The sequence below is a fragment of the Emydura macquarii genome, unplaced genomic scaffold (genome assembly GCF_026122565.2).
Source record: "Emydura macquarii macquarii isolate MOO-44397 ecotype Brisbane River unplaced genomic scaffold, CSIRO-AGI_Emac_v2 contig_3240, whole genome shotgun sequence".
In the NCBI taxonomy this organism is placed as follows: domain Eukaryota; kingdom Metazoa; phylum Chordata; order Testudines; family Chelidae; genus Emydura; species Emydura macquarii.
The window spans coordinates 772,687-874,691 of NW_027133377.1; the positions used below are offsets into that span (position 1 = coordinate 772,687).

At 41.1% G+C, this 102,005-nt stretch overlaps 1 protein-coding gene and 1 long non-coding RNA gene across 3 annotated transcripts; one reads left to right on the forward strand and one right to left on the reverse strand.

Annotated features, from left to right (window-relative positions):
* Positions 1-299: 299 nt before the first annotated feature.
* LOC137142703 (uncharacterized) lies at positions 300-2,368 on the reverse strand. Its single transcript, XR_010917004.1, has 3 exons — positions 2,261-2,368; positions 1,627-1,757; positions 300-675 (listed from the first exon to the last, which is right to left on the reverse strand). It is a non-coding gene; the product is annotated as an uncharacterized lncRNA (long non-coding RNA).
* Positions 2,369-6,104: 3,736 nt separating this feature from the next.
* Positions 6,105-65,799, forward strand: FAR1 (fatty acyl-CoA reductase 1). 2 transcript variants are annotated; one of them, XM_067532150.1, is made up of 12 exons: positions 6,105-6,306; positions 18,622-18,816; positions 24,913-25,088; positions 27,967-28,146; positions 37,070-37,247; positions 38,660-38,704; positions 38,795-38,922; positions 39,423-39,490; positions 41,675-41,846; positions 50,914-51,043; positions 59,724-59,851; positions 62,581-65,799. In XM_067532150.1, the coding sequence occupies exons 2-12, from the start codon at positions 18,628-18,630 to the stop codon at positions 62,741-62,743; spliced, it is 1,557 nt and encodes a 518-aa protein (XP_067388251.1). In that variant the 5' UTR covers positions 6,105-6,306; positions 18,622-18,627; the 3' UTR covers positions 62,744-65,799. The 2 variants fall into 2 exon arrangements, with proteins under 2 accessions (XP_067388251.1, XP_067388250.1); XM_067532149.1 differs by lacking the exon at positions 6,105-6,306 and having other exon boundaries at positions 38,795-38,913.
* The last annotated feature ends 36,206 nt before the right edge of the window (positions 65,800-102,005 follow it).

A 102,005-nucleotide genomic window follows, 5' to 3' on the forward strand; every position in this document is an offset into this window, starting at 1 on the left:
TGGGACTGTGCTGGTGCTGCACTATGTAGCTTGTGTATCTCCTGTCGATGGCTACCAGCAGTGTAGCTAAGGCCAAGTAATTGCTGGGAAGGAGCTGGAGAGTAAACCTGGAAGGTTGTTGGGTGTGGACGGGAGAAATATGGAACAGGTTTTTTGATGTGTGTGTGGGGGGGGGGGGGGGGGGGGGGGGGAGGAGACACGACATGACGACAACTGTTAGGGAGCCTCCCCTATGGAGACCCTGACTGACCCCTTGGCTCACCCATTTAGTCAGACACATCTGCCTCTGTCCCCTGTGGCCCTGCACCCTCCGCCCCCATTCTCATGTGGCCCTGCACCCTGCCTCCCTCATGTGTCCCTTCAACCCCACTCAGCCACCCTCTCCCCATGTGGCCCTGCACCCCACTCCCCTAAAGCCCCTGCCCCAGTCTGTCCCTCTCCCACTAGCCCTTCTGAACCCCAGTCTATATGCCTTATTCTGTCAGTCCTCCCATATCCTATGCCTCTTCACCTGGCCTGGCAGACAGGGCACTGTGAGGAAGGCAGCTTCTCATCCTCCTCATCCATAACAGGCTGTTCTGGCCTGTGAGCCATCTACCCTGTGTTCTGGCACTACAGCAGGCCCTGATGGGCAAAAGACATAACTGTAGCACCTCTCCAGCAAAATTGTATTTTCTGTGGGGGAAAAAAAAAAAAAAAAAAAAAAAAAAAAAGAGAAATCTGTGGGGGACATGAATTCTGTGCATGCACAGTGTGCAGAATCCCCTCAGAAGTAGCTATAGAAAATGCAGTTTGGTTGCTTGGCCCAGTTTACAAAGAGATCCAGATGGCTCTAAATCAGTGACCTGTCCTCTTCATTATTTAACATTCCCCCCAAATTTGTCATCTACAAACTTTATCAGGAATGATTTTATGTTTTTTTCCACATTATTAATAAAAATATGAAATAGCATAAGGGCCAGAATCAATCCTTGTGGGATCCCACTGGAAACACACCCACTTTCTGTCAATTCCCCATTTATGTTTTGAGACCTATCAGTTAGCCAATTTTTAATCCATTTAATGTGTGCCATGTTAGCTTTATAGTGTTCTAGTGTCATAATCAAAATGTCATGTGACACCAAGTCAAACACCTTACAGAAGTCTATTACTTCAATACAGTTACCTTTATCAACCAAATTTATAATCTCATTAAAAAGATATCAAGTAGTACGACAGGATTTATTTTCCAAAAACCCATGCCAATTTTCATTAATCACATTACTCATTAAATTCTTCATTAATTGAGTCTGTTAGCAGCAGCTGCAGTATCTTGTCCAGGATCAATGTCAAGCTGAGAGGCCTATAATTACCTGGGTCATCCTACTGACCATTTTTTATAAAGGGAACAACATTCACTTTCTTCCAGTCTTCTGGAACTTCCCCAGTGCTTCAAGAAGTATTGAAATTCAACATTAATAGTCCAGCAAGCTTCTCAGACAGCTCTTTTAAAACTCTTGAATGCAAGTTTTCTGAACCAGCTGATGTAAAAATGTCTTAGTAGCTTCTGCTTAACATCCTCCAGAGATACTAGTGGAATGGAAAGAGGTGATCACTACTTAGGGTGTTTTTAATTTTTTTGAGTACCTGTAAAGGTGTGGTCACTCATCTCAAACAAGTGCCTTCCACTGGGTGCATGCCTGCACTGTCTGCTTTTGCAGTGCTCTCTGCTGGAGGTTTCTCTTTTCAGATGGATTTTCAGTGATTCAGCCCTCTGTCTGAGGGATACACAAATGTATGTGAAACAAACCCCTTCTGGGGTTACACAGTCCAATTAATGGTTTTTCTACTCCCCCAGGTCCTGTCTCTGGGCCTGTTTGTTTAAGCACGTGCCCCATTCCTGAGCTCTAAACAAAACTTGCTGCTTCATTGGCCCTTGGCCACAGGGGAGGCCCAGGCCCACCCACTACTCCAGGTCCCAACTCAGGAACCCTACAACTAGCAGCCACCTGCTGCTTCCTTCACTAGTGTCTATTGCTGCATTCCCTGAGCTGCTTCTCACTCTATCCCATCAGTTTCTTAGGTCCTCAACCTGTTCCCTGTTTAAGCAAGGTAGACTGGGAGAGACCCTACTTAGAGAGTCTGTAATCTCTACCCTGTTCTCTCAGGGTTCTTTCTCACAAGCCCCTTCTTGTCAAGGCCTTCTCTCCCAGGTCTCTGTGCCTGGATAGCATCACAGTCCTATTCCTGCTTAGGCAGAGTTTCTCCCCACTTTCCATACCTGTGGAGTCTTACTGCCTTCCATTCCTTCTAATCCCAGCTAGCAACTGCTCTGCCAAGCTGCTGCAACTTCCTCAGCCAGCCAGGAACAGAGTTCTTCCTTCTGTGGCTCCAGCCAGTGACTGAGCAGTCCATATCCTGCAATTCCTTTTATATGAGCCTGCTAGGCTCTGATTGGCTGTCTCCCCTGCACCTCTCTAGGCCACATGAAGGACCCTGCTCTACTGCCTTTTTTCTGGGACAGGATGTGGTAGGATGACAGGGTCTTCTGGAGGGCCTCAAAGGGCCTGGTACACCCTGTCACAGTACCCAATTTCACAGTCCATGTTCTCCTACTTTAAAAATATTTATGGATGATCATTAATACCTTGAACAGCACCACGAAGCAACTAGGTAGTCAGTATGGAGCACAGAGCACTGGTGTTATGTGCTCACAATGGCTTCCATCACTCAAGAAGTGCTGCATTCTTTGCTAGTTAAAGTTTCCAGGTGTTTTTCAAAGGTGTTCCCAAAGAGTGCATGGCAGTACTCTAGTCTTGAAACTAGATCCATATAGTTATAACTACGTGCTGAGATTTAACCAGGAAAAAATATCCCCTAGGCAAACTGATAATGCAATTGGCACCACTTGCCACAGCTCTTACCTTGTAATTCAGGAGCAGTAATAGGTTGACCCAAGACTGCATACTCAACTGGGAAAGGCTAGACACAGAAAGGGCACTCACACCCTTTCTCATTCCACTCTAATTTCTTTCCTGGCCTGTCAACATCATTTCATCTTATTCAGCTTGAGACTACATTGGTTTATTTCCATCCATAGCCCTACCCTTGTCAGACACTGGGAAAGCAGAGACATAGAAGTATCTAGGTTTGGTTTAAAGAATATGTGAAGAGGAGGTGTGACGGGGTATACTGGCTGTTCAGGGTTTGGGAGACAATCCATTTGGGGCTGTAGGCACCCTGCCCCAAGTTGGTGCTTAGAAAGAAAACACATGATTTCTGTATGCACTGCAGCACATTCTCTAGGACTAACCAAGGTAAATGGGCAGGTGTGCTTGGTAGGTGTACTGAACACAATACCAAGCTGCCTTGCAGACTCTGGGACTGTGGACCTGGTTGGTGAGCAGCACTGAGAAGATCATACTAGAGACAAGAGTGCCAGCAGCAAAAAGTAGAGATGTAAACATGTTGTTTGAAGATGGCTGTCCAAAGAAGAGGGGAGGCCTAGGGATAGAATGTAGGACAAGAACCAGGTTGTTCAGACTGAATAGGGCTTGGAGGGAGGAAAGTCAAAAGTCTGTCTAGCCTGCATGTGTGTAAGTCTATGACCTTGCATTCATGGAGAGATTAACAGGGTTATTTATATCAAAATACTTCAGGAGGGGCAGTGGTGGCAACCAAAGTTTTAATTCCTGGAAACTTTGGACTTGCACTAAACCCAACACCAATTGACTGTCAGGAAGCAGTAGGAGTGAAGCATTTGTCTTCGACAAGTTTGGGTGAATTTACACATATATGTGATCATCCCAATGGATTGCTCAAGTGTTATTTTGTATTATGGGGTTTCCATATGAAAAATGACTTCTGCCTTTTTGGGATAGCCCGAAGACTGTGTTCACTGAGTATTTGCCCGAAACAGGTGATTTCTTCCAGCCCAGTTTGTTAGTTTGCTTTAATTTACTTCCTTTTCTTTGTATTAATTGTAACACTTTGCATACCCTTTCACTATGCTGTGCAATGTTATTTTCCCATATTAATAGATTGTCCATAATGGCTTTCACAACTTCCAAGATATCAAATAACTGTGCCACAACACTTGGATAGACTTGTAGTACTGAAGCAATGCAAAATGGCAGATTTAAAAAAAACTCTTGTCTTTCAAGTGAATAGAATATCTAATGTACAGAATTTAGAACTTCTGGGATCTGGCTGTATCAACTTGTAGAAAAACTTGATTTGTATGTAGGAGACAGAACTTTTTAGTATAGGCTTTTGTGGAAACAGCACCAATCACCTCAATATTTCTCATGGGTAAGCATTCATGTTGAATTTTCATTTGGGTCTTAAAGATCAAAATAGAGCAATCCAACATGAACGCTGCCTCATATTGAAGAGGATACTGTTGCTAGAATGCCCTCCCACCTGCCCCCCAAAAATTATCTTGTCTAGATACAAGCCAAATGTTTTGACAAGTGCCACAGAATCTCAGAAGTCTGTAGCTGCTAATCTCTGCAACGAGACAATTGAGACTTTAGTTCGTGACCAACAGTAAGTGAACCCTACACTGTTTGCCTATCTTTAGAGGGAGAAAAATAAGGCATTAAAAGGAAACCAACATAAAAACTGCAAAATAATTTGACACTCTCATACACAATGGGCCAAATTAAGCTCTCTATTTCATCAGTATAAACACTGAATTACTCTGGTGTAATGGAGCAGAATTTGCCTCATTGGGCACCCAAATTTAGTGATTTTTTTTTATTTTAATGTTTTTGTGCCTCAGTTCCCTGTGGGTAGAATGAATTGTGAAGTACTCAGATACTGTAGTGAGGAGTACAGCTGGTTAGAAAAGAATTCCATTTAACAAAATATTTAGAGATTACAAAATTCTGATTCTGCATCAGAACAAAACTGAGGAGAGAAACCACTCCAGAATAGCCAACAGTCAAGCCAATTAACTTAGCTGTTCAGGTAGATCAAAGACTTGAACCTGTTTTGGTTTCAACAAATTGGCAGTTTCAGATGGAAAAAATGTTTCACTGAAAAATTCCCTTCCAGCTCTGGTGATGAGCATCATAGAAAGGCCCATGAGGAAATTTAATAATTCTGTCTTTAGAGCAGAGTTTGTCCAGTGTATTGCAAATAAGGTCTGGGGCCACTCACTGAACATGAGAAAACAAAATTTTGAACAGATAATCATTAGGTAAACCCAGAATGAAGCAGGGTCCTATTAGAAAAATAATAATCTGATCATGTAATTACAGACTGTTAAATTGCATATGTGCTAGGGGACCAAATTCAGGCTGCATAGAATGGATGGTCTGGTGGTGGTTGGATGTGGGTCTATGTGAGCCATAGGGCCAGGATGCAGTAGTGAGAAGTGTTTTTATGGTGGACATGATGGCAAGACCATGGTGCTGTGCTGTGGATGGAATGGTAGTGCAAGAGGAGGTGGTGGGACCTTGGAGTGTTACATGACAGTGGCTCCATTGTACAGGGCTATGACATAATGGCACAGCTATGGAAGGGTGGCATATGGGCTGGAAAAACAATGGTGTGAATGGCCGGGCCATGAAGTAGTGGTAGAAATTTATATTGTGGCAGTTGGCAGGGTAGGGTGGTGGGATTGACTGTGGTGGATGGGGTGGTTTTTGAGGACACCATGGAGATGGGAGAAGCGGGTGCAATGGCCAGATGCAGGGTTGGATCTGGGTTGTACGGTGGGGGGGAGGGAGGCGTTTGGTGCTGTGGTAAAGATGGCAGGGCCATGGTGTGAGGGGGTCTGCAGTGAGGATGGGGTGGGAGTTTGGTCAGCAAGGCGGCTGGCTGGGCCACGAGAAGAGGCTTGGTGGCAGGTGGCACTTGGCAGGGTAGTGGTAGCTGGTAGGGCAGGGAAGGTGGCACAGGCTGAGGGCGAGGGCAGGCCCAGCCGACTGCAGCTGCCCCTCCGGGAAGGGGGGGGGGGGCGCCCCGGCGCGTCATCACGCGGACGCTCGCGGACAATCAACCACCCCTCGGCCCGCCCGCGGGCTGGCGTCGCGCTCGCGGGTGGGGCCGGCTGGCTGGCTCTGAGATTCGACCCCCGCCCCGCCCGTTCGCTCGCAGAGTGACGTCCGCAGGAGCCACTAGGAAGGTGGATACCACGTGCCGCGCGGCGGCCAATGGCGGTGGCGCTCTCTCAGCTCTTCGGGAGGCTGGCAGGCGGCCCGGCCGGCCCGGAGAGCGGCAGGGTGAGCAGGGGAGGGCGGGGCTGGCCGTAGCCGAATCTCGCCTGGCTGCTAGCGGGAGCATCCGCCGCGGGAGGACGGGGACCGCGACGACATAACGGTACGGGGCGCTGCCGCGAGCGGGCCGGGGCGGGCAGCGCCCGGCGGGGGAGGGAGCCCCTGGCCGCCGGCGGAGCATGGGCTGAGCCCCCCCTTTCCCCACCCCCGCTGCGGGGGGAGGGGACAGTTTCCGGGCAGGGCAGTTGGGTGCGGTGCCCCGGCGGACAGGAGGGGCCGGGTGCCGAGCCGAGCCGAGCCGTGCCGGCCGGAGGGTGCGGGGAGGGACGCTGCTCTCGCTGCGGGAGCCGGCTGTGAAGGAGTCTGTGGGGCTGAGGGTTGTGGGGCGGCTGGGGGCCGTGCCGGGGTTTTCTGGCTGACGGGAGGCGTCCGGGGAGCCCCCACAGATTCCTCCCCAAATGGTGCCGCTGCACTCCTGCCCGGTGCCGTGGGCCTTCTGGTCCCAGGCTAGGTGCTAATCGCCTCCCCCGAGGTGTAGGCTCTGGCGTGTGGGCTGTGCGGCGATGGGTCTCTTACTTGTGCGGCGACACGCCAGCCTTGCTGCTTTGGCGTATGTAGGGCTACATGCCCTGAGAGCGGCGGAACTCTTGCCTGCTTGTCACCTGATTTCTCCCAGCTGGTGCATTTCTTGGACTTCAGTCTCTTTTTGAAGGGGGGATTTTTCTCCCCTACCTCCCCCCAGTATTCTTGTATGTGATTGCGAAGAGCAGTACCCACTCCACCCTTAGTTCATCATCATTTACTTCCTACTTTTTCCCCCCCACTGGTGTTTTCTTATTGGTTGGGCCTCCTTGCATGGAGTAAAATATCCTCTTTCCCTATAGAGCAGCTCTCTGCTCCCTGCCTGGCAACCACTTCTCAGAGGCATTCCCTCCCCCCTTCTAGTGTGGCTTGCGCTTATCACAGCATCATTAAAACAGCTCTGAGGGAGGGGAAGCTGCTAGAAGTAGCAGCTACTGGATTGGAAGCAGAGTAGCATTACAGGAAGGGGGCACAATCTCACTTCCTGCAAGAGGAGTCTGTGGAGATTAAAACTGACCACTTCCTTATTTGGAGACTTCTCTGCCCCGTGGTTCTGTATAAGTGGGGAAAGCAGTAGACAGGGTTCTAATCCTTCTCGTGCCCCTGGGGTTTCGGTTGCCAGAGGCCAGGGATTGATTGAGGTGGAACTCTGAAGTGCCACATTGACCGTACTTGCTGAGTGGGAGCAAAGGGGGACTTTCTTGCCTGAGGTTTGGTCATAGAGTTTAAGGCCAGAAGGGACCACCAGATCATCTGGTCTGACCTGGATATCATAGACACCAGCACCCACATGCTAATTCTAGCATCTGAAATTAAATCTATGTATTATGCCCCACAAGAGACTCAATTATTATATGCCCCAGGAATAGAATAAGAGGGACTAAGATGCCCCAGTGCCTGAGGCCCCATAATGATACGATATAATTAAGTGAGATGTACCTAGATAATGCTGGCAAGTGACCAGAACTCACACCTGCAGAGGAAGGCCAAAGAAATATATAGAGTCGCTGCCAATCTGACCTGAGGAAAAATTCCTTTCAGACCATGCATATTGTGATGTTTGACCATGAGCATGTGAGTAAGAGCTAGCCAGCCAAACACCTGAAACAGAGAATGGTTGGTGCTATGTCAGAGCCCTAGCCCCCCCTGTTCAATGTCCCATCTTCAGATGTGGCCATCTCTGAGGCATCAGAGGAAGAAGATCAAGCCTCCCCTGCAGAATATTTTGGGGGGCATGAGCTTTTAAAAACACAAGACATAAACCAGATGTGACCCTCAGAGCAACTGAGCACTGCCCCCTTCCATCACAAGCAATACTGTCATACAGTTGCACTCATTAATTTGTCCACTTGTGTTTGGACAAATTAAAACTTGGGTCGACATAGCTGTTGCGCTCAGGGGTGTGAAAAATTCACACCCCCTGAGTGCTGTAGTTGTGCCAACTTAACCCTCCGCATAAGCGCAGCTAGGTTGACAGAAGAATGTTTCCATCGACCTAGCTATTGTCACTGAAGGAGGTGGAGTTCCTGCAATGACAGAAAATCCCTTTCTGCAGTTAGTGTGAATCCCTTAGTACATTAGAAGGTAATGGCGAACTCATAATCAGAAGTAAGGTAGCATGAAACTGGTGAAACAGAATCTTTCTGAAACCTGAGCAGCATGAAATACTTAGGTGAAAGGTACATGTGTATGCTTAAGCATGATGCATGTCTTATAAACTTGGGGTACCTCCATTTGGTTCTGTCTCCTGAAAGGGCAAAGGAGCTGGATTTCACTCTCCCACTACAGAGCTTCCTGACTGCCAAGAGGGCATGTCTCTCCAGTCTCTTGGCTGCTGTAAGCAGGGGGAGCTCTCTTATTTGCCCCTTTTCAGCCTCTATGTTTTAGGCTCCTCTCTGTGAATAATTCTAGTTCTTAACTCTACAGTCTTTCTGAGCCTCTGAAGTGTGAAACTGACATAAGTTTCAAAGTTTTTCCCTGGCTCTGGATAACAGCTATAAGGTTTACTAGCATTGTTTGATTCTGCAGCTGCTTGGAAAAGCTACCTGAGCAGCAGGAGAAGTACAGGACTTCTCTATGGGCACAGGAAAGCAGTACTGTATAACTTAGCCCAGTGGTTCTCAACCTTTCCAGACTACTGTACCTCTTTCAGGAGTCTATTTGTCTTGTGTACCCTAAGTTTCATCTCACTTAAAAACTACTTGCTTACAAAATCAGGCAAAAAACCCCCCAAAAGTGTCACAGTATACTATTACTGAAAAATTGCTTACTTTCTCATTTTTACCATATAATTATAAATCATCTGTGATATAAATATTATACTTACATTCCAGTATATAGTATATGGAGCAATATATTGTATGACATTTTAGTTTGTCCTGATTTTGCTAGTGCTCTTTATGTAGCCTCTTGTAAAACTAGGCAAATATCTAGCTGAGTTGATGACTTACACTGCATTCACATTTGGAAGGCTGGAAGACTTGGTTTTTAACAAAGCTGCAGAAAGATGTAGGGGGCCCACACCCAGTGAATGGTTGAGAACCACTGACTTACACTGCAATTTTTTCTCTAGAGTTGTCTCTAACACTTTAGAAGCAAGTTTTGAGGAAGTATTATCTCAAGCAAACAATATCTGAGGGTAAGGTTCCAAAAAATGAAGTGCCACTGTGTAAGTTGTAGCTCTTCAATTCTGATGTGATACCACTCTTATTAATGTGGTATTTGCATATTAGTTCTTGGGGGTGGGGCGATAATTTTCCAAATAATGGATTGAATTGTTGGAGGGGGGACTTTTGGTTGGAACTCTAACAATGTGATTGCTCTGGATTTGCATGACTGTGTGGAGTGGGAAAGCAATCTAGTATTTTTGGTAGAGTGGTGGAGCAGAGAAGGGGCTCATATATTTTATATAATTTGTTCACTTGCAACCTGAATATTTTTATGCTGTACCTTTTGTCGGAGAATTAAATGAATCATCACATTCTTACTGAAAAGGTGAATACATGCTTTAAAAGGATGTGTGGTCTTATCAGCTTCAAAACTGAAGTAAGTAAACTGAATGGAAACTGCGGAGTTGGTCTTATTTACCCATTTATGGGTAAGCAAAGATTATGTTAAATGTGATAACTGCATTGTCATAAATCTGGCTTTGGCAGAGCTCCGCTTTGGGGCTACGTAAGGAGTGCACATGCACCTTCAGGTGATGCAGAACGTGTCAGTCTAGCGGGACCATCATACTACCCTCAGTTCAAGGCTTTCTGAGTGTTTCTTCTCCCCTCAGGGTCCCAGGTGAATCAAACAAACCAGTCCAGAGTCAGCAAATGAGGCTTAATAAAAGCGTAAAGAAAAAGTGAGAGAACCTGTAGACAGCTTCAGTCAGGGTGTTGGTCTCTTTGACTTCAGAGAGCCTTGGAAGTATCATAGTCCATTCCAAAGTTCACTGGGTCTGCAGTATGTTTTTCTTTTTAGTCCAGGGGATGTGTGTTCTTTTCTTCAAGGACAGAGGCTGTGTTGGCTGACAGACCTCTCTCTGGGAGTTGGGGAGCTCAACAGCTTATTCCCTTCCCACGGTTGCCCCCTTCTCTGTGGAGTTCGCTTCTTTTAACTCCTCCAGATGTGGCATGATTTGCAGATGTGGTAACTGTAGCCCAAAGCACCTCCTTACACCCCACTCCTTCATGGTGTGGGGTTTGTATACCCCCTTACATGGATTTCATATACAAATTAATAGACCAGTAGTGGCTATTTGGAATGAATAATGAAGTTATCTGAGTGTAATGGCACAACTTTTTAAACTGTCTGTATTCCCAACAGGACTGGGGGGAGGGAACATGCTCTGTAGCTTGCTTTGAAAAATTATCTAATCGCACCCTGCTAAACATGGCTTGCTGCTTAATTGGGATGACTGCATGGTGAACTTCAACATAATTTATTTTGTTGCCTCTCTAGATGTAATCAGCAATCTAACTTTTTGGAGGGAGGCTTCTCCTCCAGAATTTTGTATAGTGGGGATTCTAAAACCTTACCCTCTCCTTCTTCCCCTTTCCCACTCTTTTCTTCCTGTAGTTCTTTTGGTTGCAATTCTTCCCCCACCAATTCATCACCAACATTTCCCTCACTCCATTTCCTTTTGTTGGTGGATGAAGACCTGTACTTGCAAGGAGCAAGTTCTCCGCTATTGCAACTGCTGCTTAAATAGTCACCCTTTCCTTCCTGGAACTGCTGTACTTGTCTCTGTCTGCAACAGAAGCAGGAGGTAGGAGCTGATGAGTGTCAGCTGCTGACCTAGGAGGTAGCGATTGGTGCTAAACTGCCTACCACCAGTTCCCCTTTGTGATGAAGTACTGGCCTTTGTAGACCAATCTGTCCCCACCCACCTAATGCTGCTGGGGATACTGGGTATCATGTTGCTCCTCCAGCTCTTCATTAATTTGGTCTGAGTTAGATCTCAGATGTGCCACTGTAGTGCTTTGTGTTGACAAGCTATTAGGCTTAACTCAACAAGCTACATTTGGATCAAGATTCATGTCTTACCAATCTTTCTTTCCCGCCATGGCTGACTTTCTCTCAGTCAGGTGCTGTTTTCCCTTGTCTTCGTAGGTGAAAGATCTGTGCCTATGCAGGTTTCTCACCTATATGCAGTTCCCAGAGACTTCCGTGCTGTTGGTTGAAGGACCCATTTTTTGCAGCTTGCAAGAACTCTGGCCTCGTGTATCTGTGATGGATGCTATGATGGCTTCTTCTCTCTTCTTATATCTTTCCTGTTTTGTACTCAAATTTAGGATGACCTCATGTTGTTCCCTTCCTGGGGACTTCTCATCCCATCATATGTAAATAGGACTTCCATTGTTTTGATTCCACCATGCTTAATTTGCATAGGAGACAGGTAGATAACTGCCTTTCCTCCTGTCTGTGAGAGAACCTTTTTCTTTCCCTTTGTTTGGTCACAGACTTTAAAGTGTAATATTGGTGAGTATCCATAATTCCTTACATAATGTTAATACATACTTTTTACTATGATATTAATCACTAATGTCACCCATTCGAATATGATACCTTTCATGACCCATTTTAGGTACAGATCAGGATAGCAGTGAGTTGGGACATATTGAACTGGTCAGGCCGGTCAAAACTCACTGCTACATACTAGGGAGTCCCTTGCCATTTGGCACTGGGGTGCTCTTAAGATCCCACCTGGCTGAAAACTATCTAGAATTAAATTCAGACAAGATAGAGACGCTGATGGACTGACTAGAGGGTTTGAGGAACAGCAGCAAGGAACATGTGAAGGCATGAACAAAATATGACTGCTCTTTTTGTTGTGAGGTATGTTTGCTGGCTGTCTCAGTAGCTTGAAATGTCAGGGCTAGTCTATACAGTCCTTGTGCCATTTTAACTAAAATCACTTAAAATATGAATTTAGTTGAACAAAGGCAAACCCCTTTGAGGACACACTTAGATCAATTTACAACTGGCCTATATTGAATTAGCAAAATTTGGTTGTAAACTGACTTTAAATGGGTCCACAAAGAGGGTTTCCCCAGTTTAACTAAATGGATTTAAAAAACCAAACTTAACGTCTTTTACCATATCCAGATGGTCCAGTGGCTGCATCATTTTCAGAGGAAGACATTGTCCTAATTATTCATATACTTTCACCTTCCGACTAGGTTCCTGGAGTTTATTTTACATAGTATTACCCTTCAAAGGCCCTTGGAAGCTTCAGTTAGTACAACATGTGGCCATGTATTTATCAAAAGGATAAGACGAGTATGAGTTTGTAGCACAGCTGGTTCAAGCTCTGCATTGGCTACCAGACTGCACTTTAACGCACATAGAAGTACCACCAGTAGGGCCACGCCTATCCAAAAGTTCTGGTGACAAAAGCAGTCACATCCAGACCAACTCAACAGTAGCCCAAGCTTATGAGGTCAGTGCTTTTTCAAGATGCAAATTTTATTATAGTATAAGTATGGGGGGAAATATATGGATAGATAAGAAGGTATGAAAGGTGAGGACAAAGTGACCTTCATGGCACAGCCATAACTTTCAATTTGACTTCATTTGCAGCAAGGGCACTTCCAGCTTTCACATGAAATTTAACATGATTGATAAAATTGAATATTGAGCAAGGAGTTAGAAATCTGAGTTCTGACCCCATCTCAGGTAATGAATTATTGTGTGGTTTTGGGCAAGTCAGTATGGGTGCCACTCTATAAAATAGGGATGATATTCATCTGCCAATCTCATAGGGATACTGGAATCATGGTGCTGTACAGCACCCTACATCTGTCATGATGAATCTTTAAGGAAGCTAAAGGATTATTTCCATGGTCTTCAGATCCAGGTCTGTGATGCTCTGATGCCAAAAGCATTACAAGTAGATATGTAGCAAGCTGTGCTGCTTCAAAATGGTAAACCTGTTGTACGCAGTTTCATTCTCACTAACACCAGCTTAATGCAACTACATTCAGATAAGCTGTGTCTAGAAAATTCATGACCTATATGTCATGGGCAAACCAGGAAGAGAATTTTCAGTATCTGATACGCTCTTAAAGTCAAGTCAAAGTAGGAGTGGGGCAGAAGAGCAAGGATTTAGGAGGAATTGAAAAAGGTCTGAGGGAAGTGACTTTGCTTATTGCCTTTTATGCTTCTTGATCATCAGAACTTCTAGCTGAGCATATCTTCTTTTTTTTTTTTTTTTAATTTGGCTTAGTCCATATCTGTAAATCAGTTAATATACAAAATGGACAGGATTTCTTTCCATTAGTAGTTGTATACTAGTTGATCATATCAGAATGTGGGAATACTTTCCTCTAGCTGGCTTGTTGTAATTCAAAGAAATGCTTGGAATATGGATAGAAGGTCTATTAGATATACTTGCCCCACCTTGCATACATTTTCACATAGTCTATTGGAAGGTATTCACCTTGCTGGTGTAACCATGTGGATGTATCCCATTCCAAACTGACTTAATGGGATTGGTTCTGACATGCATTCTTCAGGATTAGATTAATTTAGGGATTCTGGTGGAGTACAGACCAACTCATTATTGCTCTTGACAAAACTGACTGAGTTGTCTTGGGATGTCATGGACTCTTTGACAACTGTGGGACTCTCCGATGGCTTCTGACTACTTTTAGGTGGGCATATACTGAGCTTTAGGATCTCAGTGGGTAGGAGTATAGTGATAACATGGTCATGGTCTGGCAAACACCTTTATCAGCTTCACATCAAGACCTTCCTAGATCTGCTGGAGTGGTGGGTCAGTTTTGATGGATCTCCAGAGTCTAACAGATCCATTTTGGATTCCAAGGCTGGAGATATAAATACTGTCCAGCTACTGGATCCAAGCATTGATGGTTTAGGCCATCTTTCCTACAGATTACTGTGGTTTACACTTTGTCTATGAGATGACCTTGCAGGAAAGAAAGCTAGAATGCAATGGAACAGGATGCATTCCAAATGTAAAAAACTACAGGACAGATATTTTTACTTTCTATTCTATAGTTGTGGGTAGCCTAAGAAGATATGGCTAGATGCAGTTAGTGCAATCAATTGTGTGCCACTCAAATGATCCTGATGGCTTCAGCTTTGTGACAGAGTATTATTGTGAAGAGTCTCTCTTCTGCTCTCCTACCAGAAATATTTATTTCACAGATAAGGGTACATCCATTGAGTAACATTGGAGCAGAAAGGCAACATGCCACCCCTACTCCGAGGCATTCTGCTGATGGGAGTTTAGGATTTGCTGGATGGGTTTTGTCCAAATAAAGTCAATCCTTGACCCTCAGGCTTAGTGAAAGCATGTGGACCAATTACAGAGATTCATTGACTTCCCTTTCTGAGAACAAAATGTCAGCCACATCAAAACGTGTTGTGACCCAATCCATGCTCAGACTCATCTGACAATAACCTTGTCTGGCCACGTTGGACAGTTAATGAAAAAGCATTGGTTGGCCAATTTATCCCCTGAATCCCTCCAGTTTATTCTGTACTCATTAGTCTAGCAGCAAACCTCAGTCTGGCATGGATTACATGTTTCAGTGTTCTTGCAAGGTAACTTGGTTTATGGCTCAAGGGTGGTAATTTTTTGTTTTTTGTTTTGTTCCTTTTCTTCTCTGCTATGACAATTTGTCTTTACCCAGTCTGGGGTTATCTACATCTATTTTCAGGATGGATTATTCCATACTTTTCAATTTTTGATTTTATCTAAGTGCAGCAGTTAGTGTGTATTACTGGCTCTGCATTCAGATTTGTTTCACATGTTCATGGGTAGCTTTGGCCTCTGACTAGATCTACAAAGAGTTCCCTTGCCTCTTGTTTTGTCAGACCTTCCTATGTTCAGTCCCCTGTTATCACTATATTAATAAAATTTAATAGTTCCATAGGGGTAGCCGTGTTAGTCTGTTTTTAGCAAAACAGCGAGAGTCCTGTGGCACCTTAAAGACTAACAAATTTATATGGGCACAAGCTTTTGTGGGCAGAAACCTACTTCGTTGGATGCAAGTTTAATAGTTTGCTTGCATGAAGCCCAAATATCACCGACACTTCAGAGTTATTCTAATGTTATCTATATCCTGCTACTTTTGCTTTCACAGCTCAGATTTTAGATAGGCTTCTAGTATTAAATGGTCTACTTCTTAGCAGTATGTACCTTTATTTCCCGTCTTATCTTTTATACACACTCTTATCTTTTTTTTTAATTGAACTTAAACTAAAACTTAAACATCTGTTGGAACTGAATTCTTAATACATATTTTCAAGAAAGCCTCTGAGGCAATAGAGGCTTGATTCTACCAAGGCAGTCAAATCTTCTGATGTGTCTAGACAAATCTGGAAAATATCCTTCAGATTCAGCAAAACACTTGCTGTGAAATAACAATGTGGATTTCTGTAGCATCTCTTATCTATAGATTCATAGAACTTAATGTGTGTTACAATGAGTTAAATATTTGCTACACTGACTGAAGAAAAACAGATCATTCATTGTAGGCTCCACAATAGTACTTGCTCAGCCTTAGACACTAGAACTGAAGCCCAAGATGTTGGATCTCTTGTTCCCTGTTTGTCGTCTTAAAATGCCTGTGGAGCTTTAACTTCCATCAGAGATGAGATGAAGGAACCTTGATTGAACATTTTATTCAAAGCACCTCTGAATTTTCTGCATGGAATGCAGGCCCTAAATTCTTGGTTAAAACTGCACTGATATCAGTTCTTCTCCAACAGTGTTCAGTAGAAGCGTCTCATGGAGGATACAGAACTACATGGTTAAGAAAAAATTGTCTTGGTCCTTTCGATGTGAACAAAAGCAATTCTGCAAACAGTACAGAAATAAACTAGTCATCCAGCCATTTAAATTATTCTGGCTTTAGATCAAAAACCTTTAAAGAACGTTTGTATTAAATCCTCTAAATTGTCATTATCTTTTGTATTTGCCTTCCCACTCTTGCTTGTTACTAGATCTGTGAATAATGGCAACTGTCAGTCTTCCAGATTCTAAGTGACTGTTGCTACTCTATAGGAATTTTGGTGTTGCAAATGCTAGCTTTGACTGAAAGCTGAACCCATCAGGAATATTTGGATGTTTGTAAAAGAAATAGACATTTATATAAATCATTTGGGGAATCCCGAAAAAAGCACTTCTTTCTGGCTTAAACAGGCAGCTCAGCTCTATTCTATTCTTCTACATCAGATTTTTATACCCCAGACATCACTGTAGTATCTGAACACCTTTGGTTAGTGTATTAAGCAACGTGACTGCACATCTATCACACACTGGCTGTTTCGTTATCCTCTCCCCAAAGGGATAAGATGTTCACTGGAGTGTCTTGTTTTGGTAGAGTGTATTTTTTTGCTTTTCGGGTTTTGTTTTTTGGAGTGGGGGGGGGGTGTCTGCGTTAATATAAATATACCTGTTGCTATGTATTTAAGAGAAGGAAAGGTCAAAGAAATGTGCTTTGCACTTAGAGCTGAAAGTGGTGAGATTTATGATGGTCCTTATCTTCTGGGTCAGTTCATTCACAATCTTGGACCACCCCTGGAAAACGTTCTGTCTTCGACACAGATGAGCTGTCCTCTTCTTGTGGAGAGTTCCATTGTGCCAGAGGAGCTTAGTTGTCAATCATGGTCTTAGTCCCGGGGATTTAGATGGTCTTTTAAATATGCTAGGTCCAGGCCAGGGAGTGATTTGAAGATATGGACTGCGGGAAGCTGGTGAGAAGAGCGGAGGATGTTGCTGAGAAGACATGCTGCAGCATTCTGAATTAGTTGGAGTTTCTAAATGCTGAAGGCTTCGTGCCTGGGTATACTACATTGCTGTAATCCTGCTGATAAGGGCAAGTATATCTTAGGCCAGGTCTTCATCCATTAGGGTGGAGCAGAGTCTTCTAGTCAAGTGGAGATGGTAGAAAGCATGACTTGGGGATGCTGCTATGTGAGAGCTCAGTATCATCGATGGATCCAACAGTACTCCTAGACTATAGACTCAACTGACTAATTGTGGATGTGTATCTTCAATCAAAGGAGACTGCACCATGGCTGCATGCTCTTCATAGTACTTTCCTTTGCCGACTAACATCACTTCTGATTTGCTCAGTTCAGCTTCAGCCAGGTGTTCTTCATCCAAGAGCTGACCAGTCCACCTGGTGATGATGAAAAGGACCATAGATAATTGAACTTTGTGGAACTCCACCAGTAAGGGGTCAAGTGGTACCACCAGTGGTCCACCAGTGAGGGGTCTAGTAATATAGGTGCAGTTTCTGATCACTACTCATGGGGTGTATCCCTCCAGGGAGGACTCAAACCATTTTAGTGCATTACTCCTAACCCTGTCACACCTCTCAGGCAAGAATTATGATCAACCGGATCACAAACATTCAACGTATTGCACCCAAAATCGACATAAATGAATGTTGGCACTCAAAAGCTAGGAAATGACAAATTTATTTCTGCCTCCTTCTGCATCCACCTGGCGAATTGAGTGCGGCAATAATCCTGTGGGAAAAAATGTGATCAATAACTAAAGATTATCATTGCATATTCACAAGTGAGCTGAATTAAAGTTACATAGTCAACTAAATTTGACATTTCCTGACTTTCAAGTGTCTGACTTGCAACCTAAATAATCTTTAATATAACTTGTTTGTAATATACTAGCTTTTCTAAAACAAAGGGTAAAAACATTTATATTATGTGCAACTGTAACCAGCTCCCCTCTTGCACCCCAAATCTGGAATCAGCAGTGTTTGAACCCTGAATCTGCAGCTCAGACTGCTACTTGGTTTACAGGACTAACAACATTAGCTGGCAGCAGGAGAATGAGTTTCTCAGATGGGGAGAGATGGGTTTGCTAAGTTTAGGGAGTGGCTGGAGGGAAGCCCAGCCAGGCCTCACTTTCTTCCCTGCTCCTGGAGTTCATATCCCGTCTATAGCCATGGGAGAAAATATTGCTGGCTAAATACTTAGAGCCCATTCTAAATAACCACAAGCTAAGGGAGAAATTGGGATGGGGCCAGTTATCCCATGGAACTACTTGCAATGAGTATGGCAAAGGGAGAAATCTTGAGTTGTGCCAGTAGGTCGGATCCAGATCATGTAAAAGATTTAAAAGGTGTTCTGGGAATTGCTTCTAAAACCTATGGCATTTTCTTAAACTGTTAAGACCTACTTATGTAAGAAGGAAGGGGTTATTGATAAACGAAGAATGTGGTCAGTGAGCTTCGACTCTCAACCACAGGACTGAATGTTCATATCTTTGCAATATAGTAAAGGAAGTACAGTGCCATAGGCCTGCATAAAGTGATATTTTTCTAATGTATGCTTATTAAACTTTAAGGTCATAATGGTATCCATCCCAGAATACTATGAAGGAAAGAATGTCCTTCTCACGGGAGCTACTGGCTTCATGGGAAAGGTACTTCTGGAAAAGCTACTGAGGTCCTGCCCTAAAGTGAAAGCAGTTTACATATTGGTGAGACATAAGGCAGGACAGACGCCTCAAGAACGAATGGAAGAAATGATCAGCTGTAAGGTATGTCTTTGAAAGATCTTTGTGATAAATGACTAAGGAAGTGATTCAAACCTTCTTTCCCCTCTGTAAAGAAACTTCTGAAACTGAGCAAGCATGAACATCTTGGAACAGGTTTTTAACTATACAAACTTCCAAATAAGTGATTGCTGTGGTACTGATAACTAAACTGACTTGTAACAGATTAAAGAAAAGTAGACTTCTCCCTCCTGCAGACGGAGAACACATATAGCAGATGAGTATAATGAAGCTTGTTTTCTGCCATTTACATGCTTGATTTTTTTAAATTCTGCTAATGACTTTTTTTGTGCTCTGTGTCTAAATGAAAAGCCCAGTGGCAGGTATTACAGTGAGGGTAAGAGGATATGCATTTCAAGTTGACACTGTCTTACCCATTTTCAGCTTTATTAAAAAAGGTCCTGTTTTTAATTCAGCTATCTGGTGGGTTAAAGTGCAAAACAGTGTTGAAATGTCAAATGCGTGAGTTGTATCTGACTTGTAGTTTATAGTCTGCTAATAAAATACGTAGTCACCTAAAGGGAGGTGGTGTGGCCTCATACATAGAACACTGAATTTGGACTCAGGAGACCTATGTTCTAGTCCCAGCTCAGCTTTGGCCTGCTGGATGCCTTTGGGCAAGTCACTTAGGGTAACTGAGGCACAGGGAGCCAATCTGTAAAATAAGGATAGTACTTCCCTCCTTTGTAAAGTGCTTTGAGATCTACTGATGGGAAAGCATTCTAAGAGCTAGGTAGTATTTATTGTTGTTAGAGCTGCCCAAGGTGAATTATCTGGAAAACAGCGTGAAAACGCTGCAGGAGATATAAAATTAAATTCTTGTGGTTTACAGTGAATTTAAATTAACCTTGTCTACTGTTTCTGTACCACTTAACTACTTTAGTTTAGAAATAAAGTCAAGTTTGTGCAACCACTCTGTGTATAAGTAGTTATACTGTATAAAGGTGCTTATCGATGTAGCTTATTTGGGTAAGTTTTAAAGAAATAAGCTGTACCAATATTTTGAAATGTTCTCAGATTTTTTTTTTTAATAAAGAGTTGTGGAGATCGAGCACCCTCCATTTCCCATGAATTTTGGTTAGTAGTAATCCACATTATAGTGTAAGCCTACTGTGAAATCTCTTCAGTTTGGAATTTCAGTGATTTCTCTTTGACAAAGTAACTGTTTAAAATATTTTGCTACCTTGGGTACTTGTTGATCTGGGCTAATGAGAGTAAATAGTGCTGGAAAGGCACTCCTCCCTTCAGAAGGTATATACTCCCCCCTTGAGAAGGGAGTGCACTATTTTTCAGTTCTTCCAACAGATTACAACAAAGTTGATGGACTGTGAAGAATCCAGGACTTTGGTGGCTGACTATCAGAGATAGGGACTTTGATAGCGATACAAAGAATTACATTCACAATGGGGAGAAAGAGGCAGAATTTAAATCTTAATTCATTAACAAACTATTGTTAAAGGGGAATTAAGTCTGCTTGTGCTTAGCTGTGTCTAGTTATCTTACAGAGTGTGGAAGCTGGCATAGAAACTTGAGATGGAGGAAATGTGCTCAAAAACAACACTAACTCTGCATTTTCTAGTTTTCTGACTTTCCAAAATTTAATTAATGGCCAGCAGAGACCCATGTGCTCTTCTCTACCCCCTGTAGGACAGGATAAAGGCAAAATTTGAACTGCTGAAGAATAAAATTGAGATTTAAGGGTGTCTTCTGTGACAAGCTACCTTAACCTTGAGCCCATGGAGAACACAATAGGCGCTGTAAGTCTGAAACAACCTTCCATATCTGTAGCCACCACAACTCCAATTTGTCACTCATTCAGGTACTGCAACCATCTCTCACGATGCCGTCTATCAGTACAGAGCTGAGGACAGTTTGCAGCTGTCTGCCAGAGTTCTCGCTTGCACCTCATTAGGCTTGCATTCCCTTGGACATAACAATAATGGGGAATATAGCAGTATCTGACCCATCCTAAAACCACCTAGCGTCTTCTCTGTACCCAGCACAGCTCCACATCTGTACTCCTGTTCATACACTCCCATGGAGCCTTCCTATCTTCTGTTACACCATTGTTCTAGGCAGTTTTAGCAGTAAGTGATACACATCGCTCTGAACAAGAAGTTACATAGTGAGAGCTAGGATAATTTACTCTGCAGAACTCATCAGAGCAAAGATCAGTGGATTTTAAGAACTTAAGTTTCTCCAGTGTTGCTTTTCTTCATCTTCCCTGCTGATATCCATATCTTGGGAATGGATGTAGTACTTCAATTAATCAGGCAATTTTTTTTGTCCGAAACCTTTTCACCAAAAAAATATGCAAATTCGGGTTAACTAAAACATTTCATGAATGTGTATCTAGTTCGCATTGTTTTGGTCAAAACAAAACTTCAGAAGTGTTGAAACACAACACAATTAAACATTAATTGAAGCAGGGACCAGAATTCAGGTGTGTCCTTCTCTCCCATCCCCCCAGGAGATTGCACCAAGCTATAGACATGCTCATCAAATAAATATCTATGTATTAATACAAAGGGAAATAGCTTCAGCGGGAGAGACTGAGACATCCATCTCAGAATACCACGTAACCTGGTGGTTAGGATGCTTACTTAGGATCAGGGAGTCTTGGGTTCAAGTCACTGGTCCAGAGTGGGGATTTGAACCTGGGTCTTCCACATTCCAGGTGAGTGCCCTAACCCCTGGGCTAGCGGTTATATCAAGATGCAATCAACCACAAGTTTGAAATGAAATGAAATGTTTCTAATCTTTTCAATTCATTGAAAAACTTTGACTTCAGTTCAGGTTGAATTGAACAACTCTTTCAGTTTTCCAGAACTACCAGCAAGCTGAAAAATCAGTTATTCACACAGTTCTAACTGTAAATCTCCCTGAGAGACTTCTTAGGAAAGCAATTGGAAGGGCCTAAGGCTCTGGTTAAGGATCTGTGGGGTATGTGGTGTATCAGGTGTTACCTTAACATGTGTTTGAGTTTCCTGTATCTCACAAGTTTGTGTTTTGTTGGTCAACTTCTGCATTCTGGAAGGCTACTAAGTACTTGCTGCTAAACAGGCTTGGCTCCTTTGTTAATTAACAAAATAGTTCAAGAATTTCCTGTCTGGAAAAATTGGTAGAAGAAGGGAGGAATGGTTGAAGGACCTTGTTAAGAGGGCTTCCTAGGCACAGCTTGCTGACTATTGACTTTCAGTCCCTCCCTGCTGCAGTACAGTTTCAGTGAGAAGGGAAGATAGATATACTCCTTACAGCGGAAGGCAGAAGCAGAGTGCCGGAAGGAGAGAAGCCTCTGAGTTTCTACCTTACATTGGGGCTCAGTTGTGGAGAGAAGGGATTATGCTCACCCTTTTTCCCCTGAAGAGTGGGTGATGGGGAAATCAGAAGGTACCTTCCCCAATGGCCCTCCTGCCTCGCAGTCCAGTACCCTATTTACTGCACCAATGACTGGGGAGTAATAAATAATGAAGAGGACGGGTCACTGATACAGAGGAATCTGGATTGCTTAGTAAATTGAGCACAAGCAAACATGCATTTTAATATGCCTAAGTGTAAAGTAGTATATTTAGGGGAAAAAAAGATTATATCCTGGTAAGCAGTATGTCTGAAAAAGAGTTGAGGGATGTAGTGGATGATCCCCTGAACATGAGCTCTCAATGTGACTCTGTGGCCAAAAAGGCCTACGTGATCCTTGGGTGCATAAACAGGGGAATCTCAAGTGGGAGTAAGAACATTATTGGTCGCTTAGTGTGACCACTGCTGGAATGCTGTCCAGTTCTGGTGTCCAAAGTGCAGGAAGGATATTGATGAATTGTAGACAATTCAAGAGCCATGAGAATGATTAAAGATTTGGAAAACATTCCTTTTAGGAAAGACTTGAGAAACTCCATCTGTTTAGCTTAAAGAGAAAGTTAAGGAGTGACTTGATCACAGTTTATAAGTACCTATATAGGGAACAAATATTTGATCATGGTCTTTTCAGTCTAGCCAACAAAAGGTATAACAAAATCGAATGGGCTGGAAGTTGAACCTAGACAAATTCAGATTGGAAACAACGTGCAGATTTATAATTGTGAGGGTAATTAACCATCAGAACAATTTACTAAGCGTTGTAGTAGGTTCTCTATCACTAGCAATTTTTAAATTAAGATAGGCTCTAGTTCAAACAGGAATTGTTTCAGGGAAGCTCTATGGGTTATATTACCCAGGAGGTAACACACTAGGTTATCACAGCGGTCCATACCTTGGAATCTGTGAAACCACACTGCCTTTACAAATACCCATTATATCAGCCATTTTAACTGGTTAAAAAAATTGATTTACTATCCGTTCATGCTATCAGTGTAACAATATTGGCATTCAGCCAACTTCTCCCTTACTCCTCTTGCAGTAACTTTGAGGAACAAAGAATTGCTCTTAAATCCAACAGTATAACTGTTGTTCTCAAATCCTTCTGGAGATACAGGAATCAAGAGTTCAGGAAGGTTTAAGTTCTAGCCTGACTCTCAGCCACTTCATTGGATTTCATTTACTGTTTCAAATGTATTGCCATTTGGTTATAGACTCCTTAGTTTCTATTTTTACTTTTACCATTCTTTTCAGATTTATGCAACTCCCCTGCACTGACTTATATAATGGTATACACAAGAATAGCAATTGTGTTGTAAGTCAGAGGGGTCTCAGCGTGACCAAATATCTTCTGATGTGTCTGTAAATGTGAAGATCTCAGCTCACAGCCATGTCTAGAGAAGTTCTCTGCTACACAGTAGCTGGCATCCCTATAATTCCTGTAGCACTTTATATGCTCAGAAGGTTGTATTTGAACAGCATAGACTTCACCACTATTTGTTTTGCAAAATTAAGTATTTTAACGAAGTTATGCCCCCTGTTCATTGACAGCACAACCTCGAAAGCTCAGTCTTTAAACAACACTTTCAGTAGTAGTAACTGGTACCTAACGAGACTTCTTGCATTTTTGTTAACGTGATGTTGGACTAAAACATTTCAATATGGTGTTATATTGAAACTGCTGATTAATCTAAAGTAAATTTCCTGTCTGACTGGGCTATTGACATGTTTAAGGGGCTGTTGTACTGATACATTTAAACATAACATATGGAACTTCCATTACTGTTAGTTCATTACCTCTGTAAATTTTTTGGGCACCTAATGGAGGAAAAAAGAGACAAGAATTTTGTATTTGCATGTAAGACACCAAATATATGGTGGTAATCCATGCGATAAAATAGAGATGTGATGAACACATTTATTGTGCCTCTCTAACAGTCTCATTTTTCGTCTACCCACTAAATTGTTTTTTCTGGGACTTACTCTGACATTCCAATCCATTGAGCAAACTTAAATCCTCCTGTCTCTTTTGAAACTAACTGCAAGAGAAGTGGGGTTTTATTTATTCTTTCCCAATTGTGAGACTTTCCCCAGAATTACACCTGGCTTATGCCCTTGGCACTGTGTTCATTCTTGGGTCAGTGACATATCTTTTAGACCTAAATGTTATGGGGTTAAAGACAGATATCCAGAGTCCTACGGGTCTAGAAATGGGAGCATTATGGGGTGAAAGATAGGGTGAAATGTTTTGCTTTTTAGCCCCGAAAAGGCCAGAGATAGACTGGAAGTTGATTACAGCTACTTGAGTTCACTTTTAAAGGCTTTCTGTGGCTCTGTTGGAGCCATGAACATCTGGACTTGTGGGAATTTAAGGAACCTATATTTAAGGAAAAATAGTTCCAATAAATTAATTAAAAAAAAACAAAACTTAATCATGCATGTTCAGCTTTGTCATTAACTTGGAGTTACCTGCATAATTCACTGGTTGTTTTGCCAGTTGAATAACTTGCCCATCCCAACTCATGCTAATAGGTGATATGAAAAATATGGTGATAAAATTTCAGATCCTTATATTCCTCAAACATAATGGAAGTACAACTCCATATTATAGGCAGAAAATATTTTTAGTTGTTAATTACCCTGTCTTCTGCTACATAAAAGAAATTAATTAGCTTACTTCTTAAATCATGGTTTGAATTTTAATTGTTAGCCCTGATTTTCTTTTGACAGCTCTTTGACAGGTTAAGAGATGAACAGCCTGAATTTAAAGAGAAAATAATAGCAGTTACTAGTGAACTTACGCAATCTCAGCTGGACCTTAGTGAGCAGGACAAAGAAAAACTCATAGACTGCATTAATATTGTATTCCATTGTGCTGCTACAGTCAGATTCAATGAAACACTGAGGTGAGTATGAAGTTTGATATGAAGAAAATTAATGTAATTGAATTATATCTCAAAGGGAAACCAGCTTGAAAATAACTTATCTGCAAAGTTTTGTAAACCAAAAAACCCTTGATTTTTTTTTCCTGAGTTCTACTTTTTGTGTTTGACATCACTGCGCATGTGGTCAATTTAATTTTTTCCTCTTTTGAAGGAAACTCCCCCAAAAAGGTTTTAACTCTTAGAATTTTGAGGATGAGTATAAAGGGCCATTGTTGGGGAAAGACCAGTATGGAGATTTTGCCTGACTCCTGGTGTGGTACAGGCACAAGATCTACAGAAAGTTATGTAATGTTGCTGCTTATACTGATCTTGGCATCTTCATTTGTCTTGTGTGTTCCTGCTGTTATGGCCCAAGTCTAGCTGTTGGGTAGTAAATGCATGGGCTACAGCAGGATGCACAGGGCTCAGCAATTGATCTGAACCACCATCCAATTTATGAAGCAGGTCATGAAGAGAGTGCATGTTCATACGGCATTTCATGGTCAGCCTTTTTGGAAGATAAGGGTGTAGTGAGAACAAAAATGCTCACCTCCTGAGAGTGTGGGGATAAAATGCTAGATCTTGCTTCTTCACATGACGGTGGGGCCAAAGAATCAAATGTATGCTGTGGGTGGGTGCAGGGGAAGAGAAGATGTGTGGTTAGGTGGAAGGAGAAAGTAATGAGAGAGGGATAGCAGTACAGATTGGAAGGAGCGTGGGGAGAAATAAGAGAAGAATAAAAAGGGGAAGAGTGAGGAGAAAACTACTAGAAAGCTTTCTAAAGAAAATAGTCCTTTTCTTCTATAGAAGTCTCTTTTTTCCTTAGCTTTCATTAGTTTTCCCTCAGTCTAACAAAAGTAAAAGAGACATAGTAAGCTTTGGTATATTCATTTTTAGCTGAAAGTTTTGAAAGTGTTGAAATGTTACAGTAAATTTTTTACTTTGGTAGGAAAAAATTGCTATATGAGAAGTTTCTTTTCAGTTGGGGAAGGAGGCAGGACGGAAACTTGGCTATAAGAGCAAAAGGCAGGGTTAGGAAACCCTAATTTCTGAGTCCCTGCAAATACTGATCATAGACCTTAGGAAATGCTACATGATAAAAATGAGCAACCCCTCATTTAATACTTCCTGCCCACAAATTTTTGTAATTAAGCAGTTCCATTATGTCGCCAACCTAGGAATTGGCTAAAGAGCTAGATTTACATAGGCCTTCAGTTGTGGAAAAAAATCCATCTGGAGTGGGGACATAATGCTTCAAGCTTCCTGTAATTTCCACTCTGCTGGCAGGTCTGGAACCTCCTGGAGCAGAACGCAGAGTGGATGGAGCTGGCTGGGAAGGGTAACTGGGAGTGTGCTGAATTGGCAATTCTCTTGGGCAGTCTTTGCTGAGAAGTCCCCTAGGAAACCCTTGATCAGAACTTAGTTACCTGCTGTTGAGTCTCTGCCTCATCTTTCTCCTGCACCTAGGGGGTTTACGCAAGTTTAAAATATTCAACTTCTGAAATAAAAAGCAGACACTGAACATATTTGGGCTCTGTTTCAGAACCTTCCCCATTTCCCCAGTTAGAAATGCAGGGAACTTTTTATGGGCCAGTTTTTCTGGTCTTTTGAAAAAGATGAAGATTGAAATCAAAGTAGTTAGGTTTAGAAAAATTTAAAACTTGTTCTTTAGATTAAAATTTTATAAAAAGATGCTAATTGTGCTTTCACTGAAATGGGGCAAGGGATTGTTTGAAAAATTGATAATGGAAATCTGTGGAAATGAGATGACTGAAAATGTCATTTATGTACTATACTTACGTTAAAGCAAAAAACAAAACAAAACAAAACACCCCTTGTCTTCGATTTTAATATAGCACTTTATCCCAAGAAAATTTTAACAAACTTATAAACCATCCACCAGTATTACTGAAATGCCACTAGCTCAGGGGAGAAAGGGAAAAATCCATAGTAAAATCATAGAACTGGAAAGAATACCTTACTTACGGAAACATTTATAGGTGGAATTTGTGTCCAGAAAGTCACAGCCCAGATACTAGCTAAATTCAAGTTGGACTCATCCCTAGCTTTTCAGAAAATCTCAGACATTTTAATTACAAGAAACAATTAAGATCTTGGTGTCTTTGGTTGCCTTCCTTCTATAAAAGACCCCCATGATTAGCATAATGCCTTCCCTCATCTCCAAAAAAACCCTCAAAACCTCACCATATCATGTTACTAGCTAAGCACTCAGAGGGAAGAGTTGTGCCTATTGAATTGCCAACATAAAGTCTTTGGAGGCCTCCCATTGAAGTATTGACCAGGGCTGACCATGCTCACCTTGATGTGGGTGGCCAATGGGGATGGCTGTGCAGGTTTATATAGGAATATCCATTCATGCTGGGTTTAGACACCTTGTGTGAGGGTCAGATGTGAGGAAAACAAGAGAGCCTGGTAAATACAGATTATCATGTAAACATTTTCACTCCCTTGTTTTTAGTGGAGAAGGATTTTAATTTTAGGAAAATAAAGAAATTTTGTAACTTGACTAGGCATATGCCATGTAAGCAGAGGAATTATTTTAGATGGCACAGAAAGATAGAACTAGAAACAGTGGGATGAAATTAGTGAAAACTAGGCTGAGTATTAGGAAACGTCCATAATCTGGGTTCTAAGGGTGTGAAACAGTCTTACAATGAAAGTGGTGCAAACCATTACTTTGGATATCTAAAATTCAAGAGGACAAGATGTTGGACTATGTTGTTAAGTCAGCATTGGTAGGAGGGTATGAATAGATGACCAAATGGGATTTTTCACGTCAATTTATGATTCTATAACACGCTTACTCTTACTCATCTCATTTATCTGTTTCCTTTAACAGAGATGCTGTTCAGTTAAATGTGATTGCCACACAACAGCTTGTCGTCTTGGCCCAACGAATGAAGAATTTGGAAGTGTTCATGCATGTTTCAACAGCATATGCATATTGCAATCGAAAGCACATTGAAGAAATCATATATCCACCCCCAGTTGACCCCAAGAAACTGATAGATTCTTTAGAGTATGTTTTGAATCTTTTTATTGTTTTTCTTCACTAATCCATACCCACTTTCTGTACTCTTCTCCAGTGCTATTAAACATTGATAAAAAGCTTTGAAAAGCATAATATAAAAATATTATACACATCCGTTTTACAGATGAGGAAACTAAGGTATAGGAAGGATGTGACTTATCTTTGGTCGCTTACTCAAGAATTGAGATAAATGGCCACTCTTTTATTTTTCCATACACAGTACTACCACCTCAGAGCCAAATGACAAATATTCAATACATCAGAATAAACATATAATTGGATTCCAAAAGCTAAAACCTCCCTCAACTACTGGCAACCCAAAAAACAAACAACAAAAAAACCAAAACAAAACCTCAAGCCTATAAAGTTAAATATCTATATTGTAGCATAAACATAAAATATAACAAACCTTAAATATCAAACCAAACAAATCTTTGTTTTCCTAAAGTATTCTAAAGTTCCTTGGCTTTAAACTTCAGTTTCCAATTCACTAAAGCATCATCTCTTTAAAAGAAATTGAAGATAAATAGGGGGTTTTTTGTATTTGAAATAAGACTATTTAAAAAAAAATCATCTTTTGACTCAACAATTGAACTTGGATTCAAAACATTGCATTACAATAAAAATAGTCTGTAGAGGCAAACCTTGTTTGCAGGCTGCTTGGCTATGAATGGTGGTGGTAATAACCAGAGGTGGCTGCAGCAAGGACTGAGATGGAGACTGGAAATGAAGGGTAACCTCTTGCTCCTTGATGTCAGAAATACCCAGAACTAAACTTATTGTTCATGGGTCCCTTGCTGTTTTTCTGACTCCTCTGAGGAGATATATCCAGAGCAGACAGACATCAGAGCCCCCTTCCAACTGTGAAAATACTAACCTGCCTAACAAACTGCAATGACTGAAACAAAACTATATGAAGGGTAAATTCCATCTGTTACTAAGATGTGTGATATAGTTGTGGCAAATTCAGTAAAATTTGAGACAGACTGAGTCTTAGCATCAAGTAGATAAAAGCAATAAACAAGCCAAAACTAGCTGACCGTCTGTAAGATGCACAAGATATCTCATTTGGCCCACTGTAACTAGTCCTAGGTTCTGGTGGGTTATACTTCTGAAGTTGCTACAGAGGATAAGTAAACATCTTCATTGAATTGGAATGCAGGTTAAAAGGTAGAGTTTAGTACACTAGATTTCAGTAGGGAAGAAAAGAGAATATGATTCTAGTAAATAGGATCATAAAAAGATACTTGTGCATAGTAATTAAAGGGACATCGGTGTGATACATTTCACAGACGTGTAATCTTTGCTGTTAACAATAATCTGAAGAGTTACTTACAAATATTGAAATTTGAGATTTTCTTGACCATTTTCACTGTTTCTTTGTACAATAAATTTAAGTTGAAAAAGTTGATATCTTTCAAGTTGATATCTTTCCACAAGTAATTTTAAGGACTGTAACTGCTTTTGAATCCCCTACCAAATTGAGACAATTTTTCTCCTCAAGGTGATTGTCCCTGAATTTATTTTTTGATTAGATTCTAATTAATTTGGTTCTCAACTTGACCTTTTAAATGTGAGGTGGTAGATGATTAGGTGTATAGAATGGGAGGATTATACAAGTAACCTGGATAGAACTACTTTTTTAAAAAGTTGTCTTTGTTATAACAAAGGTAATAGAAATAAATATTGTAGTGTAGGAAGAAACTTTTTGGCAGGAAGGCATTTGCCATTTTTCTTTATTTTGAAGGATCAAGACACACTTGTAGAAACTCTGTTTAATTTTTAAAAAAATCTGAAGGCATGGATTAACTGTGCTGTGAATACTTCATAGACAAAACAAGCTAGGGATTGGATAGTCTAACACTTGATTGATCCAATGGCCTTTCAGAGTTCAGACAGGCATGCATTTAAGTAAAGAAATAAGACCCTGCTTTCTACTGTAACTTTGCTGGACTTTGTCCAAGTAACCAAAAGCCTGGGTAATGAAAGATTGTGAATCCTTTTTGAAGAAAGTCGATTGCATGCATTGTAGGACTAATCTGAAGCTATAGATAAAAGTACTATGTATTAGCCCAATAACAGAAGGACAGAAAGGATATGGATAATTGAGTTATGAAGCTAAAACTTAGCTTTACCAACTAGAAAAAACTAAATGTATCTAAATGATCACTATGCTGTTTGTGCTAACTTACCCTGTAAAATAAGAATCTTAAAATGAGCTTAATCCTCACATCAGTTTAGACAAGTTGACTATTTGGGAGTTTTCATGAATAAGTGTAGAATTATTTTTTTAATTTTATAACTCCCTATACTGGGAAGAAGGGGTTGGGCTGATGGGAATCTAGCATATAACTAATTTAATGTGTGAAAAACTTGGCAAAACTAAAAGCTGGTTGAGATGGGGAAGACTTTTTTTGATGATTGATAAGGATCTTGTGTAAAGCAACAAACATTGTGGCATCATAATTGGCTGCATAATTTGTATTGGCAACAGTTGTCAAGATGTTGTATAGATTTTTTCCCCATTAAGCCACAACCCTATAAATGCCATTCCATTAATTGATTATGCTGCCATTTTGATTTCATGCTTCAAGTGTGCCTTAAAAAAAAAAAAAAGACTATAATTCAAGATGTAATCTGACCCTGCGTAAACTCTAGCAAACAATCCAACCACTCTTTATAACCTGTGTGTATTATGTATTGAAGTATTACATAGTCAACTCTGAATGGAAACTGGTAGTCAGTTGGCACCTGATGCTATAATGGCAAAAGAAGGGAAACTTTGGGCTACCCCCCCTTACGGGCAGAAACCTGGGCAGACTCCTACTATAAAAATCTCAGGTGTCTTTAATACCCATGTATAATAGGTAAGATCTCAGTGTTAAGTTATCATTCAAAAGCCCACTATAGAACACATTTTAATGATACTCCATTTATCTATCTCAATGAATTAAGACTTGAGTTCAATTTTACAGAATTTGAATTTGTTTCAAAAAGCCTAGATATTTCAAAGCTGGTGCTTAAATTCATGAATGAATATATACATCTAAAGTGAAAAGAAGACAGCATCAGAGCATGGGACTGAATTGAGAGATGAATTATATTTCTGGTTCTGCTGCTGACTTGTTTGACCATGACCATGTATCTTAGCCTTTCAGGGCCTCAGTTTCCCCAGCTATAGACTAGTCATGATACTGCTTCAGTGAGGTAGGTATTATGATGCTTAGCCTTTTGTAGAATGTTTTGAAATGCTCAGATGAGAGATGCTGTACAGGCAGGGTGGAAAAAAACTGGTATTAAAAATGATTTATTTACTTTTTAAAAATAAACAATTTTTATTTGAAATTATTACCACCAATTTTAAAGCCAAATTTGTTGTAATCTACTTAAAATCACAAATCAAAAAAAAAAAAAAAAAAGAAAAGAAAAATTAAGCAATGCAGTGTTTGCTGTTGAACTTGTAAAGAAAGTCATACTACTGAACTAGTGATAGTTACTCAGCACCTGAAATGACAATGTGTTGAAATGCTAACCCTGCTTTTCACAATAATATTCTCTTCTGCAGGGGCAGAGAGAATGTCTTCATTTCAGTTTATGCAACTAGTTCAATTCCATGGCCAGTTCATTCAAAATTAAGAAACTGATTGATTGATTGGGAATCGAAAAAGTAGGAAAGCTTTTTTTCCTCTCTTCCTGTCTGTGCATAAAATGGAGGTATGAAAGGATAAGATCTCCTAGTTCTGAAGTCTTTCTAGTCACCTCGAGTCAGTTCAGTTTACTAACTACACCTCATCTTTGCTCTGTTTAATAATAAATCAGTTTTAAATGCAAAATATGTTTTAATAAACTTTTTTCTTAGGTACCCAGTGCATTTGAGGTAGTTTATTTAATAAATAATTTAAAATGTTATTTGTGCATTTTAATTCATTTTCACTTTATATCCAAATAAAGCTTTACACAAGTCAAGTTTTTTAAAAAAATCGAGTAACTAGAAAATGGTGAATGATGCATTTCTTAACATAATAAAAAAATGAAAGACTGACTAAATGTATGTTAAGCTATGTAATTACTTAAAATGTATAGTTAAATATAGAGTATCCTTCTGGTCATCAAAAAGTAACATTTTGCATAAAGGCTATAGTTAATTGCAAATCTCATGTTTTAATGGTTACCAAGCATGAGAATAAATGTTTTTAGGGTAAATAACTAAAAATACAAATACAAAAAAAGATTAAAATCAATTTAAATCAAGGGTTCCTACTTCTTGATTTAAATCTTGATAAAAATTGGTGAATTAAATCACTAATTTTAAATCCTTTCACCCTGTGTATAAGTGCATATCAAAATGAATACTATGTACAGTTGAGACTTGTTCTAATAAGTAACTTCAATTTCATTTTAATGTTAGTGACCGGTAATCCTGCTACCATGTGTCATTCTGTATAAAAGGGAGTTAATCCCATGTTCCTCAGACTGGTACTCGGAAGTTTGAGATAAGTACCTCTCAGCATGATATCAGAGAGAAATATATGATTTAAATGTGGAAGTAACTCAGCATCCTGTTAGATGTTGAAAATATGTAAATAAAAATATTTTCTGTGTGAAATACAATAGAAATTACTTAGTCAAAGCATGAGATGTCTCAGCATTGTATGGCATGCAGAGCAAAGAAGGAAGGAGAATGCATGTTGTTTTTCAGATGAGGTGTCATGTCACAAGATAAATTAGGAACATACCACCACCAGAAAAAAAAATAGTTCCACACTTCATTGAAGTGTGTTACATTTTATGAGCTACCACAACTCATAGTTTTGTTGGAGCCTAATGACTTGATGACACTATATATCTCTTGATAGAATAGCCAGTATAGGTGTCACACAATCTCTGGCCTTTTTTGATGTGTGACTCTTGTGGAAAACGTCTGGAATACTCATCAAATGGATTAGCTCAGATTATGATAACCGGCTTTATAGCACACGCATATGTGCTCTTCAGATAATGTTAGAGTACAATCAACAAACTATAGATATCAAGTTAGTGAATAATTGATCCCTTTCTTTGTTTGGCACCCAGAATAAAATACTTATTTAGCAGCACACTTATAAATCTATAACTAGTTATGGGAGCTATATATTGGTTGACAATGGATCATTTTTTCACAAATGCAGATCCAAAAACCAATTTCTTCACTGTTACTCGGGTATTGTTGGTAGAGGAGGACTCAGCTTAATTTCTGCTGGTCTGCTACTGCACAAACACTGAAAACCTCGATAATTGTCTGCAGAATTCAACTGAAGGACAAACACTTGAGGATGTGGAGCAAAGAAGAAAAGCATTGGGGGCGTTGATAAAGAGAAGATACGGAATCATTTGACTGGCAGTGCAACCTCCTATGTGTACACACTGCAAATGTGCTGTCGTGTATGTTGGTAAAGGAGTTGAGTGGCTTTTTGAAGGCTGCTTGAATCTACAGCAGGCACTAATGTGGGCAAAAGACTACCGTAATTCATGTAAATGGAGCTGCAAGCTAAGGCAGCAGTCTGGGAACCTGCAGCCTTTAGTGAATCTGGAAGAACACAACATCCTCACTGAAACAGTCCTGCTTCAAACTGTGTGGCCTGTTAGTGGGAAATGGAAGTGGGGCCACAAAACAATATAGCAAAAGGTCTAAAAATTGGTTCTATTCTTTTAAACTAAATAGGTGCTAAAAAAAAAGTTTATGGATGAAAAACGGACCAAGCCTGTAGTACCATTATTGCCCTTAAAATCACAAGTAAGATTTCTCCCTCCAGGTCCCTCCCCTGAAGAAAAGGTGGTATTAAATGTTCTAAGTCCTTGTACGCTGTTAATGTGCAAGAAGCTTCAGGAAAGGGTACATAGCTGTAGTTCTAGATTAAGTTTAGAGTAAGGGGAGACTAAAGTATAGGGTTAGAAAATAAGGATAAAATTCACCCTTCTGATGTTTGTGCAGCTCTCATTAAATATTTGGGGGGAAGGGGATGTTGCATGTGTACATGCAAAGGCAGAATTTGGACCCAAGTGTGGTGGGATTGCTACCTTTTCAGTGCTCTGCAAAGAATAGAGCTGGAAAGCACTGGATATGAAAGCATGGGACGTGGTCTTTATGGACTAACCTAAGCTGAATTGTAGTTGTTCTTGTAACTTACATGACCTTTTGTCCTGCATGTTGAAAAACACTTAATACTCCAAATCAGGTTCCCTTTAAATTCTTTTTCTTTTTTAACCCTCTGTAGATCCAGGTCTACCAAATGTTAATTACCTATTCCTTTGCACATCACATCTGAATTTGGGTCACTAAATGTAAGGGGATCTAAATTATAACTAATATTCAGGAGCTAGGAGAGAAGGGTAAAGAAAGAGGAGTGAGTGTGTACAGACAAGGACTTAAACACCTTTTTTCCTAGTCTAAAAAAAGTGTTCAATGTTTTAAGTGCTGTTTAAAATGTCCTATGGCCTTTGTTTATGCAGGAGGTCAGACTATGGGCATGTCTACACTGCCAGCGGCATTGTCGGCAGTGCAGGATCAATTCTGCGGGATCGACTGAGTGGCAGTGGAGACTCGCTCAATCAATCCAGAAGTCGACGGCATTAACTAACCTCTGCAAAAAGAGTAATGCTGCGTCCACGGGAGGGCATTTCCAGTTGGCGCAGCATAGTGGGGGTGCCGCAGTAAGTAGAAGTTAGGAAGTCAACGGGAGATACACAAGCTACTCTATGTAGCTTACATATCTCCCGTTGACTGCCACCGAAATTCGCTGGCAGTGTAGACCAAGTCCAAATGACCACATTGACCCTTCTCTGGGCTCAAAATCTATGAAAGACCTGGTATAAACTGTTTTAACACCTTTAAAAACATGTTAGCTGGTTATGGTTTCCACTGGTTTTGCCAGTGCTAGCTGATTTTTAAACTTGTTTTTAATAGATACTACTATGTTCAGCAAGTCTAGACAAGATGTGAGCAGTGGTCTATATCAGTTTTCACCTTCTAGCTGTTTAGTATGCAACTTACATCATGTTAGGCTCCCTTGTAAGGTGATATAAATAGGTGTAAGCAAGCTTTCAAGCCTGGTCTACATACACAATTGCACCAGTTTAACTAAAAATGTGATTTTTTTTTTTTTTTTTTTTTTAAATTGGCTTAAGTTAAACTGGTGAAATGTCTTTGTGCAGACAAGCCTTCATTACACCACACCTTGTGTGGCTTATCACAGTTTGACCTTGGGCTTGTGTTAAACGTATTTGAGAGAGCTATTTTGGAAGAGTCAAGAAAATTGAGAAATGATCTAACATTTATAGTAGATGTGTAGTAGAAAAATGTAAGCTTTAAATTAGGAGGGGGCAGGCAGAAAAATACTGGCAATATAAAATCTTGAAGATGGCAATCTCTGCATCAGCCACAACAAATGGACCAAGTCCACTAATTATGTATTCATTGAAAATGCACTCTAATCCCATCACTTTTTAAAACTGTGGTATGAATTAATGCACTACTGAAAAACGAGAAAGAATGGATTTATGAATTGATGCCTATTTAAAAAGCTATTTGTTACTTTTATTTTAAACCAGGTTTGCAAGTAGTTCTGGGATTTTACTGAATATCACTTTTTGTCCTATTTTGTGTTGCAGTTGAATTATAAATCTTTTGAAATGTGGCGGTGAGCAGTACATTTAATTGTGGAGTGATTAGTTGCTTTTGAGAAACCTTGTTTTGATCAGAGATCAATTTGCAAACATTTTCTTGTCTTTATATTGCCATTTAATAAAAATTTCTGTAAATTTTTTCCTTAAAAAATAATCCTTTCAATTATTAACTCAATTCATGAAATAAGCTTTCATTTCTAGAGCACATTGCAAAATATGTTTCTAAACATATTGGGGTTGGTCTGTATAAGAAAACTTTAACCAGAATAACTAAACAAGCTACACCAATGCAAGGCCTTTTTTTTTTTTTTTTTTTTTTTTTTTTTTTTTTTTTTTTAGATTTACTTGCAGATTTAAATTATGCTTGTATCCATGCTGCTTTGGGATAAGTGATTTTAAAAAAATAGAAATCTGTTTTAAGTGTAGTGTATCTACATTAGGGGTTTAAGATCAATTTAGTCTCATTAGTGCAAGATTTCTAAGATAGACCGGCCCTTAGTCTCTTGAAATTGACATCAAACTCTTCTTTCAGTACAGTTCTTCCACTCTTTACTCACCTCCAGTCTGAGATGGCTGTTTATTAAATAAAGTGAACATTAAGGGCTAAATCCTGGTATTGTTGAACTCTGTTTTTGCTTCTAATGAGATCAAGCTTTGTCTTCTAAATAAAGGAAACTGTTTCTCATATGTGAAATCTCTGAGGGAATTGTTCAGGTTGCAGAACTGAGGAACTTGGTGTAAATTTTCCACAGAATGTGACTATTGTACAGCCTACATAAATGTGCTTGCATACCAGTGTCAAGTGTTCTGATTTATCTGAGGACTGATTTTTTTCTGTGGTGCTTTCGTGGGAATTGGAGCCAAGCGTCTCTGAAAATCAGACTTTTGGGTTTTTAAATTCACTGATGATCTGGTATTGGACACTAGGACTGTTACAGATCTTTGAAGTGTAGTATTAAATTACTTGCAAAGTTTTGCCTAATGGAACTTGTAAAACTTACTTACAAAGACTACAGCAGAATTCCTTGTCTTACTGTGTTTGTGTTTACATTCTTTCTGAGCTTACATTGCTTCTGGTGGAACTTTACAGCTTCAGTTTATCTTACGATTGTTGCCTTAAAAGAAATGACAGTCGTAAGTGTTTTTCTCGATAAGTTTGTTTCTAATTTCTCTGCTTTCCTTCAGATTTATGTACTCCTTTTTAAATGAATTGCACAGTAATTAAATCTTTGTCCTTTTGATTCTTTAGGTGGATGGATGATGGTCTAGTGAATGACATTACTCCAAAACTGATAGGAGACAGACCTAATACTTACACATATACAAAAGCCTTAGCAGAATATGTTGTGCAGCAGGAAGGTGCAAAATTAAACATAGCCATTATACGGCCATCAATTGTTGGTGCCAGCTGGAAGGAGCCTTTCCCAGTAAGTCTTTTTGCACCTCCCACTGAATATTCTACAAGCCATATGTTGACCTGTGTATGCATCCCCAATAGTCAATATTGGTAGGGATCTAGGTCAGAAGTCTGTAGAAATCAGAGTTGAAACTTTAATTGCTGGTGGATAGCAACCTGAATTATAAAGCTGCCTCATTTGGTTGTCAACTTTTGTGTGTAGCTTTTATGTAAGAAAACCATGGATTTAAAGGATAAATTACTCTTACCTCTGGACAGTATGGGTCTATCAATTGAATTAAGAAGTATTTATTAAAACATGAGAAGAGTATATTTAGCTAGAAATACTGGAGTGAATATGATGCTATCCTAAAGTGATATTTTCTCTCTCTCACATAAATAAATAAAATAAATAAATAAATTACATATTTAACTGTTCATCCAAAACCTTTTTCTGAGGGAGAGACTAAATTGTGTAAACTTGAGGAAAGTAGTTTTGATTTCAAGGAGCTTCTATGTACCTGTAAATGACAGAGGTTTTTCTCACCAGTTAGTTACCATGACTTCTAAGAGACTAAAATATATGCAAGACACTAAAGCCAATCTTTTGCCACATTTGTGCCTCCTGATCCTGGAGATGCCTTTATGGACCCATTTCCTCTTCAGTCTGCTCTAACTTGTGCACACAGTCAGTGGCGCCAAGGGACCACAACAGAAACTGGGGATTACCAGGGCACAGGGATGCCTTGGAGCACCCTTTTTTTATATCCAACCTAAACGACAGCCATAGGAAAGGGAGTGTTGTAGGGATTGCTATGGCAGCTGTATGCTATCTGAAGTTTCTCCCAATCAGGGATGGTCCTCTTGTGACTGACTTTAGGGCAGTTTTCCTACTTCAGGACAAAATCTGGGCCAAGATAAATTGCTTTCTCAAGCTTTTACAGATCATGAAATTCAGAGTTGGTCTTCCTTTTGGTACTATATGTAGGCATTAAAAATGAGAGAATCCTACTTGAGAAAATGTCAGGAAATCTAATAAGGAACAGCAAAATTGTTTATCTATTTCTCTGGGTATGACATGACTTTATAGCTTCTGTTAAGAAACTTCCTTCAAACTGTAATGTGTTTTACAAAATGATTTAATCTCACCATTTATTTGGTAAGACATGAATACACAGCAGCTCATTTTGAGGAGCTAGTTAAATTGTATGTGGCTCTTCTGCAAGAGTTGTAGTAGCTGTTAGGTAACATGCTCTGTCACAGGTTCACAAACAAAGACGTTTCAAATTAAAGTACCTTTATATTTGAAACAAAAGTAGGAATGGGGAAGTAAAATGTTGTCTTGTTAAACTGTAACTGTAAATGTCTGCCAAATGCCAACTGTTGAACTCAGTAAACTACTGAAATTGAAATTGCTTTTTTGTTTTGTTTTTTCCACAATAGGGATGGATTGATAACTTTAATGGGCCTAGTGGTCTTTTTATTGCGGTAAGTAAACCATTTGAATACAGCTATGTTTTTGAAAGGCAACACATTACTTGAAATGTTTTATTGGTGTCTTCTGTTTTGTTTTTTAAGGCAGGAAAAGGAATTCTTCGAACAATGAGAGCCTCCAACAGTGCAGTTGCAGATCTTGTTCCAGTAGATGTAGTTGTCAACACAACACTGGCTGCAGCTTGGTATTCTGGAGTTAATAGGTATAGCAGGTGACAGTGCAGTTCATTTTTAATTAGCCTGAAGAGTGGTTGTGTGATGTTTCTATGAACCTAAGCATCTATTTAACTGCTAATCTACAGTTTGCTTCTCCCAGAGTATTAAGGAATTTAGGATTCACCATATTTAGCCCATCAAGCCTGTATCTTTCCTGTAGCAATGGCCAGTATCTGATGGTGTGTTTAGTTGACTGTGCAATACTGTCGATGAGGGAGTGGAAATTCCTTCCTGATCCTTATGATTGTCAGTTAAAATTATAAATGTTATAGAGTTGAAGCATTTTTCTTTCCAACAGCTATAGTAATAATTCCTCTCTCTCTCATGAAACAAATATTTAAGTTTCAAGTAGAGAGATAAAAATAAGGTGGTTAGATTGGTCCCCCACTTCATCCAAACACCAAAATTCAGGGGACAGGCGTGGTTTGGATACATGGTTCTGGTTTGGGCTATTGTCTGACAAATTTTAATTTATTCTATTTGATGTTTTTTTCAGACCAAGAAACATCATGGTGTACAACTGCACAACAGGTGGCACCAATCCTTTCCACTGGGGTGAAGTTGGTATGCTGTGTTCTTTCTATACATGTTCACTGTAAACTTTAATAGAAACTATTTTATTGAATAATAAAAGGCCCAGAATGTGGCCATTGGATAATGTGTATTTTTAGAAGCCATTATAGCAACTATAGTAATTTTTCTGTAAGGATTTGAGACCACTGACTTTAAAATTTTTATAATCAGAAGTTCAGCTATCATACCTCTCAACTTTGCACTGTGTCCCATCACTTTTTAATTTCATCCTCTGTTCTCTTTTTCTCCCCCCTCCATTCACTGTTTATTTTTCTGGTAATAGCTCTTCCCAGTCCCACCTTCACCTGATTGGCCTGCAGTTTGTAGGTAGAGTGATGGGTAAAGAACTGATCAGAGGGAACAGTAGAGACCCCATGATATTTGCAAAGCATTTGCAGCTAGGTTTAGTACATTGGTCCCCAAACTTTTTAGGTCATTGCGCCACCCCCTTCCCTTGTCCGCAACCTCCCCTCTGCCCCAGCTGGGGCAGGGAGCAGGGCCACAGTCAGAGTGGGGGTCTGTGTCTGGGAGTGGGGCTGAGGCTAGGAGCGGGACCATCATGGCCGGGGACTGAGTCAGGAATATTGGCTGGGAGCTGGGGCCCAAGGCTGGGGGCTGAAGCCAGAGCCTGAGCTGGGTCAGGGGCTGTGGGTGCCAGTGGTGCTGGGGGCTGAGCGTGGCCGGGAGCTAAGGCCGGAACCACAGCTGGTGGGCGCGGAGCAAGAGCAGAGCTAGGCCTGGCCTGGGCTCTTCAATGCCCTCCCCCCATGTTCCTCTGTGCCCCTCTAGGGGGCATGGCCCACAGTTTGGGGACCTCTGGTTCAGTGGCAGCCTTGCTAAATGCATCTAGAACTTCTTGTTCTGCATTTTGTGCAATGCCTATCCCATCGGGGTCCTTTTCCATTATTAGGGCTCTTAAGCACTACGGTGATACAAGTGACAAATAATAATCGAATAATAGCCCAAAAATGAGATGGATTTTGCACAGAGCAGTACACTTGAGAGATATGATGGCAGTTTTGCTTGAGTAGAGTTATTGTTTTTACCTTTAAGTAGTTACTTGAGGTATCAAATATTAATGCAAAAGAAAAATAATTCTTAAATTGACCACCTGTTTTTAACTCTAACATATTTTGAATTAAAACCTAATCTGTTTCAAATATTAAATATTGCAGACATGCAATAAATATTGGTTTTTCTTAAAATAAAAATATAAGATTTCTGACATTTTTAATGCATATATTAGCTTATCTTTTTGAGAAGCAGTTTCACTAGGTTTGGAATATATTTATTCCAAATATTTATGTATTTCATTTCACAGACTGCCCTGTAGTTAGTTTAAAAGTAGTTCTAAGGATTTTCTCTGTACTGTTTTTCCTTATTTACTCAGTTTCTGTGCATGCATATATATATATATATATATATATATATATATATATATATATATATATATATATAAACTATATAACTACTGGTTTTTAGTTAAATCAAAATTTAGTTTGTGGTAAGGACACGTTGTGAAAAATATCAGAGATGTTTAAAAAGCTGAAGTAAATGTGCATGTAACTATTTAAGGGCAATCCTGCATGTCTTTCACAGATAAAACTCCTGTTGACCTCAGTGAGTATTAGATGTGCAAGAAATGCAGAATCAAACCGAAATTCTTTAAAAACGTGTAAGAAGTGAATCATTCGTTAAAATGTCTTTTGAATGCAGATCAAATGCTTAGAATGCCTATGACCTGCTTGAAAGGAAAGTTAAAATAATTTGTACTACCACAGAGATTAGGATAGCCTCTGCTATGAAACTTGATTATTGCTAAATATATAGCATGCAAAGCTATTTTATTTAAATTATTTATAACCAGAAGATTGAATAGTTTTTTCTTATATAGGAAAGAGGAACAGAAAGAGAGAAGCTACAGTGAAGTATAGTATTAAAAACAAACAGTTGTGAGTGTATGAAGTACCTCTTGGGACAGAGAGTGGCAGTCCAATAGCAATTCAAGTTGAACAATTTCATAATTTTGTTCTAGCTGATAGCGGTGACAGAAATGTTAAGAAAGTTTTTATTTGCGGTAACTTTAAGAGTAAATACTGTACTGTAATGTACTTTGAAAACCATTATATTTTACATGGTGATTATCAAAGCTATTACACAACTTTTCTTTCTCAGAATACCATGTAATTTCCACTTTCAAGAGGAATCCTCTCGAACAGGCCTTCAGACGGCCCAATGTAAATCTAACCTCCAATCACCTTTTATATCATTACTGGATTGCTGTAAGCCATAAGGCCCCAGCATTCCTGTATGATATCTACCTCAGGATTACTGGAAGAAGCCCAAGGTAATGGTGACTAGCTCTGTCTTACCTGTTCCTCTGATGTTTAAACAAACCCATGCTTACATGAAAATGTATATTAATGCTGAATTATTTTTCAGATTATGCTTCTTATTAAGGTTGAATCATCTCTCTAAATTAGAGGAGATACTTGAATTCAAGACTTTTTTCCCCATAGCAATAATGAGACTGCATTGTCTGGGTTTTTTATTTTGTTCTGGGGATCTGAATAATTATTGTGGTGTCAGGCTAACTTGAATTCAAGACCTAACTACAGGCTCTTTCTCTGAATAACAAATATTCAAAATATTTTGATCCTTATTTTTCCTACAGAATATTACCTAAATTTGAGTTTCAAGATGAATCCTTTAGAGCAAGCACTAAGGCGCCCCAATGTTAATATCCGTTCCAACCCCCTTTTGCATCAGTATTGGACTACGGTCAGCCATATACTACCTGCATTATTGCACGATGTTGTTCTCAGGTTGACAGGTCATAAACCGTGGTAAGAAGGACAGTGCTAAAATATTATGCTGGCAAGGTGGTGGAAGCTTGTAGAGATAATAACCGCATGAGCTTTATCTTAGGTCTACTAATATAAGCAATAACAATCAACTGCTTGGGTATTCCTAGAGGATTAATGGCTGTCTGGGAAGAATTGACTTTGAGCAGTGCCTCAGACAAGTAATGCTAGTCAGTCACTAAGCCCTAAGAAACGCCCTGCTCTGAGGTAGTTATTGCTATTATAAACTGAATATGGCTATTATAAGCTGAATAAAAAAAATTCCACAAACATGGCACACAGTTTTTATATTTTGTTGTGGATGATGCAGTTTCATTTCTTACATGTAGGACTTTTCCAGATAATTAATTGCTTGTATTGTCTCAACATTCCATTCAGTTTATAATATAACTTTTTTATCTGGCTAACTTTTTTTTTAAACTGGGAAAAGGGTGTAATTTTTAGCTAAACAATAAGTAAAACTAGATTACACACAAGTAATAGTAACACCTCACTCTGCTTTCCATTGTTACAAACTTTAAAAGCAGTACAATTCTCTAGATTCCTCTGCTGCATTTATATGGCAAGCCTGTTTTTAGAAATATTTATTTTCCAACTACATTGCCATCACTATGGAGAGTTGAAATAATGTATATAATAAATGACAGTCATTCACTATCCCAGAAACTAGATCTTATTATGAGGAAAAACAAGACTCTTAATGGGCCAGTAGAAATATTTCAGATTTATTTAACATGTCTTGTGTTCTACTGTACCAGAACTGCTTGACCTTGGAATTGTCTCAATAAAAGGTATAGGCAAAGAGTCAAGAGAGCATTCCTGTTTGCACAAATCAACATGCAAAAACGTTTCTTAGATTGTAAGCTCTTTGGGGTAAGAACCGTCTCTTTTTTTTTTTTTTTGTACACGGCCTAACACAGTGGGGCTCTAGCCTCTACATGCTATTGGAAGGCAAATAATAATTTCTTATGGTAATAATGTATGCATTTAATAACTTTCCAATGAATGTAAGGCTGATATCAGTTTAAAAAAAAAAAGACCCTCAAACTTTAAGTGCCAACTTATTTTTCATATGTTCAGAAAATAACAATGATTAAATTCTAGAAGTCACTGAAATAATGACTTTTCTCCTGTTTACTATTTGAGTAGTTCTAGTAGGAGTAATAAGGGATGTTTCTCAATTGCTGCAATTTGATTTCAATTTATGGGTCACTTGGAGATGAAAAAATGGGTTTGCCCATTTTTGCAGTTTTGATTGTATTTAAAAATATCAGAAATGTCAAATCTCGTTTTTTCTGTTTTTGTTGGAGCTGTTTGTGGGAGTAGATGATAGGAAATTTTACAAAATATTCTAACCAATCATAGGCAAGCATTCCAGCCTGGAAAATAGGTGGGATTACATATTGGAGGAACTGTGTGAAACTTAATTGAGGCAGGAACTTATAGTTGTTTATAGTTGTTTATAGTTCCTTAATTGAGGCAGGAACCTTATAGTTCAGGTTGTTTAAGACCTTTTTATCTTTAATGCGTTTAATGCCTGGACAAATGGTTGGAAGAAAACCTTTTTTTTTTTTGGTGAGACTTAACACTCTGCCTATTCAGTTAAGGACAGAACATGTCCATTCTATATGTTTAGGGTCCTCTAAGAAAAAGTCTGCAGCAGAAGAGGGAGACCAGACTTGATATTCCTTTATATTTTATATATAACATTATATTAAAATAAATAAAGCGGGAAAATATTATTTGAAAAATATTTCAGGCCTGGGACTCAGGAGATCTGGATCTGCTGCCAGAGCTACCTGCTGTGTGACCGTGGACATGTCCTTTCCTGGGTCACAGTTTCTCCATCTATAAAATGGAGATAATGATAGCTACTTTCTGTTTGGAAGTGCTCTGAGATATATGGATGAAAAGCACTAACTATGTAAGAGTTAAGAAAAACTTCCTCACTGTCAGGGTGGTTAATTGCTGGAATACATTGCCTAAGGAGGTTGTGGAGTCTCCATCACTGGAGATTTTTAAGAGCAGGTTAGACAAACACCTGTCAGGGATGGTCTAGATATTACGTAGTCCTGCCATGAGTGCAGGGGACTGGACTAGATGACCTCTTGAGGTCCCTTCCAGCCCTATGATTCTAAGAGCTAAGTATTGTGCCTATCAAGGAACAAAAAAGGGCTTTCAGACACTCCCCCCTTCACGGATCACCTTTAACTGTCACTGTACCTGTAACCCAGCCTTATTGAGCTTCAGCATTGTGGCAAATTACATGAAAGAGCACATGTGGTTATGGAACCTTTACATAAGCCCTCTCTTGTTTGGAAATTGAGCAGTTGCTGACAATAGTCTTCAGCAAACCGTGGCCCTGAACCAGTACTGAAAAATACATAAATGTTAAGTAAAGGAGACAAACACTTTTATTGCAGCTAATGTTTTAGGGGTACCCACTGCTGAAAACCCTGTCAACATCAATTCAGTTTCTCAGAATATGCAGGAGCTACAGAACATATGGAAAATAAGGGTCCTGGTAAAGCAGAATTTTCTTGGTGTTTGTCATTTAAAACAACTTTGACCTTTTTTGTATTTAAAACCCCCTCAAATATTTATGTTCAAGAGAAATAGTGCAATAACAAAGCTAATATAATTGTATGTTCTATAGGGTATTATATGTTGTCATAATAGAATTGTATATTATATGGGCCAGATCTTTGTCCCTGCTCTGGCTCCTTTGCACTCCACTGTGAGTTTAAAGCACTTGGAAATCTGGCTTAACTGGCTACCGGAAGACTGCCCCAGCATGAGGAATTTACTGTTGTAGCGTTGTTACCCTCCTCTTAGTCCCTGACCTGGGGGTTTGGCCAGGGAGCCACTCCATCTGGCTAACCTTTGGCTTCTATTACTAAATGGCACAACTTAGAGTAGCCCTGAGGCTTCCAAACAGAGGTGGCTTAAAGCCAGTTTGTGGTCCTCACACCCATGCTGTGCTGGGTGCAGAAAGGCTGTTTCCAAGGATAGGGTCCTTTATATATTAAATATTCTGAAAGTATGTTGTCTCATCGGAAACTTCTAAAATATAGGAAGCTTTTTCACCATGAATTAGCAAGAATATGTGCAATTACATAGTTACAGCAAAAGTAACATGATGGTGAAATCTGTATAGTGAAGCTGACATCAATATTGTTCTCCCTGTAACCGCTTCACAATAGTGTTTTGTTTGTCATTGTCTTTTGTGTGCTATTTCTGTGCTGAGTCTTGGAGTATTAACACTCTTAAAATGATTTTCAGAATTGCGTATTCAACTGCTGCATCTAATATGGAAATGACATACTATAAATGGGAAATCCACTATGTAATTTTTATTCCATGATGGATTGTCACATAATTGGTGTATGATACTGCCAAAGTAGAGGGGAAATCTTAACAGAAGTAGAATAACTTGTTTGATGTTACTTCTACAGTTCAGACAAGTTGTATGACATTCCCTAGTGACTGTTTATCAAAGTAACAGGAGGAATTTTGTATTTACAGAATTCTCTAAAAATTCTTTTTTACTTTTATTGCTCACGTTGTTTCTATTTTAAGGTCTTGGTTTATATGATCAAATCATATTTTCTAACCCGCTTCATTTAATCATGTCTGTAGTTTTACCTGGTATTTTTATTCTTAAGGTGGCTTTTTTGTTTATCAAAATTTCTGTATCTGGAGTAAATATTATAGAAAAATTAAAGAGAAACAAGTTAAAACCCTCAGGTTAACCTAGGCTACAGTGTCATACAGAAGCTTCAGGAAGGAGTAGAAATGGTGAAGAGATATAACACTTGTCCCAAATTATGTGCAAACAGTATGTACTGTAGGACTTGCATTTATAGGAATTGACATGAGACTGATCTGATTTTTAAAATTATACAGATGTTGTGCTCTTTGATAAATGGTGTAATAATAATCCTTAGCAGTGCTACTGGCAGCACATCCTTATCTTAGAATGTGCTTTGTATGAAGAAATCTGACCACTTGTATTAAAAAACAATGGACCCCAACCCCAAAAAAACAAACGAACAAACAATGCTTTGCACTTACCTTTGTAATATGTTTGTGCAATACACAATAAGGCCCTGTCCTCTAGGCACTACTACAAATAATTCAGTCCTTTTTATCTGAGGATTTCAAAGTATTTATTTACAAATACTAATTCATTAAAGTTTCTCAATACCTCTATGGAAAGACTAAAGATATGGCAGGTAGTCAAGTCACGAATTTAAAGATATCCAAAAGCTGTTGTTTGAAGTAGTTTGTCATAAAAAAAAATAAAGTGATAAATTGTATGGCCAGGCGTAAAAATATAATTTTTTGTGATCTTATTTAAAATCTAGATTATCTAGAATAAGGATTCTCTTAACTTCCCTGTAAAACACCCCACACATTGTTGATGTATTATAAACCATAAGTGAGTGAAGGGTACATTTACTGAAAAAATCAAAGTGTATTTTTATGTTGAGCATGAAAACTTTCCTATTCAAGCCTGATGCATCTGTGAAAACTGTAGAGCTGTTGGAAAGATACGTAGCCCTCCAGCTGATGCATAAATGTTGTACACTTATATTTGAATTTCTAGCCATGTCAAAAAATGGGCATAATTTAACAAGAAATGTAAAAGCTTACTGGATGCTGTAAGGAAACAATTTTAAAGAAACTAATGCTATGATTATTCAGGCCTGTCCTTAGTCACCTCCAGATCTGCTTTTCTTGGTGTTATCTTCCCACTGAACCCTAAAACATGCTGTCAATTGCACAACAGTTAGCATTACAGCTAATGGTGCCAGAGTCCTAGTGAAATCATTATTGTATACTAACTGGTTTAGAGGAGACAGCACAATGTCTGTGACCCAGAAGGTTGTAAGGTGTATTGCAACTCCGCCTGTGTCAGCTCTGTGACTGAGCTGGCCTGACCTTAATGCCTTGCATTTTAAACCTGTTATCACATGTCTCTGACACTTGTCTCCTTTGTGACTTTTTTTACAAGCATTTATGGTGCTCAAGCCTGAGTGTGACCAGAGTATTGAATCCCCACTCCCAAGCTTTTGACCTGAAGTGATATTTTAGCTGCCTCCATTTTGACATCCATTCCATTTGTGCGTACATACACCTTCTGTATTGTATTAAAGCCACTAAGAGGGAATTATTGTTGCTCCTAGCATCCACATCTTATATTGGCATTCCAGGGAAGTGTAGCATATTTTGCTTGTACACAGTCCCAGTTCCCTCCCCATGGAACATAACCTATTGCCCAGCTGCACCATTCCCTACTACTCAGATATTGAGCACCTATGAAGGGAATAAAAGACAGATTTATGTGGTAGTGGAATGTATCATGTATCTGGCCTTCCTTTCAGTGTGGTTTCTATGGATTCTTTTGATGTAGCTTTTCACTGTGTACTTAGGCATGAGTATATCCCCCTCTATATGACTACGTTCCACAGCACACTAAAACTTTACAGGTACATTCTGCAGTCATGATCATAACATTCCAGATGTTTGATGAACCACATAGTGGTGTTCGTGGCAAAGGACCTACTAGTAGGCTGCTTAATGGAACATATAGAAGCAATGCAGAAAAGCAGCCGGATAATGGCTTTAAAAAATTGCTCAAGGTCTTCTGTTCTTATTCTATCTGGGGGATATAAATGTTTGTTTTATTCCTAATTTAAATTTTGTACACGTTCTCCCCTACACTTTCATTCCATGCCTTATATGAAGAAACTGCAAAATTTATGCCCTATTTAAGGTGGTAGATTTCTCTCAGTAACTCGTTCTGTATGGAGAATACATACGTTAACATCCACAAAGAGTTAAGTGCAATAGCAACAAAAGATTATCCAAAGGCTTATACATCAGCAGAATTGTGATTTAATGAAGGCACCAGCCCTTATTTCTCAACAAAACTACTTATAATGTGGAGATGAGTTTTCTGGATTTTGTGCGAATCTTTTTAATATAGCCAGGGAGCTTTGAATGGAACTTGTACTTTTGATGGTATTGTACATATTTAAATAGCTTAGCTAACTGTTTTCCTTTTAAAATCCTTATTCATATTCAATATATTCTCTCTTGTACTTATTTTGTGTTTATGAAAGTATGGGATGAGTAGCACTGGCTAACTAACCTCTACATATTATTGCCACGTTCTCCCACTGTGCCTCATTGACCATAGCTGACGTTTAGTTCTTTAAGATAAAATATCGAAAACCTTTGACCATTTTATGGTTACTGGGAGAAAGTGTGATGAAGTATTGTCTGATCATATTGTTCTGTTGGCTGGCTATTTGTGTTTGTGATGTTTATTTACATATGCCTAATAACTGTCTTAGCAACATTCTAAAATATGTATTTTAAAGAGAACTTCAGGTTGTTAATGTCTGTGCACAGTTGAACTTGATGTTCTTTGAGTCTTCTCTGGATTCCCACTTGCAGATGGGGTATGGTGCCCCCTGAAGTTACAGAATCTCTACCAAAGCCTTGTCCATTGGAGCTGTACTAGAGTCTCCTAGTGACGTCAACTACTCATGTCTTAGCGTACATACGGGAGGGCATCCCCTATCTGCCTCAGTTCCTTTTCTTCTACAACGAGGAGCATTAGGAGTCTTGCTACCACTGCTTAGGAGATACTAGCTTCCTGTTTAATTTAACTTAGTCTAGCTTAGTTTTTAGTTTATCTCTTGTCAGAAGAAAGAAGAGCCTTTCCCATTTGCAGTCTCAGGATGATCAGAGCATTTCCAATGAAGGACTTTTCCTGTTTCTCCCAGCACCTCATTGTAAACTCTCTGGTGGTTTCTGCAGGCATGAAAAAAATCTGAGTGCAAAGAACTCTCACTCAGCTCTTGTGGATGAGGAAGATCATGATTCTCCCACAAGTGGGAATGCACAGAGGCCCTTGGGGAGGAAAGTTACTAGTAACTGTTGTTTGAGAGTCTCTTTGGCGCATTCATACTTCCTGCCCACCTCCTCTTCTACCTCAGAGTTCTCTTCACATTTGGGGGCTCTATGGTCCAGGAGAAAGAACTGAGGGTGGTAATGGCTGCACTCCCTTATACATTGATATTGGTCATTGACCTCACATAGTTCAATGGACTTTGCTTTGGTTGAGGTTCCCTGACTCAACGCCAAGGAGTGCCATATCCCACCTACAAGAATGGTCAGAGGCAACTCTCAAAGAACAGTTACTTGTAAGTGACCTTTATTGCTCACTGTGAATGATCATTCAGCTACATGGAGCAAATCCTTACAGTCGAAAAGCCATTTCATATAGGTGGTGGGTTTTGTTTCTAGTTCCTCTCCACATCCTTCCTTACACTGATCAGTGTATTCAGTTATAAGGATCAGACTAGAAATTATGGGTAGTTTGCAAAAGCAGGAAAGAAAAGGATCCTTTTGTGAGCCAGTAAGGTAAAGAATGTTGGATTATACAAGTGCCATTTGGAGCCATATATAACTTGACTAACCAGCCTTGGCATTACAATACCTAGCAGAACGCGCTCTCCTTGTAAGATGGAGAATTTCCTTGTTATGCACAATTCCATTCTGGGCAAAACCCATTGTTTCATGGATCCATGTTCAGATGTCCTGGTCAAAAGGGAATTTGCCCAGATTGATTCTTGTAATCGAATCCCAGTGTACTCCAAATATTATATTTTACAGAGTGGCTAATGTTGGGTAATAAAGGATAATAGAATATTTCTGCATATTTGGGGTCAGATCCTTCAGAGTGACTGCTTTGCACTGCACTGCAGGCATTGCCAGTTAAGAAGGGATTGCTTCTGTGCAAGGAGGATTCCTCCATTGCATAGAGATCCTGGAACCACTCCCCCATCCCCCCCCCGATGGTCACCAAAGTGGAGACAAGGCATGGCGGCAGGGCCAGACCATGCATTTGCTATGTCACTCCTCTGCTACTTGAGGCTGTTTCTAGCCATAGTAGGGCTGCTCGGATTGGGGGAGTGCAAATAAGATCTTTCATACCTACTTTGCGCACACATTCCTCCTTCTCCTTCCCCTCTACCTGTGCTCTGTGCAGATTAGCTACACCAAAGAATTTGGCCCTAGATGCTTTTCATCAAGTCAAATTATCGTGCATAAGAATAGATATTTTTATTATGAATAATAAGAGTCTTTTCAACTTGTTAGTGTTCAAAAATTGCAAGGAAAGCTAGTAGGAAGATGCTTCTCTGATATCATCTGTATATTGTCTTATGCTATATTTCTTTTCTAAATATTTTTAAAAAATAGAACCAGTGGACCATTACTTTAGGTTGCTGAATCAAAATTTCTGATTGCAGCAGCTGGCAAAGATTGGGTATCTGGTACATTTAAAAAAAATGCAGGAATATTCTATTTATCTGTTAAAATTAATCATGCTTGGTGTTCTGGGAGACTTGGGGGTTCCTCTGTTTGTGTTAATGCATTGTGTTATAGGGAAATGGAGATGGATGGTTTGAGCATGTTTGTTTTGGACATATTTTTTGCTATTGTAATCTGTAAATCCCTTTCGTTGGGCAATAGGATGATGAAAACAATAACGCGTCTTCACAAGGCTATGATGTTAATTGAATACTTTACAAGCAATTCTTGGATTTGGAACACTGAGAATGTCAATATGCTAATGAACCAACTAAGCCCTGAAGACAAAAAGGCAAGTAATCTTTTGTGTAACTTACACTTATGAGCCATTTATGGATTTAAAAGAAGTGAATCTATTCACTTAAGACTGGATAATGGAAATTTAATTAAAATAAATATTGCTTCTTTGTGATCCAGTTGGATCAGCTATTTAAAAAAAAAATCAAACTGGTAGCTTAACTTTAACTGTCTATGATTTTTCTTTACACCATGAATAAAGGTAGGGGAGGGGTGTGTGTGTGTGTGTTTTCTACTTTAGCTTTCATAACTTTTTCTCTGATGTGGTAAGGATGTAATTTGAATAAAGTGGTTTTTAAAATATGTTCCAAATTAGGCAATAACCTAACTTAATCAGTTTTTTAATAACTCTATGCCTTTTTCATATGAGGGGAGAGGAGCTATGCTTGCTAAAATAACTTATGAAAATGGATTTCTAGTGCAATCTGTTCCCCTGTATTTTGATAGTAAAAAATGGCTCCATTCTATGGTCTGTGAGAAATAGTAGTAGAACCATGCATTGTTCTTGTGACGCTGGCAGACCAGGTGCCAGCTCTTGCCAGGGTTTTCGGCCTCAGCTGAGCACTGAGAAATTCACTCTTGGAAACCAATCTAGTTCACCTGTGTGTTAGCATGGTTAATATGGGTACTGGACTTATAACTGTGTGTTTTGTGTTTGGATTTTATGAAATGCTTGTAGGATGCTGCAATTATTGATCTCACTTATCTCTATAGCCCATGAAATAAAGTTATATTGAGTGTTTGCATTGTAAACCTCTGTAATTGTGTAACTCACCAAACAGGAAAAGACTAATTGATTAAGGTAAATGATCGTCCTGCACACAGGATGACCCATTGAAGGCAAATGGTGTACTGTATAACATTAAAGGACTGAGACTTTGATTGCATGCCTAGCTCCCTCCAGGAAGGAGAGACCTGTGCATGAACTTGTCCCTTAACCTTCAGTTTGGGGTAAGGGGAGATAAAAATCCCTGACAAGGAGTAACTGGAACTTTTCATTCTGTCTGGACTCTGAGGGGCAAAAATTCCTAAACATAAGCAAGGGGCCTTGTCTATACTTAAAAAATAAGTTGACCTAACATAGGTTGACTTACACCCACTGCTGTAATGACAGCAATGGCTGATGTCCCCACTTCCCTCCTTGGGTCAGTGCAGTGCATCCTCACCAGGAGCACTTCCACTGACGTAAGGGGCAGTGTCTCTCAGCTCCCTGTCAGGAGTCCAGAGGGTCCTGGGCTCCCTGTGGATCCCTCCCTTCCCCCAGTCTCTGGTCCCTGCATCGTGGCTCACAGCCAGGAGCCAGGCTTGCAGCTGCTCCTGGCTTGCCCATGTCCTGGCTCGAAACCCAGCTCCGGGAACCAGCTGCCCAGGCTTGGGTTTTCTTGTCAATTTCTCCAAAGCAGTGAAATTGACAAGAAGGACAGCCCCACCACTGATGTGAGGGGATGCAGTGTCTACATTGACACTGCATCTCCCTAGCTATGCCGACAAAAGCCCTACACCTCTCGTCGAGGTGGTTTTATTTTGTTGAAAAAACTGACTTTTGTAGACAAAACTCTAGTGTGGACCAGGCCTCGCTTGGTGAAATCTAATTATAGAACATACCAGCAGTTTGGGGTGTATGCCTTGCTTTTTGACAGTATGCCCTGAGATAGGCACTCACGGTTATGAGCCACTCCAGCAGCATGACTCTTGGCATAGTCTTGGCAGGATTCACATGACACAGGTCAATTGGGCTTCTAGATCATAACGCCAGCGCTGTTAAAAGTTTAAGTGGAATATTGAGTGTTTTTAATGGTTAAAGATTAGTCACAATGAGTGAATCACAGTCATATGAGGGTCTTGACACAAAAGACCTTGGAAAGTTATGTAAATATAGGGGAATAGCCCATAAAAAGCCTCAGATCAGGAACTGAGAGCTTGGCTCCTAAATTTGACCAGGAGTCCAAAGAGCCTGCTGCCCCAGGCGCTGCAGGGGAACAGGCACAATTACAATACCTGGCAGCCTAGGAAGTATGTGAACGTGAGAAAATGATGGCAAGCCGCGGATCAGGGATACCAGAGAAGCCCAGGGGGCTGAGGCGTGAGCCTACCATAGACTCATGGAACGATGAGAGATTGAGGAGAAAGCTCACACATTGCAGCTCAAAATACTGGAGCATCTTCAGCCAATGAATAAATACCCTTCCCAGCACCAGGAAATGGGAGACAATCTGCCCGATTTACAAAGAGATGGACAATGTGAAAGAGTTCCTGTCCACCTTTGAGAGAATGTGTGGAATCCACCAGATCCCAGAGGATAAGTGGATGCCTGTCCTCTTGACCAGATTAACTGGAAAAGCCAGACAAGTTTTTAATGGTATGGAAGAGAATGATGCTCAGATGTATAAAAAATTTAAAGAAAATATATTGCAAAGGTTTAAAATTACACCTGAGTTTTATTGATTGGAATAGAGAAATCTTAAAATGTTTGACAATATCACTTGTTGAATATGTGCATAAAATGTATAATTATATCAGAAAATGGAGAATGGGAGTGGGGGCTGAAGGTGATTATGAAAAGCTATTTGATCTGATGTCCCAGAAGCAATTGTTATGGGTAGTTATGCATGAGGTGAAGGGAGCCATCTGTGACAAAAAAAAGAGTTTGCACAGTTTTGGAGGTTGCAGAAATTGCTGGTGAATATGTTGAATTAAGGGCTCCAGGGGGAGAGAGTGCAAATTCCAGGAGAAGGGAAATCTTCCTGTCCCCCAGCTTGAGGGAGTCTGGGAATTAACCTAACCTCAATTTCGATTTAAAAAATACTCAGCGGAGTCCAGGTTTTAAACCCCCTAACCCTAAGGGAAGGCAGGTAGTCTGCCATCACTATAGGGCTCCCAGACATATAAAACCAAATTGCCCAAAACTTCAGGTTATCCCACAATCCATACCCATAACCCTCACTTTGTGTGCCACTATCATTGCCACATGGCAACAATAGAGGAGGTGAATGGCCCAGTGAACTGTATTAGGACTGAGTCCTGGGAAGGTAGTGAAGAGTTCATTAGGGATGCTCAAGTAAATGACAAATTGTAAGAGCTGGAGGGACACAGCATCCCAAGTCACTTTGGTTAAGGAAAGTTTTTGGTAAGGGAGGAAGATAAACTCTGACCAGAGTATATATTGGCTTTGGCTGGGTTCTCTGTAACTGTGCCTTTGGCTAAGGTTCAGCTTGAGCAGGAAGATTTTAAGTGTGAGGTCTTTGTAGCATCAGGAATTTGCTTCCTGCTGATATTTTAATAAGTGATAACATTTTAACCATGTGTCACAGCCAGAGAGAGTGTGGTTCTAATTCACATGTTTTGTCTGTGGAGAGTGGGGGGGGGGGGGGGGAGATGCGAAGGGAAGGGAATACTTGTAGTCCTTTGTCTGCTAATAGGACCAGTTTGTTTTCAGAGGAGAAATTTGAAAAGTGGTGGAATTTATCAGAATCTTCTCTGAACTTAAGTAAGACTCAAAAGGACTTTATGGCAGTTCAACAAGCTAACCCTTCTCTGGGTCAAGAGAAGGTTGCAGTTCAGAATAATACCCCAGCTGGGAATGGAAATGGTAGATTTTGTTTGTTACAGAGATATCACACAGATACACCTATATTAGAAGCATAAGCGGTTAAAGGGACCTTGCAAAGCACCATTGCAACCTTAATCAAAGAGGTGTTTACCAGAGTATCTGTGAATATTGTAGGGCCCCTCACTAATTAAACCTTTTAGGCATAGAAAGAAATATACACTTGCGGTGGTGGATTCTGCCAACAGTTACTCTGAAGCTACAGCACTAATATTGAAGCTGACATGGTGTCTACTGTCCTATAAATTGTTTTTAGCAGAGCAGGTTTTCCCTGGGAAATCTTGTCAGACCATGGTGTAAATTTCATGTCTGTAATTTTCACAAAATTATGGGAATTGTGTGGGGTGAGCCATATAAAGGCCTCTCCCTATCATCCAGAAACTAATGATCTGGTGGAAAGATTTAATGGGACGTTGAAAGCTATATTGAAGATGTATGTTACCAGCCGAGAGAGTGACTAAGATATGTTACTTCTTTATTCGTTGTTCGCATAGAGAAGTCTACCCCAAGAATCTACTGTCTTTGCCTCGTTTTGATCTACTTTATGGGAGATGTGAGGGGCACTTTAGATTTGATTCAAGGCTCTTGGAGGGTAGTACAAAGGAGACACTTCCCTACAGGCTGTCCTATGTCACTCATTTTAAAGAGAATTTAAAGGTTATGATGGATTTATTGCAGCAGAACCGTGAAAGGAGTCCGATGACTCAAACAGTTTGGTATGACAGGCATGCTGAAGAAAGATCTTTTGACATAGGGGATTTGGTGTTAATGTTGATTCCAGTGAGGAAGAACAAAATGGGAGATTTTTGGGAAGGACTTTTTGAGGTGATAGAATGAATGAAATCACATATGATGTAAGGAAGAGAGGAGCTGTACAAACTGTATGTGTCAGTAGATTGAAAGCTTACTATGAAAGGGAGATGGTCATGAATATGCTGATGAGGGAACATTTACTGCCCCTTTGATTGATTTGGTTAGGGAGAGTAAGGAAGCAATTCCTTTGGAGAGCACTGAGATGTGTGAGGGTCTGAACACGACCCAAAAGTAGGAGATTTTAACCCTCCTGAAGCACCACAGACAGATATTTTCAAACCTGCCAGGTTTAACTGACAAGATTGTACATTCCATTGAAACTCAGGGCCACGTCCTCTCCTAGAAAAGTATAGCATGCTAAAGGAGATATGCAGAAGCAAATTTAGGACGAAGTGGAAAACATGCTGGATATGGGGATGATTACTAAATCAAAAAGCCTGTTGGCATCTCCTATTGTGATGGTACCTAAAAAGGACAAAAACCATGAGGTTGTGTGTGGACTTAGAAGGTTAAATGCTATTACCCAATCTGACCCATATCCTATACCCTGACTAGAGGACCTGAGGGATCCATTGGGGGTGCAAAATTCATAAGCACTCTGGACTTAACTCCTGGGCAGTGGCAAATTCCCTTAGATGCTGATGCCCAAGAAAAATCTGCTTTTATAGTGGAATCTGGCCTATATGAGTTTAAGGTTATGCCTTTTGGATTAATTTAATGCAGGGGCCACCTTCCAGACGCTTGTCAATGAGGGGATTGCGGACCTTTTGCAGTGCCTGTATAGATGACTTGGCTCAACACTTGCCCGGTCAGTCTAGTCCAAACAAATAAACAAAAAAATGTAAATCTGAGTCTAACTGGATTAAAATAAGTGTTGATGTGGGTGAATGCCATAGCTAAGCTTTAATATGGTTTTCATACAAAAATAAATCCACATCCACATTATTCAGTAATAATAACAATAATATTTAAAGCACAGTTTTGCTTCTAAGGACAGGGCTGGGAAATGATCAGGAGTCACTCTTCTATGACAATCCTAAACTTTTTCCAAAACAAGAAAATATTTGAGAAGTAGCTCAGAGCAATCTTTGAGACAGCAGACATATGCTTGTTTACTCATTTCTTACAGAGTTCATAAATCACAAGGAACAAAGACAGAACAAGCTCCAGGTTTTTTTTATCAGTCCTGGGTTGATTTCTTTCAAGGACAGTTTTATAAAGCAGTAATAAGGCCCTTGAACCAAAATTCAGAAAGTGTAGTTAAAACTAAATAACTTTTATTACTCTGTGTCTATTCTGACACAGTTATTTTTGTTTAGTATGTGTCTGGGCCTTCTCACTAATGTCATTACATACACTCAGACTGCAACAGAAGAGCCAAATATGGTAACTGGTTCTTTCTCTCTGAATAAAGTTTTGGAATAGCCTAACCTAGTCTTCAGCACTAATGGGGAAAAAATGTATGTAAAGTTACCAAGTGATGTTCAGACAGTGTCAAAGACATCAAAGCAGTAATAGATAGTTCTATTATCTATAGCATGTTTTCCACAGCAGGAATATATGTGGAACACATGTATCTTAAGTACTTAATGTAGCACTTTGTAAACTTAATAAGATTCATTCTGTAGAAGCGCATCTAGAGAGGGGGAAAAACCATGTAATTATAATAATTTGCACTCTTTATAGTGAGTTTAGCTGAGGATCTCCAAACACTTTATTAAATGGTAACTAAGCTTCATTTACCATGGACAGAAGTAGCATTCATCTATGCTGGTTGTGCTGAGCACCTACAACTCATCTTAGCCTGGTCTTCACTAGATGATTTCATCATGTTTGAACACTATTATGAAGAGTTGACTTAGCAGACATGATGCTGGAAACAATTTGTCCTGGTCAGTTGTGGCCAGCATTTTGAATGCTAATACAGTTCTTCACTAGAAGACAATCATATTTGAACAAGCCCATTGAAAGTCCTCAGAAGATACTGTTCTTCAGAACCTTTCAGGTTCATATCCATAGTGCCTAGGCATTAGCACAACTAATAAATGTACATAGATGGAAGCACGTTCATTGGTCAGAAATGTTTTTTATTTTGATTTGGAGTATTCAAACTGATGATTTTTTCTCCCCCTTTTCCATTAAAAATTGAGCTCTGTTCCTTTATTCTTTCCTCCTTCTTTGATGGGATGTGTGTGCATGCATGCTCATTCTGGATGAAGATGTAGTAGAGTGTGTGATTATGAAAGAATGGTCAGGTGCAAAACCCCAAAGTTAATTAAAACAATTAGTAAAGAGCAAGGTAAACATGTATTGGGGTAAAGCAATATAAAATAACAGTATTAAATTAACAGTGATGTGATGTAAAATATCATGGTGAATATTGAGAGTGACACTAAATAAAAGTAACCTAAAAAAAGCAAATGATAAAGATTCATGTTTCCAAAACCTATTTTAAAAATTAGAAATATCCCAGAACTCTGGGTAAAATGTACTGAAATAACTAGCAAAATCTAGTGCAGCTACTTTTCTTCCATTAAACTGGAGATATTGTGGTGTTTTGATTTAAGTTTGAAGGCTGTGCAGAGTTTTAATAGGAGAGTGGAGACACTGCACTTTATACTTTTTGATCAGATAGAACAACCAGTTGGTGTCTGTGTCTTTAAACTTAATCCTAGATCTTCTTTCTTAACTAAGCAATTCTGGACTGCTAGTTTCCTGTTCTGACTTTCAAGGGAAACAGTATATTTTGTACTGCTACAAAGCCTTTGCTACAGAGAGGTTTCCTAAAATTGAACAATGTGCGTAAAGTAATTTTTGAACAAGTTAAAAAGTTAAATAATGAATGGAATTTCTTCTTGGTGTGAAACTACAATATAAAATCTTAAACATTTTAAATCATAACTTTAATTTTGAGAGCTTCCAAGCATAACTCATATTGGCACTGGAAAGTTTTATTTCTTGATTGTTTGACATGTATATTTGCATTTTATATGTGTGTCTTGAAATGTATGTTAATCTTTAGCATATTTTGTATATTGAGTTGTGAACATAAATTGGGAGGGAAGGAGGAGGAGAGATGATACTGTCTCCTGAGTTGTAGAGGGTTTATTTTCCCTGATATTTTCTTGTGATCCAAGTGAGCTGTGAAGCTGTTGGTTTTCTGAATTGGCAGCATGGATGCTGAGGAGTTAGCATATGTAATATCAACTTTCTTGAATCTGAATAAGTTACTGAGGAAATTTTTCCAGCTTACAGAACTGCTTACTTCACTTTTTCCTTTGTCATGAGCTCTCTAATTCTGTTATCTGAAAACTGTAGCATTTGTAAGATTAAAACCTCTAGAAAATTGTAAATGCCATGGCTGCCATCACAGATTCCTTTGAAATAAAGGAATCCAGAAATCCATACCGAAAAATGAAGTCCATAAAACTACCACAGCAATGAAGAAATTCCTAGATGGTAACCACATAGAGTACATACAGAATGTAAAGTGCCACAAGCCAAGTGTGCTTTAAAAGAACTGCATCTTTTTCAATACTGCATAGGTGACATAGAAAATGGCTGAAGGACTAAAATAACAAAATCTTAGACGACTCAAATGCCATTAAATAATAATACTAAAGAATAATGTAAATGCTATCAGTTTGAACACTTTACAATGGAAAACCATAGAATAAATATCTAGGCCTCCAAGTGCCTTGCAGGGTATATCTATACTGCAATTAAAAAGCCATGGTGGGCCCGTGCCATCTGACTTGGATTTACGGGGCTCAGGCTAAGGGGCTGTTTAATCGTGATGTAGACATTTGGGCTTGGGCTGCAGCCCAAGCTCTGAGACCCTCCCGCCTGAGCCTGAACGTCTACACCACAGTTAAACAGCACCTTAGCCCAAGCCCCATGAGCTGGAGTCAGCTGGCATGGGCCAGCTGTGAGTTTTTTATTGCATTGTAGACATCTTCTAAGGATAGTAGACATTTTCCAGATGGGGAAAATGAGGCACTGAGTGATTAGCTGTCTTGCTGAAGGTCACACATTAAGCCTGCAGTAGAGCCAGAATATAAAATCTAGATTTTTGGACTTCTGGTTTTTTTGTGAAAGCACAGGATGGAATTATTTCCTTGCAATCGTTCCGTGATGGAAGTATCTGATATAGTGACACATATCAATTTTTGTTCTTGAGTTATGAGATGGAAGTGTAAAGTTAATGTAATAATTTTTTCTTAAAAGAACATAACGATAAAACCTTTTTATGTAGGTGTTTAATTTTGATGTTCGACAATTACACTGGGCAGAATATATGGAGAACTACTGCATGGGAACAAAGAAATATGTATTGAATGAAGAAATGTCTGGGCTCCCTGCAGCTAGGAAACACTTGAAGAAGTAAGTTTATATTTCAGTTATTTCTTAATATATTACCTTTTCTGCATATTGTTTTTCCTATCCTTGTCTACCTCAGTCCCTTCTTGACTGATAATTTTATTCATAAAGAATGATAAAGCCAATGGAGTAAACTAATCCTTCTCTGACTAAGTGATAAATCTGTAGTTATCAGAGTTTGTTGCAGTGCTTTGTAAGACTGGTTCTGTGTGGAAATGAAAGGGTCTGTCTTTTATTCCCCCACTTTGAAATAGAGGGGCCACTATCATTTGGTTTCACTGTCTGCTGAATCCTTCTGTTGTAGCTCCTCCTCTTCTCCCCTCCCACCCCAGCACAGTGTGCAATGTATTTTTTCCATCAGAACTGTTCTGTCCAGTTCAGTGTTAGGAATGTTTCAGTCAAAGGTAGACTTTTCTGTTTTAAGCTTTCTTTCTGAGCTGCAAGTGGTTTGGGCTCTGGAGTTTCCTTTTTCTCAGGTCTGGTGTTCAATCCGGGCTGGGAGCTTGTTTAGCCATTTACAGTCAACAGCTGGCTAGAGTTTGGAGGAATCTACTTCTTGAATCTAGGACGATGTGGGGGCTTGGCAGAGGATTGGCCCTTCAGATAAACTACTACAGCACAGAACCTTTTCCCTAGATGGAGGATGAATAGGCTTTGGCAGCATGGGAATAAGAGAGTGGCCAGATTTAGTCTAGCGAAGCGAGAGAGATTTGGCTATGACATCATAAAACAGTATCTGCACTGGAGCAGGTTGGCAATTACCATCTTTGGAAAAAATGGCATGTAAAGCTCTCATTTCTGTTTCCCAGGTACCTGGGCTTTAGCTGGTATCCTTCCTTCTATCTGCTTTCACCGTGCCAACGTAGTTACTGTCCAAATTTGGTAGTCAGTGAATTTTCAATATGTCTACTTTCTAGGACTTAGTGAATGAAAGAGGTAAGCCTACTTTCCGAGTGGTCTGACCAATCTGCATGCAGAGCATACCTGTCCTACACAGGTTGTCATCAGTAGAACCCTTTTTACCCTTTCTAGAAGTGTTTGTGGCCATTCCAGCAGAGAAAGGGGAAGGAGCAATGTGCTGCTGTGTCTTGTCACTAGTGAGATAAAGAAAAAACTGAGCTGCACAACAGGAAGAAGAGCCAGCTAGAGATCATCCGAGCTTTATCTATTGAGCATTTCTACTGCCCGTTACTAAGGAGGAGTGAGAAGAGATGCTAATGTCATCTAGTGTCTGCAATTACAGTAACACAGTAGCTACAGTTACGGTGCTTAGATGAATTGGACATTATGTGAAAATAAACAAAAAAGCCAATAAATATCGTGTATTAAGGCAGCTTTGACTGCCTTCAGTATCTCATCCATACAGATACTGAACAACCCTTTGTTTACCACAAACTGTTAATTAATCCCTTTCACAAAAACTTTTCTTCTATTTTACTGTAGAGGTGCCATAATAGCTCCATGTATAAAGTTGTATTGTAATCCCTATCACTTTTATATGTAAACCCTACACAGCTGATTATGAGACCATTAAAATGTGTCTAGCTGCAACTGTGATATGTGCTATTGAAATTCATAAATGTAGTCTTGATATGTAGATTTCAGTGCAACTTTTACAGTGCTTAGAAGTTGTAATAAGTCACAATATAAGGTTTTGGGTTTTTTGGGGTTTTTTTTTAAATTGTGTTCAGTGTGAAGAAGGATCTATTTGACTAACCCAGATTGATTTTAAAATTCACCAAGCAGTTATCTAGCTTTGTAAAGAGGAGAATCAGTTTAATTACATATGTCTACCATAAGAACAGATCTCTCTAGTAAGGGAGCAAGAGAATACTTTTTATCTTACACAGATATAACTATATTTAAAAAAAAAAAAAAAGAGGCTGCAAACAGGCAAAAGATTCGTCCAATATAGAGAATAAAGTAGTTCTATTGTGTCTACTTGGCTGTGTTTTTTATGTATGTCTGCAACAGTCATACTAATGAATTGTGCTTTATTTTAAATAAAAAAAGAGCAAAAACTGAATGACAACAGATTAGAGAAGCTACAAAATCCTGTTACATGGTTCAGGACCACCATCTTGGATTCACACCTCTGAAGTCTGCCTATTTTCAGAGATGCATTACAAAGAAAATTAAGGGTTTTTTTAAAAACTTTTTAAATGGTCTGTCTTTGAAAGGAGTTAAGTCTAAAGTTGTAGGTGAGTTCTATGGTTCCCATAGCTGTAAAACTTGCATTTTTTTTGTTACCTAATACTTTGGATTGTGGCTATGCTGGAGATGAATGGTGCTTGTTATGATATCCCTCTGCCAATTTTTGGTGGCTAAATGGAAACTAAGGATTAGTGTCCTTTCTAAAAATACATGGGAAAACGACCACGTGTTGGACTTGAATTTACTTGATAAATACATTTTACTGTTGGCAGGTTACATTTTTCTTTATTTAATAATACAGTTTCTAACCCAGTTATGTGACTGACTTTACTCTCCATTCCTGCCAAGCCCCTTTCTCAATGATTAAGTGTGAACCCAGCCTTCTGGGATGACTGCAGATGAGCTGCTGCCCCTTCGTTCAGTTAATTTGTGCACAGTGCAATTCGGTGTGTGAGAAATGTGACACAACTTAAATTCCGTAACAAGTTAGAGATTGCACTTCTGTAGCATCTTTTATCTGCAGAGCTTGGTGTTTTCTCAACACTTACAATGTTTACATTTCTTTAATTCTTTGCCAGGTTAAGGAACATACGTTATGGCTTCAATACAGTTCTTGTGATCCTGATCTGGCGTATCTTTATTGCAAGATCACAAATGGCAAGAAACATCTGGTACTTCGTGGTTAGTCTGTGTTACAAGTTCCTCTCCTACTTTAGAGCATCCAGTACTATGAGATACTGAAGAGAAGAATTTTAGCATTAGGACATCTATGCACATGGTGGTCTAACTGCACAAAGCCTGTAAAATGTACTTAGTCATCTCATCTTTTGTAAAAACATGAAATCATTTTTGATCTGGAGTGTGAAATATATATAGTATAGTATATGTAATGTTTAATTGTGTATTTCATGAAAACTTAGAGAATAAAACAGTTGAATACTGGATCAAATTGGCATTAGACAAATGTGTTAGCATTTAAAAACAAAAAAAAAAAAACCCGCAGCAAGTTTAACTCTTTGATCTGGGAAAAACATTTGGACCACTGACCAATACAACTGTGCAATTCTGTCATGCATTTGATTGAAATCTGCCTTAACAATTAACTTCTAATTTTAATTTTTACTGTAAATAGGACATCAATAAGAACAACAAAATATTGACTGACTTATTTATTAAGGACTCTCCTAAATTAGTGAGTTTTGTCTATTTACAGGCCCACATGAGTGATTGTGGATCTTTGTAAACTACTGATGGCTCCTTATGTTGTTGTTCTGTTCTTGATTTTTATCATCTTCCTCTCACTTCCTTTCTCAAAGATTGTAAAGATATGACGAAGGCTCCTTCACTAAAAGAAATGCATCCCTCTTAAACTGAAAGGCTACTTGTCTGATCTAGTCTTCAAAATACACACATTGATTAATTCTGTCCTTAGATACCGCCATGAAACTTTTATTAAAGTCAGTGAGAATTATTTGCATGTCTGAAAGCAGAACTGATCCTTTTTACTGAAAAAAGAAGTAAAAGGGAAGGAAACATAACACTGAAAAGAACAGAGATGCAAGTTGTTGAACTTCTTCACCCTAAATAATGGGTAGATCAGGAACATAGAGACAATGCTTTAATAGTTACACATCTGAATAAAAATTAACCTCTTCCAGAGGAATTTCCATGTCCTTTGCTACTTTTTATATTATTCATAGATTTTTTTTTTTTTTAATTTCTGGTTTGCTAAAACAAATTGTATAGTCTCCATCAAGAGATGAAAATGGTTTAGCCAAGGTATGGTATCTCCAAGAACTGTAATCGCAACACAATTTTCTTACTATTGAAGGACTGAAGTTAACATACTTGCAAAAAAAAACAAAACAAAACAAAAAAAACAAATAAAAAAGTGATCCAACACAAACCTGCATTTTACTGGGCATGTAGGGAGAAGAGGAATCCTGCTTCTAAACTTAAGTACATCTTAAACAACAAATTAAGGAATTTATTAATTGACAAAATTCAGTCGCAAACTCTTGGCTAAAATTGAAGAAATCTATTTTTCTGCATGTTAATTTTGTTTTAACAGGAGAAATACATTTATAATGGCAAACAGCTGAGTTCTATTTTAATGTAACACTTAATGAATTTCCCATTAAATCTCAATTGCCTGCAATTCTATATTAAAACATTTTTAACATTCCTTTTATTTGACATACTGACCTGTATACCTACATGGTATGTTCTCATTAAAATGATCAGTTTGTACTGTACTTAAATCCAGTATGTGTTTGTGAATATGCTTGGAAAGGTAACTTTTGAATTAATCATTCAAAAATTACATACAACACACATATATTTGTTTTCTTGTCTCATTTGAAATAAGCGTGTAATGAGCTTATTTTGCTGTTCTTGTGAAAAGCCAACTTTAAAGGAAAACACCTTATTTCATGTGGGTCTATATCTAATTTTGGAAAGAGAACAGCTTCATTTGTTGAGGCTAAATACTCTGTAGTAAGTACTTAAAACCGTACTCCTTTTTAAGATACATGTGTATATATTATTTACAATGATACAAAACTATAATAGTCTAGGACCACACCATGAAGTGTGAGAGACGTCTGACTGTGGTTGAAACTACAATAAATTGTGGCTTTTGTGATTTGAGGAGTTACATTAGGAATATTATAGTTAAATGTATTTGTCATAGGTGCCTCCCTGTGCATCTTCTGTTTTTGGACTTGAAAACATACCTAGCCTTTTGATGAAATATAGATTTTCTGCAGAAAGTGCCTACAGTCTTCATGACCCACCTTTTCTGTTCTTGGTGTGTGGGCAAGCTTGGAAAGAGGCACAAATGTATCAAGATTGTGAAATTAATAGTAGTTTGTTAAACAACTTTTTCTCACTGTAACCATAACTTGTTTTTATATAGGTACTTTTAGTGATAATTCCTTTAAACTGAGCAACTGAGAACTATGAAGCCACTGAGTTGATTTTCTTGTCTATTACACTCTTTAAAGGAATCTGTGCTATTGAATGAATAAATAACTGAAGTAACTGCATCATTTTGAACATAAAGATATCTAATCTTTCCTATGTAAACTTTACCAGTTAAAAACCCCAGGCTTTTCTTTGTAATTGAGACTATGGTTAGTATGGATTACTATTTTTGTTTCATACACAAAATCATCAGTCACTGTTTAATTCATGATAGTGACTATTATCACATTAAGTACATTTGTTCTGTCATTCCACATGAATCAGCCATTAAAATTGTATCTGAAGGCACTTTTTTCCATACTAGAATACTATATTTTTGCTGTTTTTCATATTAATGTTTGCAGTTTTCTGTTTCCAGAGCTATAAATATTAATGAGAACATACTGGATCCATATTTTGATACCATAAGGCATGTCCTGTAGCTCACTAAATAACAGTGAAATCTCACTGTTACGTAGAAGGAAGAGCAGTCTGAAACAGGAAATGGTCATTAAACAGGTATACCGGTATTTAAAATATGGGACCATGGGAAAAGTGCTTTTTCCTATAATGGGGTTTTTTGCCATAGGAACAGATACTCTAAAAGAAATGTTAGATCTGTAAGCTTTTATAAAACATAAATAGAAACATTGGGTGCCTTTATTTGTAAACCAAAAATAAACAAATCCCTTAAATATGTTGTTATATTTGTTGCATCTTTACATATACTGAATTTCTCAAGTTTTTTTGAGTTAAATTGTGTGGAATACTTAACTGAAAACAGTATAACCTTGAATTCTGTAAATCCGATCTTGATAAATTCTTTGTAGTTACATATGCATATTTGTGTTTTCTTACCCTTACCAACTAGACTTTCTGTATCTCAGATACTGTTGTTTCTATTTAAGATGACAGAGCACAGACTAAGATTTTGTGAAGTGATACAAAAATGCCAGGAGTATTTGGTCCTATTGAAGTTTGTTACCTCACTATCACCACCTCTTAATTGGTAATGTCAATTTCTGTATATCTGAGTGCATGAATACTTCCTTTTGCAGGTAAAAGAGGTGAAGGTTAGGAAGAAAATGTATCTAAAGATGAAACCTAAGGAAACACTAGTTAACAACACAAGTTTATCCTAAGCAAATGTGCAGCACGGTGTGGTTTTGCAATAAGACATAGGCTTCAAGTTTGCATGAGTGAATTGCAACTGCTGTACTACAGAGATCCAAATTCTGGAATTTTTTAGGAGAATGCAGGATGAAGTACTGCTAGCTTTGTACAAAAACAATGTTCATAACTCACTGCGCCAAAGGCATGACATTCATGCTTCTTTTCATTTGCCCTTTGAAAGACTACACTGGTAAGCATGATGGGTTGACCTTGTTTGTTAATTCTTCTCTCTCTCTGTCTCACATACATACATACATATACTTTTAATATCTAGGATTCAGATATGGGAACAAAGATGCAAAAATAGATTAAAAATATTGCTAGTGCAGGAAATGATAAATGATGTACCAAATTTTATAACATTTCTTCATAAGTTATTCCTGATCTAGTATTAAAAATAATGCACAGGGATGGTTGTGTGGGACTGAATTAAACGTTGGGTCTGAAGTAAAACATATCTTTTTATATAGGAGAGATGAGATGTAGATTCAAATATTACCTAGCATTACCTTTGCATACTTCATATGACACTAGGGAACAAACTGATATTTTAATACAGAAACAAAGCTAGGACGCTGGTATAGAAAAAGGTCAGTAAGTGCTTAAACTCCATGCTGTCCTTTTAAAAAATGCTGCTCAACATTGATAAAATTTAAGTAAGTGTTCACTGTACTTGTGATTTGCTAGAAACTGCAATAGCTCAGCAAACAGCATAAGTGTGAATCACCCACTCCTGCTTTGAATCTGCAGTGTAGTTGTCTGTGTGGGGGAGGAGGAATTCAGTTCCTAGGGCCCGGTTTCTTCCCTTTTAACGTCAAGCTTTTCTTAAATTTATTTTAGTGCCTCTTGCAATGCATCCACTTTGACTTTGTCTGTTTGAAGAAGCTTGCTCTTTCATTTGTCTGCTTCAGATGACTGGATAAATAAAAGGTTAGTTAACTTGACCACCAGTCCAATTTCTCTATTTCCTCAAGGTAAATTTGACTGTGCTTCTACTTTCAGGATTTATTTATAAGCTCAAACCACTCTTTCCTCCAACACTATCTTGTTACTTACTGTGGTATGAGGCTGGCATTCTCTTTGGCTTTCTCTACCCTGCAACAGATCTATGACTCATATTGATAGATAATTAGTAATTATACTACCATCTTGTCTTTTCATGATATGAAAGGACTGAAACAACAACAGCTTTGAGCAATTTTAACTGTGTATTACTGTGGGAAATAAAAATCATGACTAATTGCTGAGGTTAAAAGTTCTGATCAGTTTAAAAATGTACTGAAGTAAAATTTAAAGCATTAAGAATGCTGATTTGAATGCAACGTGTGAGACATTTCTCTAAATTCTGTTGCATCGTATAAATTTTTCGTATGGTGGTTGCTGACAGTGGCCTTTACTTTCACTCACTAATTGAATTGCTGTTCCTCTCAGGGCAATAATTAGATGGACACTATGATTTCCCCCCAAAATTAATATTTTTTTTGTACTATAGTAGCTGGGTTTCACTGTACTAGGCACTGTACAGATACAGATAGTAAAAACTTACACTTTTTAAAAAGTGCAGAATATGGCATTTCTCTGGCCATTATAACCAACATTCTATAGTAGTCTAGTGAGCAAAAATTAACACCTCAACATTGTTTAGGGTAATCTAGTCTCTCTCACTTTAGGAAGGTGAAACAGAAGATGACAAAAAATCAAGAGTTGTCATATTCTAGAATTGCTAGGTGAGTGTTTGATCACCATGGAAAGGGATGGCAAATATATAAAGCAGTTACTCTGCTTTCCCTCCACCCCATGCAATGTTAACCTGTTTGGACTTGACCTGTACATATCTCCCTAGCTACTAGTACTTCAGTGGCACTATATACTGCAGTGGTTCCCAACCTTTTTGAGTGAAAGCCCCACTAGTTAACACTAGGTAAAACATTCACCCTCTCCACCCCACCCCCAACCCAGCCATAAATACATAATAATAATACCACTACATGACATAAATAATAATAAATTACTCTTACCTGAGTAAGAAGCTAAATCTTCCCTGGTGGAGCCACCATCACATACCCTGAGGGTAATGGGGATGGCAGGTGCTGGCGGCCTGGCCGTGGCTGTTCCAGGCCACCACTGGTGCAGGGCTGCTCCACTCCGGCTGGGCGCCCAACCAGCGAGGGGCTGTTCCTCCGCTCCAGCCGGCTTGGGGGGGGGGGTCTGCTCCTCTTTGGCCAGGTGCCTGGCTAGGCTGGGGTGGGGGCTGCTCCTCCACTTAAGCTAGTGTGGGGCTTGAAGCTGTTGCACCCAGCCAGCATGGGGGGCTAAATAACCTCAATACTACTGAATCCTCATGGACCTCCTGTAATCTTTGGAGCCCCCTGAGGGGGTCCCGCACCCCAGGTTGGGAACCATTGGTATACTGGACTTCACATGCAAAATAAGGGACATAGCTAAAAGGTTGCAGTAAAGCTCAAAACTTGTAGAAGTTACAATGTAGTAAAGCAAGTAAAAAAAACCAAACAAACCCTGAAGTATCATTGTTTAATCTCTAAAGGACCCCTTGATCCTTGCTCTGAGCATCAGCGAAAAGAGAGAGAATACAAATAAGAAATGATGATTCATCTTGGTAAAATACAAGCAAATGCATTTGGACAAAACCTCCCCTACACACAGGTATAAACCTTGATAGTAGTAATGTCAGGAGATCTTTGGACAACAACTTACATGAATTTGTAATCAGCTAAAATCATCCCTTTTTGTATCCCTTTAGTGAGATTGCACCTGGAATACAATGTTTAGTTGTGGGCTCACAATATACTGAATGCTCTCTTCTGAATTCTACAAGTATATGAAAGATGGAAATATTTAGATTGGTACAAGGGCAGTAATGGGTGAGATTATAAAATGATGCAGTTCAGGATAAATATTAGGACCATCTTACAGGTAGGCAGAATATTACATTGAAAGCCTCTTGTGTAAAGTGGTGGAAGCTCTATTGCTTGGAAAGTGTTAAATGACTGTATGAAGCACAAGAAAATGCACAGAAGGGACCATCTTCTACTGGTAGGGGGTGGACCAGATGACTTGACAAGTCTTGTTCATTTCTAAGTTTATTTCTAGCCCGTAAAAGGGGAATTGAACAGCATTCATCTGGACTGGCTACAACTGGACAGCCCTCAATTTCAAACAGGAGTATAGCGGAATTGTTCTCCAGGTACATAAGTAAATTTAGCACCCAGAAATGTACCAGGACTAGAGAGAACTATTTTTGCACAGAACAAGTACATCATAGACGACAGCACAAACTTCCCTATACCACCTTGCCAATGTGTCTCATCCCTGACCTAGAAACAAGAGGGTTCAGTGCCTCAGTTTCTCTGCTGATCCTGACAGTGAAGATTTGTGTTGACATTTGTCCACTAGCGCTTGCGCTGAGACTACAGTTCATTTCACGAGACACTCAAAAGCAAGTAACAATTTACATATCTTCAGCCATGATCCAGATTCAAACCAGTGAAAGTCTCTAAATCCCACTCTGAGTTTGAAAGTTAAAGGGAAAAAAAAACAAAAACCCAATAGGTTGGATTGTGAGTGATCACATTCTAGGTGGGGAAAGAGGTGAGGAGGATAGCTGATACGTTATGAGGGAAAGCTTATTCATCTTGGGTGTTCCTTTTATTATTACATGTAGAAGCACCCAAAAGCCTCATTGTGCAGGCTGCATAAATACACAGGAAGATGTAGTCCCTGCCCTATATAGTTTACAATCTAAATAGAGAAAATAGTAATGATACCATAAGCAAAATTTGAAAGAGAAATTTCATGTATATCTTTAATTTTCTCCAAAAATGTTCCTGCTACACCTTACCCTCTCCAGGTGCATCAGCAAATGTGCTCCAACATTGCTAACCCAATGGGCCCTTCATCGGCTCTGCCATTCTACAGAAATACTTTCAGGCTCAGGATTGGGGATAGAAGGGGACGCAGTCAAACAGATGGTGCCTTGCCTCTATTAAAGTATTACTGATAGGGCACTACAGTGCTTGCTGGCAGCTTCAGCTGCTGCTCCGCTACCCCTCTGTGGAAAGCAGAGGAGATTCTCTTTGAAACTTGCTAGTTGGAGGCTTCCTAAAGGGAGGTTGCAGGGCTGGCTGCCTTTGGTATTTGAAAGTGATGCAAGAATGGGGAAAAAATATACACACACAGCCAACTCTTGTATGGGAGGAACTAGGACACATAGATCATATAAAGCCATCACAAATAATTTCTTGTGTATATACAGTAAGGGGCTTATTTCCTCATTCTCATTAAGTTTAGATATATTAGTAAAGGGGACTTAACAGCTATTCTGATTAGGTGGAGGGATGTGATGCTTCCTGACCCTTTTGCTATGCCTCCATCTTTTTCAAGTCCCTTCACAAAACCGAATCATTTAAGGAGGTGCTTAGACTATAATTTTATATATATTAAAAACAACCACGCTGTGTAACTTTCCTGGGGCGTAGGGGTGTGTGTACCTTTGAAACAATCCATGATCATTTAGTGTTTGCCCTTGTCCTTCAAACCTCTCTTGCCCAAACTCCCTCTATTTTGGCTCCTGCTTACTTCACATGGGTATTTAGCAATTTAACTAAGAGATTTGCTCTTTTTGTGTTGTCTGAAGCACCAGTACACATCTGTAGTGCTTTCTGGCTAATAAATAACTGAGGTACAGTGGTGCAAATCCTGTTGTTGGTTAAAACTGAGCAACTCCACTGAAGTCCATGAGTTTCACCAGAGTAATTGATGACAAGTCGGCGTACTGTGTCAAAAATTCCACCCTACCCAGGGTCTCAAGCTTTTAATGTAGTCTCTTCTGAGCTGGAAATTTGAATACCAGTCCCCCTAAATAATCTAATAGTAGAGGACCCATGGAGAGATGTCAAACTGTAATCTTCAGTCTTTATGGCAAGGGCGCCTCTGCTCTGCACTCAGCTTTAAGCTCTAAATCATTTGTGACCCAGCTATCTGAGAAATCCCCATTCTGCCCCATATCATTCTGCAGGAATTTACAATTCACTTGGTTGCTTCTACACTGTTTCTGGTTTAATCTTTTCTCAGCAATCGGTCATTCTCAGTGGAAGGTCCAGATTTCTGGAACTAGCTGTCTCTTGCTCCACCAGAATCCATGTTTGGCATTCTTTGGAGCACTTTGTTTCAGCCAGCTTTTGAAATCTTGTTGCCTCTGTTAACATTAAGAATTGAGGCTTTGTGCTGGGTTGCGGAGTCAAGCATTGGGCATTTTGTGCTGAAAAAGTAGTTGTAAATATTTTAGTGATGTGAAGTACTGAGATATATTAATGAATAAATAAAACATGGTTCAGGCTTTCTTGTTGAGCAGGAAAAGACTAAAATTATTCTTGGAATCAAATGAAAGATTTCTCCTTCCTATGTGGTTACAACAAATATTCTAAATTATATACTTACCTAAAGTGCACAAGTTTAGTAGCAAGCAGAATTAATCTAACTTCTTGTTTTTTAATACGCAGTTATGGTTTTTTTAAACTACAACTTATCTCTCAGTGACACTGACACCTGTGGTTTTCTTCTGTTAAATATTTCATTTGGAAAAAGAAGCCTGTAAGGTTATTTTCACTGTTTGTGACCCTCATTTAAAACCAAGTCCATTCATTTTTAATAGGAATGTGTTGCACTTAGCCTAATAAGTCAGTTTCCGGATGTGTTAGTTACTCTTTCATGCTGGCTTCTACATTCCAGAGCAAATGCTGGATGCTAAGCAACCTGTGCCTGGGAGTACAATGGGCTAAGTACCAGAAAATGTGACTTGGAATTGTAAAGTGAATCGGGTTGCTGAGAGTATTTTAGTTGTGGTATGTATTTTGTGCAATTGAGTTTTCTATAAAAGCTTCCCTGGTAATGATCCAAATTTGGGTTAGATACATAGTGAAAAGGAATTATAGTTTTTTTTAAGAAGCATTGTTAAGCTATCATTTTTAGAAATTGATCTCGAGTATTAGTCTGGAGAGAATGTGAAAGTAGTATTGTGCTTTAAACCACAAATAAGAAATATGACCTGCTGTCTCTGTGAATTTGTAAACTAAAATTTAATTTTTAAGTGGGCAAAACACAGAGATTTAGTATATAAAGCACCTTTCCATTGTTTTTATTTATTTATTTATCTATCTGTTTGTTTATTTTTAGGTAGTGGAAACTGTGGTCAAATAACTGCTTCTAATTATATCCTTACTTTAACCTTTACCAAAAAAGCATGAGGACTACAGGGCAAGTATTAAAACCAGTCAATGTCAGAGCAATAGGGTAATACTGGCAAATATCCACATTTAGTTTTTGTTTAAAATGACAAGATAGCACTTGATTCCTTTAACTTAATTTGTAAGGAGGAAGAAAATCCTATTTCTTGCTTGCTGGCCTTTTGTTGAAATGCAAGAAATTATTCCCCACAATGCCAGCAATGATCTGTGCTGTTGGCATGGCCATATAACTCTGAATGGGGGAATCTGAACACACATGCTCCTTTCACTCAGAGTAGCTTCACAGGTGCTTGGCATCCAGGTTTAATGAGTAACCTTTTCCTGTCAGGCATCTTTAAGGATGAGCTAGATATGCAGTGACAAGATAAGATAACTTGTCTAAAATGGGAATGTCTGCAGACATTAAAAACAATGTCCTCTGAGCTGAATGTGAGAGGCAACTGAACACTCAGATAATTAAAAAAGCAACTTCATTTCTGAAATTCTCACCACAACCACTTCAAAATTACTTTTCTTGAATTCATGTCTGCAAGTCTCTCAACCTTCAAACCTGCCAGTAAGTGACCAATGGAAACTTGCCATTGAAGAGTGTGGCAGAGGAGTGAAGGATATGACACTGGTGTTTTGTCTGACTGACAAATTATATTTAAGTATAAAACACGTTTGCTACAGTTCATCTTACTTCTCCTCTCTCCGCTTCCCCACCTGTTCCCAATTGCAAAACTTTATTTGATTTACGATGAGAAAACATCCTTAGAAAAAGGCTTTATAATTAATATATGTACTGTATAATTGTCATTTATGGTGCAACATGCACTAAAGCAGGTGTTCTACATTTCAGTCAGTTGGGCTCCATGCCCAGCCTTTTGGAGGCTTGAGGGAGGGGCTATCTTATGTGGACTTCAGATGGAGTGCTGGGAGATGGGGCTTCCCCCCCCAAGGGCTGGCTGATCTCTCCTGCTTTAAGGCTGCTGCACCTCTCCCCATTCTGCTACCCTGGGACTCCTAACTGCTGCTCGTGTTGTAGCTCATGATTCCCTGCTTCTCTGGCCCCCCTTCTCCTCCAGGGAACATTAAGAAGCCAGTGAGGAAAGGACGGAAGGAAGCTAGCCTGGAACTGATAGAACATTTCAGGTAATGGAGGGGAGAGGAAGCAGGCCTAAACTGATACCATTTTCACTAGAGAGAGGGAAGGAAGTTAACAGAGAGTGCCCAGCAGTTGCTCCCCAAATAGTCACTCATTTGAACTTGTGTTCACCAAATGCCCCTCCCTCTCTGAATTTTCACTTTCCGTCATCATATCTTCAGTATCACCTGCCTGCTCCTCCATCGAGTCTTTCAGTGAACACATTCTTTCTTTCCAGAATTCCTCCACTGGCCCCTTTCTTTCACTGCATCTAGTTGAAGATGCTTGACCTCAACTTTAAACCCCTTCATAACTTTTCCCCTCCCCATCTTTTTTGCTCTCCTCTGTTATCATGGTCCCCCATCCCTTTTGCCAAGGTTACCAGACTCATCTGCTTCTACATCCTCTTGCCGCTGACCCATGGACATGGAACTATACTTCCTGAACAACTGAGTTATCCAGAATTATTTACTGAGTGCCACCACTAACCAGGCTGTGGGGTAACATTCAGCACAGAAACAAGCTTTAGTTACTCTTTGCTTTGGCTTTCTGTAATTTCATTTCACTGGTTTGCTAAAGAGCTCCCCTGATGCATTGTTCTGTGAAATCACGGCTACTCTGGCTTGCATGGAATTTCTGATACCAGTGTGTTTTGGTGAATAAGGCAGTGCCAGATGTTTGCAGAAGGGTAAGAAAAGAAATTTTAGATGACAAATTAAAAACTTCATTCTGTGCTATTTATGAGAGCATTTTATCTCTGTATATATGTAAATAATGTGTCAGTAGATGGTGTTCAAATATGTACCATAGTTTCTGGGTTTTGGTAAGATTTATCAAGCTTCTTGCTGTGTGCACTACTGATGTCTTATTTTGTGCAGCTCTTTGCATCAGCTCTTAACACCAAGAATATGCCACAGCCTGGTTAGTTGGGGCATTTAGTGCACATTGTTGGGCTAAACTATGGTCAGCATCTTACAGATGAACTGCAAGATGAAATGACATCTGCCACATTACTGCTCTGCTCATTCTGTTGGAAGCAAAGCATATGTGTGGAAGCTGAGACAGTGGCACCAAGTGTTGAGGCTAATAATGATTTAAGTGAGAGTCTTGGAGGAGTTGAAATAGGAAATACGAGAGAAGGAGTGATTGGGTGAAATTGCTGGCATTTCCTACTCAAAGTGGGAGTCTTATATTGTGTGGTATATTGCTGTGTGCTATATCCTAGATATTTCCTTTTTTCTTTATCCACTCCCTATGAAATAACCTCTTATTTTGAACAAACATTGGGTAGAACTGGTATATACATTGAATAGTTTGAGTGTCTCTGTATTTTTGCAATACGATATTCTTCTTCAAGTGCTTGCTCATGTCCATTACACTATAGGTGTGTGCACGCCTCTGTGCTCGGTTACCCGGAACTTTTTTCCCCTTAGCGGATCCCGCAGGGCCGGTTCCGGCGCCCCCTGGAGCCCTGTGCACATGCCATGGTATATGAGGTGCTGCCGGCCCTACGCCCCCTCAGTTCCTCCTTTCCTCCCGTGATGGTTGCTGGAACTAGCCTTGCTCTCAGCAAGTACTATTCCCCTTGTTTGGACTCGTTTGATATTCTAAGTTAGTTTTAGTTAGTTAAGTAGTTGTGTTGTTAAGAGTACTTAGAGATAAGGCAAGTTCCTGCAGGGACTTCGAGCGGCTGGGCCATGCCCTGGTTGCCGGGATTCAAGCCGTGTATCTCCTGCTGGAAGGCCGTCCCCCTCAGCGACCCCCATGACCGCTGCCTTAAGTGCTTGGGGGAAGCCCACAGAAAAGAGAAGTGCAAGATCTGCAGGGCTTTCAAACCGAGGACTCAAAAGAACCGAGAAATCCAGTTGAAAGCCCTGTTGATGGAGGCAGCACTCCGCCCGGCATCCAAGCCGACCTGCTTCACCTCGGTACCGAGCACACTGTCGGCACCACCCTCGACTTGGCACCGCGCAACATCGCTGGCACCGAAGAGGAAAAAGCAGCGTGTGGAGAGTGCGGACACTCCCCTGCGCCGTCAGTACGGGCAGGGTCGAGTACAGAGAAGCACCGGACCCGGCCTGGCGAGACTTCTCCGGTGCCTGCATCTCTGGTCAGGGAGCCTCCCATGACTCCTGGGAGTGGGAGAGTGCCCCTGCCGATGCCGTTGACACCGGAGGCTTTTCAGGCGGCCTTGCTTATGCCTTGCTTGCTTGTTGGCCTTGCTTATGCCACCTCCACCCCCACCGTCCGCCAAGGGAGAAGGGGCGGTGTCATGGGGGAAACCTGCACTGGGTCCCCCTAAATGGCAGTGGAGATCTCCGGTACGGGGAGGAAGATCTCCTGCCGGATGGTCTCTGAGGGTAGAGCAGAGCCGCTCCCCTAGTAGTCACTCCAGGTCGGCGGCGTCGAGCCGACCTGCTCCAACACAGGACATGGAGTCTCCCTCTCAGCGCCGACGTCGATCCCCGGCACCGCAGGCAGCGCATGCCAGGAGGTGGCACCAGTCAAGGTCTGCCAGGCAGTGCCCGGAGAGCTCCCATTCCAGATCCCCGGCACCGAGGAATTTGCCTGTACCTAGACGGTGCAGAACCCGGTCGCCGTCAGAGGACCCGGCACTGAGGAGTTCGCCCGCATGAAGACGGCACGGATCCCCGTCGCTGGAGGAAGACCCGGCACCGTGCAGTCCATGACGCGGAACTGGTCGCTGGAGTCCGGCTCGGCACTGAGGTGTTCGGAGTGGTGCCAACCTTGGTCACTGAAGGTGTCTGCAGGGTCGCAAGGCAAGTGGCAGTGGAAATCATTGGTACCGAAACGACGCTCTGGTACCTCTAGCTCTTTGGAGCGTACCCCTATTCATTGGCACCACTCGCGGCAATGGAGGCAGTCCTCATTGTCCTCCAGGTTGGAGGTGTCGAGAGGGGGGTCCCCAGCACAGAAGGGTGCCCGGGACCTAGGACGTACACGGCACCGCCGGTCCAGGGCCTCTTACTATGAGGATGACTGGGGGTCTCAGGGGGGACAGTCATCGGGCGAGCCGACGCCCCCACAAAGCATCACAGCCTGTGGCACAGTCAGCCCCGGGTTGGCCTCAGGGACAATGGCCACAACAATGGCCTTATTGGGCCCCATGGGGTATCCAGGTGGGGCCGGGGCCCCAATCCATTATATCATCGAGGGTGCAGTCCGTGCCTCCGGCACAGGAGAAGGCCCATAGGCACCACTCCTTGGACAAGGAGTCGGACCCCATGGAGGGACCCTCAGTGGGTGCAACCTTTCACCAGGAGGGGGCGCACCCGCAGGACGCACCTCAGCAGTCTTCCTCCTCCTAACCTGACGAGGCAGTCTCCCGGTACCATTCTGGGCCACTGGAGGATTTCAGGGCGCACCAGAAGCTGCTCAGGAGGGTGGCCTCCAACTTGGGGCTGTAGGTGGAGGACCTAAAAGAGGCTGAAGATAGCCTCTTTAATGTGCTGGCGGCAGCTGCCCCAGCGAGCGTGGCCTTCCCAGTCCACGAAAGGGTCCTTAAGATTGTAAAGGTCCTGTGGCAAACCCCTTCCTCAGTCGCCCCTATGTCAAAGGTGGCTGAGAAAAAATATTACATCCCAGCTGAAGGGTTTGAGTATTTGTTCACTCACCCCGTACCAGGAACCCTGGTGGTAGACGCGGCTAACTAGTGAGACAGGCAAGGTCAGCCTGGGTCCACTCCCAAGAACAAGGACAATAAGAAGCTGGACTTGTTTGGGAGAAAGGTTTATTCCACGGCAAGCCTGCAGTTCAGGATTGCCAACCATCAGGCCCTCTTGGGCAGATATAATTTCAACCTGTGGGACTCCCTCAGGCGGTTCGCTGAGGTCCTGCCCCAGTTAACAAATCTGTTTTATGGTATTTCCTAGCTCAAGTGTGCACATGTACACTCTTTTGGATTTCCCCCTCTTGCTTTACTCCTCCATCCTTGTGGTCTGATTTCAAACCCACCATTCTTTCTGCTAATGATGACTATTCAGAACCACTTTTGGAGCCTGTTAGGGGGAACACAGTTATCCTGTTTAGTCTCCAAAATGTACCTGCCTTATAATAAGGCTTAATATTTAATGTGTCTGAATTAAGATGACGATGTTAATTTGTGCCAGCCATTAGATATTTAGATTGTCAAAGCTGCATTGCAGAAGAAGCCACGCATAGCAACAAGAAACAAATCCCTTCCAATCATAATTATTACCTCCCTTTCGATCATAATTATTAAGAATAGTGTTCTATGGGTTGAAGCTACAATACTGAATATTTAGTCTCTGTGACAGCTCTACATTTCTGCCTAATTCTGTAGACCTAGCATATTTAAATACTGGTGTGTTTTTTTTCCTAGCTGCCTCAAAGTTAATCAAATAGAAGATGAAAGAATTTCTGTTATACAAATGTCTCTGCAGGTAACACTGACATTTGCTTTAACAAAACATTAAAATGGGCACTGAGGAAAAATCCTACTTTCTGAAACTTATGTAGGGCAATGTTTTGTCTCTTTAACAGAAAGCAATCTTGCTTACATTTTCCTTCTGTCTCAGTACAAAGCATTTGTACACTTGCCAGAAAAATTCAGCAGACTCAGAAGCGCTGTTAATTCAAAGGAAGTACTTACCTGCTGCATGCCATACTGTATTACAATTAAAAGAATAAACAATACTATTCCTAGTTGTTCCTAATTAGGAGAGGAAAAATATTTATTTAAACTACATGCATTAACTACATGCATTGACTAAGTTCTGCGAAATAAAAGGATGTTTAAACTACTCCTTCAGAATGTTTAATTCTTCTTCGAGTGCTTGCTCATGTCGATTCCAAGTAGGTGTGTGCATGCCACGGGCACAGTCCCCCAGAAATTTTTCCCCTCGTGGTACCCATAGGTTCGGCTCTGGAGCACCCTGGAATCGCACCTTCATAGCGCCCTATATAGGGCTGTGCCAACCCTCCACCTCTTCAGCTCCTTCTTCCTGCTCATGAAGGTCCTTGCAACAGCAGATTCTCTTGCTTTGCAAGCTCTTCCCCTTACTTTCTTTGTCTCATTAAGTACCTGTAAATAGTTAAATGAAGTAGTAGTTAGTATAGTTGTAGGATTGAGTCTTTTTTCCCCTCTCCCTGCCCCAAGGACAGGGCATGCCTGGCTTCAAGCCTTCAGGCAGAGGAGGTCACGGAAGGCGTGGACCCGATGGTAGACATCCTAGTCCCAGAAGGTCCCTCCAGGGTTGTGTTACTGCTTATAGAAACCATCAGGGAGACCACAAAGACCTTGTGGCAAACCCTAGCCTCTCTGCCTCCTACAGCAAAAAAAAGTTGAGAGGAAATATTTTGTATCATTAGAGGACCATGAGCATTTTTACACGCACCCTCGTCCAGGGTCACTTACAATTGCTGCTGCAAACAAGCATTAGAGACAGGGACAAGAAGGCCCCACACTGAAGGCTAAGGATTCCAGGAAGTTAGAGCTCTTCGGGAGGAAAGTGTACTCCAATGGAGGACTCCAACTCTGTATAGCTAACTAGCAGGCCATCCTTAGCAGGTACACCTTCAACTCATGGCAGTTCATGTAGAAATTTGCGAAGTCAGTACCATCAGACTCCAAATCGGAGTTCTCCACCATAGTGAAGGAAGGTAAGGCAATATCAAAGACCCTGCTTTAGGAGGCCTTAGACGCAACAGATGCAGCAGTGTGGACAATGTCTTCAGGAGTAGCCATGAGACAGAGCTCCTGGTTCCAGGCCCCCCTCATGAGGTCCAGCTAACCATTTAGGACATGCCATGTGAGGGTTGGGCCCTGTTTTTGTCTCAAACAGATTCCAAGCTTTATAGCTTGAAGGACTTCAAAGCCACACTGAAGTTCCTTGGGCTGCATACTCCAGCAACCCAGAGGAAGCTGTTCAAGCCACAGCCCATGCCTTGTTTTTATCAGAGTCAGCAGAGGCAGGCCTCTAACTGTCAGAGGGGCAGAAACAACAAAAGGAGGCCATCTCAATCCTTCAGCTAAGGTCCTGGTCAAACGAGGCAACCTGTCAACCCTAAGCAAAACTTTTAAGAGTGTGCCCGAGGACAGCACACCAATCATTTTTTGATCCATTCCTCCTTTTGTTTTCAGATAGTCTATCCGTTTCTACCATGTGTGGTCCCAGATCATGTTGGATCGATGGGTTCTACGCATGGTAAAACTGGGATATTTGCTCCAATTTTCATCTCATCCACCCTCCCCATTCCTCTTCAGGGTCCCCTCTTACGAGCCACTTCTTCAACAAGAGGTGCAAGGACTTCTAAGAGTGGGAACAGTGGAAGAGGTACCTTGGGAACTAAGAGGAAGGGGATTCTGCTCCCATTATTTCCTAATCCCGAAAGCCAAGGGAGGCCTTCATCCCATCCTTGATCTATGAAACCCCAACAGATTCATGAAGAAACTGAGGTTCCACATGATATCCCTAGCCCTCATCATTCCCTCCCTGGATCTGGGAGATTGGTATGCTGCCCTCGACCTAAAGGACGCTTACTTCCACATGGATATCCTGAAAGGGTTGGACAGACTGTACTCACCGACTACTCGCTGGTCCCCCAATGGGACGTCAACCTTGTTCTCTCAAGGCTGACAGGGCCTCCATTTGAGCCTCGAGCAACCTGCACACTTTTCTACCTATCCTGGAAAGTGGCCTTTCTTGTAGCCATAACTTTTGCCAGGAAAATATCTGAGCTCAAAGCGCTTATGTCAGAACCTCCTTATACAACCTTTTTCAAAGATAAGATTCAGCTTCGCCCTCATCCAGCATTTCTACCGAAGGTGGTTTCTCACTTCCACATGAACCAGGACATTTTCCTCTTGGTTTTCTTCCCAAAACCGCACACTAGTAATAGAGAGCGTAGACTGCATTCGTTGGATGTCATGTGTGCCTTAACTTTTTACATTGAGAGAAGCAAGCCATTCAGAAGAATGACCCAGCTATTTGTAGCAGTAGCAGACAGAATGAAAGGGCTACCGGTTTCTTCCCAATTAATTTCATCGTGGATCACATTCTATATCAAGGCCTGTTATGACCTGGTGAACATACCCACCACAGCGTTAACGTCCCATTCCACAAAAGCACAAGTGTCCTCCACAGCATTCCTGGTCCAGGTGCTGATCTAGGACATTTGTAGGGCAGCAACATAGTCCTCTGTTCACACTTTTGTGGCCCACTATGCTATTACCCAGCATACCACAAATGATGCTACTTTCGGTGGAGCAGTTTTGCAATCTGCAGGATTTTGAATTCCAACCCTTCCTCTTATGGTCTAGTTTGGGGTCACGTACTTGGAATCGACATGAGCAAGCACTGGAAGAAGAAAAAACTGTTACTAACCTTCTGTAACTGTTGTTCTTTGAGATGTGTTGCTCATGTCCATTCTAAGACCCACCCGCCTACTGTTCTGTCAGAGTCTACTGGCAAGAAGGAACTGAAGAGGCAGGGGGTCGGCAGAGCCCTATATAGGGCACTATGGAGCCCCCAGAGTCGTGCCTTCAAAGCCGACCCTACGGATATCACTAGGGGAAAATTTTCTGGTGGACTGTGCATGCGGCACACACACACCTATTTAGAATGGACATGAGCAACACATCTCAAAGAACAACAGTTACAAAAGGTTAGTAACCTTTTTTTTTAAAAAGTTACCTTCAGGCTAAAATCTCAAAAAAATTGTTACTGATAAAACCTTAGCTCAGTGGTTCCCAAACTTTTTAGTAAGGTGTCCCACCGACTGCATTTTTGTGTGTGGGATACACTCAGGGTCCAAATTCATGGGATGGGAATTGCCCCAAAATCATAAGTTATCCTCTCTCTGCCGAGGGAGCACTAACCACTCTTCAGCCCTCTCCCAGCTACTCCCCGGGGCCTCCCCTCCACACCAGGTCTGCAACACACCTTTGGGAAGCACTGCCTAAGTTTGTTAATGCTGTTCTTCGTATTTTGAATACCATTCAGCTTTGCCAGTGAAAATATTACATTTTGTGAAACCTACATTTTGGGCCTTCTGCTGTCAGGTAATTTCCCTTTTAAATTATTTCAATGTTTGGAAATGGAGATTAAGCTATCTTAATATTAAATTGGGGGGGGGGGGGAAATATTAAGAGTTGTCAATACACTTCTCAATACACTTAATCAGTTAATTGCAAAAGTTAATGGGGTTAATATTAGTTTGCACATCTTGCATATTTTATGGGCATAGATTAATGACAAGGACCAATATGTTAGTTTTGAGTAAGACCCCAGTTGTGCCAACAGTTCTGTGTGAGTACCTCCAGAGATGACATAATTCAAAGGTTCTGGTGGTATGCAGCGGGGTTTAGGACAGGGCATATAAACTCTGGCAGAAATTGGGGGGGGAGTCGCACATGATCCTGCATCCCTCTCCCCCCCACGCACACTGCCTCTGGGTGCCTCCTGCCCACTCAGAACAGCTAGCAGGATTGGGGCCTCCAAGAAGGACAGAAAAATGCTACATATATGCAATGAGTTTGACTTAAAGTGAAGAGCCAAGATTTTCTTAAGTGATTGAGGCACCCAAAAACATTAATCTTCGAATGCACAGCTGGAGACACCTTGAAAGGGCCTGATTTTCAGAACTTGCTGAGGACCCATCCTATGAAAAATAGGACCATTTAAGCCATCTTGAGTTAAGCACAAAAAAAATTGAGGTATTGGTCACTAGTTGCTTTTGAAAATCTTTTGGCCAAGACTTTAATTTTCTGACGTTTCCAGACCTCTTTGCAAGATCAAGCAGTCAATATTAAGGCTAGGTAACATTAGACTTTTGCATTTAATTTCTTGTTTTTTAAAAGTAAAAATAATTGAAGGTATTTGTCATGTGCTTTGGTGGCTGATAATGTGAGCTTTTTGAAATAGCAAGCCATATACATAACTCTTGTAGCTGTGCATTTAGGCCCTGATCAGGTTATCTGTTCTGCTTGGTGTGAGACAGCAGGGCCAGAATGCAGCAGGCGAGTGATCCTATTTGTAATCGAGGAAGTGGGTGGGCGCAAGCCAATGTCACTGCTAATGCCACTGCTAATGGCCCCGCCTCCAGCCCAAGGGGAGGAGTCACAGGGACTGGGATACAACTAATGTCGGGGGACAACTAATGAAAAAACAGGGAGGGCTGTGTGGGTCAGAGGGTTAAATGAAGGGAACATGAACAGGACACCGAGCAGAGAATCCCAGACAGCGCCCACTGCTCCCGGAAGGTGTCAAGGGAGCCAGCAGACGCTACCCAAAGGAACTCTACCCGGATGCGTGAACACACAAGGGAACGGAAGTAGGCCCCACAGTCGCAGAGCACCCCCCCAGCCTACCTCCTCTCCCTGGTCTTGTAGACAGCCAGTTTGACCAGGGCTAGGAGGAGGTTGACCAGGAGGTCCTGTGACTTTGTGGGGCCACGGATAGGGTGTGCATAAACAAACAGGTGTGGGGAGAAGTGCAGCCAGAACCTCAGCAAAAGGTTCTGGAGGAGCCGGAACAGGGGCTGCAGCCTGGTGCACTCAAGATAGAGCAGGAGGGTGATTGAAGGAAGATCTATAAGCTCCAGAATGGTCAGAGCCTTATTCCTTGTGAACTGAACAGGGGTTACTACAGGTCAGTTAAGAGCACCTCAGGCCAATTAAGGCCTAGCCAGAGACTTGATAAAAACCCCTGCTACAGACAGACAGAGAAGAGAGGAAGAAGAGCTGGTGAGAGTGTTGGAGGAGTGTGATAACCCAGGAAAGACCAAAGCACCAGGTGAAGGGGAATGCTCAGAGGGAGACTTCCCTGCCAAAGCCCTGGCTCAAAGTTACAGAGGCCTGAGGAAAAAGGACCCTGCCCAGAAGGGGGGGAATTGGACTGAGAGACTTCCCCAGGCAGGAGGCTTGGAAGAAACACTGCCCAAGAAGAGGGGGGTTGGGGAACTGCAGAAGCTGAAAGGGGGAAAGTAGCCCAGGGGAAAATAGCAGCTGGAAGCAATTGCAGCAGTGCATAGCTGCTATTATTAGGGCTCCTAGGCTGAGACCTGGAGTAGAGAGTGGGCCCGGGTCACTTCTCCCTGCCCCCTTGTTCCCCAGGGCACTACCGGGGTGGCCAATGCCCCAAAATGGGGCAACAGGTGGTGCCCTGACCCTCCACTAGAAGGAAAAGCTTGGGTCCCACAGTAGCAGTGCTGGCAATTTGCCACATTGGGTGGGCATCTGCAACTATGTGAAGCCCCCTGAAGTCTGTGGAGCTCTGTGCAGAGATCTGTCCACACAGAACACCTTGCAAAGTTTCAGCTGAAAGACTGAGCATGTGCAAACAGTTCCAATTGAAACTGCTTTTCATTCTTGACTGTCTCAGGTGCTGTGATTTTAGATTAGAAGCATATTGGGGTCAGGACCATCTTTTGTTCTCTATTTGTACAACACCTAGTACTATGGGCTCCAGTTCCATGATTCTGACCCCCAGGCACTACAACAATACAAATAATAATGTTAATATACTGGGTAGCCATATCAACATTTAATGAAAACCTATAAGTGGCTGCCATAACAATAGGGGCTATAGAAATTAGTAAGTTTACTAGGGGGGAAATGCAGTGTTTTGAAGGACGGATGCATAATTACTCATCTGCCTTAGCCAATCAAACAGTAAAACTACCATCATAAACTGTCTGGCTTTCCTGTCCTGGCTTTACTGTATGTGTGACTAAAAGAAAATGTCTGTAAAGGTCAGAGCTGTTTATCTGAAACTAATAAATACAAAGCCCAAATCTGTGCCACTTGGCAATTAGCTTGTTCTATAGTAACAGAGACTTGCAGTCCTTTGGCCCCAGGAGACATACACCACTTACTATGGGGTTTGAAGGCAAACAATTAAAATAAAATAAAAATAGCTGCTGTATGTAACCATCCATTTCTTTCACATTGTAATTACCACACAATTGATGGCATTTCCTGTAGTGTGAGATAGCCAAGTAGCTTCTTTGAGGGCAAGGTACTGCTAATATAAAGGTGCATTTCTTGTCAACAGGGAAGGCTATCAGTGATACATTTTAGGAAAAGACAGGCATTGCAATGTAAAATTAGCATCTCTAATTGCAATTAATCTTCATGATTTACTGTAGTTTGCCTGTAGACCTTCAAAATGCATGTGTACTTTTTCAGTGTCACTACTTTTTCTCCATAGTGAAGTTCTAATGTTAACAGCCAAAGGTGAGCAAATGAAACATACACAATGTGAAGTATGTTTTCTATACATTTTGGAGAACTAAAGGACACTTGTTCCTACGTTAGCATTACAGATATACCAGAGATGAAATGCACAGGACTATAGACTGATTTATGGTTTCCAAGATAGCAATTCACTTTTGCTTAAGGGTTAAGCTGTTAATAACTGCACCTGCAGAAAAATTCTCTGGTGCTGACAAATTGGAGTATTTTAGCGCAGATAGGTCTTCTCCAAGCCCATCTAGCTTTCTTGAGAAAGGAATATGCCTTGAGCACCTAATCCTTCAAATGGTTACTCATAAAGTAGTTCTGTGAACCGCCCAGTTGACTTACAGTAATATGATTGCTTATGTGTATAAATAAGGGTTTTTCAGCCTCATCCTCAGCAGCAAGTCGGAATTGATAGAGCACAATGGAGGATCAGGGCCTTCGTTTGTATCACAGGGGTTTTGAATGGCTGACAAATAGTAAATGGACTTTCAGCTGGAAAGCTTTAACAAAGACAGAAAACTTTATCCATGTGTGCATGAGAGATGGAGAAGATATTAAGAACTGGGATGGTGAGGAAAGCAATAAGCTCACTTACGTCCCATGTATGGAACCTCAATCTTATTACTCAGCTGAACGCAGATGTGGGAGCTGACAAATTGTGCATGTTGGTGGATAAGCTATTTTATTTTTTTATTTGTCTCCCCCGCTGAGATTTGTTTGGATTGAGCTTCGTTCTGGAGTTAATTTTTTCAGCAGAGTTGAAAGCGCAGCAAAGTGGTGTTTCAGAGTGAAAATGCTGACACAACTTTAATGACAGCATCACAGATGCTGCTGCTGCTGCTTAATTGAACTTGTGGGCCGATGAATTCATGTCCTAAACTGAAACAAAAGGGGGACAAAAGGAAAAGGTTAAAAACAGGAACTGTGCAAAGCACTTTTGCTCTTAGAACTTTGCTGCTCTTATCTAACATGTGGGATAGTGAGGCCTGATGGTTATTGTACACTTTGCTTTTTGAAAAGCAAATACTGTTACTATGTTCTGGCAAATGCAGATGTTTTAACTTCAGAGACTGATCCATTGCTGCCAGGCAGTTCTTTCACGACTGCTAATCTCATTTCTGATAGCTGCTGTGTGTAATCTTCTGTTCTACACACCCTTATATACTTTATATACCTTAAAGTGATGCTGTGCACGCCCAACTCTTGACACTAGTTCTGCTTTTCTGCTGCCTTAGGCAGAGAAATTCTGATGCTTACTGCCAAGTAATTTGCATACTTGCAGCACTACTTGCAAGCCTGTTGGTTAAGAGATTATCAGTATCTCCATGGCAAACTCTGGAGTCTGTGGCCAGAGTTCCTTTGAGGATGGAATTTAGTAAACAGATTCTGGGCCTGACCCTGCTCCTATTGAAGTCAATGGTACAAGACCAGGGCCTACATTGGGAAGAATATTTTGGGGGGGGATATTAAGCTAATATTATTTCAATGATACTTTGCACTGCTGTAGCACATTTCATCAAAGGATCTCAAAGTGCTAACTAAAGCCACACACACACACACACACACACACACACGAGAGAAGTGGAGAAGTATAATTACAGCCATTTTATAGATGGGACAACAACCAGACAGGTGAAGGAACAAGTCCAAATGCTCCCTGGAGCCAGAGTATCCCCATTGACATCAGCAGGCATTGGGTTAGGTCTTGCAGGCCCAGTGCAGCAAAAGATTTAAGCACGTGGCTAACTGTAAGTACGTGAGTAGCTTATTGACTGAAATGCTGCTGCTCATGTGCTTAAGTGCTCTACTACATAGGGTCTTAGTGAGTTGCCCAAGGTCACAAATCGAGTTGACAGAATATTTAAAAATTTTCCTGAACATTTCCTCCCCTTTTCACTTAGGTGAAATTCACTTCACCAGTATTTCCAACCATAAGAGTTACAAAATCATCAGTCAGTCCCCCTTGAATCCCCTCACCTTCCCAAAACTGAGAATTAAAAAAATTATAAATGTTGAGGTTTTTGCCTTCTGGTTTGAGAGTACTTGTTTCATGTTTTCAAGCTTTTCTCTGCAACTGAGGGCTACAAACAGGCTTACTTTTGTTTTTAAATTAAAGCTGAGGTTCAGATGCAATCTTTTGATTCTAACAGCTGGGACTTAAACACCCGATATGAGACTGGTGATTAACATCATGAGAGTTGGCTGCACTGCACTAGCCACGCAGTATGAATAATTGGACTTGATGTAATTGTTTAGGAGCAGCAGCATGGTCCAGTAGTGGACAGGGTACTAGCCTGGAAATCAGAAGGACTGGATTCTATTCCCTGCTTTTTCATTAATTTATGGTGTGATTTTTGGGCTGGTCTCTTTGCCTCTTTCCCCTCCTGCCCTGTGTCTGTTTTGTCTATTCAGACTGTAAGCTCTTTGAAGAAGGGGCTGTCTCATTATATAGCCTTACAGTGCCTTGCTTGGATATGACCTCAAGGCCCTACTGAAATAGAAATGAGTAATAATGATCTGTAAGTGAAGTGCCCAGGGGTGAGGTGAGGAGAGGAGGGGGGGATATGCTCCTTTTGACCCAGACACAGAGTGTCTGCCTCTCCACTCCTTCCTGTGACTGTTACTTCAGCCTTGCGGGCTGGAGCCTCTTCACACCATCTGTGTGGCGGTTAGTACTACTGGATCACAGTGTGGGATCCTGTGATCCCAGCCTCGATGGCACCTGGCGCACTGGCCTAGGAGTGAGAGAGCATGCGGCTCATCCCCGCCCCCACGCATGGTGCCAGGGCTGAGCCACCACAGGCCTGTCAGGCCACTGCATGGCAAATGCCATCCCCAGAAGGAATTACAACCTTGAGTAACACCACTATGTGTCGTAAATGATGTATTTCAAGGTATTCATGTCATTATCCTAAAATAATATAGTGACAGAAGAGAAGTCTTGAGCCATACAGTGTATAGAGGGGTGGCATTGGCCTTCTCAGCAACAGATCTGAAATGCTTACCCTCTCTACAGCCACAGATTTAAATTTTGCCTGTGTTTACTCACCCTTTAACCATCTGAGTTAGATGTGCTGAATTTCCTGTAATTTATTATGGATGAAACCCCTAAAATGAAGGTCCTGCCTGCTCATGGACACTGAAGATCTCCTGACGGTTTTCATAGGAGCGTAGGGGTTTTCCTGGTGTTATGAGTATAGGTGCTATGGGACTTCTTACCACTTCAGTCTACTTGGAAACTGCCATAGCTATCAGTGAGACAAGGTGGGTGAGGTAATATCTTTTATTGGACCGACTTCTCTTGGTGAGAGAGACAAGCTTTCTCTCTCACCAACAGTTGGTCCAATAAAAGATATTACCTGACCCACTTTGTCTCTCTAATATTGTGGGACCAACACAGCTACAAGAACATTGCCTTGCTATCAGTGGAAAGTCTGCACGAAGATCAAGGGTAAATTAGACTTCTTTGTACCCTACACTCACATGTGACTGTAGTTTTGTCCTTGAAAATCTTTGTTTTGGGGAAGGTGTCTCAGGTTTGTAACTAAACCAACCCTGAACACTTTGAGAATATCAATAAAATACAAAGGGCATGAAATAGTCTTTGGTCGCTTAGTTTGCTTATGTTTATTACTGTTTGTCTTGACTACGTAGACAGTGACCATGTCTCTCTGTTTGTACAGCCCTAGGACAATAGGACTTTGACCTTACTCTGTGTGCATGTGTACCACTGTGTGTGTGTGTACACACAACAAAATAGGGGCTCCATAAGAGCACCACTGGGAGATAAGTGGAATTAGCACACACTTCCTGGGGTCTTGGCCACATTCTCTCTCTAGCTGGCATTGTCCTCCTTTGGACCTCTGCTTGATGATCTGTGGACCCAAACCATGCCTCCCCCCCCCCAACTTCTCCTACCACACAAGGCTTAATCAAGCCTGCTATACAGAAGGAAAGGTGTAACATTCCCTAAAAGGAAGACTCTGGCAACTTGGTTTTGCATCATGTTGGCCAAAAGGGGACTCTCAGTAAAGAATGGAGGCGAGGTGTGTGTCAGTCTGGAAATAAGGAAAAAGGAGCCAGGAGCCATTGGCTGACATTACTCTTTTGTCCAGTTCAAGCACTTCAGCCTATTCTGCTGATGGATTTCTATTGTCCAACTGTATTTTTTTTTTTAGGCTTTTTATGGGAGTTGGCTGCTCATGAAAGTGAGGGGCTAATAGCTCTGGGTTCAGCTAAGCCTCCTCTGGGGAAGTAATCTGCAAATATCCATATATGGTTCAGCCAATACATCTCACCCTTGATCTTGTCCCTGTCCCAGGTGTGGGTCTCTCAAGCACAACCTGCTAGTTGTGTGCGATTAGAGAAGGTCCCTTTGTGATATGGGTAACTGGGGACTAGGCTGAGCCTCCCTGAGTCCGTCACTCAATTAAAAATCCAAACTCAGCTCTCCTGAAATAAAAAGTGAATACTTTGGCCCATTGATCAATCTGACCAGTTGACCAGGACTTCCGCAAGCCCACCGGCATGTGTGATTCTTATCCTGCTTAAAATGGAAACAGAAATCCCCTGTGCTTTAAATTGTACATCACAAATGCTAAGGGATGGGGGGAGAGGGGACTTCATCCTTTCAGCAGAACAGGGACAGAGCAGGGGAGGGAAAAAATAGCTTTATATTCCCTTTGTGTCTGTCCTGTGCTGGAGCTAGTTCACACCACAACCATGTTAGAGCAGCCTAATTCCTTCTGCCTGCTTTGGGTAGCTATGGGCTGTTCCTATAAGTGGGAAGAGACAGTTTAGAAACTCCTGGCCATCACTCCTCTCATCTAGGAAGGCCCGTACTCCAGGGTGTTCTTGTGGGGGTGGCAGATGACAGCCTTTAGCAGCACCATGCTTCCAGGAAGCTTCTTATGCTGTGTAGGATCCAAGAAGCTATAGCTGGTGTAAAAGAACCATGGAGCATTCCGAGGCCTGGCGGGTACCCAGAAGTCACCTACTACAGGACAGACCCTAAAAAGAAAACAACAGAAAACCACTGGCCATCACCTACAGTCCCCAGTTAAAATCTCTCCAACACATCATTAAGGATCTACAACCTATCCTAGCAGATGATCCGTCTCTCGCTCAAGTTGTGGGAGGCAGACCTATCCTTGCTTGCAGACAGCCCCCCAATCTGAAGCAAATACTCACCAGCAACCATACACCCTACAAGAAGGCCAATCCAGGAACCTATCCCTGCAACAAACCCCATTGTCAGCTCTGCCCACACATCGACTCTAGTGACAGCATCACTAGTCCTAACCACATCAGTCACACCAAAAGGGGGCTCATTCACCTGCACATCCACTAATGTTATGTATGCCATCATGTGCCAGCAATGCCCCTCTGCCATGTACATTGGCCAGACTGGACTATCACTACACAAAAGAATAAATGGACACAAATCAGACATAAAAAATGACATCCATAAACCAGTCAGAGAACACTTCAATCTCCCAGGACACTGTCCCTGACTTGAAAGTTGCTATAGTCTTACAAAAAAACTTAAAAAACAGACTTCTAAGAGAAATTGCTGAGCTTGAAATCATCTGCAAACTTGACACAATCAAACTGGGTCTGAATCGGGACTTGGAATGGTTATCTTATTACAAGAAGTAATTGCCTCTGATCACATATTCTCACCTCCTAATCAATGGTTGTGAATAGGCCTCAAGTACTCTACTGAATGGACCTTGCTTTCATCCACCTCCCCCATTGTTGTTACTTCCCTTGGATATGTATATATGTGCCTTGTGATTTCTATTCCTTACATCTGATGAAGTGGGTTACAGCCCACGAAAGCTTATGCGTATAGAAATTAAATTTGTTAGTCTTTAAAGTGCTACAGAACTCTCGTTGTTTTTGCTGTATACAGACTAACACGGCTGCCCCTCTGGAACTAAGAATATGCTTTGGTATAGTTACATCTCTCAGGGGTGTGAAAAATACACATCTTGGAGAGACGTAGCTATACCGACCTAAGCCCCAGGGTAGACAGTTTTAGGTCAGTGCAAGAATTCTTCAGTTGACCTAGTTACAACCTGTCAAGGAGATGGATTACCTACCCTGATGGGAGAAGCCCTCTTGTCTGCATAGGGTAGTGTCTACACTGAAGTGTTACAGCGATGCAGCTCCTTCCAACACACCCGACCCTATGCTTCAGAGCCTGAGCTTTGGCCTGAGCCGTGGCTTCAAGGCCCTGTCTATGCAACTATTTTTACATAGCAAGCATGAGCCAAGTTTGCCAACATAGGCTGGCAGGCTAACTTTCATGGGCTGTGTAGGCATATCTGGAGGGGCTAAAGAACTGACAAAACAGACACAGCTGCAGCCAAGATTGAACATTCACATATTTCTTTATTGACATTGACAATGTCAAGACTTTTGCCTGTTAAGTCAGACAGAGGTTTCCAGGTTACTCCCTAGCTTCTCCCACTGCCCTTCACCTAACTTCTTGATCTCGGTGCATATATGCTGTTGCCATAGAGTATGCCTAAAACCCTTTGCCCCTCTCCCAGCCTGCTTCAGCAGGAGGGATTAATTCTGTCACTCCAGTTGGTCACAGCCTGTGGCTTCTCTACCTCTGTGACCATGGTATCTGGATGGGCCGTATTGAGAATGCCATGCTCAGGGCAGACTGCAATCCCCAAAACTGGTGGTATATTCCATAATTCGGTTTACCAAGCCAGTTACAGAAGAGCTTTGGTAACAAGAAGTCAAATGGTCTCCTTTAGGCATTCCACCCCTTGGCTCCCACCTACACAATCAAGTCTGTTATAGTGAGAGGTTATTAAAACCATATTCACCATAAATCAAGTTCTTCCAAATCCCAAAGGATCAAACACATTACTCAAATACATGCTTAAGCCAGTCCTTAATAACTAAATCTAAGATTTATTAATAAAAGGAAAAAGAAGAGTTATATGGTTGAGATCAATCTACTTAAAATGTGTGTAAAGTCTTAGATCAGCTTCATAGCAGAGATGGTGAGGCTGCTGATTTATAAGTCTTTCTGGAAACAATTCAAAGGGTTATATTACAATAGGCAGTTCAGGTGGAGTGTCTGTTAGAGTTTCTCCATGAGAATTCCAGGGTAATCCAGCTGATTACCTGGAGACTTCAGTTTTATGGCTTAGACCTTCCCTGTTAAAGTTTAAGCAGACCTCAGATGAAAAGGATCAGGCCCGAAGCTTCATTTATAGTTGAAGCAGGCTGGGCGCTGACCGGCAACTCCACCACGTGGGCTTTGATGAAAGTGAGCTGACAGTTTGTGACCTCTATTCAATGGGTCCTTTCTCAGACAATACCTTTAGTAATAGCCATTCAAACTATCAAGACAGATCCCAGGTGGCTTACTATGTGGAATTATGAACTTTGAGAAAAGATTAGGACAATAATATTATTACCCATCTAAATGATATTCCCTTTTGATCTCCTAGGATATAAAATACAGTAATGAAGCATTATAAGACAGGAACTGGATCACTTTGTTAGATTTCTAATAAGATGCAGGCTACTTACTCTTTGATTCTCTAACAATATAGGCAAACAGGTTAAAGATTCTAGTCTACTTAACATGGCTTTGATAACTATTTATAAGGAATGGTCCTGTTTACTACTGCAATACCCTTTTGATATATCCTTAAGGATTGCTTACATGTCACATCACTTGCTGATTGTTTAACCTTTGCTGGCCCAGCATTACACCCACACCCACACACACACCCCACTGCAGGGAGCAAAGAAGTTGGAGTAGCCATACCCACAGGAGGTTTGTGGGGAAGATCAGAGAACCTAGCAGCCATTTTTACCCAGATTCTTGAGGTGGGGATCCCTGCCTCCCTCCGTAGATTATTTGCTTATGCCTTTCTTCCCTGATGAGTATTGGTGGGATTAATGGGATTTATTGGATCCTAGACTTCTGAAATGATCTTTCAGAAAAGAAAAGTGACAAAACCAAGAGGCTTCTATAGAAATTGAATAGGGTTCCATAAAAACATACAGTATTTAATATCAAATGAGTGAAATCCTTTCTATGTTTATTGTACTATGCTATAGAATTTATAGCAGGGATATGATTTTTCTCTGAAATTCTATAGGATGGTGAGCTGGACAGTTGATGTAGGGTTCACTACAGCAGGTTTAAAAAAACTCAAACCTGTGGAAAGGTTAACAAACCTAAAATGTCTGTCCTGTTCTAATACTGATGGGCGTTGCTTGATTCACTCCCCCAGTCCTGCTCTCTATATGGGGCCTTGGTGCTGCTTTCCCTGGCTATTGAGAGTCTTGTAGTCTTTAATGTATTTATCTTCACAAGACCCCTGTGAAGTCAGGAGGTTCTATTATCCTTATTGTACACATGGGGAAGTGAGGCAGAAAGACTGTGTCAGTATGATGTCTGTGGCAAAACAGCAAATTGAAACCAGACCTGTTAAGTTGGCTCATCATTGGACATCATCAATGCCCACCACAGCATCAGCAGTTGGACATTTACTCTTTACCTGCCCCTTGCAGTTCCCCTATTGTTCCATGTATTCTAAGGTGCTTCCTTTCAAATGGCCCTCAAACAGCAGATGGTCAGGCTTATTCTTTTGTGGAGAGGTCTTCCAGAGACTCAAAAAAAAGGGGGGGTGGGGGATGTCAAATATCACACACACACAGAGTGGGCAATTTAAATGGGGGGGGGGGGCCTTTAACAGGACGTGAGATTGTGAAAAATGGTGTAATTTGAAGAACCTAATTTGCCTCTTACCCATTGATTCCATTGTTTTTACATTTCATTCCATTTGAATAATGAAAATAGAGTGGTCAGTTTTATCACCTGTAACAAACACACAAGCAACAAATCTGTTGAGGAAGATGGTGCAGTTTTTTGCACAGTTGCTTTCCTGATTGTAATCACTCTATTTAAAATACCGGATATTTCTTGAACTATTCCCTACTATGGAGCAGGGGCAGGATTTGGACTTTTAGATTAGGAGGGACCCTGACACCACAGGCGGTTCTGCTGCCTAGGAGCAGGACAAGATCCCACAGGCCAGGTCAGGGCTATGGACCATGGGGCTCCTGGCTATATGGTATGCAGCAGCTCTTGGAGGGAGCAGAGTAGGGGAGGGGGCCGCTCCTCATCCCCCTGGAGGACAGAATGCAGAGAGTGCAAAAGCTACAAAGGACAAAGGAGCACCTTTGCTTCTAAGATGTGCTCAGCTTCCATTGAAGTCAATGACTTCAGCGGTGCAGTATCAAGCTCCTAATCCACAGCTCTGAGAAGATGGCTCCTATCCCTTCTGCCCTGCACACCACATGGACTTCCCCAATGTCCAGCAATTACTTGGGCTTGGTACTGGGGAGTGGAACTGAGTTAAATGAGCCTCACTGAAAGTTACTATTCAAGGGATGCAGAGGCACTCTCTTGTCTGTCTAGTCTATTACATCACTGAAATATCTCAGCACTTCCCAAGTATTTAAAAAGAGGAATAACTTTAGCAGTCTTTTTCTTCCTTGTCTTCTTTCTAAGAGAAGTAGTTTGAGCAGTGTAGAAGTTTGCTTGATTATGTTTGTGTAAGGAGGTCTGACAATATTGCTGAGGGAAAACCAAGTGCTTTGTCTTTGATAGCTTCTCCCTAGAACAGAGGGGAGGAAATGAAAATGAAAGCTGTGATCCCTTTCAATTAGTGATGCACCAGATGCATATTCCATTAGGACAAAGAACAGTGCAGCTACTGATATGCGGTAACTGTGATTTGGTACAGAGTGGCAAACAACTCTAGGATGTTCTGCAGTAATTGTGAGCTGTAGTGTTCTGGAGGATTGCTGTGGAACTTTCCTAGATGAAAATGGATGCATTGTGTGCCCTAAATGTAAGAAATACCAGGTTCTCTGCAGGAAACTGGTATTTGTTGGTTACTATCTTGTAGAATTGGCAGCAGATATTGTGCTATCAGCATAATGTTGTATTCAGTAAAAAATGTGTCTGTTTCTTGTGCCAACAAAGTACCATAGGATGCAGCCTGGCATGGTGTATAATTTGTGAATATAAATCTTTGTCCCTCTTACTGAAAGATCTTTCACCTACACACATTCCTTTTAAACGTCTTTGCATTTTGTTTCAAACCTCATCCATACAAACATGAATAAGAGCTGTGCTAAGAAGGCACAGGCCTAGTCAGAATTTGAACAGGGGACTACCCAGTGAAATCCAGTTGTTACAAGAAGTGGTGTTGGCAATTCATTAGATGCTAATGATTCCTCTGATTCGGTACTAAACCAGTGCTAACCACAGTGCTGAGGAGCCTTTAGGTGGCTGGAGGGCTATAAGAGCATAGACCTGGCCATTTGCAGTCATGAGAGATCCCATGGCAAGTCTACTTGCAAGTTACTGTGGGAGTCCTGTCTGAATTCCAATCTGGGTAACTACTAGAGCTGGCTGAGAATTTTTTATAATGGAAAATATGATTTGTCAAAAATGAAACTTTTTGCAGAAATGTATGGGTTTTGACTTAAGCTTTTGTTGAGTCCTAGCATAGCCAATAGCTGGCTGGTTGGTCTGTCCTATCCTAGCCAAATGTCTTAAGTTCAAGTCCCTGTTCTGCCTGACTGAGAGCAAGGACTTCAACTTGGGTCTCCCATGTCCGAGGCAAATGATTTATCAACTTGGCTATTGCTGTTATGAAGTGTCTGTCTGTCTCTCTCCATGTGTTTTGGGGAAAAAAATTCAAAAGTCTTTTTGTTTTGTTCTGATGAAGAATGAAAAATAAATTTTGAAACCTCATAAGTTTTTGCAAAACAGAATTCTTGTTTTCTGGCCAGCCCCAGTAATTATATTCCATCTATTCTTAAATGCCTTTTAGTTTCAATTGAAAAGCTATTCTTCCCTTCCTGTCTTAAAACCTATCATGGAATATATACTGAGGCATAAGGCCTGCCAAGTTCCTCCCCAGCAGGGGCTGCATTTCACTGATGGGGAAAACTGTACAGAGCTTGATTCATTGCTTAGGTTCTGCTGGCAGCCAATGTGCCCCTGGACTGCGTTGCATTTGTGCAAACAGACTACACACCCGTTTCCTCCAGGAGGCTGAGAGCTGGCTGGCAAAAGCCAGGCAATGGGCAGGGTACATCTCTGTGGTAGCTTCCATGGGTCTTTGGAACACTGTGTAGAACTTCAAGCTGCCAGAAAACCCACGGGTTGGCTATCTCTCTGCTGGCCTTCCTTGAGGGTGAATCCAGCTCTGTTTTCCCATGTGAGTGAAAGGGTTTGCAAGTTGCACTCCCTTGTGCCCAGGGATCTGAATCAATCAGTCTATCAATCAGGGGTGGACAAACCATGGTTTGTGAGCCACATCTTTTACAGTTAAAGTGCGGATCACAGCGCTCCCTATGCCCCCCACCATTCTCCGCCTACCATACTGGGGTGGGGAGCTTGGAGCTTCTGCCCTGCGTCAGTGTGGTGGGGCTAAAGGATTCTGCCCAACAGGGAGGGACGTCTCGGGGGATGAGTAAATATGACCACCTCTGCTATAAATCCACATGTGGTCATACAGTAAGAAATGTCCAATGTACATTTGTACAAATGTACGGTTGCTACTGTTCATTATGAAATTTTGAAGTGCTTTATTGTTAAATTATGGTATCACAAATCCCTTGGTCTCTCCCATGGCCCTGTCTGCAGTGATAAAAGCAGTTTAAAATACACCCTAAAAATCTATTTATTAAAATGATTATGAACTAGATTTTCATCATGTGCCTGCAGTGATTTCAGAGATCTCATCTGGTTGAATGGTGTCTCCTAATTAGCCTAACCAAAGGCAGTAGAGTAAGGAAACGGGCTATTTTAAAGAATTTATTAAATATTGGGGGGATGTTCGGGGGAGGTGTTGTGCTGCAAACATTTATTTTAACTAGCTCATATCCTGGTCTTTGTCACTCTGAAGGTGTCAGATGTAGATCACATCAGTCACCATGGTATTGCACTGCCATCTCATGGCAGAACTTAAAACAGAGTAAACAAGTAGAAGGACAAAAACACTTTTGTTACCTCCTCATTCTGATGTAACAAAAATGATTAAATCTGGTTATATTAACTGGGCAGCTGGGTGAATAAGGATGTTAGGCTAAATTCTGCTCTCAAGTACACCTCAGCGTATTTGGAAGTGACCGCTTCGTTGGAGTCTCTGAATTTGTTGAACCTACAACTCCCATTGGGTCACATCCCATACAGAGTCTGATCTTCTATTCCATGAGTACCAAAAAATGTCCACTGAAGTGAGTAGGTATGTAGATGCAGAAGGAGTGCAGGAATGGGCCCTTAGTTTGTCAGTGTTGTCCTGGTGGCAGCTGAAACAATAGAATTTTCTTTCATAACTGGAGATGCAGATTCCTGTTCAAGCTTGGGTCACAAATGGATTAGAATTTGAAGATCTCATCTCAGTTAAAATTTGGCAGGGTAATCCATCTTTCCTCTATTAATGCCTAGGAACAGAATATCAAAAATGCTGTAGGTCAAGAGGCTAATTTGCATAAATATAATAATGCTCAATCGCAATCTAGAAGTGGATTTTGCAAGACAGAACAATTTTTCTCCATCTTTCTTATGACAGCCTTTCACGTATTTGATGATTATCATCATGTCTCGTCTTTTTCCAAATTCTTAATCTCGTTTTTTCCAAATTTAAACGTACCAAGTTCCTTCAGCCTTTGCTCATGTGACTTGCATTCCGTCCCTTTGATCATCTTTGTTGCTCGCTTCCGGATCCTTTCCAGTTCCTCTACATCCTTTCTATACATAGAGCCCTGCACGGATACAAAATTTATATCTGTATCTGATCCACTATCCGCAAAATGGTCTGTGGATATAGAGTGGATATTCGCATGTTTGCAGGGCTTGGTCTGCACATTGGTGACCAAAATTGGACACAGTACTGTAGCTGAGGCCTAACCAGGGGTGAGTAGAGCGGTACTATCACCTCTCTCACCAGTAACTTGCATGCTATACTTCTGTTAATGCAACCTAAAATGGCATTTGCGTTTTTTTTGTTTTTGTTTTGTTTTTTTGCAACAGCATAACATTGTTGACTCCTGCTGTGGTGAGTCACAACCGCAACTCTCAGATCATAGTACCTTAAGTTCTGGACCACCATGGCTCAGCATTTGCAGCTACAAACAGCTTGGCTGTGCCTGGGCTAGTAGGAGACAATTCTGCAGCGTGGCTCCATAGCACAGCTACTGTGCCTCTGTCTAGTAGCAGCAGGCAGCTCCGCTGTGCTTATGTTGGGAGGAGGACTCTAAAATCTGTGATCGCATGTTTTTTCTTGTGGATATCCAATCTTGAATTCTTATGAGAACCCTCCATGCTCCTGGGCTCTTAGATGTTGGATTGGTGGTGGAGTGTCTGAAAAGATTTAATCATCTTCAGCTGGCTTGGAATGTGCAACCCTTTCTTCCCAATGAAGACTTTGCCACAATTCTGCATGGCTTTGTCACTTTCATGGTAAACTATCGCAAGGCATTCTCCTTGACACAACCCTTGGATACCAGTCAGAAGGCTAAGTGAGTGAAGATCATAGCTGGCAGTGTCTAAGTGGAGCAGGGTGGCATGAACACATTGCATTGGTACTTCATGCACCGCTGCCTTTCACTTGTTTCCAGGTGCAATTCAGGATGCTGATAATTATCTACAAAGACCTAAATGACTTAGTCTAGTCGCCTTTGAAACCATCTCTCACTATGCCCCATGTTGGCAACTGCAATCAATTGAACTGCATTGGTTGACTGACAGGGACAGGCAGCAAGGCGTTCTTATGGGAGGGCCTCTTTACTTTGGAATTTGCACCCTCTAAGGGTCACCAAACCCTGCACCACCTTTTCAGTATCCAGAAAAGCCAATTATTGTGAGTGAGAGGGGAAGGTCTGATGTAGTGTCACAGTTCTATGGCCATTGCCATTGATTTTTACTTTAAAACTGGTACTAATAGTCCTCTGCAGTGTCAAGGCTCTGAATACTTTTACCCAAGTACATGCACCTAGAAGCAGTGGGGTGGCTGCAAGATAAATTCTTCAAATGCTTGATTATGTCCATTTCATGTTATGTGTGTGTGCCTGCCACATGCGCTGTTGCTGGAGATTTTTCCCTCAGTGGTATCCGTAGGGCCATCTCTAGTGCCCCCTGTAGTGGCACGCATATGCACCAGTATATAGGGCGCTGCCGGTCTGCCCCCTCCCCCCCACAGTTCCTTCTTACTGCCAATGACGGTGATGGAACGTCCTTGCCTTTGCAGGCCCTTAACCAGTAGTTTTTTCTGAGTAGTACTGTAAATAGTTGCAGTCAAGTTGTTAGTCGAGCTTTGAGTAGTTTAACTGTAAATTGTTAAGATTAAGCCCCAGTCCCCAGGCTTCAAATCATGTGCCTCTTGCACAAAGCCTATGCCTGTGAACAACCCTCACTTGAGCAGCCTAAAGTGCCTGGATGACACCCACATCTGTGAGAAGTGCAGGATCTGCAAGAACTTTAGACCTCACACAAAAAAGGACTGGGACATTAGGCTAAGAGCCTGATGGAGTCAGACCTCAGACTGGTTTCTGAGTTAGGCCGTTCCGACTCAGCGCTCAGTACATCAGCATCTAACTGAAGCACTCCCCCATCACCGAGTTCATCCCAGCACCGATCACCTTCCTCAGTGCCAAAAAAGTGGCACAAGAAGATGCATGCCAGGAGAGGGTGCTCCCCAGCACCCAAAAAAGATAAGTGAGGAGTAGGGAATGACCTGAGACCCATGCAGGGCCGCTCATTTTCCCTGGAACTTGAGTCAGCTGCAGCCTCACCCCTCAGAGTTCCCAGTCTGCCATGGACCAGACTCTAGGCAGCAGCAGGGGCACCCGGCACCTTGCAGTGCTATCCATCCCCGAGGCCTTTCAAGTGGCCAAGGACCTGCTTTCGCTCCTGGTGCTGCCTAGTCCTAGAGAGAACAGACCCTCGTATTGAGACCCCCATGCTGGGTCAGTCAGCCAGGAGCAGATCAAGGAGCAAACCCATGATGGGGGCCCTGCACAAGTTTCTGACGCCTCGGCACCGCTCAGCATCCCCGCACCATTCATTGACACTCTGACAGAGGTTGCCAGTCACTCGCCGGTCCCCGGAGCACCACAGCTGGACTCCCGGTGCCGCTTTCCAGACCCATAACACCAGTCACCGGAGCCCAGTTATAGGGAGTCAAGGTCTTGGCACTGATCCCCGATGGAGTGCTCTTACTGGTTGCCAGAGCATTGGCAGCATAAGGAGGACCGGCACCAATCGGCTGAACTCTGGCAACATTCCACGGTACTGGAGCGCCGCACCCACCAAAGCTCCACGGATTCAGAAATGAGGTCAGCACCATCATGGTCCTCTGGCTTAGGCAGAGAAAGAAGAGAGCACCTTCCCTGAAAGCCATAGGTACCCCGCTGCTGCTGTGAATTTTACCCCTGCCCTACCACCGGGCTTCTGGCCACCATCACAATGGCCTGGACCATGGCAATATTGGAACCCATGGGGGGTTCTCTGCCGTCCTGCAATCACAGCATGTCTTGGGGACATCTAACAGACGTTCAGTGACAGTGTTGGGTCCATCCCCAGACTCAGATGAGGAGCTGACCAAGTAAGGGAGACTTCAACAATCTCCCCAGAGGAGGCTATCCCAACTACGGGTTAACAATCACCTGCTCCTCCTCTACCAGCCTCCTCATTATCATTGCCCGATGAGGCAGTAGTGGGTCCACCTGCCTCAGTCCTGTCACCAATCAGGACACACCTCGTAGCTATCTCAGCTTTCCACCTGCATATCCAGGGCAGTTTGATCTTCTCTCACAACATGACAGTCAGATTCCTAAAGGGACTGAAAAAAGCTCTTCCCACAGGTCAGAGACCCAATTCCTCCATTGGGACCTCAACTTGATTCTTACCAGACTCACTGGGACCCCCGTTTGAGCCCATGACATCCTGCCCCCTTTTCCACTTATCTTAGAAAGTCACCTTCCTGGTAGCAGTCACATCGGCAAGGTGTCTCTCCAAAATCAAGGCTCTTACGTCTGAGCCTCCCTATACCATATTCTATAAAGATAAGGTCCAGCTGCTCTCTCCCAGTTTCATGTCAACCAGGACATCTTCCTGCCAGTGTTCTTTCCCAAGCCACACAACTTGAATGAAGAAAGACGCCTGTATATCTTGGATGTCAGACGAGCACTTGCTTTCTGTATAGAAAGAACTAAGCCCTTCTGAAATCCATGCAGCTCTTCATAGCAGTGGCCAAGCGAATGAAAGGTCTACCAGTCTCGTCGCAGAGGATTTCCTCTTGGATCACCTTGTGCGTCTGTACTTGCTACAAACAGGCAAAGATCACACCTCCTGCCACTCTGACAGCCCATTTGACGAGAGCACAGGTCTCCTCGGCAGCTTTCCTAGCCCAGGTTCCAATATGGGACATTTGCAGGGCTGCAACTTGTCCTTCGGTGCACACCTTCACATCTCATTACGCCATCACCCAGCAAGCCTGAGATGATGCAGGCTTTGGCAGGGCGATATTGCAGTCTGCATGTCTGAACTCCTGACGCACACCTAGCATGGAATGGACAGGTACAATAGATCTCAAAGAACAACAGTTACAGAAGGTTAAAAATGGTCTTTTATTACTCCTGTCTTTCCTTGTGGCCAGAGAAAACATGGCAACTACAGGAGCAGGGTGTAGATGTGAGTACAGGGCCTTTCCAGACTCTTCCTCTTTTTCCTGACCTGCTCCCCCAGTCCCCAAGTTGTATAGGCATCTAGACAAGCAGCAGCCACCATCACAGCCTCTGCCATTCCCATTCTCCTGGCACCAGAGGCTGCACCATTCCTCCAGCAGGCTTCCACCTCCTCCTGCCTGCAGCATGGCAGTCTGTGAAAGGTCCCAGCCCTTAATAGCCCCCACCCAGCAGCAGTGACCTCAGAGTAGGAGCATCAGTCCAAATATTTGAACATCTATGCACAACTAGTCTATAGTAAAATTCTATTTTACTATAAACTTTGGTCCACTCTCAGTGCCTGACCTTCCCACCTGTCCCCTGTGCTGCCTCTTTCTCTCCCTCCTCCCCCCATCAAATTTCTCTCCCATTTCCCTCCCACCTCTTTCTCTCCCCTATTGCTCCTCACCCCTGCCCCAAAAAAACAAGAAAAATACCATCATCATCACTTCTAGCATCAATTTT

Bases quoted from the DNA above. Each gene is read 5' to 3' on its own strand.
- FAR1 (XM_067532150.1), top strand. From the start codon at position 18,628: ATGGTATCCATCCCAGAATACTATGAAGGAAAGAATGTCCTTCTCACG. The intron at 37,248-38,659 runs GTAAGTCTTTTT...TTTCCACAATAG, and splicing joins GCTGGAAGGAGCCTTTCCCA to GGATGGATTGATAACTTTAA. The intron at 41,847-50,913 runs GTAATGGTGACT...GTTGGGCAATAG, and splicing joins ATTACTGGAAGAAGCCCAAG to GATGATGAAAACAATAACGC.